Source organism: Magnolia sinica, chromosome 4 (assembly GCF_029962835.1).
Source record: "Magnolia sinica isolate HGM2019 chromosome 4, MsV1, whole genome shotgun sequence".
NCBI lineage: Eukaryota > Viridiplantae > Streptophyta > Magnoliopsida > Magnoliales > Magnoliaceae > Magnolia > Magnolia sinica.
Genome location: NC_080576.1, coordinates 25,520,438 through 25,664,616, shown reverse-complemented (window position 1 = coordinate 25,664,616; position 144,179 = coordinate 25,520,438). Strand labels below are relative to the sequence as shown.

The following is a 144,179-nucleotide window of genomic DNA, read 5'->3' as shown; positions in this document are numbered from 1 at the left end:
GATGTAAACAAAGGCGAAACTGGTGGAACCGTCATTAACCATTTGCTACTTATCGGGCAAGTTATCAATTCTCTGGAAAGACTCCCACCGACATGATGGAAGCGGATTGTCCGATGGTATGTTGCTGTCACCAAGTTCCGTGGATGTGTTATATCCACACCGTCTGTATTTCTGGAGAGTTCATTTTAGATCATGAACCCAAAAACAAGGCAAATGCATAGCTCAAGTGAATCACACCACAGAGTGCAGTGGGGACAATGATACCCGGCCTCACCAGTGACAGTGTGGCCCTCATCGTGGGGTGAACTTTATCCATGTATTTTATATCCATGCTGTCCATCCGTTTTTCAAGATTACTTTATGGCATGAGTCCAAAAATGAAGAAGATCCAAATCTTAGGTGGACCATAGTATCGGAAACAGTGATGATTGAACGCTTTCCATTAAAACCTCCTATGGCCCATTGTATCAGAAACGGTGGCAATTAAACTCCTACCATTAAAACTTCCTGGGGCCCACAATAATGTTTAGTTTACACCTCTTGGTAAGGTTAACGAGACCTGAATGAAGGTAAAATGTAAAGATCAGCGTAATCCATAACTTGTGGCCCATAAAAAGCTTTTTATGGTCATTTACAAATGTTTCTAGTGGTGTGGTCGACCTGACATTTGGATCTACTTGAAAGTTCTGGGATCACGTCCTTAAGATAATAGGATAAAACGGATGTATGGCATGGATATACAAAAAGGGAAAAAAAAAAACCATCAAAGTAGCCCCACACGGTAAGCAACTTCTGTTACCTAGCCGTACACACACACACACACACACACACACACACACACATTATGCTGTGGCCCTCCTGACTTGCAACTGGCCTTTTTATCGGGGCAGGTGTATCAACGTTATTGGACTTCTCTCTGACAGATGCACTGGATGTCATACCTGTCTGCCATGCTGGCAGATGTGGTGAGCGTCTGTGCATGTGTGTAGGCTTTGCAAAGCTCTTCTCCTTGTCTGCAGGAATATATCTTAACAAGGGTGGAAACAAGAGAATGCTGGCCCACCTTTACATGATAGGGACTCTGCTGTCCATTGAAATGGTGACTCCTTGGGGAGATACTTCTTGTATGTCAATGCTCTAAAGACTATTCCTGGGATTCAAATGGAGTAGTGTTTATCCAAGAACAGGAAAAGAAAAGGATGATATTCTGTGAGAACTAATGTAATTGCCTTCTCATTGGTGGTTGGGATGGATCCATTGAACAGTCCTTGCTACTAAGACCTTCGTATGTCCATTTTGATATTTTGCATTTATCTATCTAGGGTTTTGCTTTAATTTAAATGTTTTAGGCCTTCATTGGTTGACTAATCTACCTTCAAAAGTAGTGAGTTACGGGCATGCTTCAATGTTAGTGGGGGTGTGCCTTGTTGATCTCATGAGAGTTTCACCCACGTAGCTCTCAGTTTCCACTCCTTGTAAGTTCCACTCATGTTTGCAAGAGTAACCCAATGGGTACCTTTCTGGCTGAAAATTACAAATCACAAATTCCTCAAATTATAACTTCCGTGGTCTTGTGCTTCAATCTACCTTATAAGAAAATGGGCCGATGAGTTCATTATCTATGAGGACTTTTTAAAAAAAAAAAAAATTTAATGTAGATTATCTTTCTGTCATAGATAAAAATTGTATACTTTTAAACTATTTTTTTTATATACAATATTTATACACTAACATTGCTAACATTGACTTTGATTTTTTTGAAATGTTAGTTGGAAGATGGTATTTTTCATTCACGTGCAAGTCTTCATTTTTCACCAATAGTAGTTGTCCAAGGGACGTGGACAAGACCAAAACTATTGTGGTGGGGTACACTGCAATGTCCTCGAGAGCTAATGGAATGATGTGAGGCTAAAAAATTAGCCGCATTCAAAACTTAGGGTGGGCCACACCACCAGAAACAGTGGAATTGAACACAAACCACTAAAAATCCCATCACACATTGTTTGGTTATGTAGTGGTCCGCTAGAGCGTGGGATTTGTTTTTAGGCTCCCACGGTTTTACCAGCTTGCAAATATGATGAACAGAGTGATGTCACAAAGGCATTGCAGTGAACCACACCATAGGAAACAGTTGGGATTGGAAGCCTACAGTTGAAAAATTATTAGGGGAGCCAGTAGTTTTGGATCATGCTGATTTTTGTGTTTTCTCTTCAGTTTGTGTGACCTTATGGACGCAATGGATGGCAGATAAACATCATAATAGGCCTAGAAAGGTTTCAATGGTGGGTGTTAATATTGCCACTGTTTCATGTGGTCTTGTCCACTTGAGCTTTGGATTTGTCTTGTGTTTGGGCTCATCCCAAAAATGGGCTGGTGGAACAGATGGGCAGTGTGGATAAAACCCATACATAACAATGGGTCGATTTGCATGGTCTACATGAATTGAAAAACAGCACGATGTCTTGACCCTTCATCTGTATGAACGGCAAGGATTCTATATAAACATGGTGGATCCTCCAAAATTAAGGTTGTAGGTTCCCTCCCAGTTTATAACCTGTGACGCAGCCCACCTGATTTTTCTGGATGTGGTAAAATGCGCTTAAGCATCTGATCAATGGCATGGATTTCATGTACAAATCACGTGGGCCCCACATCTGCCCAGTACCACCCTAAGGTACGATTATACCTGTACTTCTCCGGAGTCCCATAGTTTAAGCGGTCTGTTTTTCATTCAATACCCACATCAAACTACATATGAAGTATATCTGGAATTTGGAGGCCGGCTTCTGTGGTGGCCTAACTGACGGTTGGATGAGCCTGATTTTTGGTGCCTCTGACCATCAGTATCGATGCAACTTCCAAGCCATGGTGGAATAATCATCTGATCAGATGATCCAATTCATCTTTGGTTTGGCATTATTTTTCGCAGCCATCCATGGTTAGAAGTCATTAAATGTGGGCCTAACACCTAATGAATAGTCCAGGTTAATGGATTCGATTGGCCAGATGTGCGCTTCCAACATACACAATGGGGCCCATCAACGATCCAGATCACATGAAGAGGGATGAGAATGGGGACTTAATCGATTCGTACACTTTCTCCTCAGCATGGATGGTGGGATAAATGATGAGTCAGATCCAAAGCTCAGATGATCAGCATGGATCCTCAAGAGAATCCATCACCGCCATCCAACCATCCACCATCAACGATCCTACCAAGGCTAGAATTCGCCCACAGCCTCTGTATCTCTATCTTCGGATGCATCATTTACGCCTGCTACTGCCACAATCCTGGCAACATCATCTTGACAACAGGCGGTGCGATCATCACAGCCACTCCTTGGGCTATGATGATGGTCCGAGGTGCATCAAGGATCTTCCGATCTGTGACCCATCATGATCATCCACCCTCTATCGCTCAAGAAGAAGACGTCGCTACGGTCCTGATCATACGCCCTCCATCGATCAACAAGGAGACGTCGACGATCCGGTCCATGATCATGCGGCCTCTATTGATCAAGAAGGAGATGTTGCTCCGGTCCATGATCATGCATCCTCCTTCGTTGCTGTGGTCCATGGTGGAGAAGGACGAGAATGCATGATCATGGACTGGAGCAACGGAGGAGGATGCATGATCATGGATCGGAGTGATGGAGGGTGGATGATCATGATGGGTCGCAAGTCGGAAGATTCTTGATGCCCCTCGGAACATCATGATAGCCCAAGGGGCGGCTGCGATGATCGCACCAACTATGGTCAAGATGTTGTTCTCGCCGAGGGCGGAAATGGCCCATCCCAAGAAAGAAATGAAGCCGCTGCCGACGAATTCAAGACGTGATGGCCAGTTTGATGGTGGTGGTGGGTTCTCTTGAGGATCCATGGCGTTTAAGAGATAGAGAGGCTTTGAGAATGCTGGGAGAGGAGGACGTTCTTGGATCTTTATTGGAATCGAGGGGTTAGCGGACTATGATTCTCTTGCGAGTCTACTTACAAGGCTGCCGTTTTTACTTGCACGAGTAGGATTGGAGATTCTCATGCCAATTGCGCTGCTTGATACACACTTATGCTCATGCCAATTGAGCTAGGAACTTCCTGCGCAAGAATGCTGGGTGGGGCCCAATGAGATATTTTGGAGAAATACACTCCGTTAATCCGTTTTAGGAGATCATTTTAGGACATGTGACCAAAAATTAGGTGGATCCAAAACTCAACTTAGCCACAAGAGAGGAAACAATGGGGATTCAGTGAGCACCGTTGAAACATTCTTATGGACATGAAAGTTTTGTATCAGGATATTTTTCGATTATCAGCTGGGCCACACTTGTATGACAGAAATTTACCGGTGGAAAAAAAAAAAAGACCGTGGACAGAAAATGACCAACCATCCATGTTCATTCGAACATGGTTTGGCTGTTAACCCTCTGTGTCAACCTCCGCGGGACTACATAATATACGTATTTTATACACACCGTGCATCCATTTTTTCAGCTTATTTTAGAATAAAAGACCGAAAATGAGGCAGATCCAGAGCTCAATTGGACCACACTACACGAACCAGTGGGGATTGAATGCTTACCGTTGAAAACTTCTCGGAGGCTATAAAAGTTTCGAATCTAACTGATACTTGTGTTTTCCCTTCATCCATGTCCGTGTAACTTTACGGACATTTGGATGATAAATAAAAATCAACGTGAGCCTATGAAGGTTTCAACGGTGGACATCATTCTCCCCGTTCTTTCCTATGGTGTGGTCCACTTGAGCTTTGGATACGTCTCATTTTGGGGTTGATGCGGTAAAATGAGCTGAGAAATTGATGAACGGTGTGGATAAAATACATGCATCATGGTGGAGCCTATAGAGATTTGACACCATATAGCTGGCTGGTCTTGGGTCATCAGCCAAACCGCGTCCTGTAAAAGTACACGTGGCACGTGTGCCCTCATCTTCATTCTATCGCAGCACGGATATTGTCAATATCTCGAGTAGAATTAGATCCCCAGCTTTTCATCGGGGCCAAAAATGAGGCTTTCATCAGTGGACCCACGCACTCGCGTGAATCTGGGCCGTCTAGACACCGTTGGGTCCATTTTAGATACTGATTTTCAAAATAATACTCTTGAATGATCGTCAATGTGGGCCTACTTACTTTAATCTAATCCATTCATATGGTGTGGCCCACCCATTGCTGATGGGAAAAAAAAGCTGGGGTGAGAGAGGCTCGAACTCTCGACCTCAGGATAACTCAGCAAGCTATGAGACCTACGCGCTAGCCAACTGCGCCACCACCCCGTTGTGTTTATAAGCAAGGGAAATATTAGTAGAATATTAGTTTGTGTATATATATATGTATATTAAAAAATGCTTCAGCCATGGAACCCTGTTTCTTACTTTCTTAGGTGAACACTTTGTTGGACGGCTAAAAATGAGTATACTGAACGGTCCTATTTCAACAACAGATGTCTACTAATCAGGTCGACCAATCTAATTGTGGAGGAAGCGGATTGCGTGCAGCTCCCCGTCTCCGTAGATCCCTGGGTTCACGACGTGGCCAAGCTCTATGGGGCCACTGTGATGTACGTGTTTAATCTACGCCATCCGTTAATTTTGCCAGCTCATTTCATGGCATGAGACTCAAAAATAAGGCAGATACAAAGCTCAAGTGGATCACACCACAGGAAATAGAGAGGATTAAATGCCGGCAGTTGAAATCTTCTTAAGAGGCCACAGAAGTTATGGATCAAGCTAATATTTGTGTTTTCCATTCATCCAGGCATTTTTGACCTTATGAATGGGTTGGATAGAAAATAAACATCACAGTCAGCTGTTAGGAGGTTTCAATGGTGGACATCGTTATCTCAATTGTTTCCAATGGTGTGGTCCACTTGAGCTTTGGATCTTCCTTATCTTTCGGCTCATGCCTCAAAATGAACTGGCAAGACAAATTTACAGCCGGGATAAAGCACATACGTCACGGTGGGCCCCACAGAGCTTGGGCCACGTCGTGCAACAGGGATACCCCTGTACATACAGGTGCTGCAGTCACTCCAGATCCTTTACAATTACATCTTTAACTATTTATTTTGTTGTCCATCAATCCTACCAATCCGTATATGGTACACATGTGATCTGGACCGTTCATTCCTTGCGCCAGCCGTGTACGTCCAAACCCACAACCGTAGGATGATAGCCCTTACTTGTAGATCTTCTGCACTCACAGCGCATTGAAACCTCCCATCAGCCACACTTCCATCCATTCGTTTAGAAGAATCAAAAGCCCATCCACACTACAAGAAAATAGGCCTTTAGCCACAATGTTTAGCCTGAGTTTGAAAAAATGGAGGCTAAATGTGTTTTTTTTGCCTTGGTTGCTAAGGAACTGAAGATAAAAGTTCATTTTTCGCCTCAGTTGCTAAGGAGCCGAGGCTAAAAGTCTACTTTTTAGCCTCAGTTTCATAGGAACCTGCTTTTTAGCCTTAGTTGCATAGAAACCGAGGCTAAAAGTCTACTATTTTGCCTCAATTACATAGGAATCGAGGTGAAAAGTCTACTTTTTAGCCTCAATTGCATAGGAATTGAGGCCAAAAGTTTACTTTTTAGCCAGGAAACGAGGCTATAAGTCTACTATTTTGCCTCAATTGCATATGAACCGAGGCAAAAAGTCTACTTTTTAGCCTCAGTTGCATAGAAACCGAAGCCGAAAGTCTACTTTTTAGCCTCAATTGCATAGGAACCGAGGCCAAAATCTACTTTTTAGCATCGGTTGCATAGGAAACGAGGCCAAAAGTCTACTTTTTAGCCTCAGTTACATAGAAACCGAGGCTAAAAGTCTACTATTTTGCCTCAATTGCATAGGAACTGAGGCCAAAAGTATACTTTTTTAGCCTCAGCTGTATAAGAACTGAGGCCAAAGTCTACTTTTTAGCCTCAGTTGCATAGGAACCGAGGCCAAAAGTTTACTTTTTAGCCTCAATTGCATAGGAACCAAGGTCAAAAGTCTACTTTTTAGCCTCAGTTGCATAGGAACCGGAGCTAAAAGTCTATTATTTTACCTCAGTTGCATAGGAACTGAGAATAAAAGTCTATTTTACAAATGTTGATCTGACACGACCTGATTTTTGGGCTAAACAGATTTTAGGCCCCACCATGGTTTTCTGTTTGCAGGTTGAAGATGTGTTTGGCATCGTGGCCACTAAATCAACGGTCCCTATCACCTCGTTAAAGAATTTTGTCGCTTTGAAGTATGACTTGTCAGGTCTCCAGTTAGGGGTGGAAATGGGCTGGGCCCACCTAATGAGTCACTGGACAAGATGGTCATATGTCCAAAATTGGAACTTATTGTGCAAGTTTGGATTTTCGCCTTTGGTGGGACACAATCGCCTCTGTTTCCCTGTTTCCCTGTTAAACAATCTCTGTTTCCCTGTTACATAAGGTCCTTCCGTCTATCCAATTTCATTTGTAGAAAATCTAAAATCCCTGTTTTCTTTTTCTTCTTTTGGTGTTACAGGTGCAGATCATTCATCAGTTCAGATATTCAGAAAGGATTTTTATCAAGAGATTCGACTGAGGAATTGTAAGGTAATGTACAATAGAATCAATCCCGCATTTTTCCTCTTTCAATTGAAAACTGTTTGAATTTAGATCAATCTCCGACCAGTTAATAGTGAGCAAGATAGGAAAAAAAAAAAAAAGCACAGGCTGGTCGCCTGGTCCAATGATCAAGTGGGCTATGCTCCATGCAAAACAGGCCCATGATTTGGATGGTCTGGATTGATGTATTAGACTGTTTGGATTTGATTGGCTGTACTAGACTGTTTGGATTTATTATGTTTAAATGTTGGCTATGCTCCATCAATTGTTTGGATTGATGTACTAGACCATTTGGATATGCTCCAACCTGACTAGCATCTATAGAGAGGGGTTTAGGCTTAGTGATAGGTGACTGAGATGGTCACCTTGTAGTGAGTTTGTATCAGTAATCATAATAGAAAGAGTGGCCCAACCTTTCCATAAGTCATTCCTTTTTCTTTATTCTTCAGTAATTGGAGTTAGTTGCGTCGAGTATTTCATTCCCAATGGAGTTCTATTCATAGGCATAAATACTCACATGCTTGCATTGGTTCACATTAGACTCCGTTTCTTTTGCAGATCAAAGCATACATGTTTTGCTCAATCAGTCTATACCCTGAATGCTGTAATTTCATCTCATAAGGGCAATAAAGCCTTTACGAGATGATGGTCTTGACACTAATATCATGGCTTTTGAAGAACTGTGGTTTGATCTTTGTACTTGCATGGACTTGGATGTTGTATTTTTGAGGAAGATGTTCTTTAAAAATCTAGTGGGGTCACAATCCAATACCATCTGCAAGTTTTTTGAGCGAAGATAGGGCATTTGATGTCCATAAATTTTGTCAATACTTCTATATTTGATTGAACCAACCAATCCACAACAATCATAGCTAACTTATACATAAATGTGCCAATCCCAAAAAAGAAGAAGAAGAAGGTAAAAAAATATAGTTTGACGTGTGTAGGTGTCGAAAACAGATTGAAGATGTCGGACACACCTACCTCCACCATGACCCATCTAATGAATGGTTTAGAATTTCCACACGTATTCCACACTGGCATGCAGTTATGAACCATATCAAATATCTCTTGATCCAGGTTGTTCTCTTACTGTCTTTTTTTTGTTCTTTTTTTTTTTTTTTTGTGTGTGTGTGTGTGTGTGCATGTTTGCCTTCTAAATTTTAGAATGGGCTCAACAGATATGAATTTTAATTGCAATTCAGTTAGACAGTGCATCTGATTGCACCAGCGTAGTGCAGTATTTGGAGGCGTTTTCATGAAATTGTTTATACCACACTTCACCCATAAACAATGATACTTTGAGATGAGAGTGTAAAGTAAAATAACCAAGGCACCTATAACATGGGTTTCATTTCTCTGCCACACCAAACAAAAAGAGCTGTAGCTTCTGTTTTCTATCCTACACTGAACAACAAGAGCCACGTTCCATGATTGTCATCTCTGATATCCTGTTTATACTACAGCTTTTATGTGCCATCAAGCATCAAAGCTAGGTCACATAGTACAGTTCAAGAGTACATTAAAGGTGCATTTGGATGTACCACCAAATCGCAGTTGGATATTTTTACATCCACTTCCGCTGGCCCACTTATGCAACAACAAAAAGATTAAAATTGTAGTAATTGCCTGTTTTTTGCTGATCTTATAAACCATGGAGCTGTTCGTGATTCATGGTTCTGCCAGTGTTTTGGTTATTAACTCTTTAATGATACTGTTCTGCCAGCTCTTGCTGATAAGAATGTTTTAACAGGTGCTCCACTTCCAAGAGGTCAGGTGCTTGCTAAAAAGGTGGTTGAACCCAATGGTGATCACATAGAGGATAAACCAGTAAGTTCCTCAGACTTTTTACTCTTGGATGTCATAAGACAAAAATCATACCATCTGCTCATTCGCATGGAAATAAGTTTTATGTAAGCTAATTGCATAAAACAGCGGTGTTTTGTGAAGGTGTGGGTTAGTAGTTTCAATGATGGGTGGATCGTCTCCACATTTCCTAGTTGGGACCAGAATGGATTGCTCCTCGGTCACTTTTACATCACACATAGTGGACATGTGATCATGGCCAGTGAGGTTGGTGTTGTAGACATCTGCTAGAAGATGTGGCCAGGAAAGGAAGACTTAACCCTGGAATGATGCTACTGGTAGATTTTGAGAATTGTATTGTTGTTGATGATGAGGCCTTGAGGCAGCAATACTCTCTAGACAGAAAATAGAACTTGAGGATATCATAAATTCTGTTCCTGAAGCTGATAGAGTCCCACCTACCATATCTGGAACGGTGCCTGTGAGTTCAATATCTTGTCTCATGTAGTTTTTCTATTTGCATTCTGATTTTAAGAAGTTCTGAGCATGGTCGTAACTGCCATTTTTATTTATACTTAGGTATATCGACATGATGATAATAACATGGAAAACATGGGAATTCATGGGTTGTTGGCTCCATTGAAGGCTTTTGGGTAAGTAGTTTCAGACCTTTTCTGTGCGGTTTTCTTGCTCATCTATGAAAAATGAAATAAATCATTGAGTTTCCTTATTCAGATACACTGTAGAAGCCCTGGAGATGCTGTTGTTGCCTATGGCAAAAGATGGTACTGAGGCTCTTGGCTCAATGGGAAATGATGCTCCTTTGGCTGTGATGTCCAACAGAGAGAAACTTACATTTGAGTATTTCAAGCAGATGTTTGCTCAGGTTACAAACCCACCAATTGATCTGATCTGAGAGAAAATAGTCACGTGGAAGGGGACCTTACTGGAACAGTTCAAGTGGAAGGCTATGTGGCAGTTTGTTTGTTTTGAAAACTTTAAATAGACCATTAATTGTTTTGTTGGTATTGTGCTGATTGTGGTCTTGATGGATGTTAAATGGGTGAAACATGCACAGGTTCAATCATTGGTTGATTATAATATTGTTAGCTTTTGTTGATAGAAACTATATTTAGCCTCAGTTATTGATAAATGATGTTAAAATTTGAATTTAGCCTTAGTTGATGCCAAAAAGGCTGAATCTATCTTTAGTCTTAGTTTTGCCTCAATTACCTAAACCAATACTACAACTCCCGTGGCTAAAGGCTTTAGCCTCCGTTGTTGAGAACCGAGGTTAAAAATAAATTTAGCTTCTATTGGAGGCAACTGAGGCAAAAATTTGAATTTAGTCTCAGTTGGAAACAATAGAGGCTAAAATTTTGATTTAGCCTCATTTTGAAAAAACTGAAGTTAAAAAGGTTCTTTTAGCTTCACTTGAAGAACTGAGGCTAGAAAAGTCATTTTAGCCTCGGTTGCTAAAATTGAGGCTAAAGCCTTTAGCCATGGGGGTTTCAACCTCAGTTTGGATAACTAAGGCAAAATTGAGGCTAAAGGCTTTAGCCCCAGTTTTTAACCTTTTTAGCCACAGTTTTGAACCGAGGCTAAAGCCCCATTTTCTTACTGGTATCCAAGCTCATCCAACCCAGTTTGACTCTCGTGGGCACGATCCATCCATGGAAGGGTCCAACAAATGAATGGCCCAAACCTCATAAACTAAGTACAGGATTGGATTAGCCGTTAGATGTCCACCATTGCCTAAACTACCAGACAGGATATAACAGACAGGATATAACGTTTATTGGCCGTTAGTTTTTTCTTGCATAGCTGGCCAAAGCCGAATCAGTTCTCAAGAGACCCAGGTCATGCTTCAGTAGATTTGGAGTCTGATACAACTGTTGAGAAAATATCAAGGAAATCATATTTGAAAAGAATTCTTATGTTTCCTTAAAATAATAATTAAAAAATAGCTACTTTTGGTTCCTTTAATGGGATATGGATAAAGATTTTATAAGATCTTGATATTTTAGACATTACCGTAAATCCAAAACACGTACACACGTACATGATATCTGTTTCTGTTTCTATTCCATTGATTAAGCTGATTTTCAGTGCAAAGTTCAATCTTAGCTTTTAGTTGTCAGCACATGTCAACTAACAAACAATCAAAATTGTGTCCCACCAAGATATATTATGGTCATGGTACTTTTGGATTATCGCCCAACACATGGACAGTTTGGAATTGCAACTCACGAACAGTTAAAATGCAATGACCAGTGTGGCCCACTCAGATACTTGATAGTCCTAATGTTTTAGGCATGGTACCTTTAGACCGCAGGTGAAAAAATGCATCTGTATTTTTCTTAAAAATGACTGTCCCAACAACTGCACAGACCCCTTGCAAATTCAAAATGAAATGATTTTACTGCACCCACTTTTTTATCCATTAAAATTTTCAACTAGTTGAGATAAGTCACATGTTTTTTTATGAAGAACTTGCAAATTACAAACTTGTAGACAATTAAAAGACTACCAATGGGGAGAAATATATTTTTCTGAAAACTTCCCAGACTTGTTTAGAGAGTAAGATCTGGCAACCATGGTTCTAGAGCAGGCCCCACTTTCATTTCTTTAGCAAATTGAAATGTGAGAGCAGTTTGGCTAGGAATACAATCTCTACATGGACAAATCCAATGCCACAAAACTTTCCAGCCTCACCAATGCTCTTCTTCTTTCTTTCTTCTTTGCCTCTTCCTAGGGAACCATTTCTATTTGCCTCTGTTGAATAAGAACCATAAAATAGCAGCACAAGGCGAAGAAGAAACAGACATGCTAGGGAGAAGAGCTCGTTAGCAGTTGGACCTGACAAAGAATCCGAACCATCCCCAGCTGAGTTCACCTGCCCGTTGATGTGTCTTTCGTTACATGAACCCTTTCCAACTACATGTTCCTCAGGGATTTAATTCAAATCTCAAGACATCATGTTGCTGCCATATCCAACATATGGATTGTAACATTTTGTTGGAATTTGGATTCCCAAACCACAAAATGTCAAATTTGAAGATAAGGTGGAAGGGACAAACAGAAAGAAAAGATGCCGAAGAAAAGATCTTCCGTCCACATGAAACCTAATGTTGTCCGACCAGCGGCACAAGCATTTTCATTACACGTAGGTTTCTAATTCCGGTCCCTAGGTGAGACATCCATCTCCAACAAACCAAAACAAAGAAAAAGAAAGTATAAGGCCTCAGCTTTAGCCTCAACAAGCAAATTTGCAGTCTGGGTGAAGGGAAAGCCTAGACAGTGACTACCAAGGGAGGATCCTCGTTGAGTCAATAACAAATGTGTTTGATCTCCATTCACAAAAGTAAGAAAATCATAACTGTGTTTGGCCTCCATTCACGAAAGTAAGAAAATCATAACTGTGTTGGCCCCCCCTTACACGAAAGTACAAAAGTCATAATCCACATGCATAGCATGATAAATGGACCATTTGAAATATCAGCACGGATCATATGGTTTCTTGAAGTGCTGCTTAGACATCAACATTGCACCCAACTCAGAGAGTTTTTAAAATTAAAATAAAAATTACAAGTATTCCTCCTCCAATTAATCGAATTATCGTAAATGTAATTACATGATAAGGTCATTTACAATGACAGTGGCATGTTGGTCAAATTCGCAAAAACATAGCTTGGCCATTTCCCCACCATCACGATCAGGCTTCTGTTTTAATGTGTGCAGTAGTGCAAACAAAAAATCGGGACCTAAAAAAAAAAAACAAAAAACTTTCTTTTGCTGTGTGGACTGTATTAACTTCAATCATATGCTCATTTACCAAGATGGACGACCAGAATAGGTCATAGATGACTTAGAAGTTAGAACCAAAAACTCATGAGCAAGATGTGCAAATATTCTCAAAACTCTCGTGACAGAGCCATGTGGACATTTTGTTGACGAGCACGGAATCCAAAATAATCCTCATAAGCAAGTCCCATTTCCAACCATCAAGCCATTAATCCTCCTTCCACTTGTTGACATATCTGAGGAAAGCTGCAGCAGGATAGTCCCTCGGTTGAGCCTGGACACGTGTTGACCTCCTAAGCACAGCCTGCTCCAATGCAATCCTCTGAGAAATGTCCTTTGACCTCTTCTGCAATGCCGAACTGCAGAAAACACAACCAAAATGACAGGCATGGATAGTTAAAAAAGATATAAAAATGAGTTTGTGGTTTACACATCTTCTAAGTCCATGTTTGGAAACCATGGATTCCATGCCAGACAATGGAAAAGGAAAAGGGTTTTCCTTTGTGGTTTACACATCTTCTAAGTCCATGAAAGGAAACCATGGATTCCATGCCCGACCATGGATAGCTCTTATTTGTATTGTTTGGATAGCAAAGAAAGGATGGATTCCACCAAGCAATCATTCCTTTTCCATAGTTTGATTCTTGGCACAGGAAACTAGGTGAGTATTGTGAGAGGAATATGAGATATCCACTTTCTGTCTGAACAAGAACTCAAAACTGAATCCATGTTTCAATAGTTCTCATATTAATCATCATTTCATAATTATCTTTGTTTCCCCTTCTTTTCCCTTGGATTCCCACATATCCAAACATGCCCTAAATTTAAATATGGAAAGGAAGAGCTAACCCTGCCTGGAATGTTGTAACTGATGTTTGATTCTCCAAAATATTATAACAAAGACCATTCCAAGTTACCAAATCAAAGTACACGAACCAATGATATCAAAATAAAGGAGCCATCCATATATAATAGATATTCCCACATGCACATGTGCAGACAAGAAATCAAATAAGCCCTTGTTGTAACCTATGAAATACAGACACCTTAAAACAGAAAAGCATCCACAATTCCACATGGTACACAAATTTGAAGTATCAAATAACGAGTAGGGCCTGTGACTTGCACTTGTTATCAGAGTATCAGACATGAGTACAACATTAGCTAGCTAAATATAATAAACACATGAAAGGTGCATATGCACGCACACAGAGAAGCGCGGATGCAGAAATGTAGGAGGGGGAACTCACGATATTCTACTGTAGTGTTTCTCCAGCTGTTTCTGAAGGGCCATCTCCCTCTCACCTTTTGGATTAAGCGAACCAATGAATGCATCAAGCTGATCAGGAAATTAGAACTAAAATGAGATTGCTGATCAGCATATTATTATTATTATTATTATTATTATATTTAAATTTTTTTTTTTTTTAAAAAAAAAAAACAGTATTCCACAGTGTTAGGGACGATGACCTCTTCCTTCGTGGTGTAGCAGCCCCACTGCTTACAGTCGGAACTCTCAATAAAGATCCTCCCATCACGTTGGAAAAACCAATACCTGTTGTAGTTCCTGTCTTTTCCTAGAGGATTGGTGCATATATATTGCTTCTCTATCTCCCGTTCAAAATGTTCTTTCTGCAGTTAAGCAATGAAAAACTGTGAGAGAGAAGGGTTGACCGGTGAGGGTGGGGGTGGGAGGGAAGTTCAGTATGTATACCCTCTGTTCTTTAGTATTTTTTTCCTGAGTTTCACTCTCTTTGTCCTTCCTCTTTCGCTTAGCCTTTCTGTGGTCAGTCAGGCTAGATGACTCCTTTGCATTCTCCATGCTGACTCTAGCATCCATCCGCTGATTCAAGATCTCATTCCTTGAGGTTGTGACTGTGTGATTGCTCCTCCTGCAGAAACACCATATCAGGCAAGGAACAACTGCAGGCTTTTTCAAAACATCAAATGATGCAGAACCCAGTTCAAAAAGTTCCCAACCGTAAATAGATTTGCATACCCATTTGCTGAACCTTTGTTTCCGTTATATGAAAAATTCTCATTTCCATAAGCAGAAACATCCCCATTACTGTACGAATTGCCTCCCCCATTCTCCAAATCATGTCCATGCATTACTTCCTCGGTTTCAGACTTTGTTTCTTTCAAATGTTGCTGCTCTGTTCTTCTCTTCGTAGCTTCTTCCAGTGCTTTCTCCCTTTTTCTGGCTCCTAATTCCCGTCGTTGTCCAATATACTCATCCAACTGCTCTCTAATTGCATCAGTTGAAAGGGCCTGAGAGACCAGCTCACCGAGGATTCCCAGCTTAACATGAGGATCCAGAAGACCATAATGCCCCCGTTTTATAGTCCCTATATGACTCGATAATTCTGGTATATCTTCCATCTCTAAGAAGTCACATAAATACTCTGTCCAATTCATCAATGTTATCTGAAATTAGAAGGAAGAAACGTTAAAAAAAATAAAATCAGCCAGCATGAGTAAGATAAATCCAGTTATCTGTCAATCTATCTATCTGTTTATTTATCCATCTATCTATATTTATTAAAGAAGAAAGTCCTGGAACCAACTTTGTATCTGTAAAACTCAACTAGCAATCTCATTTAAGGATTAACTGAATTTGTCACCTTCGATTTCCGTCTTTTCTTCTTTGTAGCTGTAAAATAGTCGCCTTTGTCTTTAATAAGCAAGCGCAGAATTGCTGAATGTGATTCTGAAACAAGAATCAGGTCGCTATCCTTATGGCAGACTGCATTTTCAAAATCATCCAGAGAGAATGGCCACAAGTGCAGCAACCTACTAAAAGACGAGCAAAAATCCCAAATCGTGAGAAGGTCCCCAAAAGAATCTACTGGCACACAGAAATCCCTTGTTGGAAAAGGGCGATTGGTAAAATCTGGATCATCTGGACAAGGCTTCACTAGAAGATCATCAATTGGGTATTTAATCGGTTCTTCCTTTGGCTTATCTTCTTCTGCAAGGCAAAGATTTTGTATCATATGTATAGTCAAATTAAAGTTCTTTGTGAATGACTTGGAAGTTGAAAATCTCCAAAGTGAAAACACAACAAGGACTCTACAGTGAAAAGTTTCATAAGCATTAGATTAACGGCAGATATGAACTCTATAAAAAAACCAAAAAGGCTGAACTCTATAAAATATAACAGTTGCTTTATTTAACTTATAAACGCATCAATAGGATTGTTTTTTTATTTAATAAACAACCAAGGTAGATGATAACATCAGTGAAAAATATTCTGGAAAATGCAGAACTAATGTTACTTGATAGTGCAGTTCAACCATGGCACCAGAATTAGCTTCAAAATTAACACCATTGTGATCCTTAACAAGTACCTTCTCTTGCCTTTTTCCCCGCAGTCTCTGGGGCATCAGAGCTCATGATTTCTTGTTTTTTTGTTTTCTTCCAGAATTTTCCATTTTCAGCATCCTGAATTTGATGAAAAGCAAGTGAAAATTAAGTTGTTGGACATTCTAGTCAACACACAAAGTTATAAAAGAATATTACCGAGATGTTATCCCTGCCTGACTTGTTTTCCTGTCTTCGTTCATTGCTGCAAAGACACCCATTGGTGAAAATTTTGTCTCTTAAACCTTCTGGAGGTTCAGTCAAGATCCCATGCTTCCTTGCTAAATTATCGTGTACCACCCATGGAGCACTTTGAGAAGTGGATTCCCTAATAAAAGACTTTAGCAGGTTTCTACTAAATGGAAGCTTTCTCCTTATCAGATTAAGTGCATTTACTGTTGAAACTCCAGTGACTTTCTTATTTTTGTCAAGCCAACCCACTTCATAATGGGTATTGTCAGCATCCTCTAAAATTTTCAATATTCTGCATGGGCAAACAGACTGATCCTTCCTTCCATACAACTCTTCACCCTCTAACAAATGTCCCTGCAACCTTGTAAATATTGTGCTGATAAGATCTTTCAGCCTAAGGGTGCCTGCCATTAAATTGAAACATGGATGAAATCTTATGAAGCAGACTGAAAATATACAATGGCAGAAAAGCACAAACAAAATAGAAGGAACAGATAGTTAAAAGATATCATGATTAATCAACACCAACTATTCACTTAGAGGTCCCGATAAACCAATAACTGGTAGTTAAGTAATCGAGAAAGCATCAGATAAAGACAAATATCACTTTGTAATTCATCATAGAAAATTTTTCTTCAGGATTGATGGTGAAGAAAAAAACTGCCGGAAACGGCGCGGCAGAATCGAAATCAGCTGGAGGATCCAGAGCATCCGATGGAGCGAGAGCATCTGACAGATCTAGAGCTGAAGAAATCGAAGACGTCGAAACGGAGCAACACGAGTCGAGCGATTGGAAGCAGGTCTTACGCAGAAAGGGGAAACAGCTTTCATCAGTTAAAGTGATTAGGAAGACGGCCTCTTATCCTACCCTCTTCGTTAGAGGGTACCCAGAGGGGTGGCTCCCTATCAATTTTTCGAGGATCTTCGACTGTGCAGGAGCGGTAATGGACGTTATTATGCCCAAGGACCGGAGAAACGGGTTTTATAGAGGATTTGCGCTGGTAAGAATGAGTTCGGAAGAGGAACTGGCTAGAGCGGTCAAGATGCTTCATGGCAAGAGATTTGGTGGGGTTCCCATGTTGGTTCAGAGAGCGCGGTTTGGTCCAAAACGCAACTCTAACAGAGTTAGAGCTTCCAATCCAAAGGAAATAATGGAAGCCCAGCCCGTTCATCCCCAAAAATATGCTGCTCGATCGGAAGGGTTCTCATTCAAAGACGATGTTCTATCGAAGATGAATCAGAATCCTTCCACAAGCAGCGATGTTGAAAAAGGAGAAAATCTCGGGTCAAAGAATGAAGATCCTCATGACAAAGGAACGGACTGCGTCATCCGCATCAACCAAGAAAGTTTCAATCGCGCTAGAAAGGAGCTGCTGGATACGGTTGTGGTAATAACTAAAGAAGGGGCTTCCATTTCACAAGTCAAGAAATGGATCGACGAATGCTGTGGCTTTCAACCGCAGAACTATAACATCAAACCTCTCGATTACAATGAGTTGTGGATCAAGGTATGCCCTGGTCTAAACCCAAAGATGCTAATTATAGCGGGTCATTTACATTCTGAAGGTCCGGTTGCAAAAGTTCTGACGTGGGAAGATTACTCCATCTTCGGTATGGAAAATATTTGGATTCTTATTTGGGAAATCCCTCTGGAATGCTGGTACGACAAGTTTTTCATCTCTACGGCGACTAGTCTTAGATCCTTTCTAGATTTGGACCCTAAGACCAAGATTGGAGAGGAAATGGCAATCATCAGAGTTCGGGTGAGAAGGAAAAAGGGGGTTCCATTGCCATCCCACATCCTGGTTCATGTAGATAATAGGCAGATCCATCTTCCAGTACAAAGAGAGACTAATGATGGTGTATATCCCAGGTGGGGAGATCTGTGGAGGACCAGGGATCTCCCTCCACCCTCATCGGTTGCAGTCGCAGAGGCGAAGGATCACGAAGATTCACGATGCTCCCTTGGACCACAGAATCCTTCCTCTGCCACTCCAACTGCTCTCATCGTCGAACACGCTAGCAGGAAGACCTTTCGAACTACACGTGTCAGTCATGCAGGAGCCCCTCTCTCTTTTTCTGATGACGCCGATCTTCAAGAGACAGAAACATTCACGTGTTCGGTGGAGATTAATCCACGCCACCCTCCTACTCTGCTTTTTAGGGAGTCAAACCTTAATCTCGAGGACGACTCATTAGTGAAACGTGGAAGTATCGTCCATCGACACGCCAGCCCAAGACGTCTAGCGATTTCCAACTTTGGGTTTGGACCCGACATCTCGGGTTCAAATCTAGAGTCTTTGAGACCATGTGATCTCAACCTCAATACGGCATCAGCTTCTGAATCGCAGTTTGAAAGCCGACTAGTCTAAAGAGCAAATACTCCCAAAAGACCTTCACCGATCCCTTCTCCATTCGGTGAGTTCCTTCCCTCAGATACTTCAAAGGCGCTATGGCAACTTCCGCATCAATCTGCATCAACCCTGCATTAACCTGTTCATCCGAGCTACTCCTCTCATCTGATCGACGTATACGACCGTGTTTTAGCGGGAGGAGACTCAGAGAACCCTTCTCTTTCTTCGGGATCCGAGAGCTCGCCCACCTCTCCCCTACCTTATACTCTCTCTCCCTCCCGAGACTGGTCAGACCTAGGACCAATTATTCTCTTTCAGGAAGACACCGAAGGCGACATTATAGAAGCTGAACCATTGCAGATGCGAGTCGATCTTCTTTCACCTCAGAAGAAAGCTCTCGAAATCATTTCAGAGGAAGAAAAAATTAGGGCAAACTTAATACACACAATCCAAAGAAAGAAATGGATCAGAGATGTTTAGGCCACGTCAGAAGATCCCTAGGACTGTCTTTCGGGGATCGACCAGAAGACTACATAGCTCTATTTCAATGTATTGAGAATAGAGGAAGACCCCTTCCAGCGTCCAGAACTCCAATGAAGCCTCTCTCCAGATCTGTGAGCAACCGGGAGCTCCAACGCCTCGCGCCGAGCTCTGGCCTATTATTAGACATCAAAGAAACACTAAGAAGGCAAGGAAATTGGGGAAGCTCAGTGCCCCAATGAGAATAATTTCGTGGAACGTAAGAGGGATGGGGTCTCCCGTATCGGTATCGGTTGGCGTAACGGTGACCTCCAAAACCGATACGGATACGGGGCGTAACGGCGATACGGGGGTGTAACGGCGCAGCGCAAATTATTTTTTTTGCCAAAAAAATATGAAAAAATATGGATTAAATCCGGAATATTCTAAGCATTCCAAATATACATTCATTTATAAATTGGAACATGTTTATGGTGGTGTAACGGTCCACTCTTTAGTGAGAAGTTGTATCGGATTGTCTGATGAATTTATGAACCAGATAACCTGAATTTGATTACAAATTTCATATATTTAATTTTCTAACTATCTACTATCAATGATAGATATATTAGAATGAATGTAATATGAAAATATCTTACATTTAGGTGTTTGCAATTATTTTTGAGGGCTAAAATTCATGCGTAAATAGAAAAAAAATATAAAATGGCACCCCAAATATGTAAAATGCACATTAACATGTTCTACTATGATTAACACATCATATGGCATCATTAAAACAGCAAAAGAATCATTAAAAAATGATTTTTCGAATTTTCAAAAAAAGGGCCGAAATAAATACGTAAATAGAAAAAAATAAAAATATATATAAAATGGCACCCCAAATATGTAAAATGCACATTAACATATTCTACTATGATTAACACATCATATGGCATCATTAAAATAGCAAAAGAATTATTAAAAATGATTTTTCGAATTTTCAAAAAAAGGGCCGAAATAAATGCGTAAATAGAAAAAAATATTAAAAAATATAAAATGGCACCCCAAATCTGTAAAATGCATATTAACATGTTCTACTATGATTAACACATCATATGGCATCATTAAAACAGCAAAAGAATCATTAAAAATGATTTTTCGAATTTTCAAAAAAAGGGCCAAAATAAATGCGTAAATAGAAAAAAATATAAAAAATATATAAAATGGAACCCCAAATCTGTAAAATGCAAATTAACATGTTCTACTATGATTAACACATCATATGACATCATTAAAACAGCAAAAGAATCATTTAAAAATGGTTTTCGAATTTTCAAAAAAAGGGCCAAAATAAATGCGTAAATAGAAAAAATAAAAAAAATATATAAAATGGCACCCCAAATATGTAAAATGCACATTAACATGTTCTACTATGATTAATACATCAAATGGCATGATTAAAACAGCAAAACAACCATTAAAAAATGATTTTTCTAATTTTAAAAAAATCGGCCAAAATTCATGCGTAAATAGAAAAAATATTAAAAAATTATTAAATGGCACCCCAAATCTGTAAAATGCACATTAACATGTTCTACTATGATTAACACATCATATGACATCATTAAAACAGCAAAATATATTAAAAAAAGTATAAATACCTATTTTTGACGAATTTCTGAAAAATGGCCCACCGAGCTTTGATTCAAAAAATTCTATAATATAATGTTTTTTTATAACAAATACCTCGCTAAGGTTGGTCTAAATTAGTATTATAAGGTTTTATAAATATTTTTTAATCAAGAGGTTTCAAAAAAAAGCAAAAACACAGCTAAAAAAAAAAAAAAAAAAAAGTCACCGTATCGGCCGATACGGGTACAAAAAATCGAATCGGCCGTTTCGGCCCCGAAACGGGTAACGGTTCGTACCGGCACTATGAAGGCGGGGAAATTGGGGAAGCTCAATGCCCTAATGAGAATAATTTCGTGGAACGTAAGAGGGGTGGGGTCCAAACAAAAAAGAAGACTCATCAAAGATTCCGTAGGAAGAAGGAATTCAGATGTCCTCTGCTTTCAGGAAACTAAGGTCTCTCAGTTCAAAGACGATCTTCTGGCCACTCTGTGGAAGGTTAAAGATGCAAAGTGGGTGTCCATTGACACTAAGGGCAATTCGGGTGGTATTCTGATTGCGTGGAAATCGTCAGTGTGGGATCTCCAGTCCTCTTGGGTAGGTGCCTTCTCGGTGTCGGTTGTTCTTCAAGACAAAACGACGAACTTTTGGTGTCTCATCTCCGTTGTATATGGCCCCTTCCTTGACTCTAGAAGATCAGATTTCTGGGACGAGCTGACTTCTTCTAGACAATCATTCTCAGGGCCTTGTTGCGTAGTCGGCAACTTCAACATTACCAGATTTGCAGAGGATCATTCCCATAGCATAAGGGTCTCCCCAGCAATGAGAACCTTCTCCGAATGGATTCAAAACCAAGACCTCATTGATCTCCCACAACTAGGGGCCAAATTCACTTGGTCTAAGGGGAGAAGGATCCCAATTCTCTCCAGACTGGACAGATTCCTAGTCTCCCCCGAGTGGCTGGAAGCATTCCCCTCCATTTCTCAACTAGCCCTTCTGCAAACTACCTTCGATCACTGTCCGGATATGCTTTCGATGGAAGAAGATAATTGGGGCTCCAAACCATTTAGGTTCGACTCCTCCTGGCTTATGATTGAGGGTTTCAGTCAATTAATTGCAAATTGGTGGTCGGGATTTCAGGTGGAAGGATTCGCAGGTCATAGGCTCCTATGCAAGCTCAGGCTCCTCAAAGCTAATCTCAAACAGTGGAGAAACTCAGAGCATCGCAAAAGGGAATCTGAAATGGAATCACTGTTCTCCGAGCTTCAAAAGATCGATGCTGATTCGGAATCTAGCCCTATGACTTCAGAATTACTGGGCCGCAGAATCCACCTCATCCAATCTATTTCCGCCAGGGCCTTGGAAAATGACATCTCTTGGAAATTTAAATCTAGAGCAAAATGGATCAGAGGGGGAGACAAGAATACCAGCTACTTTCACAGTATCGCCAATATGCATGCTCGTTCCAAAAAAATCAGCAACATCACTGTGAATGAGGTTCGCATTGAAGACAGACCAAATAGCAGCCCAGGCCATTAAACATTTCAGATCTCTCCTCTCTTCTAAAAAACGGGGCAGACTGCAGCTTGATCTCCTCCAAATGAACAGTATTGACGAAGCATATTCCTCGGCTCTCGAATCTCAGTTCACAGAGGACGAAGTGCAGATGGCTTTAGATTCTCTCAATGGAGACAAATCCCTTGGCCCCGACGGTTTCCCAATCATGTTCTTCCAAAAATTTTGGGAAGTCGTTTGCCACGATGTTATGGATTTTATTTATGAGTTTCACAATAGGGGTAGACTTTCTAAAGGTCTTGGTGCCTCTTTCATTTCCCTCATCCCTAAAGTCACGGGTGCAGATTCTTTTTCCGATTTCAGACCAATTGGCTTGATTGGGGGGCCGTACAAAATCTTAGCAAAGTTCCTATCCTCTCACTTAAAGAAAGTCATGGGGAAGATCATCTCAGTCAATCAAAGTGCGTTCATACAAGGAAGACAGATCGTGGATTGTGCACTCATAGCAAATGAATGCCTTCATTCTAGCTACAGCTCATGATCGAAGAGCATCTTTTGCAAATTGGACATCGAAAAAGCCTACGATCACGTAGACTAGGGTTTTCTCCAATATATGTTAATTCGTATGGGTTTCGGCACAAAGTGCAGAGGATGGATAGGAGAATGCATTGGCTCGGCTCATTTCTCTATCCTTCTTAACGGGTCTCCAAAGGGCTTCTTTAATAGTTCGAGAGGGTTGCGGCAAGGTGACCCCTTATCCCCGTTCCTCTTTCTTATTGTGGGGGAGGCCCTATCCAGAATGTTACACAAGGGCCAAGAAGAAGGTATTCTCCGCGTTATTCCTATGCCAAGTATGCCTAATCCGATCTCTCACATTTAGTTTGCGGACGACACTTTGATTTTCTCTGAAGTGTCCTCAAATAAGATTAATAATCTTCGCACTGCGATTCAATGCTTTGAGGCTGTGTCCGGGTTGAGAGTTAACTTGGCAAAAACTAAGATGTTTGGGATCAACTTGGAAGAAGAGAAGTTATCAAGCTATGCAGCGCTTTTCAGCTGCTCCTCAGCTTCCCTTCCGACCACATTCATGGGGCTTCCTCTTTGTCTAGGCCCGCCCCCAAAACATCTTTGGGACAAGATTTCTAACAAATTTGACAAATACCTTGCTAGGTGAAAATGCCGCTACTTTTCTTTGGGAGGCCATGTTACTCTCATTAAGGCTGCGCTTTCCAATCTACCTCTGTACTTCATGTCTCTATTTAGATGCCCATCTTCTGTGTTGGCTACTATCGACAAATTAAGACGCGACTTTCTCTGGTTTGATAAGGAGAATTAGAATAAATTCCACCTTCTTGATTGGAAAGAAGTATGTAAACATTTCCAGGAAGGCGGAGCAGGGGTCAAAGACCTAAAGATCATGAATCAGGCCCTCCTAGGCAAGTGAGGTTAGGGACAGAAGGAGGATCCCCTTGGAATATCATCATCAAAAGTAAATACGGCTCTTCTCTAGGAGGGTGGTGGACCAGAGAGTCTTCTTCCTACAGGGCTTCATTCATTTGGAGGGGTATCCTTTGCATGAAAAAGGCAGTTCCCAAAGGCATCGGATTTGAGTTAGGAAATGGTGTCAACATTCGGTTTTGGGAAGACTTATGGGTGGGCGATGAACCACTGAAAACTCATTTTCCAAACATCTTCCTCCTTGCTCCAAACAAAGCAATCTCCATTGTTGAATGCTACTCTGTTGCTGCTAGCAAGATTGACAGGAACGTGAATTGCAGAAGAAACCTCCAAGATAGGGAGATCGGTGAATACGTGGAACTGATCAATTGCATCCACAAAGCTATGCCCAACCAGTTAGCTACTGATAGCCTTATCTGGAGATTGGAAAAATCAAGTCAAATCTAGAGAAGTTCGCTCTATTCCCAGCTCCACTCTAAAGCTGCTCCTATCGGTACTGTAACTCACTTCATTTGGAAGTACTCGGCTCCCCCGAAAATTATTTGCTTTGGCTGGCTGGTAGGCAAGAAGAAAATCCTTACGGTGGACAATCTCAGAAAGAGGGGGATGCAAATTGTCAACATCTGCATATGCTACATGAAGGACGAAGAAACGGTAGACCATTTGCTCATCCACTTTCCATTTATTGTGAAAATCTGGTCCGATTTCTGCAAGTGGTTCAAAATTAGCTGGTGTGTCGCAGGCACGGTAGATAACCTTCTGTTAACTTGGCATAGGATCAGGATAGTAAAGAAAAGAACATGTCTTTGGAGAATGGCTATTCTAGCAATCTGGTGGTCCGTGTGGGAAGAAAGAAATGGTAGATGCTTTAAAAACATCTTCAATTCGGCGGAATCGGTTTCCTCCAAGGCCAAGGGTCTCCTTTTTGAATGGGCTGTTAATGTATCTTTTCTGAAGGACCTTGACCTTCGCATTTTAGGAGCTTCGCTGTGTCTACTTCCTCAGCAGATTCTTCCCCCCTTTTTTTCTCGCTGTATTTTCCCCTTGTTCTTTAATACATCTATCGTCATATATATATATATATATATATATATATATATATATATATATATATATATATATAAAGCTTATATCTTTCAATACACACACACACACACACACACACACACACACACACACACACTATCATCATCATTATCGTGGAACCAAACAATAGCTTTTTATTGTCATTTTCATCTTCCAAGAAATTTGGGTTTGCTCATGCTTGCCAAGAATATGTTGAAGACACATCCATATTTTATAGATGAGCTGCTTATCCCTTTTGTGTTTGATGCAAACCCAAGTCTTCTCTTCTTCTTTTTAATCTCAACAAAAAACCATCACCAAATCCAGAAAATATGGATGTCTTCAACATATTCTTGGCAAGCATGAGCAGACCGAAATTTCTTGGAAGATAAAAATGATAGTAAAAAGCTATTATTTGGTTCCACGATAATGATGATGACAGTAAAAAGCTAGTGTTTGATTCCAATATATGCAGTGAGAAAGGACCTGCATGCACACACATACAGATCTATTTGGACAATTTAGAGGATGATGAGGAAATGTTGCATCCCCTTATCCAAGGACATGAATTAGCACCTACAAAGTGGATTCCAATAAAGCACTCATGGGAAATAATTGGTAGAAGGAGGTGTAGAGGACTGACCATCTTCCAAAGAAAGCAAAGAGGTGGAAATGTAGAATTCGATCAATTGAAGAATTGAGGAATATATATCCAAAAGTGCATAAAAGAGTTCAGATGGGAGGGTTTTGGTCTGTCAGTTAAAATAGGTTTTCTTTACAATCTTTCTTTTAGAGGATTGACCATGTAAGGTGTTTGGGAGCCATTTCCACCAGGAGTTGAAGCTTTTTATTAGACCACAATGTGGACAAGAATTCCACACCTAATCATCTCCGGCATAGGAGTAAAGGTTCCTAAACAAGTTCATCATGCGTGGACTATTTGGGGAATCCGTGGTCTCACAACGTTCCAAATAGTGAATGATTGCCAACATTTCATGCTTGTGTGACATCCAACCTATCCAAAAGATTGACCCACCATGAAAATTACTTAGCAAAAAGACCAAGCAAATCCACTAATCGTGTGGACCGCATGTTTGCTTTGGATCAAATCACAACTTTCCCTCGTCTTCCATGGTGTGGGCCACTAGAGTAGTGTATCAGCCTAGTTTTCATGGCAGGGCCAACCTTTCACACATGTCAGATGTTGTACACACTTGACACATGGGCAATTATCAGCTACTTGGATGAAAACTTCTTCTCCAATTAGTTGCATGCTTTAACTCCCCACTTTTAAATGCCCAACGTGACATAACATAAACACATTATCTATCCAGGTATCATAAATCCAAATATCTTCATCAGCACTCATCGTCATCATTTAAACTTGATCCTAATTAATTGGGTCGGCAAGACGGTTAAACGAATCTTGTTCCACCATTACATTCTATCAAGGACCATACACTCAGCTAAACCATAGGTCATCAAATCTTGTCTTATTGCCTCCATCCATGTCCCTTTGAGCCTTTCTGGAGTCCTATTGCCTTCAACTTGAACCAACTCACTCCGAACCAGTGCAGTTCTTGGTCACCAATGTACATAGCGAAACCATTTAAGTCTACTTTCCCTCATCTTATTACCATTGTGGCTACTCCTAGGTTCCCTTGAATGCATTCATTTATAATTCCATCCTTGTATGGCCACTCATCCATCTCAACATCCTCATTTCAGCTACATTCATTCTATGAACCCGTTCCTGAACTACCCAATATTCTTACCCATGAAGCATGGCTAGTCTTACAATTGTCCCATAAAATCTACCCTTCATTTTGATTAGTATGCTGCAATTACATGAAACTTTGCATCTACTCTATCTACCTGCTACCTGCTACCTCTTCATGTCCTTAACCATGAAGTATATCCTCTTGAGACTCCTTTCTTCCCAAAACCCAACAAATTTTGACTCCCAGGACTATGTCATATATGTTGCCTCTGAGTCAATAATCACCATGTGGAGATCATTTCTCCTTTCCCATAACTTCTTCCTCAATTGTCTAAGTAAGAAAATAGCTTCAATTGTCTCGTGAGTCGTGCCTTAATTCAAACTTATTTTCTAACACATTTGCTCATGCCTTAATCTTTTACAATCATTCTTTCATATTTCTATACTATAGTCTAAAGTTTCATAGCATGACTCACAAGTTTAGTCCCGAGATAGTGCAGCTTCTTATGTCACCTTTGTTTTCACAGATAGGTCTTATAGTACTTTTCCTCCATTGTCTTAACATTTTCTCCATTCGTAAGCCAACCTCTCCCATGCACTTCCATCATCAGATTATTGTCCATGGGGAGTGGACTTCACTAGTCATGTTTCTTCAACCATTCCTATCTAAGGTTATGTCCTAAGAGGTGAACAAGCCTTCATATGCCCTCTGACCACCTTGACACAAACCCCATTAGGTACTCCCCTCATCTTCCTTTTAGGTCCTTCAACCCTATGAACATTCCCTCCTTATTAGGGCCATCTAGGTTTTCGCAACATGACTGAACCACAGAAGTCTTCTCTTCATCATCTTCTCTCACACTAGGGCTAGCCCTAGGCTGCTTGCAATGACTTGATTCTTGATTATATCTTTTGTGGTCTTGCCAGGCATCTATTTAAAAAAATTCTCATGTGTGAAAGCTCATTCTCTGCTCATATTGTTTCCTAAGTGCCAAAATTGAGCCATGAAGCATAGCCAATGGGGTCTTACTTGCACAAACCTTCTATATAGGTGTTGTTCCCATTGTGAATCTCATTACCAATTCACACTCCCGCTCATGCTTCCAGGCTGTTGATGCTTGTTAAAAGAGACCAAATCTTTAGTCGCTTCCCTTCACACTTCTTACAACCATTGTTTTAAATATCGACACTATTGGCCGATATATCCCACAATATAACTTGTATCCCACCAGTGGGATACGAAACGCACAAGCAGTGTGATATATCCAACATGTTCGATCTAGTGAGCATTTTCAAATTTCGATGCTCTTATTTTCTGTAATTCATGTTAAATTAGTGTCAAATTGTTATAAATTCATGATTTTTCATGTTCTGCATGAAAAATCATGGATTGGGAGCTTCAATTTCGAGATTTGGAGGAGATGGGCCGAGTTGTGAAATTTTGAAAAAAAAAACAAAATTTTCTAATTTCTCATAGATTGTTTGCAATCTTTGTGTTCAAACATCACATTAAAAATGTTTGTAACCTAATCTAGTGATTCTTCTTTTGCATTTGAATGTATTGCTTGTGTTTCCACACGTCTTCTTACATTTATAAATTATATGAATAGACGTTGAATATACTTGCATCAATTCAGTTAGACAATGCATAGATTAGGACCCCATACAAAGAAAACTTATTACTTGTTTTTTGTAATGTTTTGATTTATAAGTGTGTGTTGATGCCTTTTTTAACAATCACCGAAGTTTCCCAATGTTTCCCCATGTTTCCAACAACAGCGATACATTACACAACACAACCGTTATATCCCATGCGATAACTGATACGTATCCGTATCCCAAGAATGCGATACGTAACGCGATACCAATATTTTGAACACTACTTGCAACTATAGGTTGAATAGCAATCTATTTCATTGGCAAACTTTGATCAAACTACACTCCAGAGCATATCTTCATTTCATCCATCAGCTCTAATTCTATCAGAAAACGCCCTCATCAATCTCTCAATCCTTTCAAGTTATAGAACCAAGGCAACAAAACATGTCACTTTCAATATATATATATATATATATATATATATTGAGAGATCACTTTCACTTTCAATAATATGTTTGCCATAGTTTTTAACTCACGCCTCACCTCTAGAACTAATTCTAGTTGTTAAGAATGTAGTTTCTAAAGTGTCGGTTTTGTAAACTCATGAAGAGCACCATAGTGGGAGGATTTTATTATCATTTATTGTACTCTTATCTCTTTTTGGTATTTACAGTGTTCTTATCTCTTATACATAAACCATTATGAGAGTGACAGTGCATCCTCTAATTCCTAATCATTCAATATCCTCTTCTATTTCTCTACTATCATGTGTTAACACTGGTAAAGTTGCATTCAATTTAAACTCTTCATCTTGATTCTGCTTATTATTAACCCTCGAGACTCCAAAGCCTTCCTCTGAACCTCCACTTTAGCATCACCCCCTCTCTAGTCTCATTAGTATACACCACACCATCCACACCATCCACAAACGGTGTCTACCAAGGCGTCTTTACAGAATTCTAGCAGTTCATGCATCTATAAAAAGTGCAAAAAGTTACAGGTTTAGGGGAACCCCTAATGAAGAGGTAAACAATAGAAAATCCATTTTTTGCCACACCACAAGCCGTTCTAACCACGGTTTTAAGCATCCACTGCATTATATTTGTTTGGCCGTTATGGTATCAATCACCCTCACTATCAAAGGATGGTCTGATACACCACTCAATACATGTTTAAACACAACAAGATAGATTTTGATGTTTTACAATTTTTTATTTTCCCATCATTTTTCAAGATTTTTTGTGCTTAAAAAAATAAAAATAAAATCAGCATATGCAGGCCCGATACGGTCTGATAAATCTTGTATCATAATCATTTTTGGGCCCAGGTGATAAGCTTTCCAATACCGCTATTCAAAACCTTGGTTCTAACCCTTGCAACAGCACCTTTATTGATAAATAGCAAATAATAATAATAATTGGCAACTGTGCCATTAGTAAAAGAAGAAATGTTGCATCATGCATGCACATCAAATAACAAATACAGGTGGTCTGTGACATATGCCAATGGAGCTAGACCCTGCTTATTAATGAAAACATTGAAAACTTTTTTAAATTGTCTCTATCTCACAGCAATTCCTCAATAAAAATGGAGAGGTTCTTAACCATTAAAGACACAGCAAGCATTTTCAAATATTTCACTGACGGTCAAAGATATCCTTAAATATTTAAAATAAGCATCGCAGTCCACTGGTTAAATCAGATCTTCAATGACTTCAACAAGGAATTAATATGAGACAGTTTTTTATAACCTTTTGTGTACTACAAATGAATCTTATGTATCCCATTAACATTAAATTTCGCCACGAGTTAAGACAACAATTTATGTTGGATTTTTGTGATGGTTTCTTGAGACAGCTGCAAATATCTGTTCAAGTAGTGAATTAAAAAGAGGATGATAAACCAAGGAACCACAAGCTACCTATAACCAATAAACATAAGAATCAAACTTCCAAAGTAAAATAAAATAAAAAATGTTGATGCAAGTTCCACTTATTGAGAATTTCTTACTGAATTGCACAATACGCAACACAGGTGCCATTAGCTCTTTTGGGAACTGTTGAACTTTCTCAGCCGCACGCCTCTCTGAGACCAACGCCTCTTCATAAGTTAAGTTTGTTTTCCCAGTAACATTACATGTCCACACCCGCTGACGATACAGATTTATACGGTTCACATATTCTCTGATCTAAGTGAAGGAAATACTTGTTTAAAAGAAAATTTAATAATAATAATAATAAAGAAGAGAGTAGTAGAGTAGATAATAACATCATTATTTGAAATCAGAAGCATAGCATGATAACTTATGCTAATGAGGAGACAAATGTTCAATGAATCACTTGCTTGGGCAAAAAAACTGAACATGTGGGCCTCACCATTCATATCATGAGGCTAATGGTGGATGGAGATGCCACAGAAATCTCCCCTATCAGATGATCCTAACCATCTGCTGCTTTGCCCCCATTAAATGCACACCACTGGTTGTAGTGTCCATTATTTCTAATGACTAAGATCATCTCGTAGGGGAGATGGCACCTCATGGCCCATGCCAAGATGGGCCACCTGTACCATTGCTTGGTCGAATGATAAAAATCCATTTGTTTCAATCAAGCATTATATAATACCTGATTCAAAACATCTCTTTCCAATGATTAGTATGTGCTAATATAAATTAGAAAGGAAATGGGCCATGCTATTGAATTTCCTGAGGATATGGCAGAAACCAAAGGATACTGGTAGTCCCTGAATATCTCTTTTGTGAAGCGAACTTGGAAAACAGGCTCATCTGGATTCAAATCCTGCGGTGGTTGCACCTGGGGAAATGGCTTTCTTTTAAGGAGAGGCATGGAAACCCTGTCTAAACCCAAAGCCGTGCACCAAAGAACCCAAATCACAAAACCTGCTTCCTGTAAAACCCACAAAGATTTTAGCCACATAAAAGAAGAAGCAGAGCAAGAAGAAAAGGAAGAAAAATCGAAAGTAAACACTTTCTTAAAATAAGTGAGACATCAACAGTCCCAAACCCAATGCTTAATCTGTATTTGGAGTCTTCTTTTTTTTCTAAGAATAAGAAAGAGCTTTAAATTTGTTTAAGCAATTCAACCTTGTTGCAATGCATCACAACATCATGCTTTCATGCTCGATAATTTGAAAATAGAAATCCCAAAACTAGAATATACTGAATAGAGGTCAAAACCCTAAAATCCAAACAATACAAAAGGGTCTTTTCTAAAGGGAAAAAAAAAACCAGCATTTTACCTTCTGAGATATTAAAATAATAGAAGCAAAGAAGAAAAAAAAAAAAAACCCTAGACTGGAAACATCAAAGTAGAACTTGACACATTTCCCTCCTCAGTTCCAATTTCAAGCAAAAAAGCCCGAATTCGACAATAGCCGAACTAATTGGAGACCGTAAACAGCAAAAAGCACTGAGAAATACTAGCATGTATGGATTTCAGACAACATAAGCCAAAGAATGCAGAAATCAATACCACTTTCGCCACAAAAACATTCAAACAAGAGCTTGTCGGACAACAATCCGATCATAACTACATAACTACAGATTCTACCAGAAGCAGCGCAAAACAGTCGGAATCGAGCAAGTGGATGAAACGTCAAATGCTAAAAGGTATTGGAAGTTTTTGACCTAGAAATCGACGAAAACCGCACGGTTTTGGTCGAGAAGAGATTCAAATGGAAGCTCTTCGATCAGAGATTCACATGAAAAATAGAGGTACTAACTGAGAAAAGATAAAGGATCCTTACCTTGAAGCTATGAAATCAATGGTGGAGGGGAAAGAGTGGTAGAGAAGAGAAACGGACAGTAACCGTCCGTTTTCGAGTTTAAGAGGAGAAGGCCTTTCCTTCATCACACTCTCACCCTCGTTCGATAAAATTAAATAAATGAGTAAAATATATATGGATGGTTTTATTTAAGGCATTTTACAAAGAACTAACTATTTAATATGACATTTACAATCGGGTACCTTTTCGAAATTAGCTTCCAATCAGCTGCCCCGTCATTCGAATTGACCGTCATTGGAGTGGTTCCGTTAGATTTCTTAACAAAGTTAGGGTTTTCCCTTAGATTTATGTGAAATCCAATCCTACCATCAAGTTCTTCATTCCATGACAGAGCCGGGGCCTAAAAATCAACCCCATTTGCAATTCAAGTGAATCGCACAATTGGATATAATGTGTTGGGCAACACTCGCCCACCAAATTCAGTTGTGTGGCCCACCTGTATCATATAACGGCCTGATTTTTTTGTTTTCGGTTCAATATTTTGGTTTGGAATGTAATGATTGGAACAGATTTTATGTAATTATCATGACCAGCGCATTAAAAATCAAGGGCGACGTCCTTTCCTAATGGTTTCATTTGGGGTGGTCCACTTGACTTTTTCGCCCTTAGTCTAACGCGAAATTAGCCATCTAATGGTGGGAATAAATTTCACATAAACATCATTATAATCCCTTATGAGTTCAATCACCCGTTTATTCACCTGAGGAAGGATAAAAAACAAATATCAGATTCATCCAAAACTTCAGTGACCCTTTGAAGTTTTCAAGGGTAGATGTTAAATCCCCGTTGCTTTCTACAGTGTAGTCTACTTGAGATTGGGATCTGTTTTAATTTTCTTTGGCTAAAGACTTAAAACGATCTCCCAAAATGGACAGACGGTTTGGATATAACACATATATCATGGTGGGCCATAAAATTTAATGACGTCGTGTATTACGGCCATCTGGCACGAGTAGCACGTGGAAGGCTACATTCGCCACGTCTGGAAAGAAATCTCACCGCCTAAAAACGAAAGCAGCGTGTCATCCTTGATATGCGAGCACTGTGAGAGGATTAGGTGTTACCGGGTAACAGCTTAGTGGGTGTCACCTCACCGTAGGGCCCACCTTGATGATGTGTTGTATATCTACGCCGTCCATCCGTTTATCCAGACGATTTTAGATGGGATACCAAAAATTATGGAGATCCACATCTCATGTTGACCACACCACAGGAAACTGTGGTGATTGAGTACATCACCATTAAAAATTCCAAAGGCCCATTGTAAGGTTTTTGTAATGTTTATTTCCAGTCCAACCTCTTGATAATGTCAAGAAAATCAAGATAAAGGGAAAATAGAAAGATAATATTGATCCAAAACTATTGTGACCCACAAAAAAGCTTTTAATGATTATTTGTTATTGTTTCCATTGATATGGTTCACCTTAAATCTTTGGATCTTTTTATGATCGGGTCTCATCCTAAAATCAGATATAAAAATAAATGGACAGCACGGATATAAATTAAATAAATACATTAAGGGGTAACACCCACTCAGCTATTACCTAATCCATTCATGGGAGCACTCAAAAATTTACACGTGCTGCTTTGAGCAATCTTGATCTATGATTCGTGGACACTTTCTTGTTGAAAAAGGACCACACGATATCTTTCATTTAAACCATACAATAAATGTTTTCCAATCTGATAACAAGAGTATCAGGTAAGGGTAGTTTTTCTTATCACAGTGCATCTGACTCGTAGTACCTTGGGTTTGTTTTTCATCAGGTGCGGTGTGTGTTGTACGTAGGTGTGTCAAAATGAATCATGCAGCTTGTTTCAAACCAAACAACTTTAACCTTATGCTGCGGTACAAGTAAATATGTCCAATGCGATCCTATGTGACTGAATCTTAAGAAGAGTAATCACTTATTCAATCACTCACAAAAGATTGTTGTAAGATGATTTGACAGTTGTCGAAGGTTGGGTTGTTTTTCCGAAAATGGGTTATACTTTGCCTTCTGGACTAAACAATTTTAAATATATTAGGTAATTAAAAAAATAATCACACAGAAAAAATATACTTACAATCGACTACATAATAAGACTCTAAAGAGCCTTTCTGAATGAATGAAAAAGGTTTGCATTGAAACGGAAATATTCCGGTATAAGATCATATACTTAAATTACAACTAAAGATTATGCTAAAATTTATCGCTACTCTTATAATAAAGCTAAGGTTTTAATAACGATATATAAATCAATTGGTTTGCTTGGTTGGCATGAGATGCTTTGCTTTACTGAACTTCTTGCTATTTATAAAATTCTTATATGCTTTTCAGGTACTTCCCTCTCTATTTCAATGATTAGGCTCGTTTCTTCTCGACACATGTCCATATGATCATACCTCTTCTCTAGACTGCTTTCCATCCCTTGAGCTTCTTAGTCGTGCTTAGTCATCGGATGACGCATGTACCATCAAGCTCAGCACTAGCTGTGATTAGGTGAAAAGTGCTCTAAATATTTTAAAAGATCTTTTTGAATATTATATCTTCCTCGTGTAATGACACATGTCCATTTCTAGTTGTCTATTTTAAGAACAGTCAGAAATAGGGTACAACATCGATTAGCAAGAGAATTAAGCTTGAAAGATGTAACACCCCAAAAATCGGCACCCTACTACAAAGGCCCCGATCCCGAGTTCTCAAGTGTTAACTCAATGAGAACGCACATGTGACTTCATTCAAATTTATATTCATTCCGCACACGGTTAATCAGAGTAACACAATTCACTTAGTGGATCTAAAGCAATGTATAGATAACGAAAGATTCAGAATTATAAGGTTAATAGTCAAAAATACAATTTCAATAGTAGTGATCGCCCAAAATGAAGATTATACAAGCCACGATTCATAATTTACATACCCAATACGGTTAAAGTATAAAGCTTTCAATTTACGTCGAATTCTTCAAAATATAACGGCATTGACACAACCTGTAACACCCCATACTTTTCAGTACTCGGGTGTTACCGTATAACCAAGATTTAGGATAAACGCAAACCTAGCTTAGTGAACATTCACGTGCAACCTAGTTTAAATCTAACCGTCGAAGGTGATCCATATCCACATATCAAACCATCCAATGGTCAAATTAAATATACTAAGTATATTATCTTATTTATTTATTATATTATAAATTTTACACAAACATAGATCAAAAGATTGTGGATGTATTTTGATAATTTATTTATCAAATAAATAAAGTATGAAAATACATTGTAATAGAGTGATACGCAAATAATATTACATTAACTAAACATAGTGGATAATAATTTTACAATATATAATTGAATTATAAATGTTAGCGTAGTATTAAACATGTATGCAAAAAATTATTAGATATTTTAATAAGATAGTATATCATTTAACAATGTGATTTAAAAGAGATCTTGTACAATTTTCAATCCATACATATGTGTGATATGATATTGTATATTAGGAATTTTATATTAATAAATATGTGACTAGTAGCATGTTAATATTAGAAATTATATTTATATATATGTATGAGTTTTTAATTATTTTAATTACAAGTAAATTCATATTAATATTAGCATTGGTTAATAATACATGATGAAAGCCTTAAATGGACCCTTGAACCCCTTTAGCCGTTGACGTTCAATTTCGAACTGTTTTGACCAACTGATCAACGGGAAATCCATAAACGAGACCCAAATCAAATTGTGGGCCCACCTAGGCCTCAGCCCTGCCCCAAAATAAGCTGGGACTTTTATAACTGAACCCCAAGACAGTTGATCAGAACAGATTGAACACCAGAACCGTGATATTTCCCAAAGCCAGGTGCACATCCACCCCAAACTCTAGTGCACGATGTGCACTGAACAAATGCTTGAGGTCAAACCATGGTTGACCGAACCAAATTACGAAAATTCTCAAGAACGTTTCCGCCAACGCCCTGTCTGAAAACAAGGACCTTTGAGCTCCAAAGTGGGCCACCTTGGCCACTTTCCGAACAATCCGGACCCTCCATTCTGTCGGTGGGGTCCACCCCAACAAAAACATATGAGGATGGGGTCCCTCGAAAACAAACAAAAGGAATCACTGCTAGCCGTCCATTCCCCTTGTCATGGACAACTGGATCCGTGAGGCGTGTTCGGACCGTTGGCGCGAAGAGGTGAACTGCGCCGTTTTACCTAGGAGGTTACAGGCATGCACACGCCATCCCAGAGAATCTCTCTCAAACCAAAAATAGTTAGGTAAAGAGGAATTACACGCCGAATTTGCTATTCAAGGAAATCAAGGCCTGACAACGGCGGCCATGACGTAGGGATTCGCAGAACCCATCCCAGCCACTGGACCTTCCCCCTCCCTACCTATATAAGGAGAGGCCCAGCCCTCTCAAACCTCACACAGAAAGAAAAGTAAGGGAGGAAACAGGGAGAGAAAAGTGAAGAAGAAAAACAGAGGGAAGAAAGGGCGTTTTCGGTGAGCCTGGCACTCACTGCCCCAACTCAGTCCGTGAAGAACGGACCGAGCCGAGTCAGTGAGTGTATACAGCAACACCATTTGAGAAAGGAAGAAAAGAAGGAGAAGAAGTAGGTGAGACTAGTGGGTGTGTGCGTGACAAACCAAGACCGGGTCGGACTCAACTGCACCAGGTAAAACTTCTTTCTCTAGGAGCTCTAAAAATGAACTTGAACTAAGCTCCACCATGCCCCTCCTGCACCTCAAACAAACCACCAAACAAAGCCCTGTTCGTAGCTGAAGAACACCCATAGCAGGAACCATACATAGAGCCGAAACAGGCTCTGTTTTAAAGCTCAAAATAGCCTGCGTGCAGGCACTGTGTTAGGACCAAATGTGGCCTGAGTTTTAGGCCCTGCTTAAGGTCAAATAACGTCATGCAGATGGCCCCAGCTAGGGGTTGAAACTCCATCCAGAACCAGCTCACAAACGGCTCTGTTTGAGCTGCAACGAGTCCCAAGGAGCGGACTAATATCAGTCCAGAAACTCGACTAAAAACGCCCCTGTTTCGGGCCGCTCTTTAACGGAGTAAGTGGCAGCCACCGTACCTTCGTTTGGGCGCTGGTATGACTTGAAAAACGGCCCGGAACAGTGACACGGTTGACCTAGAAATCAGAGCCGGGAATGGTCTCCAAAACGGCTGAAGCAGGGACCGTTTTCACGTTAGGTAGGGTGTTGTACATGTTGCAAACCAAGGAAGGAGTGCCTGTGGGCTACACCAAATACAACTGGGCCTTGGCAAATGCAGGTGGGCCTCACCCAAAACAGATGGGTTGCCTTGGTTTTAGGTCCTGCACAAATGCAGGCGGGCCGCACACAGTGTCAGCAGGTGGACCCCACCGTACCACAGCTGGTGGGCCACATATATGGCCCCACCTTGATGAGGCAGCTCATCCAGGCCGTCCGTCCATTTTCCCAGGCCCTGGGCATTGCTGTATGAGAAAAAAGAAGAAAAAAAAAAAGAGAAAAAGAAAAAGTAAATTAAAATAAAATAAATAAAATAAATAATAATAATAATAATAATAATAATAAAATAATATATACACACACATGCACCTGTACGTGAGTTATAGAACATTATAACATATATGGCCTCTCTGGTATGTGCAGCACGGTGCACGTGGATTTCATCCAAACCGTCCATCCATTTTAAAAGCACATGGACGCCCACTTGTTTCACCCTGGCCGTCCCTTCCAGCTCATCCATCCGTGGGAGTCCAGTGATGGACGTTTGAATATTATATATATATATATATATATATATATATATATATATATATATATATATATATATATATATATATATATAAGTAAAGGTATATGTGTGTGTGTATATGTACACCTGTACATGAATGCAAACTCTAAGGTACCTCTGATACATGAGATCCATCAAAGCGGCGTGAGGTACGTAGATTACATCCTGACCGTCCATCATATAACATATGCACGTGGTGAGCCCATGTGGGACCCACGCTGACATCATGCTCAAATAAATAATAGATGCATGTGATATGGACAATATTTACATGTGATATACATACATCAGATGCTTAGGACGTCAGATGCATGCATACACACATATATACCAGATGCATATGACCTGATATAATATTTTAAATATGTACCAGGTGCATACGGCGTTGATACAACATTAGACACATGAGGTGGGCCCCATGTAGAAACCACGTTGATATGGTATTGGAACCTACATCAGATGTGTATGATATATGATAATTAAATATACACCAGATGTTTAAATATGTAAGGGTGGTATATAATGCTTAAATATATCAGGTGCATGTGTGATGGTGGGGTTTACCCAAACCGTCCGTCCTGATGGAAGTGTCAGCTTAAAGCTTGAGACAAGATAGGACAGATCCATCAGGAGGATCATAGTGCGGTAAGCAGTGGAGATTAAACGTCCAGCATTGGAACCATCCAGTCACAGAAGTTTTGGGATCAATATGATAGCTAACTATTTTCCCCGGTCCGGATCCTTGTGACTTTATGGACCGCTTGGATGGAAAATAAAACATCATGATGTGCCCTATGGGGTTCAACAGTAGGGATCGTTACTGCCACCGATATTTGTAATATTGTCCAGGTGGTCCTTTAATTTGATCTGTCCCCTTGAAAATTTGCTCCAGATAACTTGTAAAGACCAAATGCGATGAATGTCATGGTGAGCCCACTGGCCTGTAGAATAAGTACACCGCTCACCGGCCATGATGTATAGGCCAGTCCCACTTGGGTCAAATTTGGACCCAACACTTGGACCCAAATTGGGCCCAGTTCGGCCTATAGTGGTGAGCCCAGTTGGGCTACCCTACTTGGGTAAATAAGGTGGGCTTAAAGCCTAGAAGGCCTTAACGTCCCTTAAGACTCTTCCCCCATTCACATTAGGAGGCAAAAGCATGGAAATGCTTGACAAGATATAAATGGTAATTTTAGGGGACTCGTTTGGTGACCTCAGGCCACAAAAGGACTCGGGCCAAGTTCTAGAACACTACCATATAGGTGATGATTCTTCCCCTTGAGCTTTTCATCTTCTCATTAGCTTAAGTTATAGTTTTTATTTAAATTTATATTTGATATCTCTCTCTTATAATCACATGTGTTAGCTGATGAAAATTGAATTGCGATATTGCCTGCTTAATGTTCATCTTGTATATTTGTTCATAAATTATTTGTGGATTGCTTATGGAACTTAAACTAGTACATCAGTGGGTAACCCCCACTTATAAATGTATACTCATACTTGGGTTGTAACTCGATTGACGATGATTGTTATGGACCTTCGATCTAGTGGTTATTAAGTGGTGGTCTAGAAGGATCATTGATGTGGGCCTACCATCCAGGGTTGTTGTGTCTAATAATTTTTAAGGATGGTCTTTATCGTATGGTTTTGATATTCGCCCTATGTGGCATATTTTGATACTTGCCCTACGTGGTTTTTTTTTAAATATTTTCCCTATATGGATTCGATGTTTTATACTGTGCAACCATGCGATGGTAAGCCCCATATACTATAATATGATTGACCACTAGTCGATGGATTTCCATTAAACATCCTAAGATGGTAATCTCATGGGCTGGGGATGGTGGTAATGAGACACTATGCCCAAGTCATCGGCCTACGCTGGGCTCTGAGCTCCTCGTAGTGACCTTGAGCTTACCTAAATTGGTTGATTGTAACTGGACTAATAACGGTTTGGCTAATTATGCATCCATAGCATGTTGGCGATGACGGGTGGCTAATCTGGATGCTATAGCACATGCCCTTAAGATCTTTGGGGTATCGTTTCGCTAGCTCTCAGACCACCGACTATCGACCCCTGTCCGACTGGATAATTTTCCCAGATCGATGATTTGCATGGGTGACGAGCCCAAGTCCGGCTGGATGTGCATCCCCAGGCCGATGTGCATTCATGTATCCATGCAATTAAAAAGATTGCATCATGTATTGTTTTGATTACTTCATTGTTTTATAACTATGCTTACCTAATGCGGCGGTGTGTAATCTTGAGGGAATTCACACTGAGCTGGTTACTCATCCATCAATGTACAACCGTACAGGTGGAACAGGTGGCCCAGATGATGTATATGATCAGACTTGATGAGGAGTTGTGCAGGTGCCATGGACGTACGGCCGTATTGCTAAGAGGAGTTGCGTGGTCATGCAGCGTATATTTATATACTTTCTGTTATTTCCTATGTACACAAACTGTGTAATCGTTAATGTTGAAACATTGGTTTGTATAAGTCATTATGGGCTGCTTGTATGTTTGAATGATAATGAAATTTCTCTTATGTTGATTCGTCCACTCTACGCTCATCTATTTACTCTGATAGTTGAAAAAAAAAAGTACTCGAATTTGACCATCCTTTAAGGTTAACACTCGGGTTTTTGGGAAATGGACCGTGTACTCGGGTCCTGAAAACACGGGGCATTACACAACTCGATATAAGTTTACCTATCTGAGGTCTCATTAGTGCCTGCATCAATAAAATGCGTAGTTAGTGTTTTAAAATACCGTCCCAAGTGGGAGTGATCAGTTAACTTAGTGGTTTCATTAGTTTTAAGTTAAACATATTATCAACCCAATCAGCGCATGTAATAACAAAATAAGAAATCAAACAATTCTTAGATATTATTGTTAAATGCGTACATAAAGATATGACATGATGCATGCTCTTTCCAAACAACACTCCCTCCCAAGCGACTTCAGCGCCTATTTCACATATGTGAACACTCCCTCATCACGCGACTCCAACGCCAAATCACCACGTCCTATCTAATGCAATATGATTGATGTGTATATTAGCTGAGTAATTATTAAGTTCCATTCATCCAGCATATTGGCAAAACTAGGATACCGACATTATATCACGAGTCCTTATTCGGATCACGTGGCTCGTTGCTGCACATAGCGACTCCTTATCAGTGTCTCTTGATCCAACTTTAGGTATCACTCGTTTATCTCGCCAATCAACAATTTCAAAGGTATGGCATGATACCCAAAGGTATGAAAATCAACCCAGTATGGGTCGTCACTCAAACATCGAGTATGATCACTCAGTTCTGAGGTGCTGGCTTGTCACATAAAACCAAACCATCATTCCGATGTGGGACTCATACCGCTACCCGACCGACTGGAGCACTGTTTTTGAAGGGGCTTGGATCAAACGGCTCACCTCAACCCATGCTCGGACCACAACCCAGATGAACGGTGCTTAGCGCGTTACAGCGCGTCACCCAATTTCATTCATACCCGAGTCGTTCGAACGGTGCCCTGACAAGTAATCATCGGCCGGGTAATTTAACGGGAGCCATTAAAATAATGGTTTATCACCTCCATCAGTGCTCACTGGTCACTATGGGGAGGCCCATCACCCCAGCATAGGCCGACAACTCAAACACGGTGTCCCATACCATCATACCCGACTCATGAGTCTTAATGGGATCGTATCGCACTAACGGTTATGAATAGACTCATCCACTGGGAACGGGGTATCTTAGATTCAATTTAATCATGTCATACATTATAAACTTACATGATCAGTCAGCTAGTGAACTAATTTGATTGACATGGGAGAATCCCAATGTAACCGGCATTAGGTGCAAGCATCCCATGTAATCCAGCTACTGTCGGTTGTCCGTGTTCAACCCGATTCGATCGAACAAGTCTAGGATGGCCGACCTAACTCGGGCCACCCTTTGGTTTGAGCAATTTACTGACTGACTCAACATCATAAGCAATCTAATATCACGATGGACCTAGCGACTCATCATGCAATTATCGTGAGGTTTCATAAGAATCATAAATTCAACAACGCAAACACTCGGGCATTTCATCAAACATGTGAGCTTAAATAGAGTAATACAGTCATTAGAGCATTTAATCAAACACGTTAGTATCAATAAATCAACGCATTTAATCTAGAGTTCAATCAAACGTGTGAGCATCATTAAAATAACACATTTAATCATTTAGGCATTTTATCAAACGTATGAGCATGCATAGATAAGCAATGACACATATTATAATAAAATATGAAATATGAACATGCTAGCTATTTATAAATCATTCACCACAAGAAATCATTAACTGAGACCCTCAAGGATCGATAAATGGAAACCTATGTATAATGGTCCACACCTTAAGAGGGGATTTTCGATATTTGAGCTCCTATGGTTGAAATTTTGGAAAAAATCACCAATTACTAATGTAAAGGAAGGAAGTATCGTTAATTGCACGTAAAATAGGTATAATTTACGAAATCGAAGAGTTGAATGCAAGTCTTATCTCCGGTTGCAAGTGGTGGTGGATTCGGCGAAAGATTCGGAAAGTTCTAGGGTTTGATCAATTAGATACAAATCCCCAAGCACCAAGATCTTTCCCTCCCTCTCACACTTTCTCTTCCTCTTTCTCTCTTTTTCTCTTTCTCTCTTAAGGCTTGCAAATTCGTATGAGAGCAAAGGAGGCCCCTAAATGAACTATTTATAGCACTAGATTTGGTGCAAATGGCCTTAAGGGTTGAATTTTTACTATACTAGCCCTAGGGGAGTTTTTTTTACCATTTGCAGGCCATTATGAGGCGTAGGGGTCGACACCCACCATAGGATAGTTGGCCCTGGTGATGATCTATGCATATACACAATCGCCCTGCCATTTGGAGGCGTTGATCAACGGGTAGGAACAAAAGTCAATTCAAAGGTCACCGACGATCAATAGAGACCGTAACTATACAGATATGTGTAAGACATTACTCTAGGTTGTTACATCAAATTTGGTCGTGATCTAATGGTCCGAAAGCTACAACTTGGGCAAAGACCGAAAGCAAATAAGCAACTTAAGTTCTTGGTTAATTTAAAAAATATTCACGCAACTCATGCACCGACCTTGCAAGCCTAAGTTGAGTAATTTGTGATGCGACCTCGGCTCGATGTCGAGCACACTGAAACAAATGTATTTCTATAGTCTCGGGTTTAATGGCTCACTAATGAGCGGTCTAGAGCTTGTGTGGATAATCAAGACATTTCTAAAATAAATTGGGTATCAAGATTTCTTGTGCACAATGATTAAGAATTGAATTAGCTAAGTTCATAATGTGGCCTATTCGCGTCCAGCAAAAATGACGATTCATTTATAATCACCATAAACCGTTGGTTCATAGGCTAAATGAGTAGTTGAGTTTATTTGATTTGCTAATTAAGATCCGGCACTAGCTTTTTCGGCTTTAGGTGGGTCTTTATTTAGTTACGGCTGTCTCGATTATTTAGTGATAGGTTGGATAAATTTGGGCCCTAAGTGAACAAATCACGAGGATAGATTTGAGGTTTACGTGATTGGACGGATTTGTTGGCTTCATACGGCTCATTAATTGGGTGTGTGTGGTTCTTTACTAGTACCACCCAAGTATAAAATAACATTGAGTATTAATGATTAGTAAGTGATAACATAAGTTAATTATATATAAAAAAAATTAAGGGTTTTTTTGGAAATTTAAAACAGTGAAAATTTAGGACGTTACCATCTACCTCCCTAAAAAACAATTTTGTCCTTGAAATTACCTAATGTTAATAAGTGAAGATGTTTTAATTTCGTATACCAAATTTTTGTTGATTTCACGTTCATATGTGTGTTAAGGTGTATACTAACTACACTAGCATAGCTTATTCTAGTCTACCCCCCTTAAAAACAATTTCACCCTAACGGTTTACTATAACTTTTCAAAAGATTTGGACTTGTGACGACAGTTCCCCTATATCTAAAGTAAAAATTTCTATTTTCAGTGTTCGGCTAACATGGAGAGACGGTTGTAGTGGGCTTGGACCCGATATGTCGATCATCTACCTGACCAAGGTAGAAAGCTCGTTGTATCCCTTCCCAGTCCTGATGAATCCTAGTTTTCTTCTCGGTCAAAGCAGTGAGTCCATTGGTAATCGCCTAAAATTGAGAATTGGGTCAAGCTGCGAATGCTTCACAGGAATATAGTTCCGTAATTTCGTAGTCCGATTATTCTAGACATTTGAGAAATATCAGAATTTATTAGGAATTTCAAGTTTCACATTTATAAGATTGTCTATTGGGTCTTTTCAAGGTGGGTTCTTATTTAATTTATGTTTAACTTAGTAGGTGATGAGTCTCTCACGATGCCTATGATCAAACAACTATCCTAGAAAGGTTTCCAGGAGCTTAAGGTTTCTCTCGACATTACCGTTTCGATCCTATGATCAGTGAGTTATAAGCAAATTACGCTTTGGTTTCATTAATTTTAATAGGGAAAGAAGAATCGAAAGTTTTAAGGTATTCTGAAGGTTTAGAGTGCTGGTGACGCAAGGAATGTCACGGAAAAGGAATGAAGAAGAACATTATCTCCTTAAAGTGGTATAAAGTTTGAATCCATAAGAGAATAAGAACCCAAAATATTTTAGTAAAGTCCACTTTGAATACGAACTCACAGAGTCTTAAGCAATGAAACCAAACCCTACTCAAGAAGTCTACTTCGTCTAAGATATAAATTATCTGAAATAGTAAAATATATTAAATAAGAATTTAATTTAATCACCTAGGATGATTCCTAAGTTTTTTGGAAGCAATTTCTAATTAGACTCCAAATCCAAAAACTCTATGATGAAAAAGATACGTCCGGTCCATCAACAACTTTTAGTTGTAGAAACTTTCGGTTTCAATACATCTTTTGTTCATAATGTATTTATCACTTTTAATTACTGGATAAATTTTATAATTTTTATGATAATTCATCATTAATTTGACCTTTGTCATACAAAATTTCATTCTGTTTCAAGTTCTATAAAATTTATAAAAAATTCAGAAGTACAAGTTATTCGACACCAGTGGTTTTCTGTATGATTCTAAAATGTCTCTAATTCTTGTAACGTTTCTTATACTTTTAATAACTGAATTATTTTTAAAAAATTTATAATATTTTATCATTAAATTTAAAGCCATTTCACAAAATTTCATGTCATTCAAATTTGTAAAAAAATTATTAAAATTCTTAATAGCTATATGAAATAAATGATTTTTGTACAGCTGTCAAAGAATCCTAAAATTTAATATATTTAAAATTTTACTTTATTATTTATTTATTTTTATATAAAATTAAACTTATTAATCTTCAATATAGCTTTTGAATCAACTCAATCGGAATTGTATTGAAGGACATATGATTTTTTGAAGTCGGCAAAAAAAATCTGAAAATCTCTCCAAATTTCGGCGGTAGTGTCGCCCATTTGGCGGTGGAGCCGTCGCTCCCTGCCACTCCGGCGGTGGCACCGCCGGTGGTCCGGCGGGGTGTTGCCTCTCTCACGATAGCATCGTCATTGCTTGGCGGATTCCAACGATGCGCCGCCACTCCGGCGATGGTGTTGCCGATTTTTTTTTACAAAGAAAAAGCTTTTTTTAAACCTTTTTCTCTAGTGTGTGTATGTGTGTGTGTGTGTGTGTATATATATATATATTTCTTTCTTTCTTTCTTTCTTTCTTTCTTTATTCATTCAACAAGCATATCTCCCGAACCAGAACGAGTTACTTGATATACCATATATGATTTTTGGATAGGAGGATCTACTTTAGCTAACTAACCTGCTTATTTTCCAAGATTCCATCAGGTATATGGTCGAAAATCCATTTTATTTCCATTTTTACTATTTATAGTAAGTTTTAGTTTAATTACAACTCTTCATCCTTTGAGCTTTAGGAGTTGTGTCTAACATGAAAAGTACTTAGAAAAAAATATAGTAGAATAACGTAGTTAAGCTAGATAGGACACTTACTATAAATAACACATTTACTATTTATATTAAGTTACGAATTTTAGGGAGTTTAAGCTGGAGTTTGATTCCAAAACTTCTTACAAGGTTTGGTATCACTGTTTAAAGGATTGTAAATTCATTTTTATTATCTACCAATGACTTCTTGAATTTTCTAAAATTTATTTCTATTTCTTAACTTCCCTCGTAGATTCAAGGTATCTCCATGAGGAGTCCAGAGAAGCTCCGTGGATTCAGAGTAGTTATTCCCTTGAAAAAGATGGTGATCGACCTCATCACGCCCATTCATTTTCTTTGTTTCTTAGGCCTCCCATTTTCTTAAGTGCTTGTTTGGGAGCGTGGACTTGGAATCTTCTAGACTTGGAACCCAGTGGATTTGAAATCCTCCTATTGCGTATGACACCATAGATTTAGAATCAACTTTAATCCAAAAGTAGTTATACATGGTATATTTACAAGGGTTTGAATTTAATTATTAAATCAACTTTAATATCTCTAATTAGTGAATGTATGCAATATTTGACATAATAGTTGTAATAAGCCCATTGAAATACATACTTCACTCGAAAATGATGAAATTCCAAGTATCGGATGGGCCGCAGGTACAAGATCATGTTCGAGTGACTAACAAACAACTTTCAACCGTTGATTTACATGGACAATGTTTTGATGACACTGATCAGTATATTAAAGTAATTATAGTGATGCAATTGATAATTTAGTTGTTTTAGGATATCATTAGTGGGCCATGTGCCCAATGGTTTAATAGTTTAGTGACACACATATTACACATGCAACTCTTGGAAGCAATTTAGATGTAATCCAAGCTCTTATTGAGGATTTCAAACCTCATCTCCGAGGGGATTTGAAACTCCTAGTTACTTTATGGTGTCAAACTACCACGGGAATTGAAACCCCCTCAAATTTTCTCAAATATCCTTAAATCCATGGTGTCAAACGACCCCTAACTATTACTTCGAGGAACATATCCCCACTGTCCATATTCCATAAAACTTTAACTCTGTACTTATCAGTCGAGTTTTTATCAAGCTCGGATCACTCATCCTACCGAGTCTTTGAACTCCTACGTCAAATCTTGCTCACTCGAGCGACGATTTACCAAATTCACTTGTTCCAAGTCAGAATCACCCATACTTAAAGACTTCGTAAGCGATAAAACTAACCAAGGCGGTCCTAAGTTTTTGATTTCTAAGTTAAAGTTTTAAAGCATTATAAAATTGGGGATTTAATCCTATTATTCATCGTTTTTAAGTTTATATTCAAAATCATCTATGCAATAGGAAATTTTATCCTAGAGTATAGTTTTTGAGTTTTGAATTCCAAAGCATAACAAACAAGGGAGTTTGCTCCTTAGGTTCATTGTTCCTAATTTAATGGATTTCTTACAGTATCGAATATTCCTAAAATTTAGAAAACCTCATTCAAGTCCAAACCTCAAATCCTAAGTTTCTTAACACCTAGTCATTGTAGTTTGTATAGTTCGCATTCCTAAGGTCCTAGTTATCTCAATACTCCGCTTTGATACCAACTTGTTACACCCCGAAAATCGATACCAGATTACAAAGACCCCGATCCCGAATTCCCGGGTGTTAACCCAATGAGAACGCACATGTGACTTCATTCAGATTCACATTCATTCTGCACACGGATAATCAGAATATCACAAATCATTCAGCGAATCCAAAGCGAGGTAGAGATAACGAAAGATTCAGAATTATAGGGCTAATGTCAAAAATACAATTTTAATATTGGTGATCGCCTAAAATGGGGATTATACAAGCCACAATCTACAATATACATACCCAAGATGGTTAAAGTATAAAGCTTTCAATTTACGCCCAATTCTCCAAAGCATAACAGCGTTGACACACCCGATATACATTTACCTATATGAGGTCTCATTAGCACCTACATCAATGATATGCTTGGTTGGTGTTTTAAAACACCATCCCAGGTGGGAGTGAGTGGCTAACTCAGTAGTTCAATTAGTTCTAAGTTAAACATATTATCAACTCAATCAACACAGGTAATGATAAAATAAGAAATCAGACAATTACTAAATACTCTTATTAAATGCGTATATGAAGATATGACATGATGCATGCTCTTTCCAAATAACACTCCATTCCAAGCGACTTCAACGCCTATTTCGCATATGCCAATACTCTTTCATCATGCGACTCCAACGCCAAATCGCTACATCCTATCTAATACAATGCTATTGATGCGTATATTAGCCGAGTAATTATTAAGTTCCATTCATCCAGCATATTGGCGAAGCTAGGATACCGACATTGTATCACGAATCCTTATCTAAATCACGTGGCTCGTTGTCGCACATAGCGACTCCTTACTAGTGTCCCTTGATCCAACTTTAGGTATCACCCGTTTATCTCACCAATCAACAATATTAAAAGTATGACATGATACCCAAAGGTATGAGAATTAACTCGGTATGAGTTGTTACCTAAACACCGAGTATGATCACTCAATTTTGAGGTGTGGGCTTGTTACATAAAACCAAACCACCATTCCGATGTGAGACTCGTACTATTGCCCCGACTGACTAGAGCGCTATTCTCGAAGGTGGTCCGGATCAAACGGCTCAACCCAACCCACGCTCGGACCACAGCCCGAATGAACAATGGCTGAGGCGTTACAGTGAGTCACCCAATTTCATTCACGCCCGAGTCGTTTGAACGGTACTATTGCACGCAACCATCGGCTGGGTAATTTGACAGGGCGTTCGAACAATGGTCTATCACTTCTCTCAGTACTCACTAGTCACCATGGGAAGGCTCGTCACCCCAGCATAGGCCGACAGCTCAGACAAGGTGTCTCATGCCACCATGTCCGACTCATAAGTTTTAATGAGATCGTATCGCACTAACGGTTATGAATGGATTCATCCACTAGGAATGGGGTGTCTTAGATTCAATTTGATCATATCATACATTGTAAACATACATGATCAGTTGGCTAATAAATTGATTGACTTGGGAGAATCCCGATGTAACCGGCAGTGGGTGCAAGCATCCTATGTAGTCTAACTACTGTCGGTTGTTCGTGTTCAACCCGAGTCGATCGAACAAGCCTAGGGTGGCCATCCTAACTCGGGTCATCATTTGGTTTGAGAAATTTACTGACTGACTTAACATCATAAGTAATTTAATATCACGACTGACCTAGCGACTCATCATGCGATTATTGTGAGGTTTCATAAGAATAATAAATTCAACAGTGCAAACACTTGGGCATGTCATCAAACATGTGAGGCTCGATAGAGTAATACATTCATTAGAGCATTTAATCAAACACGTGAACATCAACAAATCAACACATTCAATCTAAAGTTCAATTAAACGTGTGAGCATCATTAGAATAACACATTTAACACTTTGGCATTTTATCAAACATGTGAGCATGCATAGACAAGTAATGCCACATATTATAATCAAACAATAAATATGAGCATGCTAACTATTTATAAGTCATTCACTACAAGAAATCATCAACTGGGACCCTCAAGGGTCAATAAATAGAAACTTAGGCATAATGGTCTGCACCTTAAGAGAGGATTTTCAATATTTGAGCTCCTAGGGTTGGGATTTTGGGAAAAATCACCAATTCCTAATGTAAAGGAAGAAGGTATCGTTAATCGCACATAAAGTAGGTATAAGTTACGATGTCGATAGGTTGAATGTAAGTCTTACCTCCAGTTGCAAGTGGCGGTGGATTCAGTGAAAGATTCGGTAAGTTCCGGGGTTTGATTGATGAGATATAAATTTCCAAGCACCAAGATCTTTCCCTCCCTCTCACACTCACTCTCTTCTTCTCTTTCTCTCTTAAGGCTTGCAATTTCATATGGGAGCAAATGAGGCCCCCAAATGACCTATTTATAGCACCAAATTTGGTGCAAATGGCCTTAAGGGATGTGTTTTTTACTATACTAGCCCAAGGGGAGTGTGTTTTTACCCTTTTGAGGCCATTATGGGGCGTAGGGGTCAACACCTACTATAGGATAGTTGGCGCTAGTGATGATCTATGTATAGACACAATTGGCTTGCCATTTGGATGTGTTGATCGATGGATAGGATCATAAGTCAGTTCAATGGTCACCGACTATCGATCGAGCCCGTGACTATACGGATCTGTGTAAGACATTACTCTAGGTTGTTGCCCCAGATTTGGTCGCGATTTAACGATCCAAAAGCCACAACTTGAGCAAAGACCGAACACAAATAATTGACTTAAGTTCTTGGTCAATTTCAAGAATATTTGCACAACTCATGCATCGACCTTGCAAGTCCAAGTTGAGCAATTCGTGATGCGACCTCGGCTCGATGTCTCGCGATGGACGTCAAGCCTATTAAGACAAATGTCTTTTTATAGTCTCGGGTTTAATGGCTCACTAACGAGCGGTCTAGAGCTTGTTTGGATAATCAAGGTATTTATATAATGAATTACGTATAAAGATTTTTTGTGCGCAATAATTGGAGCTTAGATTAGATAAGTTCATACTGTGGCCTATTCGTATCTAGCGAAAATGACGATTCATTCATAATCACCCTAAACCGTTTGTTTGTAGGCTAAATGAATAGCTGAGTTGATTTGATTTCCTAATTAAGATCCTACCCATAGATTTTTCGGCTTTAGATAGGTCTTTATTTAGTTACGGTTGTCTTGATTAGTCAGTGATAGGTTGGCAAGATTTTGACCCTAGATGAACAAATCGTGAAGATAGATTTGAGGTTTACGTGATCGGGCAAATTTGTTGGTTTCCTACTACTGATTAATTGAGTTTGTGTGGTTTTTTACTGGTACCACCAACATATAAATTAACATTGAGTGTTAATGGTTAGTAAGTGATAATATAAGTTAATTATATAAAAAAATTCAAGGGTTTTTTTGAAAATATAAAACAATGAAAATTCAGGACGTTACAAAAGAATCACTAGAGGGTAGTGCTATTCTAGTAATGAGTCAGTGGTAAAGGAAGATAGACAGTCGCAATCGGCAAAAGCATACTATGTGCCAAAGAAATAGTATAACACACATGGGAATAAAACCATTAAAAAATACCAAGTTGTTCACTTAAAGGAAGATCATCTCATATGTGAAGCAATATGACATTTTCAAAAGCTATATTGGAAAATGACTAAGAATGGTCAAACCGATCGTGGATATGGTCAACCAATGGATCAAATCCACCCATCCAAAATTTTTGTAATACCCACAAGAAATGACAAGGACTCAAAAATGCTGCTGGCAGTGACAAAAGGCAGCAAAAAAAGTTATGAAAATGCAAAATCCGATCTATAATAGATTAGAGAGACCAACTATGCATAGTTGACAAACCTCTAGTCAAAATTAGACATGGAATGATAAATTGAATTGTTAGTGCACTGATTTATGCATTATATTTGTCAATCACGTGAGTTATTTTATCATGTAATCTGTTGAGCCCTTTGAAGTTGGAGACTGAAACACAAGTGAAGGTGAAGCATCAAGGAGTAAATAACAATTATATACGATGCTTTGGTGACCCTAACCCTTGAATCAAAATAACCTAAACCTCTAGATGATCTTTAAACCCAATAGGTAAACTTTTTATTGATCATCTATTAAGTCATATGAGCCCAAATTAACCATCATTAGATTGGCTTTAGAGGTCCCGTGTTGCTAAGAAAAATGTATAAATTCAGCAACCTTTGGTCCCACCAAACCCACCATCGATCCACCGAAAATGGCTAAAACAAGACAGTGTGTTAGGCAGAATTTTAAATAGTTTGGCTACAACCGAGTGTCACTTCAGTCTCACCAAAAACATCCTTTGGTGTGACCGAATGTGCCCAAATTTATCCAGTAGCTTTCATGTCTAATTTGGTTCGACCAAACTTTAAAGTCAATGCCATTAAACATAACGAGGTGCAACCGAAGAGCTTATACACTATTTTGGTCAAATCCAAGTATCTATAAACCTTTATAGTATCCATCAATTAAAATCCTATAGGCTTTACAACTTCTCATTAGCTGTAGGAGATTCTGCCCAACTTATCATCACTTTCATCACTGCATTGGAGCATCACATGTAAGGCATTTGATCTCGAAGTTAAAACCTTAACAAAGCATTGACATTATGATCAAGGGAGTAAATGAGAGTTGATTGAAGCACAAGAAAACATCGATTAAGAAATCTGATAAGGCGTTATAAAAAGAGCTTAATCTGACAAATAAGTTGTCACATGTAAGAGTCCGTATACACTCATTCCTCGTGTAAGATTGAGTGTAAGAGTTTAAATTACTAAACCCAGCCAGGTTCTTGTGTAGGACCCTGGCTCTTATAAATGGTATAAATCAAAGTCCTTATGTAGGCCATTGGACACGGGTGCATATGTGTTAGTCTCCGCGGGAGCCTCCAGTGGGAGTAAATGTAGGTCATTGGATTAGGATTGAGATTGTTGGTTAGCTTATTGAAAACTAACTCAAGTTTCTTACGGGAGCCTCCGGTGTGAGTGTACGTCAGTAGGTTCTTGTTTAGGACTGAAGTTCGTAGCGAGCCTATAGAAAACCATGTAAAGTCTCTTGTAAGAGTCGATCCTTATATAGAATTATAAACGTTAGAGATGAACCTGATATAAAGCATCCAATAGTGAAATCCGGTACACTCATGGGTTGAGTGCGTCCGTCAAGAATAAAGTAAGAAAACTGAACCACTATACATGCTTGTGTTTGGGATTGAATTTGAGTACTTGTTTAATTATACTTATGTGATGATTGTTAAATTACATGTATGCATGATTAGATGAATGCTAGGTGTTGATAGTGAGCACATCCCACATACACATGTACACTATCATGTTTATAAACTAGTTGCTTAATTGCGACATTCTTTGTAATTTATGTGATTGGACCCTCTAATGGCTTGAAAGCCTCAGAGTTAATTGTCTTTCTTAGTTTAATTTGCATATTAGTTTAACTATGCAATTGTGTTTTAAATGCATAAATTTTAATAGGTCCTTATCACCCCCCTCTATGATATATCATTATTCCTTAGCTTTGCCAAGCTTCTGCATATATAGTTCGTGGCATCTTATCACGTGCAATTTCACGAACAAGAAACAGAAAGTTGAAACAGTCACGCCATATGTAAACATGCAAACTGACCAAGATGAGCTAAAACACACTGTCAAAACCAAGCAAAATAACCCATTGGAAAAACATTTACATGATTTTGGCTATTCACAACCCCAAGTGCAGGGTCGCGATGTGGTAATAACTCGGTGAGATCGAAGTCAAATCTACGGAGACTAAACTTGTACGTATTCTGAAATTGAACTTGAACTAGAATTAGAAGAATATTTAAATCTAAAATCTAAATAAAAGAGAGTAATTGTGGATGATTTATCAAATATCAAAAGGGAACTAGAGCGCCAAGGATCCAGTTGTAGCTATCATGACGCTACCGTGCTTAATTCAATAAACATGACTGGAATCGAAGTCTTATCATATCCAGCTGGAAGATAAAATAATTGAAACATAATCTGAACATCATATTAAATTAGTTCACACATGAAGAAGTATTGTGATGATTGGAAGGAATTCCATTATCCTACCATGCCCAGGAGATAGTTGTGAACAATAGGATTTACCAATCTTATAATCTCAGAACAGAAAAAAAGATATTCAAAGCTATCACGACATATATTGTAATTTAAGTCACAATAAATCATAGAAAACTGAAAATATTCCTTAAAATCAAACTAGAAATCAATGAAGTTCAATATAAATAAGAATCAAAGTAAAAAAAAATCTCAACACACTATAGGCTTCACCTTTTAGCCCTAGCTAAGAGATTAGCTAGTCATAGCTAACTCAAAAATATAATAAAAACAAAAAGAACTACTAGAACCCATGAAGAAATCGAAGCAGAAGAACATCGTCGGTGCTTCGTCTAGGCCCCATTTTCCTTTCCAAACCCTAGAAGATGCTTTGGAGCATCTTAAAGAGTCCTATTTATAGTTGTGAAACTCCAACTTTCACACCGAGTTCAAAAAATCTGAAAACCGCCTTAAATTTATGCACTCCGCGTAAAATCTGCGTACGCTTTCGATGCCATTAAGTATATTCTGACACCTTTTCATAAATTTATGCACTCCGCGTAATATCTTTTTTCAATATAGTTTTCAGGATTCTTTTTCTTTACTTTAAATCTTTGATTTTCTTCATTCTTCACTTGGTTTCCTTGGATATTTGGCATGTGAATTCTTCAATCTTGATATCCTAAGATCTATTCATTGCCTTGATGATTCTTGATCATCAACTCTATGCTTTTAACATTCTTTTCAATCCAAACTCTCAAATTCACCTTGCAATACAAACAGGTATAAAACATACCTATTAAGCATTATCATGTTCATAAAACCAATATATAAACAGGGAGGAATATGCAATATTTGACACTCGACAGTGGCTCTTTGAAAGAAGATTTGTTAGTTAAAGAAATATTGACAAACGTTAAGATTTTAGAGGAAGACGTTGATTTTCAATAAACGATAGCCATGAAAAATAACAAAGAATCCGGCAAACAAGTGCGGACAATCATCACATTCAGAAACTTGCAGCATTGAAAGTAAATTGAAATATGGTGTTCATGTCCCTCTTAATTTATTGGCTAAACCAGATCATTTGAATGACATCAAAGACGATGTTGAAGAAACATTGACAACGTTGGACAAAGATAATTAGCAACCGATGAATCGCAAGGGTTCATTGACCATATTGAATCAGGTGCACATGCAGAAAAAGTAGTTTTTGACCAACTTTCATATGCAATGTCGAAACATCTTAAACCACTGATTATATCAGCACATATAAATGAGCATCTTGTCCCCCGTATATAGGTGAACAATGAGGTTACAGTTAATATCCTATCAAAGAACATGTTGAAAAAATTGAGAAATATTTATTCCAACTTGATTTATACAAAAGTAACTATTATTGATTTTACTGGCGGTGTAACAGATGCCGAAGGAACTCTAACGATCGAATTAACAGTTGCATTGGAAGTAAGAAAGCTTTAACGACTTTCTTCGTAGTACCATTGACATCAAACTATAATGCTCTCTTCGGACGATATTAGATCTATGTGAATTTTTGTATCCCTTCGTCTTTTCATCAATTTCTTATATTTTGAAACAAAAGAAATGTCGAATTGGTTTTGGCTAATAATAAACTATTTCATGTGAAGTCCAACGCATCGGAGGCTTACCTGTATGAAGACGATGTTGTGCCTGTGCTTTTCACAAGTTGAGATCGATTAGGCCAGCCAACTAGAGTTTGATTATCGAAAAATTTGATGATTAAGGTGAGAGATATAAGCCTAGCTGCTAGTAATGAATTAGCTGCACCAGAAACACTAGTTGTCCACTAGTTAGGGTAGTCTAACATTGTCGAAGAGTCGCCATAAATACGACCTTGAAGAAAAAGCAAGAAATAGTTGAAAATCACGGCTTGGTTTACAAAAATCAAATAGAATTGGCACAAACGTGAGTTAGGAAATGATTATTTTGTTAATATAGCCGAATGTTTGCTAGAACACGATGAATTTGTCGAATACAATATATCTTTTGAAGAATTGAAAGTTATACTAACGAAATTTGACTATTTACAGACAGATGTCCAGGATCCATTGGTTAATGTTAATTTAAGAGATAATTATTGTCCCCTACTAATATATATATCAGCAGTTGCTTATCACAAAAAGAGCGTGAGTTAATAATTGAACTCCTGTAAAAAAATATAAAGATTACTTTGCATGAGATTATCATGAAATGTCAGGCCTGAGCCAAAAGTTTGTCGAGCATCGATTGCTGATTAAAGAAGGATTCAGACCACCCAAGTAGTCTTCGCAAATAATGACTATGGAGGTCATAACCAAAGTCAGTGAATAAGTGGAAAGACTCATGAAGGCCAGTTTCATCCAACTAATCAAGTACACCGAATGGATTTCTAATATAGTCCTAGTGGTAAAAAAAATGAAAAATATGAGTATGCATTGATTTCATAAATCTAAATTATGCAATTCCGAAGGATGAGTATCCCATGTCCGTTTCCAATTAGTTAATTAATCAGGCAGTAGGCCATAAGATAATATCATTTATGGAAGGTCATTCTAGCTATAATGAAATTTATACTGCAGAAAAATATGTTATGAAAATGACTTTTAAATGTCCAGGAGTTATTAACACGTTTTGCTGGAAAATGATGTCATTTGGACTTAAGAATGTTGGGCCAACTTATGAGAGAACTATACATGATAGCTTGCATGATGTGATCAACTGTATACCAGAAGTGTATATTGATGATGTAGTTATTAAATTGTGTGATTTAGTTGATCATTTTTGTCATTTACACCAAACATTTAAGCATATGAGATTGCATAAATTGAAGATGAACTCCTTAAAGCATGCATTTGATGTCTCAACAGAAAATTTCATTGGGTTCTTAGTACATTAAAGAGGTATTGAAATAAATTGAAATAAGGCACATGATATTACCAAGGCGCAACTCCAAATAACAAAAATGAACTACAGAGATTTCTTGGTCAAGCTAATTATATTCGCCGATTTATTTCAAATTCAATAGAAAAAAGTAACATTTTTTTTCCGTTGATTAAGCTAAAAGTAGGATAAACATTTTTATAGAAAGAATGTCATCAACGGACTTTCGACAAATTAAAAGAGTGTTTAATAAAACCGTCAGTTTTGATCCTATCACATAAAGAAAGATCTCATCGGTTTGCATATTAACGGCCAAAAAATTAATTAGAGTTTTGTTGGCACAAGAGAATGACAATCGAAAATAACAAGTTGTTTATTACATAAGTTGTCATGCCCTAAAATCCGGGTATATAGTGTGCACCCTTATACCCAAGTTTCAGTTCGTAACTCGCACACAAAGTGTACTAACTTAATTCCTTGATTAGTTTAATCAGAGGTGATAATTAGATTAGTCTAAATTTCACCCCAATTTCAATCACACATACACAACACTTAGCACCAATCAACCAGGCATATATAAATATCGACGATCATTAAAATAATATAAACCTTAAAAATAATTCATTTATTATATTATCATACTATAAATATGTTTATTCCAGACTAACATTGTTTCAATGAGATAAATCTAAACAATTTCTTAAAATATCTCGTAATCAATACCAATATGCATTATACGTTAATCAAACTATTATAACAAAAAAATCACATAATCAGAAATGGTCTAATGCCGTTACTTCATCTTCAGACAAGTATGGCTACGTTTCACATGGGTCATGTTCAGGTGCAGTGGATCCTTCCAGTTCCTACGCCACATCATCTGTTAATGACTCATCTATATAGTTTTTTATCAATAAAATGGTAAGCTGGGCAGACTTAGTGAAATAACCCAGCATGGTTCATAATTATATCAGGTAAAATCACAATGATATGGATGCAAATGGTGTATAAATGCATCAGATGGGATGATCGTCCATCTGCTTTGATTGGAGATTGTCAACCCGCATCCACTTGTTGGGTAGGCTTCCACCTTTCAGTAAGCTTGGGCATATCGCGCATTTGGTAACGCTCTATCAGGATTGACATTTCTTCCAGGGAGGGCCCCTAGGATCGACCATGCATTATGTAAATGTAATGAAAGATGAATGATATATGAATGTATTATTTTCATAACTGCCATAGGTACTTGTCTTGATAAGTAAATTCAAGTTACAATTATTATCATTTATACAATTTGGTACAAATTAGCATATAATTTACCACATCATACAATATTAAAAAACACTCAAATCAGTACATAAATTAATTAAACCATCACAAATAATTTATTTTAATGAATCATGAGACCCGTTGGGTTACTCACCTGAGTCTAGTAGTGCATAATCTACAAGGTAATCAGATTGGTTTGAATTAAGAAATCCTATCAATTATGTACACAATATTATTATTTGTTTGGTTATATCACACGGTGGGGCCTACCTTTGATTAACATTCTAGGTGGTCAAATCCTAAATGATCAAATAATTAAAATTTCTGTTTAGATTTTTATCTTTTATTTTCTTTTTAAGATTATAAAATCGAATGAAAATTGCTTGATCGGGGTGTCCCATTGGATGATTAAATAATTTAGATTCTTGAATTCTTGTCATGTTTTACTTTTACACATTAAAGAAATGGTGTGGATCTAACCACACATACACCGATGGCCCATCTTGACTTTCTACACCAAGTGATACCAACACTAAGACAAAAATTTAGGCTTTACTTATTAACCATTTATAGATCTGACTAATGTTGCCCATTCGATGGTCATATTTATTTGGAAATTAGGGCCCTTCTATATTTTGGCCTTAGGGATCGTATGATTCGTATAGATCTAATCTGATTCAACTAGGTGCACACCAATCACAGTTAGAAAATTTGCATAGAATTTTAGACTTCCATCACCTTTACATCGTATCTACCATAATCAAATGCAATGAACGTGTGACCGATCCACACCGTTCATTGTATAGATCGATTCAAATTAAATGCATAAAAATACTAAAAGAAAGACGATAGACATACCTGATCTAAGCTATTCAAAATACTATATTCCTTTTTCAGTTGTCGTAGGGTGCCCTTTTTGAGGGATACGGGGAGGTTTATGGATATATAAGGGATAGATAAGATAGGAAATAAGATAAAGATAAGATAGAGATAAGATAAAGATAAGATTAAAAAATATTTTATTTATTTATTATTATTATTATCATTAAAATTTCACGAGTGTTACATAGTAGATGATTGATCGAAGCCGTAACTTAATGTTCATCAATAAAAAAGTTACGTTTATCTTTGTATTTCACAGTTACAATATTATGACACTACTTTATATTTAACACTAATTATATAATCGCCTGTACCAACGCCATTAAATATATGTTAACGCGTCCTATACTAAGATCTCGAATTGGAAGATGGATTTTGACTTTATCGGAGTTTAGTTTCAGTTATGTTTCCCGGAAAGCTACCAAGGGACAAGTCAGAACCGATTTTCAAGTGGATTATTCAGTTGAAAAATATGTTAATGTTGCAAGAGGTAGTCGAGATATGTCTTGTCGACATATTATAATGGAAACTATTTTTTAACAGTTTGAAAATAGATCAATCGACATGAGCATGGATTGTTATTACTACTCCTATTGGCGAGAGACAAGAGTTTTGCATTCTAATTAGAATTTGATAACACTAATAATCAAGCTGAATATAAAGCTTTTATTATCGGCTTAGATACCAAGCGGCAGAATTCAAATCTTTAAAATTGAATGAGAAAATTATATTTGTGGAAGTAATAAGAAAAAATGGCCCCTAACAAAGTAGTAAAAAAAAAGGTCGGAGATGTTGGAATGTCGAAAAGTTTTAATTTATTTGGAGCGATGACGATAAGCAACAAATAAGGAATAAGACTTCGAGAGAAGAGATGAAGCATAAAAAAGTAAATGAGACGAGATGACGTATATAAGCCACCGCATACGAATTTCAAGATGAAAGTTGCGTTATAGATACAAAAATGTATTCTGCGCATGAAGCATTACAATGCATGACAGGAAGAATAAAAGGATATAAACGTCATTTGTTATCTAATAAACAAAGAGCATGACATGTGGCCAACTCATTAATGTATCATCACATTTCTAGCCATTCCTTATTGAATAACCATAAATGTGAGGGGGCGGTGTTTGTACCAAAATATGTTCGGATTAGATAGACAGTGCAGATTAAGCTACATGTCATAGAAGATATTTGAGAAGCTTATACCAAAGATTTAAAGATCATATAATCTTTTTAAGGGGTGTTTTTGGTATTTAGGTTATCTCCGAATAAGGGCAAGCAATCGTTCCAACCACGTTAGCCCCGAAGTATGTTATGAGTGTCCAATGAAAACAAGATCATGCTTGATAAAATATAATCGCTCATCAGTTGGTTACACGTAAAGTGTCACGCGGATGAGCGGTTGTTCTCTCGCCTCTCTTAGGAAGCTATAAATAGCATAAGCATATACAAAGTGAAGCCTCCCAATCTAAAATCAAACTACATAACTCTTAATCCAGCACGATGCTGTGTATATATAAGTTTAGTTCTCCACTGCTCATCAGTAGCGAACCTTTAGGGTAGATTTTGTTTCAGTCCATTATTGCGCATACGCTGGACTGACTCTTGGCTGTAGCCCGTAGTTATAATTTCCTTCCATTCGTGACTACGTGCCAAATCTAAAGGAAGATTTTAGTCTAGAAACCCGTTCGTCTATGCTCATATGTTGGGCCGACCATAGTTGTAATCTCTGATATTACCTTTGCCTCGCTCATCAACACGTTGCTCCTTAAAGTACTTTACTGCTCTCAGCCAGGTTAGTGATCCCATTGTAGTGGTAAGTTACACTTCTTTTTTTTTTTTGCATTTATCTCCAACCTTTTTTCATTCAACCATACAACTGTTGCACATTTGAAAGTCTTTGAATTTTCAAGGAAAAATGGAGCTCATTAGAGGAAGGACCTTAACTTTCACCGGTCACTTGAGTAATGAGCGCACAATAGTTAACTGAATAGACGAACAGTCCAACCACGACCGAATACCGCTTTATCTCGATGCCAGGGGTTGGTGTTCACGATTTGAATAAGACTCAATTGATTATAGCATGCCTGCAAACCTTGTACGTGTTCTGCGTGGCAGAATTCGAGACCAATAAGGTTGAATCATCATTTTGAAACATCTATTCAATAAACTCCACTTTTTAATTGCTTATGATTTTTAAGTAGCACTTTGGTTTGATGATTCTATCTGTGTAATTTATGGGTTTTAAATAATAATAATTCTAACAAATTGGTTATATTCAAACGACCAAGATAATTTCATTGTTGTGATTTTTGTACCATGGCTTGCTCTCAATGGTTCTATTAATGACTCGTTTCGATTGATGACTAAGTGGCTCATTGGCATTCAAAAGGCCATGGGATATTTCAAAACCCGAGAGATGTGTGGTAGGCCTAAAAAAACCCGTGTAAGTTTAATGGAGCACTATAAGTTCCAATGCTCCTAATTGCACCACTTCACTTCCTCCACTTAGTTGGTTGATCATATCAAGTCCATAATACATTTCATGGTTTACCATAACAAAATAAAATCCATCATATGATTGATCATCCTTTATATAGCCTTATCTATCTATGGCCGTCCCTTTTCCAAGGAATGGATGAGATAGTTATGATTGCTTAACAAAAAGTGATTCCCGGAAATTATAAGCAATTCATGATTGACTATAACATATATATATATATATATATATATATATATATATATATATATATATATATATATATATTACAAATGCACCCATCAAGTACATGTACCGAACACAAAACTTCAATTATTGATTAAACTTATTTTTTGTGTAAATAAACTCGACTTATATTAAGGTCCATTTGATCAGATACTTAATATTCGCCGGGAAAGTATAATGTTCACTGGAACGATTAGGTGCAGGCCGGCCCTACATCCGAGATAGTGCTGCCCTTAGCATGGGGTTTATCCAAATCTAAGGTGGACTATTACACAAGAAACAGTGGTGGTTGAATACCCACCATTAAAACTTCCTAGGGCCTACGGTAATGTTTTAGTTAGATTTATTAGCCATCCAACCTGTTTACAAGGTTACAAAAGCACGAACAAGAAAAAAAAAGATTAATTCAAAACTTTTGTAGCCGACAAAAAGTTTTTAATGGTTAATGACCATTGTTTTCTATACTATAGTATACTTGAGATTTAGATATGCTTCATTTTTTTATTCATACCCTAAGGGCTCGTTTGGCCGGGTGGATTGGAAGGGATTGAATGTTATTAGGGTAGATGGCATGGATTTCTAGGTAATGATGGTGTTGTCAGTGGATTGTCTTGAGATCCATGGGATTGCTATATCCAGTCTGTTTGGCATGCCCGGCCAATCTCGGGATTAAACCTTCCCATCCCTTCCAATCCCTCCAGCCAAACACATCCCATGCAAATTTGAATGGATTAGGGTGGATTGGATGGGATTTAAGGGCCTGTTTGGACAAAAGGCTTACCGCATATTAAAGGGTATTAGGTGGGATAGGATTATAAAATCCCTCCTATCCCATCACTCGACCTATGTGGACGGAGATGAACATGGGAGGTCTTTCATCTTCTGATGGATTCAGAGGGAATGGGGAAGGATTGTTGAAATCATAGCCCACTGCTTCAGAGAATAGCTGATTACACACGTGTATAGAGCCCAGTTCATCTATAGGCAGACACGTGCCAATATGGAGTGCATGTGAAAGATCAGAGCTCTCCATGTGGTTGCTAATAATGCCCAGATCTTCTCAGGTAGCAACACTCAGCTGGGTCACAATGTATAAAGGGAACTTTTCTTGGCTGTCCATTTGTTTTGTAATCTGTGGCCCACCTTATCTGTGAATTAGTATGAACTTCTTTGAAGTATATCTAAATAGTGTATTTCACCTGATGGAAAGTTCCGATCTCGTACACATATCCTATGTTAGCACGTGTGTAGGCGTGTAGATGGGTATAGCTACCACACACGTGTGGAATCAGCAAATCGCCTCTTTTTAGAACTTGCTTGATGGTTGCAATACACAACACCCAAACAGAACACCTGCTGAGCATGGGATTGGCGTCTACACCCAAAGGCACTCGACCATCCACCGACGACATTAAATACAACTGACACGGTAATTCCATACGCCTTAATACACCGAAAGCTGGTTGCCCAAATAGGGCCTAAAGGTAATGATGGTGTCGTTAGTGTATTGTCTTAAGATCCATGGGATTGGGATCAAATCACCGACTCTATTTGGCACGCCTGGCCAATCCTGGGATTTAACTTCCAATCCCTTCCAATACCATCCAGTCCCTTCCAATCTGACCAGCCAAACGAGCCCTAACATGATTAGGCAAAACAAGTGGACTATATCAAGGTGGGCCCACGTTAAGGGGCGCACCTAATTGGCTCCCAATGGGTACTCTTTTTGCGTCAAGCAGCAAAATTGTAGTTGTTGCAATCTAATTAGACCATGTGATTGTGTAATTGCATAGGTGATTGAGATAGACCAATCACCATTCAGCAAACGAGGAAAAAAGCAGGAAAGTCATGCTATTGGCAATGAATTAGCCTGTCCAAGTGTTTGAATGTAACCAGGAGCACCAAACTTACCGTGTATGTGTAAGATGTACCATCATACGGGCCACCGGGCTTCCCTGGGCCACATCAACTTTTCATCACATCCACCGCGTTCACTCTCAGTTCCTTCGTTGCTTAAAAAGTCCCAATGCAAACTCGAGTGTGCCACAAAGAATACCTGAGATGAGGCCCCACCAACCAAAATACACATACCCACAGTCTGTGGGGCCCACTATACTGTTTTTATTCCCCGAATTCATTAAAAAAATGCTCATATGTGTACACTAAAAATCAGGTTATTCCAAAATCTAGGTGGGCCATTGTCACGCCCCAAACTCGGAAACTGGGCTCACAAAATTTTCGATCACCGAATTCGGTGCTGACAGCCTCCGTAGTACTCCATTCTCGACTCCCAGTATATATACGCCGGATTCCGATCCCGGGATTCTACAAGGAGGATTTTCCAACATACATTTATCTCGTAATGAGCATAACCACAAGATTACCCAAATCACAAAGGCAACATCATCATCACATATCCACTAATATAATCATTTGAGTACAATACTGAAAGAGAAATACATATATAAAATAAATCAAAGCTCCAGAAGCCGCTGCACACTCCAGGCTCAATGATGCTGCAGCCTAACATTACCTGCACGCATCTATCGTGCATAAGCTTATATAAAGCTTAGTGGGTGGTGAAAGTGTGTGCATAAGGTAAGTGCCAAGTAAGCAATATCAGAGTAATCAGAGTAAGCGAAAATACTGTCATACAATATCAGAAACACTAGCAAGATCATAAATCATACGAAATCAGAGTAATACGAAAACATACTGATAGGCCCATAAATACCATCAGTCTTATACAGGCTATGCGACGCCGAAATATAATAAAAATAATATCATATACTGATAAAGCAATGTAGATCAACTTTGTAATGCAGAGACAACAAACCAAATATCAGATGCCACTGATGCAATGCAATATACAAATCCTGATGAGTCCACGAATACCGTCAGTTGTATTTAGGTCATATAAATGCATAAACATAGTAACCCGAAATGCCATATGCGACGGATGTAATGCGATATGTGGTGCGAATGGAATGACCATGCTGGAGTGTGAAGTCGGGATGATAATACGTAGTATCGTAGGTTATGGGGTCCATCACAAGAGACTTCTATCCAAACTAGTCCATACCTAAATTTAGATAGTTAGACTCAATGTGGTAAACTCCTGATCTCAGGTTAGTCGCGCACCTAACTGAAATCCTAGTCATACGAAAGTACATGTAACAAATAGTTGCGCACCACCAGCCCGAGTGGATAGTGAATGAATGAATGAATGAGTATGCAACGCCTGCTCAATAAGTCCACATATCAGTACAGTTTCTCTCTGAAAAATCACCGGGGTCTATTACACTCCAAACCAGATTGCCTCCCCATCGCGCTCAACAAGGTGAGTGGAAGAGACCTCACTATCCGCCTGCCAATATCGACCCGACTCGTCGATAGTGGACCCATTCCTCGAGCTGGTCAGACTCAGCCTAGCATTGCCCCCTCCTCTCGGGCAGGTAAGGCCGTACCCCCTTCTAACCGACCATGACACAGTGAGAGACACGGCTTAATGGTATACAGCACTCATGCGCTCATACATCCACTCAGTCTAGATGTTGGAGCAACCTCTAGAATCAAGAGGGTTTAGGGATTTTCACCCAGGGATATCTATAACACCCCATGTAGAACAGATTTTTGGTGTCCCATCTAGCCATCCACGAAATACCTGTAGAAGCTACTACCCTGATGTCGTTAGGGCGTGCAGTAATCACAACACATAATGCAAGATACATGAGTCATACAATCCAGTCATGCATCAATCCTGCGTATGCCGTGTACTCATGTGAGACAATCTTTGCCTATCAGGGAGTCTCATAACAACATCCCCAATGTCATATGCAATGGTCAACCACATCTCATAATAAACATGCAGATGATGCGTATGAGCATGTATCGTGATGCTATGCTGTCACATACTCATAATCGGTATCAATAACTGGCACCGACAATCAGCATCGACAAACGAAATCGGCCTCAACAATCGAAATCAACACTCGGAATCGACACTCGGAATCGGCCTTGATACTCAACATCGACAATCGGAATCGGCCTATACAATCGGCCTCGACCAATCAGAATCGGCCTCGATTATCGGAATCGATCGATAATCAGAATCGACAAATCGGTCACGTCAACCGGATCGACAATTAGTCATGATAATTAGCCTCGATTGCTAATTAGCAATCGGCCATGACAATTAGAATTGATCGATAATCGGAATCGGCAAATCGGTCACGTAATCGGAATCGGTCACGTTAATTGGAATCGGCAATTGGTCACGACACTCGGAATCAATCGATAATCAAAATCGGCAAATCGGTCACGTCAATCAGAATCGGCAATCATTCACGACAATCAGAATCACTTGATAATCAGAATCGGCAAATTGGTCACGTCGATCGGAATCGGTAATCGGTCACAACAATCGGAATCAATTGATAATCAGAATCGACAATCAGTCATGACAATCAGAATCACTCGATAATCAAAATCGGCAAATCGGTCACATCGATCGGAATCGACAATCCAGTCACGACACTCGGAATCAATCGATAATCAGAATCGGTAAATCGGTCACGTCAATCAGAATCGACAATCAGCCACGACAATCAGAATCGACAGATTGGTCACGTCGATCGAAATCGGCAATCGGTCACGACAGTCGAAATGGGCCTAACAAGGCCTAAGGAAAGATCACAATGTGGACATCCAACCATCATTGCCCATCAATGTGGACATATAACCAACATTACTCCCCAAGGAGTGGCCCATACCAGGGATTCATACACAACGTAACGGGCCATACATACATCACATTGGGACGCAACCATGGGCCTCAATTACATCACAATGGGCCTTGCCCATAGGCCACGAATATGCCACAAATGGGTCGTGCCCAAGGGCCTCGAATACATCAAGTGGGTCGCATCAATGGTCCACACCAATGGGTCATAAATACATCACGTTTGGCCTTATGTATGGGTTGCAAATACATCTCAATGAGCCTCATTTACAACATAATGGGCCTCTCGCACGAGCCAAAATACATCACAATAGGCCGCAACGATGGGCCTTCTATATATCAAGTGGGCCGCATCAATAGGCCGCACTAATGGGCCTCATAAACATCTAGGTGGGCCGCACCAACGGGCCAACATGCATCAAAGGGGGCCACATCATATGGACCTTACCAATGGACCTCATATACACAACAGGCGGGCACTACTCGCGGGCCTCAAATATACAACACGTGGGCCCTACGCATAGGTCTCGAATGCATCAAATGGGCCACGTATCTGGGTCTCGAATATATCAAATGGGTCACGCATCATGGGCCTTATACATAGCACAATGGGCCTTGCCCATAGGCCTAATACGTATCATAATGGGCCTTGCTCATGGGCCTCAGATTCAAGCAGGTGGGCCCCATCTATGGGCCTCAAATATACATTACCGGTGGGCCTAAAATATAAACTACAGGTGGGCCTCCAATCGGCTAAAAATACATCACAATGGGTCTTATCAAATGGGCCACAACTACATAACAAGTGGGCCCTGCACATGACCCTCAAAATATCAAGTTGACAGATCATCTGTACCATACTACGGCGGAATTGCACGATGTGGCCCACCATGATGTATTTTGAGATCTAACCTATTCATAAATTAACATATGGATAGATGAAGTGAAAACAAATATCAACTTAATTGGAAACTGCTGTGGCCCTTAGGAATTTTGAACGATGGATGACACTGTCCACTATTTAAATGGTGGAGTCCACTTGAACTTTGGGATCTGACTCACTCATTTTCCCATGCCATAAAATGATCTCACAGGTGGTTGGACGGTATGGATACAGCGTGTGCATTATGGTGGGCCTCACCGTCCAAACAGTGGACGGTGTAGAAATACATACATCACTGTGCGGCCTGCGGCTTACTATCGTCAAGAGGAGCAACAATATAGCTGATGTTCATGCAGCTTGCTGCACTTAAAAAGGCAGAGGTGGGTCCAACGTAGGGCCCACCATCATGTATATAATATATAATATATATAATATAATATAACACACACACACACACACATATATACATCAACGTGTATTCCACACGTGGGGTGGGTTAAAACCCACATATCATGGTGTGCTCCGCACCAGCATATGGACGGTCTGAAGCAATTTAAGGTAGGTCCCACAGAATTTGTTGACGTCAACTGCTGGTGGGACCCACCCTAATGTTAATTTGCACCCAACCTGTTGGCAAGGTCACATAGACCTAGGGCCTACTGCAATGTTTGTATGCCAACAAAACTGTTCATAAGGTCACGTGGACCTAGGGTCCATGGTAAGGTTTGTTTTCCATCCAACTGGTTGATAAGGTCACACAGACCTAGATTGAGGAGGAAAAACAAATTTCATATTAATCCAAAACATCTGTAGCACCCAAACAGGGTTTCAATGGCTGACGTTCAATTCCGCTGTTTCCTGCCGTGTGGGCCACCTGAGTTCATCATACGACTGATTTTTGAGAGGGGCCCATTGCCCTAAGGGGCCTACCAAATGCACGGTTATGATGTTCACACACATCACGGTAGGACCCACGGTTGGGACCCGTGGTCCCTGCCCGTCCGACGTCCACTCGACAGAGGCCCTGCTGGCGTCAGCGGCAGCAGCAGGCGCTGCGACCTAATTCTTTTTTTTTTCTGTGGTTTTTCATATATAAGGCCCGCATTTGAAAAATCCAACCCGACCATTGGGTTTTACCGCCCCAAATTGACCTAATGAGACCAATATACGACATGTTTTCGATGAATAGAAGCATCACAGTGGGTTTTATCGGCAATACCACTATTTCCTATGGTATGGCCCGCTTGATTATCAGATCGGTCTCAAATTTCGGCTCAACGCCTAAAATAGGCTAAGGAATGGGATGGACAGTGTAGATTAGTTCTATAAATCAAGGTGGGGCCTGTATGAGTGACCCACCCTAAACTTTAAAAAGCAATGCATATATGTGTGTGTGTGTGTGTGTGTGTGTGTGTGTGTGTGTGTGTGTGTGTGTGTGTATAGCTGTTAGTACACGCCCATGTCAGTACACACACTTCACGTTAGCCACCCTCACGTCCAACGTCCCTTGACACTGGACGACATGGATAAACACAGTGGTGGGTCCCACGCGGACGTGGCCCACATTTCATCAAAGTGGGTCCTCACATGAATGTGGCCCACCTGATTTAAATCAATCAGATACTTGTGTGTTTCCACCACCATAAGGTAGGGTCTACATGACTTGGACGATTTGGATAAAACATACATCAAGGTGGGGTTCATCCAAGTGGGCCACACATCACAAAAAAAAAATGAGAAGGAGAGAGAGAGAAGCACCCACCTTAGATCTTGGACTTCTTCTTCCACCAATGTGATCTAGAGCTCCAAGGGAATAAGATTCAATGGTTGGGATTGATTTTGGAGGGTTGGATTTGGGGGGTGGAGAGCTTGCAAAATGGTTGAAAATGGAGAGCTCTCATGGACGTGGGGAGCTCCCTCTTGTTAGGAAATAAGAAAGAAAGAGGGAGGGAGAGAGATAAGAGAGAGAGAGAGATGTGATGTCAATTAATGAGTTTGACTTATGGGGAAAATGGAAGGGGTGGTTGCTTGTAAGGGGCTAGGGCTAGGGGTAGGGTAGGGTGATGTTACCGTTAATATGACATCATAGTAATTATGTTTTTAGGAAAGTACAACAACAGGGATAGGTGGGTCCCACAATCAAGCGATCAATGACCGAGATAATGCACGGGCCGGATCTCATAATCTGGGCGTCGCATTGACACACAAGACGCGTCGTCTGAACCGCAGCGACGGCGCGGTCTCAATGACATAGGTCTCGTTTTGAGTCGGCTCGGGCTTACAGGATGTGACTCAAGAGCGTGAGCCAATGCTATCTACGCGTCGCGGGTCATCGGAATTCGACTGGGAGGACAACGAAAGTTTATGGAACGGTACGGGCTAGGATACGGGTCTTACAGCTACATCATATGAATTTGATCTGTCAGCATAGTTTTGCATTCCAAAACGGGGACGGAACTGGTGGCCACCCGGACTGCAGGAAGGAGCCTAGGTGGGGCCAACACGATGTCTGTCATAAATCCACACTGTTAATCTATTTTGCCAGCTGAGGTTCGTACATGTGCCCTAAAATGAGATAGATCCAGAACTCAAGCGGGCCACATCACATGAAAACAGTTGGGATTGAACACTCAACTGTGAACATCACGTGGACCCAGAAAGGTTTCCACGCTAGGTATTTCCCTTCTCGCCTTTTTCTTGTAGCATGGTCTACTTAGAGGCTCTGATCTTTCTCATTTCTGGAACATGTCCTAACATGCCCGGGGTACAATGGTCTACTTAGGGGGCGTTTGGCGGAGGGTATTAGTTGGGATTGGGTGAGATAGAATTGCAATTGGTTCGGTCCAACTCTATCCAACGTTTGGCAAGGATGGGAGAGATTGGGATTAGATGGGATGGAATTGCATTTGGTTCACATAAGATTTCCATAAATTTTGAAATTTGCTACACGTGTGGCCCCACATTGATGTATGTGTTTATCCATGATGTCCATCCATATACTAACATGTGACATTCTGGTTATGTACATGCACAACTGAATGACATCCATTGTGAATTTGGTCCTTTGGTTACAATTCCATGGTCAACTAAAAATGATTTTGCTTAATACTGTGTTTTTTTATATCAAAAGTTTTATCCCACACATGGGATTGGATGGGTACAATACAATGATAATTATTGTACAATGATAATGTTAATCCCATCTAATACAATTCAGTACCATTGAATTCTACCAACCAAACACGCCCTAGAGTCTTACATCTTTCTCGTTTTAAGAACATGTCCTGACATCCTCGGGCTAAACGGACGGACGGACGGAGTGGATTTGTTAAAAACATCACGATGGCCCACTTAGGTTCCGGTCAACCGCCGTCGGGGTCGCGGGCTTGCGAATCTAATCCGCATCCCATTGCGGTGGTACAGGGAAGACGCCGATTCCTACGAATCCGTGGGGTCCACATTAATGTTTTTTAAGAAATCCACTGCGTCTGTCCGTGAGGAAAAAGTGGGGAGGGAAATGCCTATCGTTGAGAATTTTTTGGATTCCACCGTAATGTCTATATTCCATCCACACCGTTCATAAGGTCATCCCACTGCCATGAATTGAAAACACAAAAAATTTTAGCATCATAAAAAATTCTGTCCCCACAGATGTTTCAACGGTGAGCATTCAATACCCATTATTTTCTCTCGTGTGGCTTACTTGAATTCTAGATATATCACATTTTTGTTATATTATTCTAACATTAACTGAAAAAACGGATGGACGGGGTGGATTTATTACAAATATTACGGTGGGCCCCACTTACCTTTCGAACGTAGCAGGCAATTCGTCCCTGTAGGTATCATAGAAGCGCACGTCAAAATATAAAAACGAGGTCTCCGGCTCTCTCCCACTTACTACCCGTTGTCTTTCTCGATGGCGTTCTTCTCCACCATCATCTCTCGCGCTCTCGTCCGCAGCAGCAACAGCAGGATCTTGAAACCCTCGATTCCATGGCGATCGATCTGCCATGGCGTATCGAGAGAAGACGCGAGCGCCTATCATCTGAGCGGTGGGCCTTCTTTCATGAGGGGGACCGTCTTCTGGGAGCCAAACAAGCCTCTCACCATCGAAGATTTCCAAATGCCTCGCCCCAAAGCGGGAGAGCTCCTAATCAAAACCAAAGGTAATTTCTTTACTCCCACTCCTGCGTTTTTTCCCCTCTGACTCCACTAACCGGGGCCCAGATGCTGAGTGGTCCAGTGTTTTGAACCGTTCATATTCTCATTACGATGATCCTAGCCTTTGATTATTATGGTTGGATGCCAGACATTGAAAACATTCCGTTGGTTGTTGCAAATTAATCTACGGACAGTGATGGCCACAATCACCAGTTTAGTGTAATTTTCTTAAGTTAGCCGGAATGGCGTGGAGTCTACAACATGGACAGTTTTGATCGACGGACAGCTCAGCATGTGGGCCCCAGTGCACAGCAACACAAGCTGGATCCAAAGCTGCCAAGGAGGCAAAAATGAACTCTTTTTTCCTAAAGCGAATTGCCAATAAACTTTAAATTCTAAGTTCTGCCTTGTGATTTTTTTATTTGGGAGTTACTTTATACTCTGGAAACATAGGATGCTTAATATTCAGGCGCATAAATTGTATATGTGGTATGACCTAATTTGTGGATGCCATTGTTTCTGAAGTCACAATCTCAAAATCAGAATGGTTGAACAATCCTGACCTCTGATTCATGGATGCTTGTTTTCTGAAATAGGACCGTTGGCTATTTTTCATTACAACCGTCTGATAAATGTCTACCAATCCAGTAGTTATATAATCAAATAAGGGGTTGTTTGGATGCTTATAAAGTTTTAAGTTGTAAACACTTTACACCTGAAACTTTTTTAAGGAGTAAAGTGTTTACAGTCTGTCCTGTTTGGCTTTAAGTTGTAAATTGTTTACAGGTAAACAGTTGTTTATGTTTGTATAACCTATAATGTATTTATTGCTTGTAATGGGGTTTTACACTAGACGGCTTGGAGCTGTAAATCCCTATAAAATCTTCAAATAACACATAAGAGCTTCATTTAAGATGAGTCGTTGGGTTGAGCTCATCTCAATAAGCCTAGGGCTGATCCTTATGTTAAACCAAGTATTAGGTGTGCCACATAAGTGGGCTCACTAATCCAAATGCCCATTTATAAGGATAAACTATTGAATATAAAGAGTTAGCCATAAACTACTTTCAAATTAATAATAATCGAAAGGTTTAAACATGATATCTAGTGGAGCATAACGGCTACATGCACAAATAGAACCATTATGCATGTGGCAGACTTGTAACTCTCTTGTAACTCAACCAACATTGTAAACTTGGACAGTGGTAAATATCTAACAAACAGTTAAAACGGACAATCTCAATGGCCAACATTCAAGGTATCCATTAATAAAATGATCCAATTAATCTAATATCACAAAAATAAAAGAATGGGCCCTGCAGACCTCAATTGTTGTACTGATGTGTATAAGGTGTTGTAGAGGATTCCAATCTGAATAAGGTGGGCCTCAAGATGAACTGATGAAAATGTTTGGACAATTCAATAATTAGACTAGCCACAAATGTTGAATTCGATAATTTCACAGAAGCTTTCTTAAACCCAATTCCAAATCATCATCATCATCTAAGCCTTATACGAACTAATTGGGGTCGACTTAAACCCAACTCCAAATATATATAAAACTAATCCTTGGTGCGATGTTCTTGCAAGCTATCACTAGTTCATTGACTATGAACAAACAGTTTGTTTGAGAGGATCCTATCGACAACATCACTAGTTCATTGACTATGAAAAAACAGTTTGTTTGAGAGGATCCTATTGACAACGGATAGATTGGTGGGCCATATCCTTAAACACTCCTTGATGAGACAATCCCAACCATCAACTTGTAGCTCAGTAATAGGTGTTTAAGGGGGAAAAATCCACATTAAACTAAAATGAGTCTTCCAATTTGGGTGAGTTTTGACCTTAAGGCCTAACATGGAGGATAAAACCTGATGAACGGAGTGGATTTTAAATTTACAACATGGTGGGCTCCACACACAACCTATGACTAGCATCCCATTCCCATTGTTCCTGTAGTGTGGCTCATTTGATTTGCAAATCTAGCTAAAATTTGACCTCAGGGCCTTTTCATTTTCAACATGGTGAGCCTTACACGCTTGTTTTACGCGTGTGATAGAGGATTTCAATGCAGCCAACATATGTCCAAGTCTTTTGGACCCACCATGCCATATATGTGAAATCTTCTCTGTATAACCCTTGCACAAATGATAGGGAAGAGCAAAAAAAAAAAAAAAAAAAAAAAAACTACGATGGTTGCCGGTTTCCAACGGCAGGGAAGAAGAGAGGGAAAGCAAGGAAGGGCCACTGGTCTCCAGTGGAGGATGGTTGTTGGTCTACGGAGGCTGGGAAGAAGAGAGGAGTTGCTGCTCGCCGGAGGTAGTGAAGGAGAGATGGTTGGGTCGCAAATCACCGGCCGGAATATATATAATCATAGTGCAATACGGTTAGAACAGGGTATATAGTAAGAAAAGAATAGATACCCCGGAGACAGGGAGTCCAATGAACGAATCCTCTCTCTTTCCATCCAATTTGTTTGTGTCCGTTATAGTTACAAGAGATGGTTAGAAATCCTTTATTTTTGCAACCCGATCGCTCTTTTGACTTTGGAAGAAATTCTCTTTATCAGTATACCGTTTCTTCTACACATTCGTCTCCACTCCATAATAGAGAAAGAATAGTTAATAGTTAGGATTCATGAAAAAAAAAGGAATCGATGATCCACTCACAGGAGAACCCTTTCCCGCATCAGGCACTAATCTATTTTTAACGTCTAATTAGATCGGGTAATCATTCGAATTATGAACCGAGCTCGTTGCTTTTGGTTTCCTTATAATTGGAGCCATTAGGGCTCTATCCGTTTATTCACTCGACCAAACTGTGAATTGATTAGGTACCGTTCCAAGAATCAAAACAAGATTTTCTACCGACCCAGTAAGGATGAAGTATTCCCAGAGTTTTTTCCATTCATTCCCTTTCAGGATCAGTCATGGTCTTACAAACCATACCAATGGTATGGACGAATCTGTTGCTTCATCCAAATGTGTAAAAGATCCTAGCCGAACTTAAAAGCCGAGTACTCTACCGTTGAGTTAGCAACCCGTATAAATATGGTGTGTAGATACGATCGGAATCAAAAATAAATAAATAAAGAGATTGGATTGCCCTACCCCATCAAAACATTGAACTAGCAACAAATCGAAAAGAAACATTTGATGATCAATTATGAACATCAAAATGTTCAGAAAGATTAAAATACAACGGATTCACGGAAAAATATAGATAGATGTAAAAATTTGTGGACCCTTCCTATTTTTGTTGTGATCATTTTTTGTTTTTTTGTTTTTTCCATTATCGTAAGAAGATACTTCTTGTGTCACAGTGAATCTAGCGAAACCTAGTGAAGTAAAGAAACAAACTTATGGGGCGCGTGCGCGTGCGTGTGTGTGGAGTGAGGGAGATATTTTTTTTGGGGGGGGGGGGGGGGTGAGGTTCTCAGGGGTGCAATGCTCCTCTTATAGGGAGATTCAAATAATGTAGCCATTACGCTACAATCCAATTACCTGCAGTGTGAAACATGATATTTTGCCAGGTTTCAGATTGCAGCTGAAAGCCGTAAAGACATTATAGGCTGTCAAGTTTTTACAGGCAATCACAGGCATCCAAACAACCTCAATCTATTTACCTATAAACCCTGTACAACTTGAGGATTTTAGAGGTATCCAAACTACCCCTAAGGGTTTTTATTTATTTATTTGATACATCTAAGCTAGGACCAAAATTTTGTCAGTTCAAATTCAATCACTAGTACGTCATGTGTACAATTTCTCATTGCATGCATATCGTCCATCACATTCTGCCAGACTATCAGTCTCTCTCTCTCTCTCTCTCTCTCTCTCTCTCTCTCTCTCGTGTGCGCGCGAGATAAGAGTCAAAGGTGACATTTCGTTCTCAAGTCATGTGTGCAGCTTATTGGGCATTATTGCAATATGTAGAGCATCCAGATGATTCCTAAAATAGCGAGATCTTGTGACCTTAATGGGGATGTCAGGAGGCAAAAGGACACATGCGGCTCTCTAAGTTTACCAGTGGAGCCCCACCATCAATGGATCATCCCCAGGAATCTCTTAGCTTGTAAGATCATCCAGTCTTTAGCCTTTGTTCCAATGCGGACAGTTGCTGCGTTTTTTTCCCTTAAGCATCTGTTTGCAGGACAAGAATCAAAGGTCAGGTCGTCCCATCGGAGAGTTTTTTCCGGGCACAGTCAATTCATCGCTCAGGATCACTGACCATAGCCCCACTGTTGCAGGCAGGGGACTAGTGGATACTGTGCACTTTCTCAGCTTGAGGATGCTCGATCATTCAATCTTTGAAATGAATAAAAGAAATGCTAAGTGGGCAAGGACTTGATGTTAGTATGGATGGTATGACCCTGCACAATGGATCTCTCTATTTATAGTCCCTCCAAAGAAATTAAACATATGTCAAAATATGCATTGTGTCCGTTTTATTGATCAGTTGAGAGTCTTGATTTACAATATTTCATGTGTATACAAGCATTGGAAACGTGAATTGGGTGGAAAGTTTGTGACCCACAGGAACAGATCTTACCAAGCATGCTTATATAATGACATGAGCAGTCAAATACCCATAGCAGGATAGAAGTCTTGAAGGTCCAAAGAGAAGGATAACCAATATCTGGGTGTTGTGCAGACTGTCCTACATATGAGTAAGTTTGATTGCTTTCTCATCTCAATTGAGTGGGAAGGCACTATCTAGGTCACTAGGTGTAATGCAGTCTGTTCTTAACCAGTTTTGCACAAATATGAGCAATCAAATACCCATAACAGGTAGGAAGTTTGGAAAGTCCAAAGAGAAGGATGGCCAATATCTAGTTGTAGTGCAGACTGTTCTTCCTAGTTCCTATGAGCAAGTTGGATCATTTTCTCATCTCAACTGAGTGGGAAAGGCACTGTCTAGGTTAATACGTATAGTGCATGATGCAGGACACATGATTTAATGCTAGCATGCAACGTTGAGATTATGAAAGACTCCATAAAGTAATTCAATTAACAAAAGATGCTAACCTACCAATTAATTAAGAGTAAACAATAAGAGATAAAATCTGATTTAACTTAAATCACATGCCCGCATTCTAAGAAATCATATAAATCAATTAAAACTAGGACCGATGGAAGGATAAAACTTCCAACTTAGTATAGATACGTTTCACGCTCAAGGGACAAATTTGTAGGTTTTATGACTAGGGTTAGGAAGGGAAAAATCTGAAAATTGGAAAATTAGGGTTCATGAGAATTGGAGATTTTGGAATTATGGTTTTAGAAATTGGAAAAAATAGGAAATTGAATATCTAAGGTTTAGAAGGTTGTAATGGAAGAGAAAAGAGGAAGATAAGAGAAGAAGAGAATACCTTTCGAAGAGGAGAGAGGAATGATGTAAGACGAAGAATGCCTTTTGAAGAAGAGGAAGAGGAAGGATGTACCTTGGAATCCACCACCAAACAAGCTTCTACCCTTCCACAATTTAATTGGAATGGAGGGTTTTTTTTTTTTTTATTTAATAAAAAATCCTAGAAAATAAGGAGGAAAATTTCTTCACACAAGAGAGCTCCACCTTTTTTCTTTTTTTTTCTTATCAATAACACCACTAGGGTTGGAACTCCACCCCCTTTGTGCTTTTATAATAAAAAATTCGGAATTAAAATCCAACATAATTACAACTATGCCACTCACTTAAGTGAAGTAGCCTATTATCCAAAATAAGAAAACTAAAACATATATTATCAATCTCAATTATCAAATAACTCCTAAAAATAACAAAAAACATAAAGAAAGCAAGATCAGACTCCAAGGGGTCCAGATCTAAAACATCTGGTGGCTTGATGACTTGATCGATAAGATCCAACGGTCGGATCGACACGAAATAGAAATCCTATGACTAAAATGATCTCCTAAGCAGCCCACATGCATCATCCTAAAGTGGGGTCTTCCTGATGCACGTCCAATGCATGTGGGGTCTTCAAAATGGCCCGGTGGGCCCCATCTGGAACTCGCCTCCCATCCACGAAGAAAGTTGGTCTGATATGGGTGGTCGTATCCATCTCTGGTACACCCGAGAGGACCTCTGGAACTCGCCGCCCATCCACAAAGAAAGTTGGTTTGATATGGGTGGTCATCTCCATCTCTGGTACACCCGAGTAGGTCCTCTGATGTCCCCATTAGTGCAGCCTGTTCTTGACCAGTTTCGTGTTTGTCCCTATTTGTTGATGTTCAACTCCTATCTCCTTGGGTCCACGCCTGTTTAGATTAGAAAATGGTGGTTCAAGCGATAAGGTTTCATTCAAATGGTAGCAGACTGGTGAAAGGCGGGCGGGCGGGCTCCAAGTTGATGAAGAAACTTTAGATGTTTAAACCAAATCTTAAAGAATGGAGTTGGAAACAATTTGGGGTGGATAATTATTAAAGGAAAGAAGAACTCTTGAAGACTAGAAAGGATATTGACAATGCAAAAGAAGAGGGTCATATGGGTGAAAACAATTAAGAAGAAAGGGAAGATGTTAAGTTGGAATACTAGGTAATGTTGAGGAAAGAGGAATCAATTTGGAGACAAAAATAAGTTAAGACTACATGATTACATGGATAAAGAAGAAGGGGATAAAACCCCCTTTTTCCTCTTTCCTCCACAACTTTTATAGTGGAAGGAGCTCGAACTGTACTCCAAGCTTGTTATCCCAAGTAAGATGGTTGAAGACCTGACTTAAATTAAAGATGCTATAGTAGATATCTAATTGATCCGTACTCAAAAGAGGGATGGATAAGACTGACACTGGATCTTGAAGTGCATCCCAAGGGTATTATTATAATGGCTTAAAAAGGATTAGAGGAGGAAATCCGGAAGGTGGTGGGGATGATGGACATGGATAAGATGGTGGGTATGGGTGGCTTCTTTTTGGCCACTATCTGAGATTACTATCATAGAAGAGGACTTCAAGCAAGGTCCTTAATGCCTTCTTTGTAATGCTCATCCTAAAGTGGAGGAGGCAATGGATATCATAGAATGTTAGCCAATTAGCTTGGTAAGAGGAGAAAATAATATTTTAAGCAAAGTTTACCAGTAAGATTCATAGAAGTGCTAGATAATATCATTTCTTTCCCAAGGTGCAGTTATAAAGGAGAGGCAGATCCTTGAACGCATTCTTGTGTGCTCAATGAGTGTATTGAGTCGAGAGTCAAAGAGGCGAGGTATGAATTCACTGTAAGGTTGATATGGAGAAGACTTATGATCATGTGAATTGGGGTTTCCTTTTATATCCTCTTTTAAGAATGGGCTTTGGGTGTTTTAATAATACTATTGTCTTTCAAAAAAAGAAAAAAAAGAATGGGCCATGACAAGTGGGTTTTGTGGATAAAAGATGTATGTAATTGGCATCAGTGTTTGCAGTATCGATACTATCGGCCGATATTATCGTTATTGCTTGCAGCGAGATGAAACCTACATGAGGTCCCTCGAAACTTTAAAAAAATACTGGAAATGTAGATATCGCGGGATAATCTTCGATATCGTGGATATCATCAATACCATCACCCATTCTTTTTGGATTTTTTGACAAACGCACTCACGGATTGATTTCAGAGCCTGTCATGGACTCACGAGTCTACTGTAACCAACAACCCACGACGGCAATAAAAGGCCGATGCGGGGTTGAGTATTTACCGAAAAATAAAAAAAAGAATTAGAAAAAAAGGGAAAAAATTGGAGAGGAGTACCTGTAGCGAAGATTGCATGATCGGAGGTGGGCCATTCCATCAATTGACAAAGGCAAGTTCAATTTCCCTATTTCTTTACCGATTTCTCTTTTTATTTTCTTATAATCGATAAGCACGAAGATTTTAGCGATAAATAGGGTTTGATTGAGGAGAAGATCTGGGGATTTCTCGGAGATTCCGACGAGAAATTGGGCCGGATTGACTGTGATTGAGGAATCCTCTTCCTTCTAGAACCCTCGCCTTTTGAAAAGGGCTTTCTGTTGTGTTCAAAATGGAGGGACGCGGATTAGCTATGAGAAGTTGAGTAACGAGAATCGCTACTGAAGTGACGTCACCAAGTTCCGTGGGTCCCAAATAAACATCACGGTGGACCTTAGGAAGGTTTCAACGGTGGGCCGCAAATCTATAATGACCAACCTCCTATCAACTCCTCAAGGGAATCGTTCAAAATCCATCACCCCCTGAACATAAGAAAGAAGTAATCCTAGATTTCCCTAGCCACATTACACTTGAGTAAGAAGCAAACCCTATTTCTTGTCGAAATCTATAAGCATCCCTAGATCTACTCCTCAATCAAACCCTATTTCTCGCCGAAATCTTCGTACTTATCGATTCGAAGAAAATAAAGAGGGAAATCGACAAAGAAATAGGGAAATTGAAATTACTTCTATCAATTGATGGAATGGCCCACCTCTGATCACGCAATCTTTGCTATAGGTACTCTCTAATTTTTCCTTCTTCTTCTTCTTCTTCTTCTTCTATTTATTTATTTATTTATTTATTTATAAATTTTTCGGTAAATCGTAACCCCGCATCGACCTTTTATTGCCATCGTGGTTGTTGGCTACAGTGGACTCATGAGTTCATGACAGACTCTGCAATCAACCTGTGAGTGCGTCTATTAAAAAATTCGAAAAGAATGGGTGAGCAATCAACCCGTGAGTGCGTTTGTCAAAAAATTCAAAAAGAATAGGTGATAGTATCGATGGTATTTGCGATATCGAAGATTATCGCGCGATATCTACATTTTCGGTATTTTTTTAAACTTTCGAGGGATCTCATGTGGGTTTCGTCTTGCTAGCAAGCGTTAACGATAATATCAGCTGATATTATCGATATTGCGAACACTGGGTGTACGATCACTTATTCTCCGACTGTACGGGAAAAGGCACATTTAGTAGTGAGGTAAATATGTTCCGCACTTACATTCTCTTTATCTCCATCTCAACCATTCCATACTTATCCTGGTTGCTATACGCCATTAACAGATTGTTAGATACCGTGACACGGTTGGAATGTTTGGTTGCCACTTTGCGGTGAAGTCAAGGAATACCATGATGACATGTGAGTTACTGCGGTAAACTTAAATTTGATATTATTTTGAAAAATCTAAAATACTGAAAGAATTTTATGATATGCAGGCGAATAGTGGTACATGTACGGGAATGACTGCGAGGTTATATAGTGATTGACTGTCCGTGTGCTTGCGTAGATGGTGTCTTCGTCACCCTGTGAAAGGAATTAGAGTAATAAACTAGGGTATGAGAGGCTTCAAAAGCTAGTGTATTGTCACTACAATATGAAGTTACGAGAGAGGCTGCTCCACGTGAAAGGAAGAAGAAAAACTCAGGAAGACCCACTGGACCTGATGACGGTCGGACAACGTGCATATGCTGAGGATGAGGAGGATGACCCAGTTTAGCAGTGAGTTAGGTCAGATGACTTGGATACCTCAGATGGGCGACCAGAGCCACAGGTTGTGGCAGAGGCAAAGACACAAGGGATTGATGTTGACGTACATGTAGAGCAATAGAGGTCTCCTGATGAGGCATTCGACCCATTGACGAGGAGTCCGGATGACAGCCCGCAGCAGTTACTATCACGTGGGACACGTGGCACCGAGACCGAGTTAGAGAGTGATGCGGGAGATGGGTCCGGTGATGGTGATGACAGCGATAAGGCTGATGATAACTCTGATGACAGTAATGATGATGATGATGATGGCGACGGGGATGGTGGTGGCGCGAGTGGGAGTCGGGATCGGAGGCCTCTTAGTCCTTTCACCGAGGAGGAGAATTTTGATCATGCCATGCATGACCCTGACCATGGTTCTCATCCAAGAGAACCACGATCTCGTCTTATTTATAATAAGACATACACGCATCAAAAGCTACTAAAGAAAAGCAGACTCAGAAACTTTCAAATTTTTAGGAGCTGCTCGTAAAATGCTTGAGGGACGCAAGCGTTCGTGACGGACAAGGTGGCTTTAGATTTGGATCACGGACGGGGGAGGGGAGCTCGAGTTACATGCCACAACATAAATCTGGATCACAAACATAGGAGAGTAGCTCGAGTTCTGTGCCACTGTATGGGCATGGTTATGGACCTTGTGGATATGCGGCGAGTGACTCCAGCAGTTACGACGTATCATTTTTCAACTATGGTCAGGAGTTCACTTCTGCATATGGGCAAGGATATGAGCAGCAGTATAGATATGGCCAGCAATATGGATACCAAGGAGCTTCATATGTGCCCTTCCAAGATCCATATCAGCCACAGACTGTGACAATTACGCAGTACCCACGGATGGACGTATTGATTCAGTTCGGAGAGGATGAGTACCAGCGTTATGTCATCGAGTATCTTAACCCGGTACCACTCTGCTATGACCTGAGCACAATACTATTCTCAGCCCCGTCGAGAAGGAGTCGATGATTACGAGCCACCGCGCAACTCTATGTGGGTTTAGGCCACAACCAGTCCCCATCATTGATACATATATTTCTTAATTTTTACTTCTTTTGCTTTTCAATGAATTGGTTGTGTTTTCGTACATGACTTTGATTCATTTATAAATGTCATATATTCAATTTAAATATAGTTGCATTAGTTCAGTTAAACATCGCATATCTTAGGACCCTATACAAAGGAAATTTATTATGCGCATCTTTTTTTTTTTTTGAGATGTTATGATTTAAAAGTGTGTATTAAGGGCTTTTTGAACAATCCCCCAAGTTTCATTAAAAAATTTAACCATTTTCCCAATGTTTCCCCATGTTTCCCAAAAAGTGTGATAAATTATGCGATACAAACGATATATCCTATGTGATAACCGATCCGTATCTGTATCCCAACGGCGCGATACTGATATTTTGAACACTGATTGGCATCATTTTCCATCCTGGTTAATCTCTCGTTGGTTTTCTCTAACTTGAGAGGCCTTCAACAATGCAATGTTCTCTCTCTCTCTCTCTCTCTTCATTTCTCTTGTCACTGGTGGCTAAGAGCCTCATTTTTCTTATGGATAGGGCATCTTTGATCGGCCTTTAGGGGCTTTGGCATGGGCAGGTCTAATGTGGTAGTAACTCATCTTTAGTTCGCAAATGATACCTTTATAGTGTGTGGGCACAAGAAGATCAGGAATCTCAAAAGGGTTTTGCAGTGCCTTGAAGTAGACTCAGGCCTCAAGAATCTCAAGAGGTCTTCTCTTCCATTGAATTGTTTGGAGCTTGCTCTAGGAGGCAATCCTAGGGAGGCTTCATTTTGGGACCTCGTGGTGGAGTGGAGAAGAAGCTGGTGAAGTAGAGATGGAAGTCTCTATCTTTGGGGTGGAGGATGACCCTTGTTAAGTTCACTCTTTCTAACCTTCCGGTCTATTTTCTTTCGCTTTTCAAGATGCTGGCGTCCATGCTAAAGAAGGGGGGGTGAATTCGAAGAAATTTCATGTGGTAAGGAAACCATAAGGGATGCAAGTTTCAGCTTAGGTAGTGGGTGGATTTTCAGCAGCTAAAGGGATGATACATATGGGTAGGGGCCAAGGAGAATTATAGAAAGGAATTGGGTCCTCTTGACAAAATGGTGGAGTCATGCAGAAAACCCTAATTCTTGATGGTGTGAGGTTGTGTGAGAGAGATAAGGCAAAGCTAGAAAGGAGGTGGTCTCCTGGCTTGCCTTCTAGAAGGCGAAGGTGGATATGTAGAAAGCAATTAGGAATATTCATGGGAAGACAACCACGGATGTATCTTACAGTTTGTAGGCTAGGGAGTTTTATTTTTTATTTTTTTTCACATTACATCATTGGACAAAGCAGGGTGTGGTTTTGGCTGGATAGGTGGCTTGGGGAAATCCTGTCAGTAGAAAATTTCACTTTTTCTTCTTTCAATTAACATGGAAATGAATCTGGGGGGGGGGGGGGGGTGGATTTGGGACTCTCTTGAGGTTGTTGGATGGAGTGTTAATGATCTTTCTAAAGTAGATAGAAAAATCTGGAAATGGTCTAATGATGGGTCTTTAGATCAAAGTCTTTTCTCCAAAATTTTTTGCCTGGGTGTGGAATATGCATCATCCCCTCACACGAATGCATGGGGTGGCTTCCAGTTCCACCTGGGATGCAGGCCATCACTTGGTTAGCAACAACTAATGACATCTTAATTGCGGACAAGTGATGAAGAAACATTGGACCGTTTGTTACTCAAGTGTAATGTGGCTAGGGAAATCTAGGATTGCTTCTTTCTTATGCTCGGGGGGGTGATGGATTCTGAACGATTCCCTTGAGGAGTTGATAGGAGGCTGGTCGTTTTAGATTTGTGGCCTGAAGATGGAAGATAGCTCTGTGTGCTACATTGTGGGGGTTATGGAAGGAAAGAAGTGGCATGTTTTTTTTTAAAAAGAAAAAAAAAGCAGCTTGTGGAAAGGATCAAGCAAAGAATTAGCTATTTGGTGGTTGATTGGGCTTCTGCTGGTCCAGAGTTCAAGGGAGTTCTGCTCTAAAAAATTCTCCTAGTGTGGAAAATGTGTGGTGGGAGTGCCCAAAGCTAAAGCCCGGGTGGCTGCAGCCTCGTACCCGTTTTTTCAGGCTTAATCTTGATGGGTTCTTGCAAGGTGGTCAGGGTCCATCTATTTTGATTTTGGTGGTGGGGGGTTGCTCTTAATACAAAAGCCCTTGTTTCAGGGGTTCTTTGTGCCCCAACTTTCTATGGGAGGACAGCAATAAGAGAATACTTTCCATGAGAGGATCATTGTTAAGGGGGATTCCTTCTGTATTTTTTCAGTGGGCTGGGGGGACAAGCCATGTCCTTGACACCACTCTTTTTTAATTGCTGAATCTAAACCGTTAGTATGGAGTTTGGGGGTGTTGTGCTCCATAGTTAAAATGGCAGCAAAGGAGGTTGCCTCTAGTGTTCTGGAGATGGCAGTTATGAGAAGGTCATTCTCTTTGGTGACCTCGTTGCCGCCTTCTGTAAGATGTTTTCTTTTGGAATAAATCTTCTCGAAAAGGAGGAAGTTTAATCTGATTATCAATGTGGATTGGGTATACACACCACACATCTTCGATAACATTGTGATATTTCACAATCTAGTTCTGCATTGGAGATGCATGGATATTTGACATATTAGGGCCAAAAATTCGATGCACATTAAGTAGTCACATGTCATTAGTTGTGATTTTACACCATTCCTTCACTTGTTTTGAGAACACAATCTAAGATGATTTTTGGAAGGAAAAATTTATTCAGTGGGTTCATCATATCTTCTTAGGATGGTGGATGTTGGAACAATAAACTATCTTTTAAATCTCCTTTTCTGCTTTATTCTCTCTTTATGATTTTCTTTTTCTTTGCACCAATGCATATCTATGGCTTTATGTCTTCTAAATTAAGGATTCCATTTCCTTTTATAACTTGGATGCATGCTGCTCCATTAGCATGTTTTAATGGGCATGTTACTTTGTAGGCATTCTTAATCACTATACAAGTCATTCTATAATCTAGTTGATTACAGTATGCTGGTATTTAATCATGCATCTGTAAATGCAGCGTGTGGAATCTGTCACTCCGATCTTCATGTCCTGAAAGGTGAACTTCCATTTGCAAGTCCTTGTGTTGTGGGCCATGAGATAACAGGAGAAGTAGTTGACCATGGGGCACATACCGATAGTGGAATTATAAAGAGGTAGACTTTACGTGAGCGAAATTTGGACACATTATCCCATTATCGGAGATGTGACTTTCCTTCTTCTTCTTCTTCTTCTTCTTTTAACCTAATAGCTGAATTTGATATCTTACAGATGTAGAAGCAATTACTAATGCAAAAATATACAATGCTCAGCTAAAACTACCATGTTCCATTCAGATCAGCATTTTGTACGGGTGGGGCCCCCTTTAGGCATTTTTTTGGCCATCGCACATCCATGGTGGGTACCTCCAGATGAATGATCTGAGCCACTGTGAAGTGGGCCCGGCATGCACAGATTGCTGGCCTGAGCAGATGAAAATGTTAATTTGGGCAGTATTGAATGATACCTCTTAACTAATAGCATAATCAAAGGAAACAAATGAGAAGTTTCGTATGAACTTTCAGGTTTCCTGTCGGAGCTCATGTAGTAGGAGCATTTATAATGCCTTGTGGTAACTGTTTCTACTGTGTGAAGGTAAAAATTGATGACAGTTGATTCATTATGTTTTCTGATTTACATCAGTCTGCTGATTTTATGAATACTTCTGTTAAGGTGATATTCACTGCTCTGAATGGACTTCATGGATGTAATCTTTTTCTTGTTTGAATGTGGCCAGGGTCAGGAAGATCTGTGTGAGGCTTTCTTTGCATACAATCGAGCAAAAGGAACACTTTATGATGGTGAAACTCGGTTGTTTCTGCGCGGCAGTGGTAGTCATCTCTCCATCTTTGTTCGTTCACCTTCCAAGTTTCTTACATGCTGTTAATTCCTTTTTCCAGCTCATTGTTTCATGGAACTTTAGATTTCATTTCTCACAGGCACATGGTTCTCTTTTCACATCGTAGTTTCTGAAACATTTATCCATCAACAAATGAGTCAAACAATCTTTAATTTGATTTTATTTGATACTGAACAAACTTTGACTGTTTTGTATGGCAGAAGGACAATTATTTGCTCTGTAATGTGTCATGTTAGACTTAATCTTCTAGATGGTGGCTACGGTAAACGCCGATGATCATGATGTAGTAATCCCACTGGGGCGTTGACTGTTACTGAATGCTTTCTTAGACAAGGGGATCCAAGATGCAGGCATGGGTTTTAACGAAAGTGCTAATCTGTTTCATGGAGAAGTGGAGAAGGGAAAGGTTCCACTGGGTGAAAAGAATGAGGCCCAAAAAGCTCTTTTGAGTGTTTTACCATATATCCCTAAGAGCCAATGATGTGTTTTAGCAACCACTTGTCTCCAGAATCTTATGAAAAATTCATGGATGCAATCCTTAAGGAAGTAGGATTGGAGGTCGTGATGCAAGACAATGCATCTTGAAGCTCCAATATGCTATGAAGCCAGGAATGGAGTCCAAGTTGACAGAAACATTTTCATGTTTTAGTACCAAATTTGGTATCTCAATGCCGATCTTGAATGCAAGCATCACTCGTAGGAATTAAAGGAGATAGGAAATAGGAGAAGAAATAAGCAAAGAATATACCCAAGTAATCATAACACTGGAAAAGACATCTAGGTCACGACACCACTAGATTAAAGGAGCATCACACCCTGTAAGTTCATCTATCACAAGTTTAAAAGAAAAGAGTTTTGTATAATCGAATAACTGTGCCTCTGCACCACATGTACGGTCCAGTTATTAGAACATCAAACTTTAGATTTTCTAACTTAAACATGAGTTGTAACTTCTGCTAATCAAGTTTCTACAAAAAGAAGAAATATCGGATAGTTGAATTCAAAGTAGGAATTGTAGAGAAAAGCTGTAAATCATGTGGATCGGACTATTGGGCCATAGGGTTGATGGTTTGGATGTGCCAAATAACTCTGTGGGCCCCACATTCCAATCAGACCACTCATAAGTTATCCAATTGGATTTGTGGGCAACAGTTTCCAATTACCACTTATTAGATCGTCTGCTTGGTTCTGTGGGCCCACAGTCCAACTAGACCACTTATTTGATGACCATCTTATTGGATATGTCAGCTACAATCTGATCAGACAGCGGTATGATTCATTTTCTTGGGTTGTCCAGCAGGTGGGGTCCACCCCTGGCCCTATGTATGATTTGTGGCTTGGATGTGTCAATTCCCCCTGCTCCCATGCTAATCCACCTCCCAGATTCGCCTTTGCATTAGACCTGCTTTAATGGGAGTTCGAGGCCACAGTTTTCTTTATACACAGTGAAATATTGTTAAAAGAAACAAGAAAACAGGTTGACCTATGTTAACATAATTGATATGAATCACCCATGTTTAAAGATTGCCTTGATGCACCGCTTACTGCCAACTCATCAGCAATCATGGTTTGATGTATCATCCGAAACTGGTACATGCTGCCCAATATGTTCCAGTATCACCCATGAGTGATACAGCTGCATCGGCCCATATCTGCCTGAAACAGCCAGATACAAGGGTGATATGACTCTGTGTTGGTGGTGACTGATGCGGTACACACCGAAACCGATTTGCAAACCTTGTGGTAAATTGACCCCCTTGGAGCAAAATTGAAGAAAGGAGGAGACGTAAACCACATCACTTTAATCTGGTTCACTCTAGGGGCTTGTTTTGATGCAGGCAAAGTTCCATTCCGAACGGGCTATCCTGGGTAGTCTATTAGGGATAGTCTGTCCTGGATAACCTGCCTTGCATGTTGTTTGTCAACCACCCTGGATAGGGAAGGAACATCTAACACATGTGGCGCATGTGGCATATGAGCTGCTTGTAGATTGATGGTGGCACATGTAGGCGCTTGAAGATTTATGCTGACACATGTAGCACATGTGGGTTGCTTGAAAATGAACGATGGCATGGGGCGCATGTTGGCGGTTAAAGGTTGATGGTGGCACAGGTGGTACATGCGGCACATGCAACGTGTACGAAACCTGCCTCGTTGTAGATTTTTCACTCTCTTTCAGTAAATTTTGTCATTTTTTCAATATGTATGCATCAATATGCACACATATAATAATGTATAAAAAAGCACAGTCGGAACTAAGCATTCAAAGTAATTAACCAAAAGCCAGTAAGTTTAATATCTAATTTCAATACGAATATCATCTATGTCAGCCTCTACTATGGCAGTGCCAGAGCCTGAATGAAAGAGGAATGTTGATGTTTTATGGGCTGCTGATCACAGAACTTTTGCTATATCTGCCATATAAGATGACCACATATTGCTGGGAGAAAGGCTAACATGATGATGATGATGATGATGATAAAGATGATGCACATGCACATACATGTTGATATCATCATTCATCGTCATCCAAACCCCCCCACCGCCCCCAGGAAAAAAAAAAAAGCAAAGGAAAGACTATGTTAGAGTATCTTACAATCTCCTTAACAGATCATTGGAGCCTATACATACCATCACACTGCTTAGTTATTCAATCTTAATTTGCTGATCATTTCTTTGTTCTTATACGTACCTATTTCTTGTGCATCCAGTATTTGTGGCTATCATGACATGAAATACATGCTTTCTATGTTGATTGCTAAAACTAGGCTATGTTGTGCAGGAAAGCCTGTATACATGTATAGCATGGGGGGACTTGCTGAATATTGTGTTGTGCCTGCCAATGCATTAGCAGTTCTTCCAAACTCATTGCCATATACAGAGTCAGCTATTTTGGGATGTGCAGTCTTTACAGCCTATGGTGCTATGAAACATGCAGCTGACATGCGTGCTGGAGAAGCCATTGCTGTGATCGGGATTGGTGGTGTTGGATCAAGGTGACAGCCCAAAGTTGTAATGTGATCAACATCTTTGTAACAATCTCCTTTCATTATGCTTTTGGTTAATTTATTCACATAAATGGCAACAGTACATAGTTTGGAGATTTTTTTTTTTTTGGACAAGTTCTAAATCTGTTCAATTGAGATTGTCAAAAGACTTGGGTTTTAGGGGCCATGTGGAAGTACTAGAGCTGGGCATCGAGTCGAGTCGGACCGAGTTAGGGCTGACCCGACCCGATCCAGTTTTGAAATATACTTGACCTGAACTTGACCCGACTCGTTACCGAGTCCAGCATGCCTTAACTGATCCGAGTCCAGGTCTGGCCTGGACTAATCCGGACCGAGTCCGACCCTTCACAATGACCGAGTCGGGTCAAGTCAGCCCCGAGTTAGGTCAAGTTAGCACCGAGTTGGATCGATTTGAGCTTTTTTTCCGTCTTTTTTTTTTTTTTCCCCACTTGAGTTGAGTATGGTTGGTAGAAATAAAAATGAGAAATCGTGTTTATGCTTTGAAGTATTAAGAAAAGAAAGAAAGAAGATCAAGTCAGAGACTTACGGTAGTAGGCCCTCTTCTATGGCTTCCCATATATCAGTTATGCTCGTTGAACTAATGGTAGTATCTTGATGCAAACCTAGAATCCTCTTCTGCATTTTTTGATGTTAAACAGGTCATGATGTCTGATTAGGTTCCCAACAAGGGAAAAATAATGAAAGTAGAAAACAGACCTTTATAATTTCAGCAATGGCCACTGTCTTGCTGATTGCCTGGCCCATTGCCTTGAGAACAATCTCTCTTACCCGTTTCTCTTGCATAGAGTGCCACCATATTAATAGATAGAATGGCAAAAAAGTGTAGTCTTATTTGCAAGAAGCCATAAAATTCAAGCATTGAATTGATACATCACAAGAACCAAACAAATATAAAAGGAGAAACTCATCTTGCATGAGAGGAAGCACTAGGGCTGTAAATGAGTTGAGCTAGCTCGGATTGACTCGGCTTGAATGACGACTCAGGGCGAGTCAAGCTCAATACTACCCAACTCGATTTGAAAACAAGCCGAGTTCAGGCATAGTGCAGCTCGACTTTACTTGACTCGACTCGAATTCGAACTCGAACTCGAATATGCAGCCCTATCCTCTCTTTCTTTTCCTCCCTTTCCCTTGCCCAACCCAACCCGCCGCAGCTTGCGTCCGCCTGAGCAAGCAATCAAAAATAAAAAATAATATATATATATATATATATATATATTTATATATCTCCCTCTCCTCCTCCTTTCCTGTCCTGATCCTCACTCGGCTGGCATCTGCCCGACTCATCTTAGCCTGGCTCAGCAATTGGCCACTCGCTGCAGCTCTGTCACTCTCTCTCTATCTCTCTCTCAGTAGTTAGATACGACCATAAGGGTAGGTTACATTCCTCTATCAATGAATATTTAAATGATTTATTTAATTTTTTATATTTTATTTTTATTTTCTGTTTGATTTGGATTGGATTGGGTTGGGTCAGGTCAGGTTGGGCGGCTGTGTTGGGTTGGGTGCTAAACTTAGTACAACATAGACAAGTCAAGCCGAACTTAGCCCACATCGACTCAGCTCGATGTACAGCCGTAGGAAGCGCAAACCAAAAAGGTATGAGCGGTCATTATCATATGGTATTAGAAATCAATATAAGTTCGCCGACTTTAGAATGTTGTAGGCTTATAGCAAAATAGCAGATATGTATTTTACAAATGCAATCCAACAACAATTATCCAAATCTTTGTGGGTGGAGAGAGAGGGAGGGAGTGGAGAGGAAACAGAGAGAGACGAGGGTGGTGGCGGTAGTGGGTGGTTGCCGGGCTTGGGAGAGGAGGAGGATGAGGGAGAGAGAGTTTGGGATCGGGTCGGGTGTGGCGGGTAGGGTTAGAGAGTTATGGAAAATAGTTTACACACACACACACACACACACCCACCCACCTGAACCCGAGTCGAGTCGGGTTTCAGATCAAGTCAAGTCTGAATGAGGCGGGTTTCGGGTCGAGTTACTGGGTAACTCAGACTCGACTCGGTTTGAGTTCGGATTGGGCGAAGTTTACTTGGTTCGGATCGACTCACCCATTCGGTTTGGGTCGAGTTGGGTCTGAACAAGTCGAGTCATCCCGTGCCCAGCTCTAGGAAGTACCCCATGTTTTTTGTTGACTTGTTGGTGGGGCCACTTCATCTCGAAAGGACTGTGCATTGAGGTGGACTGGGGAATGTAAACACATTTGACGGAATATGTTTTCCTGCCTTTTCTGTTGCACGTCAATGTTTCCTTGTGGAGGCTCCCAAACGGGGAAAAATTGACTTGCACCAATACGCATCAGGGATGCTGCCATAAAAAAAAAAAAAAAAAATCTATATCTCACCCTTAAATCCCTGAAGTTTTCACGAGTAATGGAAGTAGCTATGCCTCTGCATTAGTTATGGCTCGTTTGGTTACTGCAAATTCCAACTCAGATGACGCCATGATCATTAACTAAGTATGCTGTCTAAAGAACAAGGCCTTTGCAATAATGATTCATCAAGTGGTTGACTGCTAATGATTATGGAATATGCAATTTGGCAGTAACTTAACATCAGAACATAAGGTATGCTAATTTTATTAACTTACCATAGTAGAATAGTGACAAGGCAGGAGATGTGCTGTGTTGAAGTTCAGATATTTAAGCTTGTGCTGAACAGCAACTTGTTCAGTTTCAGGTGGCTGTTTGAGTTGTTGCACACCCTTGTGTGGATGATTGTCTATCACATAATACCCCTTTTCGTATCATTCAATTAAATTTATGAAGCAAGCTGACTTTTTATTTATCTATAAAAACGAATTAAGTGATTCAAATTCCCCCCCCCCCCCAGAAAAGAAGAAGAAAAGAAAAGACATCCGTGGTAAAGGACGGCGGATGGTAGGCGGGTAGGCGGTTATTGAACTTTTGCCAATAAATCATGAGAATTCCTGTTTGAAAAGGATTCCCGAAGCTGACTCCAAATACCTGGGACAAGTCTGAGGTGATGATGATGTTGCATTGGATATTATTGCTGATACGCAAATGCATACGCTGCCGATCAAATTAGCTGGGTGGGACAGTGATTTGACCTTTAAAATAAAAAAAATAAAAAAATAATGATGACAACTCTACCATGATGCTGATGACGACCCATGTAAATGCTGTATATTTCTTTTTCAAATTCCTCCGGCATAGTTGATGGCATATAATATAACGTTTCTGCTTTTATAGAATCTTAAGTCTCAGGTTTACATCATTCTGACTAAATTACTTCTCCCAGTTGTTTACAGATAGCACGGGCATTTGGGGCTTCTGAAATTATTGCTGTTGATGTTCAAGATGATAAACTTCACAATGCAAAGATGCTAGGAGCAACTCACACAATAAATGCAGCAAAAGAAAATGCCGTTGACAAGATAAAGGTGCTCTTCTGTACTGAACCATTTTATTTAAAGCTTGAAACTAGATTAAGAACGGTCCTTATAAAGGATGTGGTCCTTTTCACATGGCTGAAAGAGTTTTGAATGATTAACGTCTTTTACAATCATCAACCTGTTTATTTACTGGATTTAACTATTGAAAATTTGAGTACAACAGTTGCTCTATTATCATGATCGATCCAAGGGTTCTCCCTCCTGTTTTATGTTCAAGTCAAGAGTTTCTTATGTCCTCATACACCTCTACATGTGCCCACATGGACCTATCGGGCAAATCTATTGGACATTCACATTAATGCCATGCATCAGGTGGGCCCAAGCATGTAAATTATGTGGTCCAAAAATCAGGCCCATCTACTCATCAGCTGGGCAATGTGTATGTTGATTGTTGAATGTGGACCATTTGCAATTAGTTAAACTGTCCACTGTTTTTATACATGACTAAATGAGTGACTCCCCTTATCATTTTACCTGTCTGATTTTCTGGTCAGTTAATCTCCACATCGGGGCCCACTTGATGAGTTTACCTGCCTGATTTTTAAGTCGTCTCCACATTGGGGCCCACCTTTGCATGGATTGGATGTTCCACACATGTCCAAGTTGACAGTGTGGCCTGACAGGAATTTGGCAAGATGAATGGTGGGCTTAGTAATGTTCAGTGAATTTATTGTTCCTCAGACTTTTGGCATTGCTTATCCTGACCAGGAGTGTAACTCTTTATTCGATTCATCATATCATTATGATATTCAAAGAAGGCATTATCAAATACATACTAGCGAGTTTACTTTAATCAGACATACTTCTCAGCTGACGAATGATACCTTTCTGATGATTTGGTATGAGCTTGCTGGTTATATTTTTTGCACTTGCTATTGCCAGGAAATAACTGGAGGAAGGGGTGTGGATGTTGCTGTGGAAGCATTGGGAAAGCCACTCACTTTTCTGCAGTGCACACAAAGTGTACGAGACGGAGGGAAAGCTGTAATGATAGGGCTTGCTGCATCCAATGCTATAGGGGAAGTAGATATAACCCGTCTTGTCCGCAGACAGGTATGATGTGGTATCTACCAATTAAAACATTATTCAATGATTTTCCAAGTCCTTCAATTATTAGAAATAATCTTCTATGAATTACTGCAGTAGTCAGAATGAATGAGATTTCTATTATAGGGAGGTTAAATTCTTTCTACTCATCTCTAATGATTGTTTTTAAGAATCTGAGAAATGTGCCATTGTTATCTGAGATGATGGATCATATATCAGAAAGAACTTGGAAGTGTTTAAGGCATTGCTAGACTGCGGAATTTATTGGAGTTTTATTCGCAGAAAAAAAAAGTTTTGCATCTCAGTCTAGCATACCTATTCCTTACACTTATGTCAGGGTAAAATGTCTATTTGATGCCTTGACTGAGACAAACAGATCAGTTTTGCATCGCACGGTTATTAAGGATCATCTTGTGATGTTACTTTTCAACACCATTGCCTCTTAATATGAATGTTTTCCAAAAGAAAAAAAAAGGGAAAAAATGTCTATTTGTAGAACCAAGAAATGACAGCCCAAAATAGGTGGGACCAATGTTACCTAAATTGTCAACCCCCATAGTTTCCCATTCCACATTGTGCGGTTTGGTTATGGGCAATTTGTGATCCAAGTCACTATTTTTACAGACCCAAAGTTCTGGCTCTATGCTCCTAGTGTTGCCTAAGTTGCAATGTCAATTTATATTTAGAATGTAGAGATTTATACTTTGATTTACGCAATGGTGTACATATAATATAGCATTATGCAAGGAGGATTGGTATAACATTCATCATTTCATTATAAATGACAATATCATCATCTAAGCCTCATCCCAACCAATTGGGGTCGCCTAATGATGATATATCCCATATATTAAACCAGATTGCATATATTAGTGCATCTAATGGACAACTCACATGATCCTACCCCTAGCGTTCCACTTATTGGAGGATAGTTTGCCGCATACCTGTTCACATACGGTGTATGGGAGTGACCCGTGATCCAAGTATCAGTTTATGTGCAGTGTACAGAAATGACCCGTGATCCAAGTAGGGATTGACAACTCCTTCGAAAAGTATGGAAATCCTCATTTTAGTGCCTTTTGACTCTTCGTAGAGTTGATTAGAGTCCAGAATTCATGTGATAAGAAGCCCCTCTCATTTCTTTCAAGTTACCATGATAAACTGATCCCGTTGTCGTGGATTGACCTCTTTTACTAATCATCTACTGTCTGATGTTGTCTGTTGGGTCCTTAGATTCACCACTTAGGACAGTGAACCTGCTCTGGAACATTCCCCATTCTGTTAATTTATTCCAGCACATTTTTACTAACCATTGCTCTTCCCTCCCACTTGCGCTCCGGTTTAGCTTCCCATATGCCGTGCTATCTCTGCTCCTGCCTTGTGACTCCCTCCCCACCTTGTTGTGTTTGCACCCGCGGGTAACAACAAAGTAGAAAATGTGTGCAGAAAAATGTTGTAAGGACTGAAAGTTATCTCACTTGGGACTTTCTACTCTCTCTGTTGAAAAGTTTCAATTACTATGAAGTCTTTTTCGTTTTGCTAAAAAGAAATGAGGTCTGTTTCCTTTATCTGTTTTGCTCTACAATCTCCTATTTAAGTGTAATGGCCATACCTTTAAAATTTTTTTTTTTTTTAATTTTTTAATTTTATTTTTATAACTGGTAGTGGCCATTCCCCACGTAGGTGCATGGCTATACACGTCTTGGTCATGGTTATGGACATTCCAAAAACATCCCTATATTTATGATTCATCGTCTCACAATTGGGGACCACCTCGTGACTTTCCTACCTTTCTGTTAGAGCAGTTTGCGGCCATAGTTGGAAAACATGCAATATTCTATTCCATCCCTATTCTTTCTGTTAATTCTTCTTTCTTTTTCATGAAAATGAAATATGGCATGAAACCCATGATTCCATGGTGCAGATAAAAATCATAGGCTCATATGGAGCCAGGGCAAGGCAAGATCTTCCCCAGGTGGTTAAACTTGCAGAAACCGGTATCTTCAATCTTAGTGGTGCTGTTTCGAGAAAGTGCAAATTTGAGGAAGCGGGGAAAGCATACCAGGATCTTGATGCTGGAAATATCATTGGTCGAGCTGTCGTTGAGATCATGTAGTTCAGAGTTAAAATCTCTGAAGAGGTATTTCTTGCAACTTCTGGGGAGAATTTTGATATTCCTTTATCATTTCTGGTAATTTCATTGATAACCCTTTCTATGTAGATTGCTAAGCTAACCTTTGGAATCTTTTCCTTCCTGACTTGTTTTGTCATTCCCCATGTGCATTATGCTTGCAAATTTTGGTGAGACTTGCATCGATGAAACTGGGGATTGAGATATCCTTGTGGTAAACAATGAATCATATTCTTATCTTTCAATTATGATGGCTACCGAAAATTAAAACTAACTAAATTCATGGGCATGTTGCATGTTTGGATTGTGAGAATTGAAAACATGGACATGGAAAACCCCCTATGGAAACATCAGGGAATGGAAAACTATGGAAGGTTTGGAGTGTCATTTTCCTTGGAAATGTTAAAAGGTCAATCGTCAAATATTGAGGGCTGTCAAACAAGGATTGTCAGGAAATACTGATTGTCAGAAGGGGTTTGATTCCCTGGCCTGGCAAACAATCACAGAGGATCAGCATGGAAATATATTAGTGACGTTGGGAAAAGAGTCACCTGTGTCATTAGGTCCATCACACGTAAAAGTCAGGGGGAATTTATGGAAGGTGTCTGATTTGAGTTGGGAAGGGAGGATATGATTTGATTTTGGAAGGTCGTGGCTGGAAGAATCACCATGAGAGTCATCTTATCAGGTTCTTTACAACATACCCCTGAACAATGATATAAAAATTCGTGACGGCTACGAGCTGGCGGCGGCGAATGTGGTATGGGATATCAGAATGAGAAGAAATCTCAATGAAAGGAAGTGGAACAGCTGGCAAGGCTATGCAAACTGGATGAAGTCAACATTGATCTATCATTTGAAGATAGAAAGATGTGGAGATGAGAGATGGGAGATGAGACACCTAAGTGTTTAAGCTTTGAATGTCTGTCTACAACAAAAAAAATTCTCACAGTTGATAACTTCAAGAAGTGAAACATGGTGATTCCTAACATGTATGTGATGTGTAGAAAAGAAGAGGAGACAGTTGATCACTAGTTTGTATATTTTCAAATAGCGAGAGAGACGTGGAGTTATTTCCTTACCTGGTTTTGGGTGAGATGGTCTTTTCCAGGATAAAAGCTCATCCTTAGCAGCAAGATGGAAGACTGCTCCATCTTGTGATGGAATGGGCGTAGGCTGAATTTCATGGATGCTCAAAGGAGACCTTCAATGGGAAGTTGGGAAAGCTTGTAATCTGGAGTTAAGTCAGCTCTGATTTCCCAGTAACCTAAAGAGTTAGAAATCGTCTGGTTTTATTTATTTGGTTATCTTTATGCTCCCGGCTTGCGGTTTGGGTCCTGCAAATGATGAGAGGATCACTACCCATGCGGGCCTAGTCTTATGTAATATGCTTTTTTGTGAATGAATATACATCACCAATTTTAAAATAAAATAAAAGAGAGAGGGCTGTCTCTCATAAACATGGAAATTGAAACTCAACATGTTGCTTTGGAAGAAATTGATTTGAGGAAAACCTTAGAAATGTAAATCAATTTCCATGCCCTCTCTCTCTCTCTCTCTGTTGCCCTCAAACAGAGGAAGAGGATTCATGTAGCCGACCTCAATTAGTTGGGATAAGGCTTAGGTGATGATGGTGGAAGACTAGATTTCAATGGGAAATAGATTTTTTTTTTTTAAAAAACATGTTTTCCACCTTCCTGAAGCTAATTGGAAAGCCGTGCATTGTCATCGTCGAAGTATAACATTTTGTTTTTCCACCCTGTTTACTATCTCATCACGTCGGTGTACGCATCATGCATCGACCCACTATACCCATTTAGCATGGGATGTTGAGAACCCAACCATAATAAGTTATGCTATGACTGTATCTGATATTTTCCTGAAATTGCAAGAATTTAATTGAACATATAGGAAAAGAGCACATGGAGATGGGACCTGTTCAATTCACATTGACAGCCCCCACCTAAGTTCATGATTGCAATTCATTTATTTGAATTTTGGACTTAACATGATTGAAACAACTCGTTGATTGTAATCAATGTATGTAATAGACTATTAGATAGCGCTTGATTGTAATCAACCTATGTAATAGCCTATTACATTGTGCCTGTAGGAGTTTTATGCTCTAATTGCTGGTCCCTTGTCCGGCTAAAGGAGGGCTGCATCAGGTTGGCAGCCAGTGTCAAACTTATGCCATAACCTCCAACATGATTCCAAACAATATGACATTCCAAACTCATGCTAGGGCCCTTGATAGAGTGGAATGGCAGAAAATGATACATTTAGCTGACCCCAATTAGTTGGGATATGGCTTAGATGTTGACGACTTGAAATGATTGAAACTGCTATTTGGGGGTTACTCCCTCATGGGCTAGCCTCACTTTGGCCATTCCACGCAATTAAGTTGAATTGCTGCAATTTGATTCAGTGTCCAAATGCCAGCCCAGATGTACTGGTGGTGTGCTCTGATACTGTTCCTTTTAAGAACATTGAATGCATTGTAGTTGCAAGATTCCTGCTTCTAGGGTGGGAAATGCAATTTCTGTGAAACTATTGAGTCATCTCTGGCCAATAGATTAAAACAAGGCAAACTACAGTAAGGGGAATGCGTTGCACATGAAACAAGCACAGGAATAAAAAAAAAATTTCGTTCTTCCATTTCAAGCATAGAATATCCTGGCGTATGTGAGCAACTTCTATACGTTTCTCCTACCTTGCGTGCTTCTCTGTTGTCTTTCCTCTCTTTCCTCCTCCTTCCAGGCCTCTCCCCCCCTTGTTTCGGTGCATTTCCTTTCTCTCCAGTAGTTATTAGCATTTCCCACTCCATTTTTGTGACGGAGGACTCGGCCTCAACTTGCTATTATGATGCTTTCCTGTCCACCTTGAAATGCGTGTTAACTGTGAATAGGCATGTGGTCGCCGCCTCTTCCACTCTAGTGATCTTCTCGTTGGATTGAATTATTGCAGCCACACCATAAAAACTTTGAACTAATCATATCCCCTGTGAACGTTCATGCAGGTTAAGGAGAGCAAATGAGATGGCTAGTGGCTTGGAGCAAAGATCTAGCGTTCGAGTGAAAACCCATCATCAGAGACCAATGGTTGACATGAATCGACGCTCTCATAACTTATTTCAACATTTCATGTTAACAATAATGATGAACGGGTGCCCCTCTTAGTTCAGTGCCAATGAAATAATAAGATACTAAAATCCAAAGAAGGTGGTAAGGTGCAGAATCATCACATTTTCTCTTTATCTTTCATGGGGAATAAGCTAGTCTTATGCTCAAGGGTTTGTTTTCAAGGAAGTATGAGGGATTATCAGGAACCCTGGGGACTATCTTGCATGACAAATGAGTGGTTGGATCTCAAATATTTCATTAGGGCTTTCGATAGACAGCCTTGGTTGATTTAGGACTGAATTTTGAAAGGTGCGGATGGAGCTATTCAAAATCTGACTTTCAGATCAGGCCAAGGCGACATGACTGATTAATCCAAAATGGTGAGAAATCTTCTTCTACTTGCGATGAGCCATTTTTGGGTAATTTGCAGTATTAACTATAGGGTTGCAATTGGGACGGGTTGGGTCGGTTGAAGGTCAACTGCAACCCAACCCAACCCCAAGAGAACGGAATCCACAACCTGACCCAACCTAATCTAAATACATTATGATTAATCCGAACCCAACCTAACCTCTCCCAAAATTGCCCAACCTGATCTCAGTGTTGGGAATTTTCTGACCCTGACAACATGACCCTTTCTGACCAAACTCGGGTCAGGTAAGTCCGGTTGGGTTGACATGATTAAAGAAAATTATTTTTATTTTATTTTATTTTTTTTTGGATGATAAAATGGGGAAAGTGGCATATGCCGGTGTCATGTGCTAGGGAACTGAACCACTGGATCGAGCCCCATAGAAACTAGAATAGTCCAAAACCATGAATGATGGCTAAAGGTAGAAATGGGTAGTGGCTGTTGATTTTAAATAATTTGTCTCGATTCCCTATACATTGGCCCACCACCCCTAGAAATTGAGATATTAGAGGCTGCAGGTGGGAAGACAAAGGCGGTATCAAGTGGGATGCGGATTGCCTCCTGACCCTGCCAGTAGCTGGACCGGTACTGTGGGCCCCATCATAATGCATGTTGTTTTTATCCGTGCTGTCCATCCACCTTGCTGGCTCATTTTAGGGCATTATCCCCAAAAATGAGGCAGATCAAAATCTCGGGTGGACCGCACCACAGGAAACAGTGGTGATTGAACGTCCACCATTAAAAACTTCTTGGGGATCACAGGTTTTGGATCAAGCTAATATTTGTTTTTTTTTTTTCCCCTTCGTCAATGTCTCTGCGATCTAATCAACAGGTTGAATGGCAAATAAATATTGCAGCGAGCCCTTGGAAATTATCAACAGTAGGCAGGCGTTCAATCACCGGTATTTTCCTGTGGTGTGGTCCACCTGAGATTCGGATCTGCTTCCTTTTTGGACTCATGCAATGGATGGATGGACAGTGTGGATAAAACATATTCATCATTGTGGGGCCCACAGAGCACCGTCCAGTAGCCACGTTGCTAATGGCAGTGTCAGTAGGCAATTTCCGTCCTGATTTGCATGGCACACGTATACAAAAGATATGGAGTATCTGTTGGTAGCATGTAAAAGTGACCTGGTAAACATGGCAATCGTATGCAAGAGATCTGGACTGTTCGTCTATAGGCTGGTGGGACTTACTCTATTTCTCATGAGTGCACTGGATCTTCCCATCTTTAAATAGAAAAAAAATTCGAAGAGCTTATCGTGCCCATCCATTTATGGTGGGGCCACCTATGTGATGCACAATCCTCTCTCTAAATAGAGGGTACGGAGAGAAAATCGTGCCCTTCCATTTAGGTGGCCCCCGCATCTCTGAGGGATAGACTGGTGGACGTGGTTTTGGTGTATCCCTGTGGGGCCCACCGTGATGTATGTGCCACGCCGTCCATCTGTTTTGACAGCTTATTTCAGGGCATGATCCCTAAAAAGGAGCAGATGTGGACCACACCACAAAAGTGATGATTGACCATTAAAAACTTCTCGTGGGCCACCGGAATGTTGATTTACCATCCAAGCTGTTGATGAGGTCACAAAGACCAAGACCTGAATGAAGGGACCACACAAATATCAGCGTGATCCAAAACTTCAGTGGCCCACAACAAGTTTTTTAATGGTGGGTATTCAATCACCACTGTTTCCTGTGGTGGGGTCCACCTGAGATTTAGACCTGCTTTACGTCAACGTGGGCCCCACCCCCACAGTCAGGGATCCAACGACCTCGGTGGCGAAGCCGAGTCCTAGACTGGCGCGTGGTGGGTCCAGATCTCCTTGAGAAAGCAAGGAAAAACAAAAAGAAATCGTCGACAGCAGGGTTCGAACCTGCGCGGGCGAAGCCCAACAGATTTCAAGTCTGTCTCCTTAACCACTCGGACATATCGACATCTGTTGAAAGTAATTAGTATTATTTTTATTTAATTGCAAATTAAGAAGCTCCTTGGGTTACGATGAACCATACATCCAATTCTCCTCACAACAGGTAGGCCGAGGGACAGCATCACACCAATCAGACGATCTTAGCAATTCTATCATTTTAAATTTCCATGCAGAATATGAATATTGATCCTGTCCGTCTTCAGCCGTCCATTATTGTCCATCCATATGATCATTTTGATTTTTTAGACATGCCACTTGTCAGTGGAGTTAGCATTTGGGCATGGACATCAACTATCTTTATTTGTATCACGCAGAACATGGAACCAACACTCTTTTCTTTTTTTTCCTTTTTTTTAAAAAAATCTTTTGATTAATATCTTGAAATTATCGAAATCTTTTGTACGTAAACACTATCAAACTGAATTGGAATATCATTAGTCTAATAAAAGTAGCAGAGTAGGCAGATTGTAATTTCTTTCCCCCTTTGAATTCAATATTGAAGGTCCCACTCGCGCCAGCATGAGTCGAGCTTGGATCTAAAATTTCACCCCAACCTGACCTGAGCTAAAATTCAATATCAGGTCAGGTTGGGCCATGGCTGGCCCACTATATTAATAATGAGGTATACTAGTTATACATACATATAGTTTTTATTATTATTATTATTTTTTATTTTAATTATACCAACGCGCACACACCCCCACACACTCATGCCGCAGTGGGTTTTCACCACCTATGGATACTTGAACCCTTGACCGGGAGGCCGCAGTGGGTTTTCACCACCTATGGATACTTGAACCCTTGACCGGGTGTTGAAACTCCCGAGAGTCTACCACCCGAGCAAGAGTAAGGATCCTATACATACATGCAGTTGATTACTTAGCAACCACCTTTTGTGTTCTGGTAAGGCTCAGGCCACGCTGGGCCAATTCAATACTAATAATCGCATCGTACTTTCCTCTTGATTCTGATCATCCCTTTTAAATTCAGTTCATTTCTGCATCCCAATGTAGCCCTAATGAATCTTGGGAAAACCTATCACGTTTTACTCAGATAAAAAAGATGGGTGAGATGACTATACTTAGGTATGCTGACCACTTTTTAGCTGTTTGTATGGCCATGATCATATGGTCATTTGTTTTCATCAGATAGCCTTATTTTCAGGCCATGGTCCATCCGTAGTGGAGCCTAGGATTTAATAGTCTGGATTGGCCTGCACACATGCCAAGTGTGCCTTACTCGAGCACGACTTAGCTGCGGCCCTGGGACCAGCTATGAGGTTGCAACCCTGACCGTAGGGCTCAACTCGATGTTATGCATTCTATATCCACACCGTCCATATGTTTTTCCCATTTATTATAGAGCATGATCCCAAAAATGAAGGAGATGCAAATTTCAGATGGACCACACCACAAGAAACAGTGATCATTGAACGCCCACCATTAAAAACTACTTATGGCCCACGTAATGTTTATTAACCATCCAACCTGTTGAAAAGATCACATAGACCTCGATGAAAGGATTTTAAAAAAAAAAAAAAAAAAAAAAAAAACACAAATATCAGCTTGATTCAAAACTTTTGTGGCCCACAAAAGGTTTTTAGTGGTCAATAATCCTTGTTTCTTGCGGTGTGGTCCACCTGAAATTTATATGTGCTTCGTTTCTGGAAGTATGCCCTAAAATAAGCCGGAAAAACAAATTGATGGCATGCATATAGAATACATACATCGAGGTGGGCCCTATGATCGAGGGTCACATCCACATAGCTGGTTACGGTCGCAGCCAAGTCGCGCTTGCCTTGGTTACCGAATCACGAATTCCTGAAGCGAAAGCTACTGGAGTAGGGTACATATAAAATCCATTGTACTGTTTTACAATACAAGGTTGCTGAGGGGCCATTTGGCTGAAAGTAAATGGAGGTAGATTGAAGAACTTAAGGAGTAAATGGAGGTAAACGGCCTTTGAGACGTGTTTAGCTGTGAGTAAATGTATGAAAGAGTAAATGTGCCGGTAAATGAAATCCTCTCTAACGAGAGATTTGTATTGGAAGTATATGGCATGAAATGGCCTTTTGGACTCTCTTAAAGAGTCCACGAGTTGTTGGTACTTAGAAACAATCCAACTATCAGCTACAACACTAAAATCACACCAATAGATCCAAACCATCCAAAGGTTTGTCATCTAAATGAATGGTTAAAACATGTTGGCAAGCTGCTTGTTTGTGATCCTTACGTTTGTAGCCCAACTGAGATTTAAAATTTCCTCATTTTTGGCTAAAGTGTATATTTCAATGGGCTTATTACAATCTTCCTATCAAATATCAGATATATACACGAATTTGAGACATTAAAGCTGATTTGAGATATTACATATGCTCCATGAATATATTGAAAAAAATTCCAATACATTCCACTTCCTCCCATTTACTCTTATCCAAGCAAGATATTTGGATTTCAAATGCATTTCATTTACTTCCATCCAAACACAGCCAAGTCATTTACACCCAATTTATTTACCTCCAATTCCATTTCCCATTACCTCCATTTACAAGCTCCCAAAAGAGCTCTTATGGACGAGTCCAGAGGATTCACAGTACACCTGATAGACCTGCAGGCCAGAGATGGAATGTTCGAACAGACTTGGGTGTCTTAAACCAGCGGGTCCTCGAGGAGTAAGAAAACTGATCCTGCTCCTTCCAATTTCTTCTGGTAGGGCTGCAACTGGGCTGGGCTTGTCACTGGACATACTAGAAGTCTGGACTTACGGTCTAAAACTTTAGGCCCGTTGAATGCATTTGGGCTTGACTTTAGGGCAAAATAAAATGAAATAATAATAATATCAAAAGAAACGAGCTTCGATAAGACTCGCATCTAAAAATTGGACCGATTCAAAAGCTGGCCTGCTTATGGATTGCCAATGACCGGGCCTCTGTCCATCTTACAGGAACATGGCTATTTTCCTTTACAGCCTTTCAGGGCCAAAAGCTAGTCTAAGCCCAGGTGATTTTGTACAGAGAGATAACTGATCACCAACATACCACCGCATGGTGACTTGCCTTTCCAGCCTTCTACGCCCACATACCACTTGTGTAGGCCATCTGTACCATGTAAACCTGGTAGATTCCATCTTGAAAAATTGGCTAATCCACTAATTCGCGCCTGCATGTTGAATCAGACCAATGGTTGTCCAATGATTCCAGCGGTGTGGCCCACCTAACGATTGAATTGGCTTGATTTCTGAGACTAGTGATTTTCATTATGAGGCCTACAGTTTTCATGGTGTGCTTGAATCACTGGAAATATCAAAGGGTTTTGATAGAATAGGCGAAAGGATTTCGACAGGATCTGGGCCAGCATGACAGCTACGATGTAGGCCCCAGTTCCCACAGTCAGATGGTACATGTCAAACATCCAGGCCATTTATCAACTGGTGGACGCTGTGAACATGAACTAGACCAAAAATAATATTGGCCTACCAATCAGGCAGATCGTGCTAGTTTGAAAAAAATGGACATTCGGAAAAAAAAAAAAATTCTCCAAAAATCAACCTCTACGTGTGTGGCTAACTTGATGTCTGATTAGTGTACCGGCCTCATTTTTTGTACATGGGATGAATTGTTTGGACCTCTGATCTGCATGCCATCAGACTGGAGGAACCACACCCTGCATGGTAGCTGACATGTGGGTCCGCGCAATTCTATCATAATCCAGAAGAAATTCCAAAAGAGGTTGAATTAGGAAGGAAAAACATGGCATTTTAAAATCCCAACTAAAGCGCATTTTTGCACATAAATAATGGCAAATGCCTGATGATACATTTTTTATGGATGCTAATTGCACACGTTGCCTCACAAGAGTTCCCATTCGAACCATGGAAGACATGAAGGCAGGTTTGGTGACTCCACTCTCTAGAATTGAGGGGAAACAAACCACTGAATATTTTTGGTCCCTGTTCCTATCGACGGGCCAGCATCATCCCATTGGCCTGATGTTTGGACTTTTAGGCCATCATATATGTGGACCTGCTGGAAGCGAGATCCCGATCTTGTATGTCTGCTGCAACTCCCTATGGGAAACTCTGTGAGACAAGTGATGTGCAATTCGCCTTCATATTTTTACATAGATGAATCAGGAAACCATAAATATTGGAATACAATTGTGGGAAGATTTATTTTGGTGAGAGAAAATGCACCCGTGCGAGCGTGTACTCTTTTCCAGAAATCCGAACACCAGTTTGCGACCACTGCACATCTTCCCAGTCAAGATTATCCGCCAGGATCTGAAAAATCATGAAAACAGGGGAAACCGCACTGGAGATTAGTTACCAAACAGACTACTGTTCTGCAGCAAATCTACTTGGAGAATATAATAATCCTATTTATAATTTATACAATGGGATTGGGTATATTAATTCTCTCCTATCCCATCCATTGACATGCCTGTCAATCCAGAGTCTAGACCATCCAATTGAGAGGCCACCTCTTGGATGGTATATACCCTGAAAAATCACCACAATCATGATATTCCAAACCATCCAACCAATAGCTTGCTCCATCATGGTTGTCAGAAGCCATGCATCTATTTATTAGATGGCACAGATCGCTGAATCTGGGTGATCTTGCCCTTCATCAACCAAATGGTTCAAATTAGTAAGCATGTCCAGTGACTGGACAGTAGGTCTATTATGCACCGAGTTTCAGGTTTACCGCAGACTTCGTGGCTGATGGCATCAACTTCTAGCAATGACCACTAGAATTCTAGACAACACCCAAAATCCCGTGTGTGTGTGTGTGTGTGTGTGTGTGTACATATAATGAGAAAAAAAGAAAGAAAGAAAGAAAAGATTTTATTTATTTATTTATTTATTTTACTTCAAAGCCATCAGGTCCAAGATGTTAGCATTAAACTTTGGGTGAAATACCTACCAAAATAGATTATTACAGAAACTTCAGCGCTTTCATCTAAATAAAAAAATAATTAAGTTTTATATATTAATATTTGCCAAAATTTAAATATGAACAAGTTCAACAGAAAAGAATATTCAGACATTGAAAAGGAATTTTAGGCCATGTTAACAGCTATTCATATAAAAATTATGAAGTTTCAGTCAAGAAGGCATCAAGAAGTACCTCCAAATGTTCAGCAGGCAATGGGATTCCAATCAAACGCATTACTTTCTGGGGAAGGGGCTTCTTGCAACGTGACCATCGGAATACATCGTCACGATCTCCCCTACTTCTCTCACTGACTTGGGTTGCACATGTATTATGATTATGAAGTTTCTGCAATGCTGATTCTGATGCATGGAAGGCTGCTGATGCACCATTGTTGACAGCCCTCTCTCCACTGAAACAGAGTTCATACCTACAGAGAACATAACCCCAGCAAGGGGGGAAAAGGAATAGAAACAGGCTATCAACTGCAGTGTCGTTCATGGTAAACTTCCATTATTATTATTATTATTATTATTATTTTGTTTGAAAAATCACGAGAATTGTATGAAGAAGAAAGAAGAAACAAAAACAAAATTTGGAGAGAAGGGCTGCTGAGGGAGCTGACCCAACTAGACTCCAAGAAAGAGAAAATCACAGCCCTTAAGATAGTCTACATTTAAAGCCCATGGTAAACTTCCATTTAGCAGTGCTGAAAGAAGAAAATTCCATTTACCATTGACAACAGAGTTCAGGATCCTACCAATTCCCTTCTCAAACCTTTTTAGGTGTACGATAGATGATTTCAGCAATTATTTTTAGAGGTTGCACACAATTTTGCCTTGAGAAAGTTCCCTTTTCCCAAATTTCCCTAGGAAGATGCTTCTAAAATTGCGTGGAGGTTAACCTACGACTGGTTGTAGTTAATTGATCTTATTTCTGTTGTTGTTTATGATAAAGACATGATATGAATTAACAGTTTTTTTTTTTTTTAATAGTGAGTATTTTAGCTTTAACATATGACCAGTCTCATATGGCAATGTATGTGCAGGACATCCAAGCCATGTAAAAGGTAGATCCCACCCATACAGATCACCTGGCACCAAAAATCAGACCAGTCCATCAATCAAGTGGGCTGCTCTTTTCTTTTCTTTTAAAGGTAATGACAATTTGATTAGAAAAGGAATGCCTTTTTTTTTAAAAAAAAATTATTTATTTTAAATACAAGAGCAAAATAACAACGAAAGCCCAATTACAAAAGAAAAATACACACATCAAAGGCTTTTAAAAAAGAGGCCCACTCGATGACATCAGACTCCGCCCTTCTGAAAACTCCTTGTGGCGAACACACTGGTTCTGAAAACACTTGTTGCTCCTTTCTCCCTGCATGGCCCACAGACAGGCCAACAACACAAACCTCCACATCACCATTTCTTTTCTTTTCTTTCCTAACCCACCCCTGTGCCACGCAAGGAGCAAGTCCTCAATGGTCCTCGATGTCATAATGCCTTAAATAAGTAAAAAAAAACTCTCCCACACAACTCTGGGGAAGGGGCAATGGATGAACAAATGATCAACTAATTCTGCGTCTTGCATGCATATTATACACATATTGGGGATAACTAACAACCTTTTCAGAAGATTATCGATAGTGAGCACCCTGCTCCTTCCTGCCAACTAGGCAAAAACTGAAACCTTGGGAGGCATTGACACAAAAGTTGAGTGACCATGTCCCTCTCCAGCCAGATGCTGGGCAATCATCCTATAGAAGGATTGAATAGAAAACATCCCTAACTTTTCCTTTCTCCATACCATTGTGTCCCTCTCACCGGGTGAAGGGTGACCAGTCGTGAATCCAAGCCAAGAGCCGGATGAGCTCATCCACCTCCTTGTCTGTCAAGTCCCTTCCACAAGGGGTAGACTAAACAACTTCCACACTCAAGAAGGAGAAGCATTGAGCAACAGAAATGCCTGCAAAGAAATCCTAGCTAACCTGAGGAATTCGACTTGCAGCCAGTCCTCTCCTAACACAAGCATCTTTTCAAAAACAAATCCTCTCCTCATCTCCCATGGAAAAGCAACCCCATGGGACAAGGTTACAATGCCCTTATCATACTCCGTCAACTGCATATTTGTTAAGCGTTCTAGAAGATCCTATGATGGACATAGATCATCCATGTCAAGACCAAGAAACACATCACCTAGGAGACATTGCTCCCAACGGTACTATTGTATGAACCGTTTGAGTGATGTTTGGGTGTCCCACTCCCACGTGTCATTCAAAAGCTTTGGGGGCATTACTAATGTCCCCATGAAGGAGGGCATGTTAGCATTGCTTTGGGGGCATTACTAACGCCCCTATGGAGGGGTGTGTGGGTGTGTGCGTGTGTGTGGGTGCGTGTGTGCGTGCATGTGTGTGTGTGTGTGTAATTACTAATTAGACACATAAAACAAACATGAAGAAACATCAGTCCTTTTCCATTCTTATGCTCTTTTACAAATAGGCTGGTAGCGCCATGTTGTGCACATCTGAATGACGACATTTTCAATTTTTTAAAAATTTCTTTTGAAATAATTTCTAATTATCATCAAATATGCAGTTGGATGCCTAATTCCTAACACAAGATAACGAAATACAATTCATCATGAGGGACCAACATTTAGGTCAATAAAAAGCATACCTGTTTGAATGGGTTTCTAAATACAACACTTCTCCCTTCTTCAAGCGGGCAGACGTGTAAAGGGGCCTCTTCAATCCTTTATCAGCAACTGCGCCTATACTATATTTAATCCTGAAGCAATTCTCAAGCACAGTGGCCGATAAGTTCAAGAACCATTTCATAATGAATTGCAATGAAAGAAAGCCACCACAAACTTCCACATGAAATGAAAATATATCAAACAAAGCAACTCATGCAGAAAGTTTAAAATCATGAGTAAATTTGGTAAAAAAAAAATTTAGACGTGTTCAAGTGACACGCGACTTTATGATTTTGTTTTCTACGAATGGTAAGATATCTATATGAGAGATTTGAGAGACCACTCAAGAGATTGGTTGATAGGACGACAGTCATTTTGCTTGGGAGCTTGAAAAAGTTGTAGAGGAAGATCATCTAAAGGCCTATGCTAAGTCAGGGAGAAGATCTTTATCTCCCCATAAAAGCTCGATGGTCAAGATAGTGAAGATCAAAAGGAGATTCAATTCAAGAGCATGATTAGGGCTCCTGAGAAAGGAAACAGGGTGGCTGGATTCAAGGAGAATGGCGGCTAGACAACAATCAAAAGAAAGATCAGAGCTAAGAAGGAGAGAGGGAAGGCACATGAGACCCGAGAACTCGAGAGTTTTAGATGCTATTTATTAAAAAATTTCTAGTAGACTGGCGGGAGTGGCACTCCAAAAGAGCCCTTGGGAGTTGCGGGAAGGTCATAGAAATAGTAATACCTTAGTTAAGAGGTTTTGCTTTCATGAGAATGAAGATGCATGAAGAGACTCTACAGGGAGTCGCAATTTACCATGCTGAGTCCTATTGCAGGATGAAGCTAGTTGTGTAGTTAGTGAATAAAGGCTGGAAACTGTAAACAGGGAATCTTGGGGGTTGGGTTTAGGCAATGTAGAGGCAAGGGAAAAGGGAGGGCGTAGAGAGAAGAGGTTTAGGGCCAGAGTAGAAGCTATAGAATCTGAGGGGGCCCCAATTGACGCAAGCAACTACCACTTACTCTAAAAGTTCGAACAAATAGAGCGTGGCGAATCAATCCCTTTATTTCATAGCCCTGGTCCCACTTCCTATGGGTTAGGTCCTTGGCCGAACCTCCCTCATGGGCACCACATCACATGGGTCTCGCCTCACACAAGCAACCGCCTCACAAGGGCCGCCCACCCCAAGTATGCCCCTGCATTCCAAAGGCCACCCCACTAGAGCTGGTTGTGAAAATGCCCTTGCATCAATTACCTCCGGTGAGGAATATCGAACACGTGACCTCCCGCTCTGATACCACTTGACGCGGGATAACTAACCAGTCGCTCTAAAAGCTAGAACTAATAGAGGCAAATCAATCCCTTTATCTCATAGCCCCGACCCCACTTCCCATAGGTTAGGTCCTCGGCCGAACCCCACTCGTGGGCCCCACATAACATGGGTCTTGCCTCACATGGGCCGCCCACCCCAAGTGTGCCCCCGCATCCCACAGGCCACCCCAGTTGAGCTCGGTGTGAAAATTCCCCTGCATTACCAACTCTAACCAAGAGTCTAGAGCTTTGGATCTTACAAAGATGCAGTGGTTGGGGTCTCCTACGAAGAGGGAGTGAAAAGGCAGGGGAGATGAACACTTGAGCAAGAGTGAGAAAGCAAGGGTATAGATGCTGGTATGGGTGGAGCAAGTAGAAGAAGGTTCGGCGATGCGTTATCGTAGAAAGCTCCTAATAGTGTCTGCAATGGTGTTTAATCGCATCTCTGAGGCTTGGGGCCTCCATCACCGACGTGGGAAGGTGGTTACAAGAGAGCAACATAGTGGAGAGGGTTGACTATTCGCTGAAACCTCTTTCTGATTCCATTGTGCTGGTATCACCGAGGTAGGTTACAAACCTAAAAACCATCCTATTTGCAGGAGCGCTCTTCAATCAGGGGCTAATGGTTAGTTTATGCCAGTGGTCAAATTGGTCAAACTTCAGGGAGGAGACCCGCTGGATCCAGATCAGGGACCTGCCCTTAAAGTGTTGGTTCTTCGAAGCCTTCGTCGCAGTTGGCTCTTGCATCAAAGAGGTAGTGGCCAATAACTGGGCGATTAAATATATGAAGGACCTCCACTTCGCAAGGTTGTGCGTGAAAAGGAAGAAACATCAAACTGTGCTAAACTGACTCATAATCTCCATCGGCAACATCAAAGCCTCCATTCGAGTGGCCCATGAAGGTGTTGGGACAGAGAAGGTTAGGATCATCAATTGCAGGGAAGAAGCTCGAGGCAGAAACACAAAAGGTGCATGGTGGGCTGGATGCTCCAATAAACCACTGGATGGAGAAGAGAAAATGTGGCAACTGAAGAGGAGGACGGTAGAGGGGGAAGTATTCAAAAAGACAAAAATGAATGTAATCAGGCATATTTCTTGCTAAAACGATTTTGACCCAAATGATAGGTTGATTCAAGCAAGACTGTAAATTTTGTCATCTTTGTAATTTTGAGCACCAGGCTCTTGCTTAATAAAGAAATTGTCATTTCTCCAAAAAAAAAAAAAAGTTACAAAAAGAAGAAGAAAGATACCTATAGATCTACAAATTGATTTTGTTTTGATGTATAATAATAGATTTCATCGTTTCATTTCTTAGTCTAAAATTCTTCCTAGTATCTAATTTTCCATGAAGCATATCTTAAGCCAAAAGAGTTTCCTCCCTATCAATGACTGGAGTTCAATGGTTGGCTTGCAAGAATTATGAGATACCAAGCGATGCAAACAATTACCAAGCTCCCATCTTGAATGAATGTCTTGAGAGTAAAATAAAAAAACAACTTAGTACAGATCAACTAGTTCAGAAGAGTGTAAGGGTCATATCTTAAGCCAAAAGAGTTTCTTCCCCATCTTTGACTGATGTTCGATGGTTGGCTCGCAAGACCCAACCAAAGAAACCAAGCGATGCAAACAATTACCAAGCTTCCATCTTGAAAGAATGTCTTAAGGGAAAAAACAACAACTTAGAACTGGATCAACTAGTTTAGAAGAGGGTAAGGGGCATTAAGCATGTAAAACAAATCCAGTTCCACGGGAAATGTCCTCCCATCAAACGGTTAAGATTGTGTAATAGATATGACTTTCCAGATATAGCCTGTCCAAGGGCGACTGGATGAATTGTCTGAACATCTCACAAGTATGTGATCATGTATGTTTTAGATTGAGGGACCCAACTTCTTGTGTCAGTCAAAATCTAGCTTGTAGGGACAAAACCTTTTCCTTTTTTGATAAACAAAAAGATAGGGTGCAACATGAGGAGACGTTCCAGGAGGTCAACTATCCCAGTAATATAGCCCAAGCATGCTTAGATGCTGAGAGTAAAATACTGATAGATTAACAACAAGGTGCCAATTATAATACATTATGTGTTTTACATTATGATTTATTTTATTTTTCAATGTTTTTTCTTACATGAATGAACTATTTGAAACAACCCAAATTTTTATATCTTAGAAGAAAAAACCCTGAAGAACTCTCAATAATGGAAATGCATCATGGCACATTCAATATTATAATTACTGAATTTGAGCTTTTATGTTCAACTAATCAAAGGAAGCAACATAACACTCTCAACAATGAATGACTTGCTTATATTATTAAAGCTTGTGCAAATCAGTAATGTCAAAACAACAGAAAACATGCTCTTCAAATAATTTAAAAAAATTAAAAAAATACAGAAAACAACAAGAATGTCTCAAGGAAAGACTGGAAGTATACCATGGCTCATTGCATAGGTTGTATTGGATTGTAACTTCACGTACAAACCTCTGCTGCCGCAATGCATTCTACAGTACAAAAGCCATCAAGTCCATATTAGTCATTTGGGAAGTATCACAGAGAAATTACACCTTGGTGTAAGAAATCTCAGTATCCAAAAATTTCAAATTTATTATATAGATCAGTTATGGTTCATGTACAAAAATAAACAAAAACCTACAGCACTTCAACAAAATAAACCTACACCTTGGTGTGTTTACTCCATTTATGCTAGCAGTTCAAGTAGTAGATTCTCATTGATTCGATAACGAGATTGCATCACCTTAGAATTTTGCGGTAATATATTTTGGTGATGATAGAAGCAAACCTAGTAATGGTAATAAAGTAGTGCATAACAAATTAATGAACATCAATGTGAAGCCACTTTCCCACTGACACTGTTGATGGTCCAAATCAACTGAATTTAAAGATAATACTTTACAAAGTGAAGTGAAATAACAGAATGACAGGAAATCAATATCCTTTACTGATAGATCAGGTCAGTCATTCTATAGTATGGTACCTCAAAGAAGTTTAAACACAGTATGTTTCCAATGGGCCAGAACAATTAGTGCGGATCCAAGCATATAAATTTTTTATAAACAAAAATATGTGAGCAAAACCAATACTGCATGTTAATTGACCTGAGATCATCTTGACATAAGTAGCTCAAGGACATCTCTAAATGAAAAAGGTCTCCAAAGGGAGAATCCCAAATTCAGTTAAAACTAATATGCTCAACATCAGCACATTTTTCAGGTGTTGCATCCTAGCTTGATAGGTTTTATTCTCAATTATGAACATGATAGCGGACGGGCAACGAAAATAAAGAATTAAAGAGAGAGAACGGATATTCAAAGATTTTCAAGAGAAGATGTGAGGATTAGAAGAAAAGAAGAAGAGTATAGAAGATTGTAGTAGGGGAAGAGATACAATTCACCCCAGAATCCGCACCAGAAGTGATCTTGGAAGCAGCACCAAGATCAGGAAACGGAATCGGCAACTCTACCAAACGAAAGATCCTTTCTTCTTCAAAGCCAAGTTACAATGTCCGATTCTTTACCCCCAAGAAACCCCTAAATAAAGGCTACTTTACTGACTTAAGAGACATATTACAAAAATACCCCCGCAAAAGACTTTCTTTAACAAAAAGCACACGTGCGCTTGATGGGCTCAAGGGGGGTTAACCACACCACCAATTTTGGCTTGCCAGAGTAGTTGGTTGGCCTGAGGAGCCTGGAGAAGACTCGTGGGCCCCACCACAGCCTTGGTTCTCTGTTTGTAGACTTTAAGGCCCCCATAATCTCTCCCCGGATTGGAAAAACTCGACCCCGGCAAGTTGGCCGCTTGGCATCTCATGTACAAATCCAGATTAAGACACTGGAAATCGGAAGCCGTAATCCATGTGCAATCGGAAATTGGTCTACCCTTCCATTTGACAAGGAACTTGTGATATCCACCGTCCTTAGTAGACATTAGCTGATTGTCGTACACATCTTCAATCTCTTCGCTTACAATAGGCACAGGAGGCAACCTTATGGCTTGTTCTCCAAATTCTTCATCTTCATGTTAGCCATGATAAATAGCCAAGTCTTCGACATTGAATGTCTAGCTGATGTGCAAATCATCTGGTAACTCCACAACATAAGTGTTAGCATTGATTCTCTTCAATATTTTGAAAAGGCAAGCACTCCTAGAGTGAAGCTTCTAATACTCTCCTTTAGGAAATCTTTTTGGTCGGAGATGTACCATCACTTGGTCACCTTCCTTGAATTCCACGAAGCGCTGATGCAAATGAGCTTGTGCCTTATATCTTTCATTGTTGGTTGCTATCTTCCTTCTTTCCTCTTCAAGGGTGTCACGCATATGTCAGGCAAAAATTTCAGCCTCGGATCGAAGGTTGTTGATTTCAGATTGCCGATTGGTTATGACTGCCCGCTCAGATTCAACCTCTGTCTTAGACCTCATGATTTATGCTTCTAACACAACAACACACAAAGCCAACATGGAAACATGACCTTCAATGGAGTGCAGTTTGGTCTCTCAATCTCTAGTGTCAGCTTCCAACCTTGCAACTGCACCTCGAGAAGCCTGGTTGCATTTGACGATTCCTCAAAGATTATCCAAGTGTTACCTCAGCTTCCGCACGTTGTAGCCCACTTGCTCCAATTGGGACACTCACTCCGTCAAATCCTCTATTTTGGAGGTGAAATCACGAGGACCCAATTGTCAGATTTCTTCAAAAACTGTAAGTCTGTAACAAAAGCCAAATCGAGACCCACAATCATTCTCTTACGGACTATACTACTATAATTCGCAAATGGGACATAATGTGGATCTTGAGGCAAAGCAGCAAAGATGCGGTCCTTGCGCTCCCTAAGATGTGGTGACAAACAAAAGTCACCTCTAACAAGATTCTCCATACTACATGCTTCTTCACGTCCAATACAATTCAATGTAGCAACATCACTACTTGAATCTATCTGCACCATTGATTGTTGTTTCTTTGGTGTTCCTTGAAACTGTGAGGATTCTTCAGATGCGTGCAGATTTCCCTTTGGCAGCAAGCTGCCACCCGAGCTTCTTTCCGTCTCCTCTAGAGTCCACTGGCTCATAACACCATCCCAACTGCTTTCAACACAAATTGCATCACCTGCTGCTGCAGCGGCTTCTTGTTCATCCATTTTTTGAGTCATTACTCACATGAAGGTGCTAGGAGCATTGGTCAATCCCAAAGGCATAACCAACAATTCGTAGAGCCCATCCTTTGTTTTAAATGTTGTCTTCCACTCATCCCTAGGTCTGATCCATATCTAGTGGTAATAGCTTCTCAAGTCAATCTTCGAAAAGACCTTGGAACCAGCCAACATGTCGGCATATCATCAAATCGTGGTATGGGATAGCGGTACTTAATGGTTATTTTATTTATGACACTGTTGTCCACACACATCCCCCAACTTTCATCTTTCTTTGGCATCAACAAGGCCAAGACAACACACAGACTAAGGCTTTCTTTGATGAAGCCTTTCTGCAACAATTCATCGACTTGCTTCTTTAACTTAGCGTACTCGGCCGGATTTATCCTATAGGCTAGTAGATTAGGAAGCACGGACCCAAGGACAAGGTTGATAATATGTTGAATGTCCCTCATAGGTGGTAGTTCATCTAACAATTCATCAGGTACAAGATCTGAAAATTCAGACATTAACCTTTCTACCGGTGGATTCGTCACTTGCCCTGTCATTGAAACCTTGTCTTTGACCTCCCACGTCACTAGAGCATACATAACACCTCCCTCTTTGCTCTCTTCCTCAAATGGTCTCATAGGTCGGACATTGGATGATTTTTGTGGTTCGGCTCTCTCCTTCATTGGTTCACTTGCTTTCATAGGTGTAAGGTGAATCTTCTTGCCATTAAATTTAAAGGTAAATGTGTTGGCCTCTCTGTCACTAAACACCCTTCGGTCATAAAACTAAGGCCTCCAAAGCAATATATAAGAAACATTCATGGGAACAAGATCGCACCAAATGGAATCTTCCTAGTGGCCTATCTTAAATTCACCAAGCACCTCTTGGATACTGGAATGGTCACGTCATTGACGCATGCAATCTTGTAAAATTGTGGGTGCACCTCCACTGATAATTGTAACGTCTCAACCGGCTCTTGCGATACCACATTTGAATAACTTCCTGCATCAATAATCAGGTTACATACTTTATCAGCACACCTAACTCTGGTTTGGAAAAGAGTAGTCTGTCACCAATCTTCAGTCTCTTCCTGCCTAGGGACTACAAGCACTCTCCGAACAATGGCCAATATCCCGTTTTCTTGGCCACATCTCACCTTTTTCGTAATGTCGTTGGCCACATAGTTGCTTTTTGCTTTTTGGGCGGTCCCCTCCAAAATACTTTGGTACAGTATCCATGAACGCACCTCGTGGAGGAATAAGCCGCTCTCGAGTAGTCCTATCGGTAGTTAGATTAGCAGGTGTCACAGAATGCTCTCGAGGAAGATCATCGACCTAACCTTCTTCCTTCGCCACATGCTGTCTGGAAGCCTCGCCATCTCGTGTCATGTGTAGGGTTTGTTGGTACAGGATTTCCATCATGCCTTGATTCCAATCACTCCACTCGCATTTCTAATGCGTTCATGTGTCGCATGAAGTAGTCAATTTGATCCGCCATGTGTCTAAGCGTGTCATCCTATTGCTCATCTGTGAATCTCCAACGGTAGAATCTGCCCGTGTGAGTCGGCATCAGCAAACCTAGGGCTTTGACACCAAATTGATAGCGGATGGGAATTTAAAGAGAAAGAAAGGTGATTTAAGGGTTTTCACGAGAAGATGTGAGGATTAGAAAAAGAAGAAGAAGAAGAGTATGAAAGATTATAGTTGGGGAAGATAGATTTCACCCCAAAATCCGCACCAGAGGCGATCTTGGAATCGGCACCAAGATCAAGAAGAGGAATCGACACGTCTACCAAATGAAAGATCCTTTCTTCTTCAAAGCCAAATTACAATGCTTTACCCCCAAGACCACTAAATAAAGGCTACTCGACTGACTTAAGAGACATTACAAATATACCCTCGCAAAAGACTTTTCTTAAACAAAAAGCAAACGTGCGCTTGATGGGCTCAAGGGGGCCCAACCGCAGCACCTATTTTGGCTTTGCCGGAGTGGTCGGCTGGCCTAAGGAACCTGGAGAAGACTCGTGGGACCCACCCTAGCCTTGGTTCTCCGTTTGTAGACTTTAAGGCCCCCATCAGAACACTTTGTGGTTCCAAATATAAAAAGCAACACCATATGGACATATTTTACAATTTTTTTTCTTTTTTCTTTTAATACAAATAAAGAGAATGATAAGACATCATCCCAAAATACAAAGAAGAACCCCACCCACCCACAAACAGACACACCCCAAAAAACAAAAAAACAGCGCACCCCATGACAGAGTCCTCGTACAATCATCTAACCTAATCTATGACTAGCCATTGACTTTAAGAAAGACTGCATCTAAGGAACCAAAACTTATCCTGAAATGCCATATGACTGCGCTATAGGGAAAACACCCATAAAGAAGCCAATAGAGCCAATCGTTGTAAGAGAGACCTATTGCATTCCTTCTACCACCATGCCAAGCTTGAAAAAAGCTTCTTTGCACAGCTGTTGGCAAGCAAAATGCTCCATACAGAACTAACAAAGCCACAAGCATAACAAAATCACCATGGGTTCAGAAAATGTTTCTAATTTCTGTAAATTACAAAAAGCAAATTGAGAGAAGAAACAGAAAGCAAACTAATCCAGTAGAAGAATACCGAAGCAGCAGCTCTTGTAGTCATTGGACGTTCAACAGCCACTGGAGCAAGAGTGGGCTCCACTGCTGATATATGTGTCAAACAAGGCTCGAGATCAATGCTCCCACCTCCTTTCTGCATAACAGCAGCTAATTAGCTATAAGCAGTATGGGGCGACAGAAAGAAGGTTCAATCATCACAATCCAGTTCTCAAGCATCTGGCACTCCAAAATATGCTTGAAAAGAGAAATGTCATGACAAATAAACAGTCGAGAAATCCAGCCCATAGTTCAGAAAATTACACAAGGAACTACCTCTAATTCAAAACATAAAGAAACTAGTAGTACGCAACATCTTACTCTTAGAGATTCCAGGATACATGGTACATAAAGAATCAATAAAAATAAATAATTTATTTATTTATCAAGATAGTAATGCCTGTCACCTTCACAACGCAACACCGTTCAACACGATAACTACAACCAATTGCAGCTCCCCAAGCGCGAGACCGAACATTGTTTCTCAAAGTTGAAGTGTAGCCTACATCACCATAAAACGTAAAAGTTGAGCAAGAATCTCATGACAGTAGTACAATATTATCCACCATATACGACCCTCAGATGAGAACACACACACACAACCTGACATACACAATCAGCTTGTGATTATCCTAGTCAACTTTTACCCTAACATTCGGGTGTTTCTTGTATAAAGGATTTTGACCGAAATGATTGGTCATTCTTAGCTGGGATGTAATTCTGTTTTGTAGCTTTGAGCCTTCTGTGCTCTTTTAATGAAATTGTCGTTAGCTTTCAAAAATAAAAATAAAAATTCAAGACTCAACAATTTAATAAATATTAGAAAATAATACTGATAAAATAGCAAAAAGCAAAAGAAAATTAACTATAAGATACAAGATTGGTGGGTGGCCAAGGCATGGACACACACACACACACACACACACACACACACACACACAATGTTTTAAATATCGTTATCGCATAATGTATCGCACCCTTGGGATACAAATACATATTGGTTATCGCATGGGATATATCGGTTGTATGAGTAATATACCGCTACTGTTGGGAAACATGGGAACAATGGGAAATTGGTCGATTTTTTCAATGAAACTTCAAGGATTGTTGAAAAAGACTTCAATACACACTTAGAAATCAAAACATTACAAAAAAAATGCACATAATAGGGGTTTCCTTTGTATGGGGTCCTAATATATGCGCTTTTCAGTTGAAATGATTCAAGTATATTCAAAGTATATTCATATAATTTATAAACAGAAGAAGACATGTATGGAAACACAAGCGATATATTGCAAAACATAAGAAGAATCACTAGATCAGGTTACATACATGTTTAATTTTGTGTTTGGATACAAAGATTGCAACTTATTAGCGAGAAATTGAGAAATTTCGATTTTTCTCAAATTTCCGCAACTTGACCCATATCTCCCAAATCTCAAAATCGAAGTTCCAAATCCATGATTTTTCATGAAAAGCATGAAGAATCATAGATTTGTAACCATTTGACACTGGTTTAACGTGATTTACAACAAAAACATGGATTAAAAATTGAAAATGCTCACTGGATCGAATAGGTGGGATATATTGGCATTACCCGTGCGTTTTGTATCGCACAAGTGGGATACAAGATATATCGTGGGATATATCAGCTGATACTGTCGATATTTAAAACACTCTGTGTGTGTGTGTGTGTGTGTGTGTGTGTGTATCTTTTTTTTTTAAAAATAAAAATAAACATGGATAATAAAATCCTAAGAAAAAAGTCCGAAAATATGCATACTAATTCATAATTCATCCGTCCATCCACCAATTGAATTTGGTAGGTGTATCCTGACCTAGTGGCATGCAAATAAACAGTTGAGAAATGCAATCGTGGTCCACATTCTTCTGAACAAAGGACCAGAACTAGAGACTAGGATCTTGCGATCTGGGAGGTTTTTGGGTCAAAGCCCATCCGGGGTGGTTGTACTTAGAGCATGACGTTTGGGGAGCCATGTCGCGACTAGTGAAGAGAAAGGGGACGTGAAGGGTAAGGTTTTTAACTGTTTTCCAGTTTTACCCTAATATATTTAAGCGGGGATTGATTTCGCTCGATTTCTTCATCAAGTCAGGCAGGCCCTATTCTCATTACATCAAGTTTCTTGAGTTTTCATTAGAAGCTCCTAGTTTAGCTCGCATGGGCCTGGGGTTGGCTTTGGCCCGGATTTTGAACTGTTCAGGCAGGGCCTACTCAAAATTTTGACTTTTCCTAGTCCAAACCGGCCCATTGACAGCCCTACTCACATTAGGCACCTGACAAAGAATGATGTCTTGATACTTTGATGGATAGTGATTTTATATATTTGAACCATCAATTCCTTAAGAACTTGCCTTGGAGATTAGTATATTGCCACACGCAGACCAACTGAACCATTAGCTATTACAGGCAGCAAGTATAGGAATAACATATTTAAGATAGAGATTCTAATGCCAAATTAGTTATCATTGGTCAATTACAAAAAGAAATAAATTCGATCATCATCATCATCATCTAAACCTTATCCTGATTGATTGGGGTCCGTTACATGAATCTTGTTCCACCATTCCACTCTATCAAGGGCTAGACCTTCAGTTAGACCACAAGTCATCAAGTATTTTCTTAATACCTCCATCAATGTCCTTTTGGGCCATCCCCTTGAGCAGAGATGTGCATGACTTAACTAATTTAGGAACCTACTAGTCATAGTTGGGAATATGAAGAACCAGTGTTTGAAATATCGATACTATCGGCCGATATTATCGTTATCGTACCACTGCGATACGATACACTCGCGATAACCCCCGGAAGATACCAAAAAAATCCCAAATACCAGATATCGGCCGATATCGCATGATATTTCGATGATATCGCACGATATTTCGACGATATCGCCTGATTTTCTCTCCATTATTGTACATCGACAAACGCACGGACAGTCATGGGTGGATTGCAAGGGACTCACGAGTCCCATTGTAGCTAACCACCCACAAACACCATAAAAATCGGATCCGGGTTGTGGAGAATCAAAAAAACTTGAATTAGAAAAAAATAAAAAAATAAAATTGGAGAGTACTTAGCTGTAGCGGTGATTGGAGGTGGGCCATTCGACAGGTAAGTAGAATTTTCTTGCCATTTTCATCAACTTCCCTTTTTCTCGGAGATTCCGACGAGGAATCAGGCTGGATCGACAAACACTTCCTTTCGGAACGAGATTTGAGGGGTTGCGTGTGTGAAAGACGGATCGAATTGCGTGGATGGGGGTAAAAATGGAGACGGAAAGTGAAAGAGGGGCGCGGATTGGGGAGGGAAAGTGAAAGAGGGAAATCGGTAACTCAGTACGCTCTTATCATACTGAGTAAACTCTATAGGGCCCATTGTCATCCCTACACGCAACCCATAGTTCATCCACGCTGTCCATCCATTTTTCCAGATCATTTTAGGGGTTGAGCCCAAAAATAAAGTATATCAAAATCTCAAGTAGACCATACCAAAGGAAACAGTGGAAGTATTGATTTCCACCGTTGAAATATTTATAAGGCCCCCAATGATGTTTATTTGTCATCCAAACTGTTCATAATATCACAAAGACATGGATGAATGGAAAAGACAAATATCATCTTGATCTAAAACTTCTGTGGGCCCCCACAAACTTTTCAACGGTAGACTTCAATTCAAACTGTTTCAGGTGGTGTGGTCCACTTGAGCTTTGGATATGATTAATTTTTCGTTTAAATCCCTGAAATTATATGATAAGACGGATGGACGGATTTGATAAAATTCATGAATGATAGTGGGCCCCACAGAGTTTACTCAATACACAGTGCGCAATCCATCTTTAATGTACGCTCTTATCGTACATTACTCAGTGGTGCGTTACTCAGTACACTCTTATCGTACATTACTCAGTGGTGCGTTACTCAGTACGCTCTTATCGTACTCAGTAAACTCACTTGGGCCCACCTTTAATGTATGTGGTCCATCCGCTTTCCCATCTAATTTAAGGGTTGATCCCAAATTTTAGAAAAATATAAAGATCATACCATAGGAAACAATGGTGATACTGATTTCCACCGTTGAAACCTTTCGCTACTGTTTTCTATGGTGGGGTCCACTCGAGCTCTGGATCTAACCCATTTTTTGGCTCACGCTATAAAATGATCTCTTCAAATGTATGGACGGTGTAGATATAAAAAATACATCATGGTGGGACCCACGTAACTTGGTGGCCTCTTATGGCCCGTCAGGGACGCGGATTGCGTACCGAGTAACTCAGCACGCTAAGCGTACTGAGTAAACTCTGTGGGGTCCACCATGATTTACATATGTTATCCACTCCGTCCACCCATTTTAAAAGATAATTTGAGGGGGCTCTAGCCCAAAAATGAAGTATATCCAAATCTCAAGTGGACCTCACCACAGGAAACAGTGTGAATTGAAATTCTACTGTCGAAAGTTTCTTAGGACCACAGAAATTTTGGATCAATTTGTTATTTGTTTTTTCCCTTCATCCATGTCTGTGGGATATTATGAAATGGTTGGATGACAAATAAACATCACTATAGGCCCTACCAAGATTTCAATGGTGGAAGTCATTATTCCCACTGTTTACTGTGGTGTGGCACACTTGAGCTTTGGGCATTCTTCAATTTTCTATTCAACCACTAAAATGAGTTGGAAAAACGGATGGACGACATGGATAACCCACCCACATTCATGGTATGCCCAACTGAGTTTACTCAGTATGATAAAAGCGTATTGAGTAACTCAGTATGCAATCCGAATTCGACCGTCAGTGACGGGCGTTCATATGCGTACTCAGTACGCTCTTATCTTACTGAGTAAACTCTGTTGGGCCCACCGTGATTACACGTGGTTTATCCACACCGTCCATCCATTTTTACTGATCATTTTAGGTGTTGAGCCCAAAATTGAACCATATCCACTAATCAAGTGGACCACATTATAGGAAATAGTGTTGAATGAACGTTGACCATTAAAAATGTTTTGGGAGCCATAAAAGCTTTGGATCAACGTGATATTTATTTTTTCCCTTCATCTGGGTCTTCAAGACCCAATCAACAGATTGGATGTCAAATAAACAGTATAGTGGGCCTTAAGAGGATTTTAATGGTGGATATCCAATCATTATTGTTTTCCTTTGGTGTGGTCCACCTGCGATTTATATCCCTATTATTTATTGTATCAATCCTAAAATGATCCGTAGAAATGGATGAACGGAATTTAAATATAGTTGCGTTAGTTCAGTTAAACATCGCATAGCTTAGGACCCTATACAAAGGAAATTTATTATGTGCATCTTTTTTTTTGAGATGTTATGATTTAAAAGTGTGTATAAGGGCCTTTTTAACAATCCCCAAAGTTTCATTAAAAAATTCAACCATTTTCCCAATGTTTCCCCATGTTTCTCAAAAAGTGCGATAAACTATGCGATACAAACGATATATCCCGTGCGATAACCGATACGTATCTGTATCCCAAGGGTGTGATACATTGTGCGATACCGATATTACGAACATTGTGAAGAACTACCAGTCTCCAAAATGGCTTCTTAGGTGGACAGTTTTGTAAACCAGATGTATGTTATCAGCACTAATTGAATTATTAAATTCCATGTGAGAACTTCTTCACCCAACATCAAAACCTTGGAAGGGGCCTAAAAATATCTGTAGTTTAAAGAATGAACTCACAATCTTGTGGAGGCAGCACTCTAATAGTTGCACGTAACTCAAGGATGGCAGGAGGAGGAGGCGATGCTGTTGGGCGGCAATAACCAGTATGCATGAGAACTGAAAAACAAATCCATATTAGAAAATAAGAAACGCATTCATCATGCGTCCAATGAACACACATCCAATCAGACACTACATAGTTCTATGCAGAACTGCATACCAGCAACAAGATCCGAATCATCTGTATATATATCTGTTCCCCATAGCTGGCCACCTCTGACCTGCAAATAATGAAACCTAAATAACTTCTTTACACAAGAATGTCTAGAACAATATGACACTCCTTAAAAGCTCCAAGTCAATGAATAGAGTGCATGCTTGAACCAGATGTGAACTATGGTGGTGACGAGTCCTAAGATCTAATGCACCCTACATAAAACCAAAGCAGATGAAGAATGAAATGAAAAACCACATGTTTAAGTCCAATCCAATTTAATCTGTAGAAGAAGAGACAATATGTAGGCAGAAGATCAATCCCATGCCAATTTTAAGAACAATAGAAGCAATAGGTGGAGCATGTAATGCAGCTGCCTACTGCTATCAATCCATGATTCTAAAAACTGAGAGCATTTCCCTCAAGGAAAAACACAGAAAGAAATGCAAGGTAAATGCATAAAGAGGAAAGGTAAATGCATAGAGAGGAATTCTACAATGATGAGCATAGTTTATGAAGTTCCATGAAGTGTGCACTATAACATCTCTATTGTACACATGAAACTTGGGAAGGCAGATCAGACCATTGACTTGGTAGTTGGTACACCATCACATGGATGGGCCGCATCCAAGAGAGGCAACTCGACTTTGGAAGCCATCTTATCAGTGGCCTGAAAAGGGAATGATAAACTCGAAAAACAAGCAATGGCCAACATTCAACAGCCAAAATTCACAAAATTCACAAAAAAAAAGAAAAAAGAAAAAAAGAAAAAAAAGGGAACATTCAAAAGTGACTAATCACCGTTTTACCCTATCACCCATTTGCATGGTACCCACCAGACCAAAGGCCCTGATCTCCACACATTTTTTGGGGTCATGTAGGTTGGGGAAGGCACTTCATAGAAGTTGTAAGAAGCATGTGTCAAAATAGCAGCGCTCTTGTGTAGATTAATAGCAGTCTCATAAATCTCTTAAGAACTAGTGACAAGGGCAGCCATTAAAAATGAGGTTTCAAGTTTCTTCCATCCTGAAATTTCATAGAAATATTTTTCAAGATGTTCTCAGATGATCCCACAAGTTATTAGCTATTACTTGGAACAACTAACAGGAAGACAATACTTCTTTTTGTTTTTCTTTCTTTCTTTCTTTATTATTATTTTTTCTTTATTGGTGAGTAATGCTTTATTAAAATAACAGCCCAAGGGCAATTACTAAGCCAAGGGATTACAAAGAAGAACCGACCAACAAGAGGAACCAACTCCAGAGCTAACGGAAGAAAAACAACTCGAAGCCCCAGGAGCGAAGAAGATGTGCAGCTCAAACAATGACAGGGGAAGGTGGTTCACTGATTATTGTTGAAAGTATGTTTATTTCTTTCCTTCCAACTAGCCCAAAGGATCACCAAAGCAAATATTCCATTAAAATTTTCCTTTTCAACCAAAGGGGTTCAGTCTCCAAGCCTCAAAAATTTGCTGAATGGATATCGGCATCTATCAAGCCACATTAAACTGACCCAAACACCATCCTCATACAGAAAACATAGGAGCAGTAGATGAGGATGATTGACACATTCAGCATCCAATAAGCATAAGCAGCAACCGTCAACTATCAGCATATTTCTATGACAAAGGTAGTTAATCATCCAGATATGATCTCATCCCACAAGCCATGCAAAACCTATAACCCTTTGGAGAGCCTGTCTTTCTTTTTCATTAAGTAAGAAGACAACAATAGTTCTATGCTAGTGCAAACCATAAGCTTCCACTGACAAGACACTAGAGGCATTAGGGAAGACACATGGCTATGTAAGAAGAAGAAATGGTGTCAGTTAATGGAGAGAAAACCAAGGATGCTTCAGTGCTTACCAAGGAGTCCTATAAACATACAATCCAACTTTCTAGTCAGGGATTCCTGGGATCATGATGCATATGGGCCATGCAACCATCAGATGGGTCCCAAATGAGCTCCACACGCTGAATGATTGAGGATCAGACCCTTAGATTAAATATCGGGCTCAGATCAAGCCTAACCAAGTCCATACATCAGATCAAGACCATCCAACCGTCCAGATTGGATATCAGGACCACATCACAAATCCAGATTGGCCTGATTGGAAATTTGGGTCAGATCCATGGTCCGAAGACAGACCTGGACAAAATCAATGGCCTGATTAGTCTGTGGGACCCAGAGATCGCATGTACAACAGTTTAATTGACCTGTGAGACCTACATATCCAGTAATATTCTTTTTTCTGCACCATTCTTGATGTTTTTAGCAAGGTAACTTTCTATTTATGCATATAGGAATCACTATCAATAACCAACAGCCTATTTGCAACCAGATAGTCTGTCCAGATATTATTTTTGGAAGCAGCAGCAGAAGCTATTTTGGATATTTTTGGGAATTTTCACAGCGACACATCCCCCAGCAGCAGTTGATTCGTATTTTTGGAGAGATTACAGGTGGCTATCGCCTATTGGAAAATAACATTCAGTCAATGGACCCCTGTACTCCTGTGGCACTTTGTTTGTTGTTTTATACAGTCACCTAGTGTTTTATGCAGTCTAATATTTCTATTTCTGGTTTTTCCTGCAGCTGGCAGATTTCATATCTGGTTCCAAGTCAACTGTATGGCTGCATAGTTGTGGTGATGGTTTATGCAAAGAAGATCTGTAGTTATTTTTGTAGTATTTGGTTCTCTACAATTAGTTTCCATTTAAGAGGTTTCTCATTAGCAGCAGCAGTTGTTATTGCTTATAGGAACTCAATTAGATATGCTCATAAACAAAAAAAGAAAGAAAGAAAGAAAGAAAAAGAAAAAGAACTGTGATTTGATATAGATATGGATGAAGCTTATTTGGATTGTGCGTCGCCTGTAAAAAGACCACAGTCCCGTTGTATGACGGATGATTGATTTTTCTGAGTAGATTATTTTCCAGCATGTGTTCCTCTGACTTTAACCATGTGTTGCTGTAACTTTAGCATGTTGCTTCATCCAATTACTAGATTTAACCTACTGGCTGTTGGGTATGAACCCACCCACAGTCTCTATTTGCATTTATCTCTCAATTGGGTGGTTAGAATTGAGGCTTGAGCCAAAATCTGGTACATGCACATCTGGATTTATCGTAATTCAGTTCTGCGCTGAACAGAAAACCCAACTTGCTAGTCAATGGTCAAACCATTGGAGAAAATATCACCAACATACTGCATGCCAGATTCCCATTTTTAGCTCTAGTCAGAAAAGAATTGATAATTCAAGCACTCTGAGCAGCTCACAGATACCTGGACTAGATTGCAACACTCTCCAGTTTTGTTGAACAACAAACCCTAACCTAAGAGATGGCAAATCCATACACATGGGTTATAACAGTCTACAAGAAAGACATTGACTTTAAAACTAGTTACATAGTTTGCATTTGTCAAAGCGGCACTGCAACAAGCCTATATACATACTTTGAGTTGCTTATATGTGTAGTTGCATTAGTTTCAGCAAAGCAATGCCAGAAATGTCTGAGACAATATTTTATAGGTCTATTTGAGAACTGTGAAGACATGCCAACAAATGGCCAATAAAGTTTTGAGTGTCTTATAGCCATAATTAATCATTACAAATCAAGGAAATTTGTACCTTACACCTTACAGCGTTTTTGGATTGAGGGTAAACTGGGGGAAAGCCTTCAGTTTACGTCAACAAGACATTTGCACTTGCTTGGGAAGCGAAGAATGTCAACAGCAAACTGTTTGCCATTGCCTTTACTACCTAACAAGGGAGTGGAACCTTTTTCTCAAAAAGGCAAATAATGAGAGGAAAAAAAAGGTTTCCCTTTGATGTGATGTTTTAAATAGAAATTTTGGAGGAAAAAGAGGTTTCCCTTTGTGGGATTAGAACCCAACCACTTTCAAATGCAAAAGAAAAGCATTTTCCAATACTTATTTTTAGCAAAACAAACAAGTGGAAAGGGTTTCCCTTCACCCAGCACTGATGTCAATTCACCATCTCCTTATCTCACAAGTTTGCTTTCCCTTGCCTTTCCTTAGATTACTCCCAATCCAAACACGCCCTTAGTTACACCAGGCATCAACAAACTGTGAAGTCAACCCAAATAGCTGGCAAAAGCCTGTGATGATGACAACGATGATGCTTAGAACATTATAGAAGATTCATTCCTACTGCAGAACCATTAATAACTCAGAAGTTAACAAAGATGGAAAAAAATAAAATAAAATAAATTTGTTTTTCATGCTTACTTGGCGATTTGTGGCAGTGACATATTCAGCAGGTACACGGATTTCCAGAGTTGGAATAGTGTCATGAGAGCTTTCACCATTTTTAATATCTTGAGATGCTTCATATTCTTTCCACAATTTTAGCAGTTCTTGCATGCATTCACCTGCTTTGTAGACAACAGTGGAGACTTCAAGTTTACCTGCAAATAGCAACATGATATGTTTCAAAGGCAATAAAGATAGATAAAGCCAAGCTTTAGATAAAAGAAGTGATGATGGTTTTTAATCGTTAGGCGGCAGAAATTTCTCTTGGAAAAGGGGAAATTTCAAGAACATTCAAGGAGGATCAGAAGATAAGAACTTGGGAAATAGAAAAGAAAAAAGAAAAAAATAATAAAAAAATTCCATGTTGACGTTCTTGGGGGGAGAATTGCAAAAGGGGTGTGTGTGTGTCTGTGTGTGATCTGGTGTCAGCGGTGGATGTCTACATGGGGGCTCTTTTGCTTTCATTGAAATGCCACATGGTTGGGGAGTTATTGTGGGAGTTAACAATAGTTTACAAGCCAAATGATCCTAGAATGAAAAGCGGATTTTGGAATGAGTTGTTTGAGATCAATAGCAGGTGGAATCTCCCATGGTGCTTAGGCAGGGATCTCAACACAATCCGGTTCTGGTGTGAGAAGTTGAGAAGAAGCAAGGTGACAACTTCTATGAGAAAGTTTGCTGTGTTTGTTAACAGCAATAACCTGGTTGATCTTCCTCTTAATGGAGGCCGCTTTACTTGGTGTAATAACCAAGATAGGCCTGTTATGAGTAAGCTCAATAGGTTCCTTATCTCTCATGAGTGGGAAGGCAATTTCTCAAGGGTGGTGCAATATGTTCTCCCATGGCCGACCTCGGATCATATTCCAATTTGTTTAGAAATTTCAGGCATGTTTAGTGGCCCTTCCCCCTTTTGCTTCCAAAATCAGTGAGTAAAGCCGAATTGGTTATGTGGAAATGGTTGCATGGTTGTGGAACGAGTAGATGGTTAAGGGATGGGCCGGATTCCAGATCATGAACAAACTTCAATATATTAAATCCAAGCAGAAAGATAGAAGCAGATCCACTTTTGCGGCTGATGCTAGAAAAAAGGAGCCGTTGAGTTCCCAAGAGAAGAAAACTGTAATATGATTATTCAATTACGAGTTCCCAAGATTTTCCAGGAGTATGGAATATGGATTCCCATGAATTCCATTTTGGAATCTTGTTTGGATAACAATGGAAATCCAAATAAAGCTCTCACAAAAGTCACATCATATTTCGTGTGTGAGAATTTGACTATGGTGTTTGGATAATGATTGCATTTTGAAATCCAAATTTTTCTTTATTATTCAAAGATGATAAAGTGCCATGATGGTAACAATCATCTATTTTCTTTTCTTTTCTTTTCCCACAATCCAAACGAGGCCCTAGGGAAGTTTCTAAGGTTGAATACTAAGAGATCTTGAAGAGAGGAGGGAAGTTGGAGGCAAAATTCTGGAGCTATTTGGCTTGAGGGGGATAATAACACCGCCCTTTTCCATAATATTGCTAATGGTCGAAGGAGGGTGAACTATACTCATAAGATCTGTGTGGCTGATGATGTCTTTGAAAAAGTTCCCTCCCTAAGAAGCAATTGTTGGCTTTTAGAGTCAGCTTTACTCTAAAGGAAATATCTCAAAGCCTAAGCTAGATGGCCTTCCTTTCTGGGATGTTATGGAGCAGGAAGTTGTTTGGCCAGAGAAGGATTTCTCTAAGGAGCATATTCGAAAGGTGGTGTGGGCTTTGGATAGAGATACGGTCTCTGGGCTAGATGGTTCCTCCTTTGCTATCTTCCAAGATTGTTGGGAGGTTATCAAAGATCTAAAGTGCTTTATGAAGGGCTTCCATGATCTAATGTGCTTTATGAAGGACTTCCACGATCAGGTTATTCTAAGTAGGGACCCGGATGCTACGATCATAACCTTGATTCCCAAAACCCAATATGCTTCTAACATTAAGGATTATAGAACGATAAGTCTGGCTGGGAGTGTTTATAAGATTTTTGCTAAGACACTTTCCTTAAGGTTGATAGAGGTCCTTACGTCGATGATCTCTCCCTTTTAAGTTCTTGTGAAAGAGTGAAATTTTAAACGGTATCTTGGTAGCAAATTAAGCTATTGTAATACAAGGGTATTTTCATATCGGGCTCAAGTGGGGTTGCCTGTGGGATGCAAGGGCACACTCGGGGTGGGCAACCTGTGTGAGGCGGGTGGCTTGTGAGAGGCGGGCCCCACCCGTGTGAGGCAGGTGGCTCGTGTGAGGCAGTACCCATGTGATATGGGGCTCACGAGGGGGGTTCGGCCGAGGTCCTAACCCATGAGATGTGGGGCCTGGGCTATGAGATAAAGGAATTAATTCATCATGCTCTATCAGTTCGAGCTTCTAGAGCAAGTGGATAATTGTCCTGCGTCAAAAGGAATGCAAAATTTTTATAAGAAAGAGTGCCACAGAGACAGCTCTATCCTAATCTGTACGTTCAGTCAGTGGTTCTGGATTGGGTCAGTTGTCTCCCAAAACTATGTAACCTAGGTGGCTGAGATTAGAAGTAATTAGAAGTTGATTGTTATTGGGTGATTGGCTAGGGTTGTAGGCCGATTTTTTTTTTTTGCTGTGTTTTATTTATTTCTTTCCTCTTGTGCACCTGTCGTGTGGTTTGTTTTTATTTCTGCAGAGGTGAGACGACAGGTCACACCTTCCTTTGCACTCTGTGCCTTTTCTATTGTTTATTTAATGATATTGTCATCTTCTTTAAAAAGAATGTGCATATTCTGGTCTAAAACTAGCAAATGATACTTAAATTTCATGATTTTTCCTGATCAACACGAATTGTTTCTTTTGAAAACCTACACTAATATCACAAATTCCTTTCTAATCATTGGATAATGACACCAAACAAACTTTACACCACTAAATAGTAAAACTGCAAAAATTTCAAAGCCTGTTGAAGCTACATGGGCCAACAGTCAAATAATGCCTAAATATAAAAAGGTTTTCGAGTAGGGATTGGTCACAGACTGCAAGTCTCTACACACTCACTGCAAGGAGGTAGCACCCAACTGTTCCATTCCCCAATGCCCATTTATATCAATTATGACTTTCACGTCCTTCCAATTTACTTTTGAACTTGAATATCATGTAATGCATAGTTGCCTCTAAAAGCAAAAAAGGATCTACCAGTTCTATAATGCATTTGATGTCAACGTCGGACCCTTCCAACCACTCAAAGATGAATGAGAACTTGAATACTAGTGAGCTTGAAGTACCCAATAAAGATATGGAAGCAGGAAATTCAGTACATAAGAAAGGAAAATGAGAAACGGGGGAAGCAAAGAAGCAACATATGAGAAGCAGATAAGGAAATGAATCAGGACACACTTGAGAAACATATGGGCTTTTTTTTTTTTTTTTTTTGAGAGAGAGAGAGAGAGAAATGCATAGGTAATGAAACACAGTAGATGAGAATTTTATTGAAGCTTGTTTAAACTAACAAGAAATGCCTTTAAATTTACAGGATTTTTTTAAACGAAAGTACGAAAAACTTATGAAAGTTTTTTAATATAAAGTTTCACTTGCATTGCACGAGCATGTCACAAGGTTCCACAAATGTTTCGCAGGAGTTCCAAAATACAAATCATTGTAGACTCAGAAACTCATTGCACCAGAAATGCATTTCGCCTACCTCCGGGGCTTTTCATATGCTATGATAAAGACTACAGTTGAAGAAGGTAGAAAACCATCTGGAAGGTTACACCATCTAGGAAAAAACAAAAGTAAAGATAATAGACAACTTGAGACTATAAAAGTCTAGGCTTGGTTCAAGCTTTGCAAAGTAAACAAGTTCCTGACAATAATTTTTGACAGGGAAAGGCACTTTAAACCAATGAAGTATGTTGTTGTTGGTTTGAACTGGTGATAAAGAAACAACAACAATCAAAATCACAGTTGAGGAGAATATCTTGGCTAACCTCGAGATCTGCAAAAAAAAAAAAAAAACAGAGAGAGATGAAGACAAGTAATCAGCAAGTGCTTAACCACAAAGGAAAGAAACATAAAGGGATAATGTACAGAGGAAGGAGGCAAAGGAAATACATAAACATATTCACTCACACTGCACGCACAAACAAGCAACCAATTTCCAGAATTTAAGCTTGGATGGTTTGTATTCCATGAGTGTGCAATGACAGTGAATAAGGAATGTTAACTGTTATATCAATCATGAAACGAAATAACAACAGCTGGAGTACATATATAAGAGAGTATGGATGCTACTTAGCATATCCATATAAGCTTGCATGAAAATCAAGAAACATAGTAATGCATACCCTTCATTATCTCGTGGAGGACGAGGCTGAAAACGAGGTTCCCGACTAGCTGGTTGGGAGGTCCCCCTTGACCGTAGCATCCTCCTGCGCTGCTGAACACCAGGGCTGAATACTTCTCTATCCCTTTCAGCAACTCTATCGCCTTCTCTGCATGCATCATCAGGTTCCTTGTAAGACCTACCACTTTTATCACGTCTATCTCCTTCCACATCAAGATCCATTTCTCTTTTCTGCTCTTTATCATCCCTATCCATGACTCTCAAACTATCAAGTTGTTTAAGTCGCTTCTGCTCTAATTCTGAACTTTCCTGATCAGGCATTTTGAAAGATCCATCCACCAGTCCCTTCCCATTGTGTGGAATCTCTTTCTCATTTATATTCAACGCTTCTCTCTTAATATGATCCTTTTCCCTATCCTTCGGCCGTTCCTTGTCTTTCAAGACATCCCTTTTTTCCATCTCCCACCTCTCCAGTTCTCTTTCTTCCCTAGTTAATTCCCTACGTTCAGTACTTGTACTGCCTAGCTGCAGATTGTTTCCGTGATCATTTCTATCCTTTTCCCTTTCTCCCCAGTCTCTGTATTTCTCATCCTTCCTTTTCCCTTCCTTCTCTTTGAGTTTCTCTTCAGCTTTCCAATCAACTTTGTTTTCTCCAACAGCCTCACATGCTTCTAAACACTCCCTCTCTTCAGTTTTCAAAGCTTCCTTCCCAGTATCATCCATGCTACGTGAATTATCCCGTGCAACTCGCCATGGATCCATACCATCATTTGGTGTTTCTGAATATCTTTTTCCTCTATTGTTTTCTTTAGGTTCATTGCAATTCAAGTGAGAGTTCCCTGGAATGTAACCATCCTTTTCCACCTTAATTTCTCCCTTAAAATCCGTTTGAGACTCCCTCTCAGATTTTATTTCTTTATCACCAGCTACACTATCTGACCTTGTATCTTTCTCACCTTTAGAAGCTTGAGGATCCATCCTTGTATCATTGGACAACTCCCTAGTGTCTGCCTTTGTTTCCCTGTTCTCAATCTTGGCACTTCTGTTGTCCTTGGAATCTCTCAATTCTGGTCTGCTCTCAGCAGCAACTGGATGGCCTAAACATGAACCAAAAGAAGAGGATGGTATCCGATATAGTGGAAGCACAGATGATCGTTTATCAGCATCACGTGGCTCAATCCGTTGGACTTTTGCTAACCGTCCATCACTCATGGGCACGAAGGGAGGGTGGTATTCATTAGGAAGTGATTGATTAAATTTACCAGAAAGATTGGAAAATATGGAAGGCTCCTCCAGCGGGCGTTTTGAAGTCATGGGATGACTTCCCTCATGCCCTTGTAATCTCTTTGGAGCACCACTCATAATGTCTTCAATGTTACAATTTACCAGTTTCTCTGACAAAAATGACAATTTCTCATAGCCTTCACTAATGGAAGCAATTGCTGATCACCACCTGCAAACCAAAGTTTCCACACCCGTGTAAACTCGTGTTGGAATCACTTAGATCCACCATGATCTTCCAAAAGTAAAGAAAGAAAATATGATGAGATCATAAGAGGAATGCTATTTCAGTAGAACTATTTGGTATTTGCAAATGAGAAGTTTTGGTAAAATCACTTTAGGATGTGGATCAGATGGCAAACCTTATTGCAGTGGGTTCATCAACTGATGCGCGTGAAATCCATGTTTAAGTTAATTCAACAGGGCAAAAACATATGAGAATCATGACATTTTTTTCTGAGATACCAGGAAAGAAAGATCATACATGCCTTCGAAATTGCCAAGTTAACAGGCCTAGATACACCTATGATCAGTAACAATTCGACAAAATATGACAATAAAGACTGAGAAGCTAAATGGTCTAAATGAATCACTTGGCAAGTTCAGCATCCCCTTTAGTTCTACTTTTTTTTTTTGGTTAGCGTGTTAGTACACACCCATGTCAGTACACACACTCCATGTTAGCCACCCCCACAAGGGATCGATACCAAGACCTCAAGTGTTGAAACAAGGAATCTCCACTCAGTCTGCCAGTTGAGCTATGGATCTGGGTGTCTTTAGTTCTACTTTGCCGCAATGGTTTTCAAACTGAAATGAGCTTGAGATGCTTCTGTTTTGTAAAGGATAGAGATTTTAAATTAAGTGGAATATGCACGTGAATGCAGCATGCATACGGAACATCACATTCATGAAACATGCAAGGGAAATGGCAATGCCTAACTATGATGCTGCACAATGTAAACATAGAAGTATACATGACCAGCAACATGGCAACATCTGGGAGTGAATTTTCAAAAACAACACAAGCAAATTATAACATCCCCTCCTGCCCAACCATTGGATGAGAATTTTCTACAGGGAAGAAATTATAGGCAAGAAAAAGCCAATGAGGGAAGGACATTAAGATGAATTATAGCATATCCATTAATATGACTGGAAATTCCTACCTGGTTAAGGCTCACACAATGTAAAATTGTATTTGATAACTAAAAAGGTATAGAGAACAACATTCTAGGCACAAAATTACTGATTGTGGTACCATGCTTGGGAAGAAATATTACAAATAACAGTCCTAACACCAAAATCACCTCCAAATTGGATAAAGCTATACACTTCCTCAGATGCTGGCCATTTTGTATTTACTGCCCATTCATTGTCTAACCCCAAGAGTTGAAAACTCTTTCTCCAATAAATATGAGAAAGTATCTAATGTTAAACCCTCATGCCTAAGTTAGCAAGCACTCTATTTCAGTACATGTCACACATATGTAGGAGATCCAGACCGTCCATTCACTGGGCCCTACCATGAATGAGCCAAACCCCAAAAATAACACTGGTCGAATGACCCTAGACACTAACTGAGGAACACTTTTGCCCATTGAATGTACACATGCCTTGAAATATTTCCAAACCATCAAGTTGTCATCCTGAGAAATGACGGTGGCTAAAATCATCCAATCAGTGTAGTTTTAGCCTTTTAGCGCTGTGTGCCAGGCCGCCTGGCAGACAAACAGTCCAGATCCCATATATCTGCCTCACATGTACAAGGATGGAGTGCTCAATAAGTAAGATGTACTGTATGTGTTTAAAATTGGATGATCCTTCCATAAAATTTATATATCTAATTCAAAATAAACGATTAAGATTTGGAGTAAAAATTGGACAAAAAAATATATAAATAAACATTCTCTAACATTAATATAATCAAACAATTCCATGTTCGAAGACATCTAAAGGTTTTCCTTCAACAAAAACAACACACACATGCACATACACATACAAAGACATTTAAACGTAGTGTAATCGTCCAACTAGTGCATAAATGTCAGCATGTCAAATGCATACAACATGAAGAGCACCTGATGCAAAAAGTCAGACTGATCGACTCATCATGAGAGCCTCACCATTGAAAACAATCGACAACTGCCAGTGTAGTCCAAAGTACACATGTGGACCACCTGACAAGGGGAACAGTCTTATGTTTGCACTATGTAATTTGCATGGTTGGACAGGTTGGGAGTTGTTATGCACTAGTGGACAATTAGATTGTTGTCCAACTACTTGTCTTTGAAACCTCATGCATACACATGTGTGTACAAGTGTAGCTAAGGCTACCATTCCCACCTTCACGTGTACATTAGAGATGTCCCGGAAGTTCTTTAGTAGTTTTGTGACACATTGCACAGCCTAATCGGCATAGTCCAGGATATCATACCATTGGAAGAAAGCCATGGTGTGAAAATAAAATAGTAGGATGATTCTAACCCTTTGAATGTAGACATTTCTTGCAACCGTCCATTTTTTTTATAAGCCATAGATCAGATGGTTAGCATCATCAAACTCTAGAGCTTCTTTGGAACCATAAGCAATCCATGGTGATATCCATTGAATGGATGCTTCAAAACTATTATTGTAGCTATTCCTGCCCAATCTTGACCGTCCATTTTTCATCCTACTGATAAGAATCTTGGGATAGTTAGGATCGGCCAATCGATGTGATTTTGCACCATGGCTTCCGCAATGGTATGTTTGAATAGATTGTTCAGATCAATGACTGGTTGTGCCATGCTTACTTAAAAGCTTTGAGGATGTTGCTAAGATCCGCAAGATGGTGGGGACATTAGCATTCTGCACAAGTACATAATGGACAGTCATTAGCCCATAGAATGGACAACCAAGATCATTCATATAAAAAATAGGTCCAATCAACGATTTGTGCCACTTATTTGTTGGGGCTCACACGAATCACTTATGCTCCTAAAGAATGATTTTTAGACAAATTATATCAACTGTCCCATCCCAACAATAGGTTTTGGAAAATGGATAGCTATAAAAGAGAAGGACATCCTACTGATGGGCCAAATCATCCAATAGATTTTTATGCATGGTAGCCCATTAAATGCATGTTGGACCTAATGGACAGCCCAGATAGGTTGATTGGACTGTCCAAGCATCCTGATGGACCACCATTTGATACCATGTGACCATTTCCCAAATTGTACAATCAGTTACCGTCCAACCATCTGATCACTTCCAACCAATCATGTTTGTGCAACATCCAACCTGTCCAAGAGGTTAGTCTGGCAGTGAGGATCACCTCATGCTAGATTCAGCATGATCCACTCATCAGGTGAGCCACACCATAGGAAACAATAGATGTCACTGATATGATCCTAAGTATAGATGTGGCCCTGCCAATGAGTGAATCAGGCTGATTCTTGCACCATGATGGCAGGGCAACCTTTTGGACAGGTTGGATGCCGCACAAACAACAGGTGGAAAATTATCAGATGGGCTGCATATGAGCATTTCTTGTGCGTGTGTGTACACATGCATGAGCATATGTATGTATGTGTGCATGTGCGAGAAATGATCACCTATATAGGGAGACTTATAGAGTCCACGGACCGATCCGGACTGTCCATTAGGTCAAGCACACACCTCATGGATTATCATGAAATAATCACCCCAACAAGACCATTATAACCATCAAGTAAATAGCCCACAAAATGGACGGCCACGATCACTAATATAAAAATAGGTACAATCAACAACACTCTGAGCCATTTATTTGTTGGGTCTTATCATGGGTCCCTTGTGTTTCTAAAGAATCAATTTTATCAGACAATCTTAACCAGGCGTTGTGAAATCGATGGCTATAAAAAAGAAGGGCATCTTACTGATGGACAAAATCATCCAATTGGGGTGTTTCTCCATGGTAGCCTATGAAATATGTGTTGGATCCAGTACACGGTTAAGATGGATAGATTAGACTATTCAAGTGTCCCGATGGTGGTTCCGACTCCAAGAACATTATAAGCCCCGTAAACAAGATCATATCTATAATTTTACAAATGCCTGTCAGATTACACATAAAATATACAAACTGTAAGCAAATCTGAAAATCCAATTAAAATTAGAGCTACAAAGGAGAAAACATATGACAGAATGAGATTGAAAAAAAAACATAAAGCGTCGAATCACAAAAATAGAACCATCTCTGTATATTTCATCAAAAGAAAAGAAGGGTGGAGAGAATCAACGGCTGCAGAATTTCGAGATGGAATGGAAATCGAGCAACGGACGGATCAATGCGGAATATCGGATTTGAAATTGGTGGGGAAATTTTCAACCATAACTAGGGGTTTGAAAACGAAACCCTGGAATGAGAAACGAGAAGGGAAGAGAGAGAGAGGAAGGAGCAGATGCGAACCTTGGTCGTCGCTCTGCAACTCATGGCGTCTCACCTTCTTCTCAAGAGAGACTACTGCTACGGCACATGTTATACGGGCATGTAACTGCCCTTTTATTCGCTGTCTGAAATGACGCAAATACCCTCAATTCGATTGGGCTGAAATGACGAAAATACCCCTTTCATTCGCTCTATTTCACTTTTCTGTGGGTTTCGTTCGAGGGCATGGATTAGGTCCGGGGTAACAGCTTCGTTGGTGTCCCTTACGGTGGGGCCCACATTGATTTATTTTTTGTATATCCACTCCGTAAATCAGTTTTTTCAGATCATTTAAGGGTATTGAGCCAAAAAAATGAGGAGATTAAAATCTTAGGTCGAACACATCATAGGAAATGAAGGCCTACCATTAAAATTTTCCTAAGGCCCACTGTAATGTTTATTTTCCATCCAACCTGTTTATAAGTTCATGCAGACATGGATGAACAAAAAAACAAAAATATAACATTGATCCAAAACTTTTGTGGCCACCAATAAGTTTTTAATGGCCAATAACCACTGTTTCATGTGGTGTGGTCCACTTGATATTTGGATCTGCTGAATTTTTGGGATGATGTCCTAAAATAATCTTTAAAAACTGATGGACGGAGTTGATATTCAAAAAATATATCAGGGTGGGCTCCACAGTCAGGGATTCACCCCTCACTGTTTCCCCCACTCACCTAATCCGCGCCCTTGGATCCAACGGGCGGTAGGGTTACCTCTCACTGGGTGCATAATAGAGTTACATTCACAAACCGAGAGCCACGTGGATGAAATTTTAATGAGATCAACGCCGTCCACCGGGTAGGCTGACTCATGTTAACCATTGAATCTAAAAATTATAATAATTCAAAACTCAGGTAGTAGAAACAATGGGAAACGGTTGGGATTCAACGTACACCATTAGGCCTGTGTAAGGCAACACTAGTGTTTATATTCTATCGTATACGGATTTCCTGCTAAAGCCTTTCCCAAGAAGTTCGTGCGCTGGAACTAGTTGTGGCTCACCGTTATGTTTGTGAGAAATCCTCCGTACATCCATTTTGTAAGCTAATTTTAGGACATTAGGTCAAAATTGATCCCGATCAAATATCAAGTGGGCTGAAAACATGAGTATTAAACGTCCACCGTTGAAATATTCGTGGGGCCAAAAATGTTTTGAATCAGGATAATATTTGTCTTCGATTCATACCAGTAGGAATGACATTATGAACGTAATGGATGGCATGTAAGCATCAGGGTCCACCCCAGAGACGTTTCAACTGTAGGAATTTCTCTACCTATCTTTTCCTTTAGTAGGCCCATTTGAGTCTTTGATCGTGCTCAATTTTTTATGAATGTCCTTGAATGATCTTAAAAAACGGATGGACGGAGTGGATTTCTAAAAAAACATCACTATGGTCCAAACATAGGTTTCCGTGCAGGAACTTCCTGCTAGCTTTAGCAATAAATCCGCGTCCTGTGGTTCGGTGGATCCCAATCCATGGGCCCGTCATGTATGTGCCCTGTATCCACACCATCCATTCGTTTTGACAGGTCATTTTAGGGCATGATCCCAAAATTCAAGTAGATCCAAATCTAAGTGAACCATACCAGACGAAACGGTTGTGATTGAATCCTACTGGTATGGTCGCAAAGACCTGAACGAATAAACCATAGAAAAATCAGCTTAATTCAAAACCATTAAAAACTTCACGAGGACCATTGGAATATTTATTTATCATCCAACCTGTTTATAAGATCACAAAGGCCTGGATGAAAAGATCACATAAATATCAGCTTGATCCAAAACCGCTGTAGCTCATGAGAAGCTTTTTAACGGTCAATTGTACTATGATTCATACGTGATTTGGATCTACTTCATTTTTGGATCATACCCTATAATTAGCTATCAAAATGGATGGACATCATCAATATAAGACACATATATCACAATGGGCCCCACGGTTAGGGATCCACCAACCCCAAATAGGCCAAGCTTAAGACAAGGCTTTTTGGGATCGCCCACCTGATGCTGATATTAAAGCTAAAAAGAGAGGTGGCTTGGATGGATTTCTAATTATGAGGCCTACCTTTGATGTATATGTCTTACAGTGTCCACACGTTTTTTTACAGCTAAGGACGCTATCCAAAATCCAAACACCTGAAGTAGATGCAAAACTTACATGAACCACACCACAAGAAATAATAATGACTGAATACCCATCATTAAAAATTTTACTGGGGCCACCAAAATGCTAATTTTCCATTCAGCTTGTTAATAAGGTCAGATAAACCTACACGAATGAACCACATAAATATTAACTTGATTCAAAACGTTAATGGCTATAAAAGTTTTTAATAGCCAATAATTGTTGTTTCCTACCATGTGGTCCAAATGAGAATTGGATCGACTTAATTTTTAGGGTCATGTTTTAAATGACCTGCAAAAATGGATAGACGACATGAAGGTAAGGCACAAATGTTACTATAGGCCCCACAATCAAGGATCAACCCATTTCCGTGGAGGATCCACGAAGCTACGCCCAAATGAGGGGACCTAGACTAGGTGGCAAGTCATGTTGTGTTGATGGGTTGGGCACCGTAGGGCCCATGTGATGCATGTTTTTTTCTAATCCAAGCTGTCCTTTCTAGTTTTCAGGGCGTGACCCAAAAATGAAGCATGTAAGAAGTTAAGTAGACCACATGAAAAATGGTACTGATTAAATGATGATCATTCAAAACTTGATGGGAGCCACAAAAGTTATAAATTTGGTTGATATTTATGATTTCCCTTCATTCAGGTCTAATAATTTCATCAATAAGTTAAATGGCAAATAAATATTACACTGAATCCTAAATTGTTTCAACAGCAACAGTTGTTATTTTTTATAGTGTGGTCAACTTACTCCAGTATACTTCTTTTGTTGATTCATGCTACAAAATGAGTGAAATAAAAAAATATGGCTTGAATAGAAAAACATACATAATATAGGGCCACAACGCCCAATACATCAACATACTACGGAGCCATTTAACTGAGACATGGACTCCTGGCATTCTGTATCCATGCTGTCTATTTGTTTTTCCATATCATTTTAGGAAATGGATTACGTACTGAGTAACTTAGTACGCTTGAGTAAACTTTGTGGCGTCCACCATGATTTATGTATTTTATCCAGTCTATCCATTCATTTTATAGGATAATTTTAGGGACTTAGCTCAAAACCGAAACATATATAAGACTAAAATGGACCACACCATAGGAAACAATGTTAATTGAATTTATACGTTGAAAATTTCTTGGGGCTACAGAAGTTTTGGATCAAGATTATATTTGTTTTTTCTCTTCATCCACGTTTACGTTTTTTAAAAAAAAAATCTTATAAACAGTTTGGATGAAAAATAAACATCACTGTATAATGCAGGGGCATTTTCACACCGGGCTCGAGTGAGGTCACCTGTGAACAATTTACGAAATCATGTCCAACACTTTTCAAATAATCAAATAAAACTCTAAAAAATTATTAGTGAATTCAACAATTAGTCCAGCGCATCTAATTCTTCCTACGACGGATAAGGCCACATATCCTGTGGGTCATTTTATGGTTCAATTATGTCTTCCTATTCTTGAGCCAAGGATTCGACCTCAATTGCATCTGTATGGTTTTTCATTAATATAGGGTAAGCTGGCCAGGCCTAGCAAAAAAACTTTAACATGGTTTATCGAACCAAAACAAAAATAGAGCAACAAAAAATTATATAACAATATAAACGATAAATGTGAATGTTGTGCAAATGAGTGAATGCATAAAGTGAAAATTTGTCCACTTGTTTGGGTTGGAAACCCGTTAACCCGCATGTACCCTTTGTTAGGCTTCTACTATTTTGATAGGCATGGGTAAGGCCCGCATCTACTTCTTGAGTAGGCTTCCACTAATATACTGGGCATCCGGTAATGATTCTTCCAGGTACACCATTTAAGGAAGTCATCTAGGAATTCAGACACGGATTGTACATGCAAGTAATGATTGTACAATTATAACAATAAAATTGTGAACCATAGATTTTATATATCGTTTTGATTCTCATATTAGAATCAACACAATTTTCATACTATCCGGTAACATCAGTACAACAATCAATTCATAAGTTACATCCGTATAACCAATCAGTTTATGAGTTGCATCATTTCAATAAATCAGTTCATGGATTACATCTATACATTAAATCAAATCATGAATTTAGTTATCGTTATTCCTACCTTAATATAATAATCAAATCATACGTTCAATCAAATCAAGTAAGAGAGCACAATAGAAACATGATAGTAAGCATACAAATATATCAATCAACTAAACTACTTTAACTTTAATGAAATGAAATATGTTGGGATCACTCACCTGAAATTTGATGACAACGATTCTGATATGCTAATTGAATTCAAATAACTTAAGAACTCCCTAATTACATTGTATAATAGAAATCATTTTCTAACTTAAGTGAGTTCCCATGGTGGGGGCCACCTTTAATTGATTAGTTATTAAATCGGGGTCCACATGAAGGGATTACACGCTGTCCAATTTGATTCCTTCATACCCAACCCTTAATACAAAGTTTACGATTACAACAACCTAATGTAGTACCCACTTGATCAACCCAAGTAGACTACATCATTTCATCGACTTTTAAACATGAAATTACATGGATTGGATACCACGACTACGTGCGGAAGCTTGGCAAAGTTATACAATGAATGGTTATGTCCTAGAGAGGGAAGGGTGATTAGGACCAACAAAAATTTTACCAATTAAAATTCAGTTGCTTACTTAAACTAATATGTCAATTAAACTAAGCACGACAATTTAACATTATGGCTTCCAAGCTAATAATGTGTCTAATCACATAGACTACTAAAGATATGTCAATCATAAAATTGGCCTATAATTGATAGTGAGTCTGTGTGTGCATTATAAGTTAAGTATCTAGCATACAATTCAATTCAAACATTCATATAATTTACCTAATCAAACATATAATCATAAATAAGAATGTACACAATTCACAATTGCAAACACAAGCATGTATAGTGATTCAATTTCCCTACTCCACTCCCAACGAACGCACTCTCCCTGAGTATACTGGCATTCATTATTGGATGTTTTAAATCGGGTACACCGCTAATGTATACAAGTATACACTCCCATCGGAGGCCTACATAAGGATTTATCCACATATTCATCTGTTTTGGTGGCCTACGCAAGGACTTATCACATACACACTCATGTTGGTAGCCTATACAAGGACTTACCCACATACACTTGTGTCGGTGGCATACACAAGGACTTACCCACGTACTCATTGGTGTTGGTGGTGATACAATCCTACACATAAACTAACGCGAGTTTGTGTTACAAACTCTACACTCAATACTATATAATGAAGGAGTGTGTGGACTCTTACAATTTGACAACTTGTTCAATTGAGCCCTTTTTGTAGCACCTTCTCGGGTTGCTTGATTGATGATTTCTCATACTTTAATTAACTCCCATTTTGCTTTCACAATCCATCGATACTGATGCGTGCAAATGTTTCAGCTCCAATATCAAACACCTTTCATGTAATTCTCTATTGAGGTGACCAAGGTGATGGAAGGATGGTGAAATCTCCTACAACTAATTAAATGTTGTAATCCTAGGGGATTTACCTACATGGGTCTTTTAAAGAATTTAGACAAAGAATATATAATAAGGTTGGGTCTAATCTTTAGAAAATAGTGGAGTTCATGCTCGTTTTCAAGGCGGAGGTTGGAATTCTCATTAGAGTTTTAATATCAAGGAAGATGGCTTGGAACTCATTGGTTTAGATGCGTATAATGAGGAATATAAACATAAAATTACTTGGACTTTTATTGCACAAAAAAACTCATACTTTTACCTAAGAACCGATTTCCTTTTTTTAAGAAAGTGATTTGCAACGGTTATAAAATGGCTAGTTAATGGCTATGTCGATCCAATCGAAATGTCATTCGATAGAATCGAACAGTCCGTTGATCTATCAAAAAAAATATAGGAATTAATCTATTGGGTTGTTGGACTGATTCTTTAATCGGATTGAGTGGTCCTTCGATTCCATCAAGTCCCATCAACAGCATGTCGATAGGATTGAGGACCACTCGAAAACTGCTATATTTGGGCATATGATTTTATAGTAGCTTCACACATCTTCTAGCCTTATCATGTTCTAACAAGGCTTCTAAGGTTAAGGAATGATCATAAATGATTTACCTGTTA

At 39.7% G+C, this 144,179-nt stretch overlaps 4 protein-coding genes, 1 long non-coding RNA gene and 2 other non-coding genes across 10 annotated transcripts in view; 3 read left to right on the top strand and 4 right to left on the bottom strand.

Moving 5' to 3' along the window:
- The window catches only part of LOC131242838 (calmodulin-interacting protein 111), a 17,463-nt gene extending 16,128 nt beyond the window's left edge, over positions 1–1,335 (top strand). For both annotated transcript variants that reach the window (XM_058241739.1, XM_058241740.1), the window contains 2 exons: positions 1–116; positions 891–1,335. The exon at positions 1–116 is cut by the window's left edge and continues 24 nt beyond it. The gene's annotated coding sequence lies outside the window, so the exon portion shown is untranslated. The remainder of the gene's footprint in view (positions 117–890) is intronic.
- Positions 1,336–5,203: 3,868 nt separating this feature from the next.
- TRNAM-CAU (transfer RNA methionine (anticodon CAU)) lies at positions 5,204–5,289 on the bottom strand. The gene is given in 2 exon segments: positions 5,204–5,239; positions 5,252–5,289. It is a non-coding gene; the product is annotated as a tRNA-Met (tRNA).
- A 1,798-nt stretch (positions 5,290–7,087) lies between these two features.
- LOC131242837 (uncharacterized) lies at positions 7,088–10,519 on the top strand. Of its 3 annotated transcripts, none has more exons than XR_009169744.1 (5): positions 7,100–7,575; positions 9,341–9,417; positions 9,523–9,874; positions 9,973–10,046; positions 10,129–10,519. It is a non-coding gene; the product is annotated as an uncharacterized LOC131242837 (long non-coding RNA). The 3 variants fall into 3 exon arrangements; XR_009169743.1 differs by having other exon boundaries at positions 7,104–7,575; positions 9,538–9,874; XR_009169742.1 differs by having other exon boundaries at positions 7,088–7,575; positions 9,341–9,874.
- Positions 10,520–12,968: 2,449 nt separating this feature from the next.
- Positions 12,969–32,458, bottom strand: LOC131242836 (uncharacterized). The gene is made up of 11 exons (XM_058241737.1): positions 32,316–32,458; positions 31,284–31,456; positions 30,561–30,733; positions 16,720–17,156; positions 16,548–16,641; positions 15,822–16,168; positions 15,197–15,624; positions 14,912–15,089; positions 14,668–14,829; positions 14,448–14,536; positions 12,969–13,556 (listed from the first exon to the last, which is right to left on the bottom strand). The coding sequence occupies exons 2-11, from the start codon at positions 31,394–31,396 to the stop codon at positions 13,406–13,408; spliced, it is 2,172 nt and encodes a 723-aa protein (XP_058097720.1). The 5' UTR covers positions 31,397–31,456; positions 32,316–32,458; the 3' UTR covers positions 12,969–13,405.
- Positions 32,459–71,089: 38,631 nt separating this feature from the next.
- On the top strand, positions 71,090–95,675 carry LOC131242835 (uncharacterized). Its single transcript, XM_058241736.1, has 8 exons — positions 71,090–71,376; positions 84,918–85,053; positions 85,462–85,531; positions 85,674–85,767; positions 88,579–88,792; positions 92,099–92,240; positions 93,135–93,305; positions 95,224–95,675. Exons 1-8 carry the CDS (start codon positions 71,127–71,129, stop codon positions 95,413–95,415), a joined length of 1,269 nt encoding a protein of 422 aa, XP_058097719.1. The 5' UTR covers positions 71,090–71,126; the 3' UTR covers positions 95,416–95,675.
- A 5,148-nt stretch (positions 95,676–100,823) lies between these two features.
- TRNAS-UGA (transfer RNA serine (anticodon UGA)) lies at positions 100,824–100,905 on the bottom strand. Its single transcript has one exon. It is a non-coding gene; the product is annotated as a tRNA-Ser (tRNA).
- A 3,726-nt stretch (positions 100,906–104,631) lies between these two features.
- Positions 104,632–133,629, bottom strand: LOC131242833 (uncharacterized). Its single transcript, XM_058241735.1, has 11 exons — positions 132,178–133,629; positions 131,821–131,828; positions 127,814–127,992; positions 123,570–123,630; positions 123,368–123,466; positions 118,045–118,139; positions 117,621–117,734; positions 112,268–112,335; positions 108,510–108,620; positions 106,027–106,261; positions 104,632–105,176 (listed from the first exon to the last, which is right to left on the bottom strand). The coding sequence occupies exons 1-11, from the start codon at positions 133,536–133,538 to the stop codon at positions 105,066–105,068; spliced, it is 2,442 nt and encodes an 813-aa protein (XP_058097718.1). The 5' UTR covers positions 133,539–133,629; the 3' UTR covers positions 104,632–105,065.
- Between the last annotated feature and the right edge of the window lie 10,550 nt (positions 133,630–144,179).

Coding starts and splice junctions, on each gene's coding strand:
- LOC131242836 (XM_058241737.1), bottom strand. CDS start 31,396: ATGCCTCTCCTTAAAAGAAAGCCATTTCCCCAGGTGCAACCACCGCAG. Junction 16,642..16,719: donor CAGGCAGGGATAACATCTCG/GTAATATTCTTT, acceptor CATCAAATTCAG/GATGCTGAAAATGGAAAATT. Junction 13,557..14,447: donor AAACACTACAGTAGAATATC/GTGAGTTCCCCC, acceptor TGTTTTCTGCAG/TTCGGCATTGCAGAAGAGGT.
- LOC131242835 (XM_058241736.1), top strand. CDS start 71,127: ATGGCGTTCTTCTCCACCATCATCTCTCGCGCTCTCGTCCGCAGCAGC. Junction 85,054..85,461: donor GATAGTGGAATTATAAAGAG/GTAGACTTTACG, acceptor ATGAACTTTCAG/GTTTCCTGTCGGAGCTCATG. Junction 88,793..92,098: donor ATTGGTGGTGTTGGATCAAG/GTGACAGCCCAA, acceptor TACTTCTCCCAG/TTGTTTACAGATAGCACGGG.
- LOC131242833 (XM_058241735.1), bottom strand. CDS start 133,538: ATGAGTGGTGCTCCAAAGAGATTACAAGGGCATGAGGGAAGTCATCCC. Junction 123,467..123,569: donor TGATTCGGATCTTGTTGCTG/GTATGCAGTTCT, acceptor TTTGTTTTTCAG/TTCTCATGCATACTGGTTAT. Junction 117,735..118,044: donor AACGGTGTTGCGTTGTGAAG/GTGACAGGCATT, acceptor GCTGTTATGCAG/AAAGGAGGTGGGAGCATTGA.